This window comes from Aquarana catesbeiana, linkage group LG09 (assembly GCF_042186555.1).
Source record: "Aquarana catesbeiana isolate 2022-GZ linkage group LG09, ASM4218655v1, whole genome shotgun sequence".
NCBI classification, from domain to species: Eukaryota; Metazoa; Chordata; class Amphibia; order Anura; family Ranidae; genus Aquarana; species Aquarana catesbeiana.
Window position 1 is genome coordinate 36314997 of NC_133332.1, and position 121896 is coordinate 36436892.

The 121896-nt window shown below is 42.2% G+C and overlaps 1 protein-coding gene and 1 pseudogene across 2 annotated transcripts; one reads left to right on the forward strand and one right to left on the reverse strand.

Moving 5' to 3' along the window:
- Positions 1–95: 95 nt before the first annotated feature.
- Positions 96–239, reverse strand: LOC141109096 (U2 spliceosomal RNA; annotated as a pseudogene).
- A 6912-nt stretch (positions 240–7151) lies between these two features.
- On the forward strand, positions 7152–121279 carry LOC141107507 (major histocompatibility complex class I-related gene protein-like). Of its 2 annotated transcripts, XM_073598277.1 has the most exons (6): positions 7152–7323; positions 32869–33120; positions 37502–37777; positions 90743–91021; positions 98389–98479; positions 114471–115976. In XM_073598277.1, exons 1-6 carry the CDS (start codon positions 7239–7241, stop codon positions 114490–114492), a joined length of 1005 nt encoding a protein of 334 aa, XP_073454378.1. In that variant the 5' UTR covers positions 7152–7238; the 3' UTR covers positions 114493–115976. The 2 variants fall into 2 exon arrangements, with proteins under 2 accessions (XP_073454378.1, XP_073454379.1); XM_073598278.1 differs by lacking the exon at positions 32869–33120 and having other exon boundaries at positions 114471–121279.
- Positions 121280–121896: the final 617 nt, after the last annotated feature.

Consider the following 121896-nt stretch of genomic DNA (forward strand, 5'->3'; position numbering starts at 1 on the left):
TCAACTGAGGGTGTCCTTTTCTTGCAACTGCATCCTCAGGATTTTGGTTGAACTCATTCTTCCTCCTGACTCTTTGGAGGTCCCTTGGATGGGATAAATGGTACACAGTTTTTTCCTTTAATCTACGGTGGTGTGCAAAACCACTTAAGTGTACAAAAAAGTGCACTTGAGGGTGTGTTTCATGAAACTGATAAGAACAAATCCTACACTTGATCTTAGCCAAATGGCCAAAAAGTAATAAATGGGATAGTTCCATCCCTCACAACTGGGACACTCCTTTGTATTACTTGGACACTTTTAAGTTTATCAAGCATCAGGGGCATGGAGTCAAGCCTTACTTGTGGAAGCCAAAGACTAAGTTGATTAAAACCAAGGACACTGTGGAGACTATTCCAGGCCTACCTTTAGCCACTTGCACTGTGGTCTGGAGGGATGTTTCTTAAAAGAGACTCACTAACAGGTACAAACATACGGCATTGAAGTCGATCCAAGAGGGCTTAAATTAAAATAGGTGGTGCTGCGCTCCAAGTGATAAAAAAACAACAAGTAAAGTGCTAAGTGGCTACTATAAGGTGCTAAGTGTTCAGAATGATAGACTCCAAAATATTCAAATTCATACACTTCAAAAGACACAATATAAATACCAAATAATAATAAACATCTAAAGTGCTGAGTACTCAAAATAATATGAGTGATAAACTTCCAATGTGCAATAATGGTGTAAATAGTACAAAGGGATAGCATCCAAATTGATGCTATCCTAAAAATAAAGTGCTAGTGCAAAAAAAGTCCAAAGTGAACATAAATCTTCAAACAAATGCTGGGGGATTTAGTGCAGAGAATAAAGTGCTGTATTCCATTTGACACTCTGTGTTATTGTGTCATTTAGATGAAGTATTTAACACTTCGAATACCAGCACAAAAAATGGAGACCTAGAAAGTCTAATGAGGAAACTAGACTACAATATAGAAAAGAAAGTGAGTCTATGGTGGGATACGACTACTTTTGAACAATATTTGAAAGATAGCCTGGTCCCAAGATGTCTTAGGTGGGATATCCAGAGATGAGAAAGATTGACCAAACTATAGGAGAAATAAGGGGAGAACTAGAAACTCACAAAAAGACATCTGAGTTTGCTGCACTTACAGCACAATTAAATAAAGACCTGACTAAAAAAGATAAATTTGTTCAACTTAAAAAAAGCAAGAAATACACCAGAGATATTAATGTTTTTTTAAACTGATCAAGTTTTTAAATGGCAAAGCCAGCTGGGACATTTAGATCTCATCTCTACCTATTCTACACCAGAAAAAACAGTTAGAGTCTATTCACAATATGCGAATACAGAATCTGATCGTAATATATCAAATAGACCCTATCAGCACAATAATCAGATGGATAGAAATAGAGTTGAAACCCCAAGACATCCAAGGCCTAATGTGGGATATGGAAACTCTAACCATCATACCCCACAACATGCAGATAGAAGACCTCCACATTATAATAGGACTCCTCAAAATGGCTGGAAAAAACCCCACTATTAGAAAAATAACAAGAAGCCTCATAATAGAAATAATAATTGGAATAGACCACCTTATGAACAAAGAGACACAAGGGGACCACCATATGCGACATATGGACAACATGGAAGAAGCCCATTATCCAATTATGAAAATGGATATAGAGACAGAGGAGGTCCATCTCAAGGACCGTACCATTCCCATGAACACAGCCCCATACCAACATACAACTGCTATGCCCCTTTAGAGACCGCCATGAAGAAGAAAGAGAGGAGAGATATTACAAGACATATTATCAAGATCAAAACTACAATAGGTCTTTTATAGGGAGGGGAACAGAGAACTATCCACTGAGGTGAACGGACGAAACAAGAGGGACGAGAAGTTCAGAAAGAAGAGAGGATGTAGATCGGGGATTGTGGCCACGGCAGAGCAGAAGTGACTGGTTACTCTATAGGAGTTACTTTATTTTATAGTTCATTGTTACATCTGGCCTTTTCTTTCTTTTTTTTTTCACCAATGTCCCTTGCTGTATAAAGATATACAGCAGTGGTCTGTTGCTGCATTGCCTATCTCCTCTAGTGCAGGGGGACCTGAGCAAAAGGAATCTCAGAGTGAGTGTGTGTGAGCTTCATATAGTTTATTCTAGTTCTGAAGAAAAGATGTTCAGTGTTCCAAAAAAGCTTCTGGTATCAGAAGGCGCATTTTTTTTCCAGTTTCTAAAGTTTCTAGATTTCAATTTTTTTTCCAGTTTCCAAAGTTTCTAGATTTCAACATTTAGGGTCTGTTTCTCTTGGTTATTTAATTTTTTTTAACTGTTTCTTTCCCAGAAACTTGCACAACGCAGGTGTTTCTGGCAGGGAAGCAGTTCAAGGATTTAAAAGCAGCCCTGACCCTAAAATGTGCCAAAAAAAAAAAATTGCACAGAATGTGAATTGACCCCTTCCAGCAGCCAGGAGGTGCTGTGGTGCAACAGTACTACACATATTGTGTCCTCTCTGTGGCTTGTACCAAGCCCCTCTCTTGGTAGTCAAATTGTTTAATTGACAATGTTTGAAGTACTTCTCGCCCTACAAACATTGGTAACAGACATTTTGATTATTCAAGAGGCAGCATTCTAGGACTAGGTAAATGGAGACTAAAGCCTTATAGGCTTAAGGCTATGTTTCCACTAGTGCGACTTTTCATGCGACTTGGGACTGAAAAGTCGCATGACAAATTGTATCCCATGATTTCCAATGAGTACCGTTCATATCTGTGCGACTTCAAGTCGCAGCGACTTCAAAGTAGTCCCTGCACTACTTTGGTCCTACTTTGATGCGACTTGAGGTCCATAGATACAGGCATTGCTTCAAATCGCGGTAAAAAGTCGCGGTAAAATCGCGGTAAAAAATCGCGGCAAAATCGCGCGACTTTGGGGACGCAATAGTGGAAACATAGCCTAATTGTTCTCTGTAGACTAATTGGCTGCATTGTATTTTAGTGCAGCAAACAAAATGGCTGTACTGAGGGCTTTTTTTCTCAGAAAATAGGTGCAGGAACTCAACCACAACCTCTCAAAAAAAACCCCCACCCCACACAAACCCTCCAAACCGCATCAAAAAGTGAGTGTGGCCAGATTTCACTAATAGTGGAAGGGGTGTTCTGACAAAATAGGCAACTCTGCAGAATATCGAACCACAACACTTCCGGTTTATTTAAAACATGATTAATTGCAGATTTTTATGAAGTAATTTCACATGATGAGAAATAAGTGTTTTGACACAAGAGTGGCAACCGAATGACGTCCGGTGCACGGTACTATGAACGGAGATTGTTACTCCGCTCCAACACTAACCAACAAAATGGCCATCTCCGAGGAGGCAACAACTTCACCCCCGTTATTTGCTATGCTGTGAAAACATCCAAATGTTCCTTTAGCTGACTGCATTCGGTTGCCGCTGTTGTGTCCAAATGCGAATTCATCAAAATCTGCAATTACTGTGGGTTTTAAGAAACCGTATGTGATGTAGTTCTAGATCATGTGAGTTGCGTATTTTGTCAGGACAGGGGCAATAAATACCTGGAGTGCAGAGTTTTGGGGGGGGGAATGAGGGTGTTACACAGAGTGTAGAGTTCAGGTGGTGTGTTCGGGGGTGGGCTATGCACATATGCCCCGTACACACGGTCGGATTTTCCAACGGAAAATGTGTGATAGGACCTTGTTGTCGGAAATTCCGACCGTGTGTAGGCTCCATCACACATTTTCCATCGGATTTTCCGACACACAAAGTTTGAGAGCAGGCTATAAAATTTTCCGTCAACAAAATCCGTTGTCGGAAATTCCGATCGTGTGTACACAAATCCGACGCACAAAGTGCCACGCATGCTCAGAATAAATAAAGAGATGAAAGCTATTGGCTACTGCCCCGTTTATAGTCCCGACGTACGTGTTTTACGTCACCGCGTTTAGAATGATCGGATTTTCAGACAACTTTGTGTGACCGTGTGTATGCAAGACAAGTTTGAGCCAACATCCGTCGGAAAAAATCCTAGGATTTTGTTGTCGGAATGTCCAATCAATGTCCGACCGTGTGTACGGGGCATTAGTGTAGAATTTAGGGGTGCCCTGCACACAGAGTGCAGAGCTCAGCTTTCTTCCACAGCTGTTTGCCTTTGCATCCCCTATCCTCCTCACTTTCCTCCCTCTTCAACTCTGACCTCTGTATGCAACCCCCTTCCACTGTCTCCATCTTCTCCTTCCTTCCTTAAAAGCTCTGCTATCTTCCACATGTCTTACTTGTTCTGGGGTATTAAGCTGAAGCACCCAGACGGCCCTAGTACCTCCTAGTACACTGTAGATGGCTCTGCCTCTCTCACTTGCAGGGGGATTATTCAGTTGGGGTGTTGGGATCTGCACCTGCATCTCCCTTGTCCCCATCCTGCACTCAGTGGCAGTCACTCAGGAGATCAAATCTATGGGAGCCGTTGGGAGACAAGCTTACACTTGTAAACACAGAAGCTGGACTTTTGTGTTTGCAAGCAATAATGGTGAGTAGGGAGCAGAGGGCCTGAGCCAGAGGTGGTGGAACTGAGTTCCACAAGGTTCCAACTGAAAAAAAGCCCTGCCTGTACCTTGTATGGGTGACCCAGGCTTAGGTGAACCAAAACATTGATGCTGTAGCACGTGCAACTTTTATTTCAGAGACTAATGTGATATTCAATTTCATGCACTTAAACATAAAGGAAAACTAATTAAAATAGTCAAGGTGAAATGGGGAGGAAAAAAGTATATATTATAGATACGGACTGGATGCACGTTGGACCATGGCACTTGTAGAAGGTTATATTTTTTCACTTCAGTTAAACATTAATAAAATGGTGTCAAACATTCCCAACCCTCAAAAAAACACCACTTCTACAGATGTTTGCCTCTTTTCTGCCTCAAAATGCTATATCCATGTGTCCATGCATGCATGAGCGTTTGCAGGCATTTAGAGGCAGAAAAAGAAACATCACTTCCGTTCAAGAGAGGAATGTTTCAGCAGAAACAATACCAAATGTGCATAAACATGCCTTAATGCGCATAAACGCTGGATGCCTTTAGGCGCATTTGCACATTAAAGGAGTTGTAAACCCTCAAGGTTTTTCACATTCTATGCATTAAGGTGAAAAACCTCCTGTGCTGTAGCTGCCCCCCATAGCCCCCCTTTTACTTACCTGAACCCAATCGTTCCAACGACAAGAACGAGCACAGCACAGCAGCTCCAGTCCAAGTCTCGAGTCCTCATTGGATAAATTGATAGCAGCAGGAACCATTGGCTCCCACTGCTGTTAATCAAATTCAGTGACATGGGAGCTAAGGAGGGGCGGGGCCGAGTCCTGCTGTCTGTGTCAATGGACACAGCAGCAGGACTCAGGAGAGCGTCCGCATGAGTGCCCCCATGGAAAGCGGCTCTCCGTGGGGGTACTCGAGAAGAGGAGGACCCAGAAGTGCCGCTGAGGGACCCCAGAAAAGGAGGATCGGGGTCGCTCTGTGCAAAACGCTTGCACAGAGCAGGTAGGTATAACATGTTTATTATTTTAGAAAAGAAAACAAAAACAAACCTTTACAACCTCTTTAATGCCATTCATGTATTCTAAAGCCCATAAAACATTTGTATTCTGGCCAATTGAATGCATTAACACAAAACACGTGAATGTGCATAAATGCGCATGCAAAATGTAGCTTTAGGTGTGTTTTTTAAGCCCCTGGATCAAAGCAATCCAGCAGAGGAAAAAAGTCCTGTGTGCATGAGGCCAAATTATTACATGCAATAGTTAGAAAAAAATGCACATTTTGTAAAACCTTGTCCAAAATGTGCATAGCACACTCTCTGAAGGTGTATAAGTGAAAACACTCACGCCTAAAGTAAACAAATTAACTACAATGTATCCGTGTAGCAGCTGTTTCAATCAGGTGATTGTAGAAAAAAGGAAGGGTATATAAGGTTAATCACACAGCTGAGTCCTTAGCTTCTGATGACGTAATTTGCTATGACAAAACATGTCAAGCTAGGATGCAAGGTGTGTTGCTGTATACCATCAAGCATTAGATGGTATACAGCAAGCTTATATCGATCTCTTGGAGAGTTTGTGAGGACTTTGAATGATTACCTTTTGATTGTAGCAAGCTGTTGATTTCCATTTAATCTGCTTGAGAACTGCATTTGTTTTAAAGTTTTACTAAAGAGCCATACTGGTTTATGCTATTTTTCTTCTATTTTTGAACAATCTATGGTTGTTCATTTGGAGCATGGATGGTGGCAGAGAGCTGCTAATTGGAATGCAGGTGTGGAGCCTGTGATCGTTGAGATCTGATCGCGGTCTGGATCTCATATAGTGTGGGAGAGCGGAGGTTTTCTCGGGGCTGTTTCCTGGAACCACGGACCACAAGACACTGACGGGAGCCGTTTTCAGTACCTCGGGTCACTTAGACCATACAGCGTCTTTGACCTCTCTTGCTGTAAGGTAATGATGGTTAACTTCATACGGTGAGTAGGGACCTTCACTTTAATAACCAGTTGGGAGCACAATCAAGAGTTTTTTCATTCCATGGGACACTGAGCACAGTTTCATTTCAAACAAGAAGTTTATTCTATTATGGACTTTAATGTACATTCATTTCCACATATATTTATTACTCATTATGTATGATTTAATATTGGTTTAATATTGTTCACTAATTTTGCACCAGGCACATTGCTACCGCTGTTTGTCAAAGAATTTATTTCCTATGACACCATCTTTTTTCTCTGAAGGACCAAAAACACTTGAATACATTTGAAAAAACTCATGTACTTTTTTGAGCATAGGACGTAAAGCATGGGGCGACTGTAGGTACAAGTGTGAACAAAGACAATTAAAATGATGGTATTCTATGTAGTCGGGCATAGGGAAATGAGCAGAAAAATGGTCATATGCGAACACGCTTGAAAAACACTTCAAAATCACCAGGAATATGTTCTTTTTCTGCTATGCTCAGATGTAAATGCAGGCACAAAAATAATCCAAACCATAGCTTCTGTTTTCAAAGCAAAACGAAAATGAAAGAACTGCTTGCCACGCAGTTTAACACAAATGGGTTAATAAGGACGTTCTACAACAATAGACTCCTCCTAGTAACTTTCCTGTTCCTGTTTAAGCTGAATAGGTGCATTGTGCTGATAAAACTGAAAACATAAATCATTTACTGAGCAATGAAGACAATACTGACGAGAACCATGTTTTGGAGACTACAGATCTTCCAGGCTTGCTTTTTATTTCTGCCAACAGTCTACGCAGGTTAGTACTTCTTTTCTCTGGTATTTACATGCTGGTGTGCTATAGTTATAGTGTCAGTCCTCACCACAGGGTCATTTCCAAAGGAAGCACAGTCTGTAAGAGAAGCCCTTCTATACTGACCTTTCAGGCAGCCCATGGTTTGAAATACCACTGCCTTACAACTCCTTCGCTGCCGCTGTGGATATTTAGGGCCATTGTTACAAATCATGTGGCCCTGTACAGCCTACTTGATAGGACTGAAGTCAAGCCATCAGACAGTTGCAAATCAGTGGTCTTGCTATCAGACGAGTATTTTTTGGTTGGATTTTAAACACACAAAAGCTAAATAGAACATAATGGATGTGTGACAGCTCTGTATAATCATTATATTATATGTTACATCACCCTCTCTAACATTTACAATACGGTGAGATTTTACTGTGGAAGTTTAAAGATACAGAGCCTCAAATACCAACCCATTGGCTACATAGTGACATTTTTCCAATACTTCTAAATGGGTTTAAAAAAAATTCTCCCATTGGACCAATACGTTTACAATTCAGATGTGTCATACACACCCCTCTCTATGGTATCTTACAATACGGTAAGATTTTACTGTGGAAATTTAAAGATACAGAGCCCCAAATATCAACCCATTGGTTACAAACTGACATTTTTCCAATACTTCTAAATGGGTTAAAAAAAAAATTTCCATTGGACCAATATGTTTACAATGCAGATGTGTCTTACACACCCCTCTCTATGGTATCTTACAATACGGTAAGATTTTACTGTGGAAATTTAAAGATACAGAGCCCCAAATATCAACCCATTGGTTACATAGTGACATTTTTGCAATATTGCAAATTGGGTTAAAAAAAATTTTTCCCATTGGACCAATACGTTTACAATGCAGATGTGTCATACACACCCCCTTCTATGATATCTTACAATACGGTAAGATTTTACTGTGGAAATTTAAAGATACAGAGCCCCAAATATCAACCCATTGGTTACAAACTGACATTTTTCCAATACTTCTAAATGGGTTAAAAAAAAAATTTCCATTGGACCAATATGTTTACAATGCAGATGTGTCTTACACACCCCTCTCTATGGTATCTTACAATACGGTAAGATTTTACTGTGGAAATTTAAAGATACAGAGCCCCAAATATCAACCCATTGGCTACATAGTGACATTTTTGCAATATTGCAAATTGGGTTAAAAAAATTTTTTCCCATTGGACCAATACGTTTACAATGCAGATGTGTCATACACACCCCTCTCTATGATATCTTACAATACGGTAAGATTTTACTGTGGAAATTTAAAGGTACAGAGCCCCAAATATCAACCCATTGGTTACAAACTGACATTTTTCCAATACTTCTAAATGGGTTAAAAAAAAAGAAATTCCATGGGACCAATATGTTTACAATGCAGATGTGTCATACACACCCCCCTCTATGATATCTTACAATACGGTAAGATTTTACTGTGGAAATTTAAAGGTACAGAGGCCCAAATACCAACCCATTGGCTACATAGTGACATTTTTCCAATACTTTCAAATGGGTACAAAAAATTTTTTCCCATTGGACCAATATGTTTACAATGCAGATATGTCATACACACCCCTCTCTATGGTATCTTACAATACGGTATGAATTTACTGTGGAAATTTAAAGATGCAGAGCCCCAAATACCAACCCATTGGCTACATAGTAACATAATTGCAATATTTCAAATTGGGTTCAAAACCAATTCTCCCATTGGACCAATACGTTTACAATGCAGATGTGTCATACACACCCCCCTCTATGGTATCTTACAATACGGTAAGATTTTACTGTGGAAATTTAAAGATACAGAGCCCCAAATACCAACCCATTGGCTACATAGTGACATTTGTCCAATACTTCTAAATGGGTTTAAAAAAAATTCTCCCATTGGACCAATACGTTTACAATGCAGATGTGTCATACACACCCCTCTCTATGGTATCTTACAATACGGTAAGATTTTACTGTGGAAATTTAAAGATACAGAGCCCCAAATACAAACCCATTGGTTACAATCTGACATTTTTCCAATACTTCTAAATGGGTTTAAAAAAAATTCTCCCATTGGACCAATACGTTTACAATGCAGATGTGTCATACACACCCCCCTCTATGGTATCTTACAATACGGTAAGATTTTACTGTGGAAATTTAAAGATACAGAGCCCCAAATACCAACCCATTGGCTACATAGTGACATTTTTTGAACCCATTTAGAAGTATTGGAAAAATGTCAGTTTGTAGCCAATGGGTTGGTATTTGGGGCTCTGTATCTTTAAATTTCCACAGTAAAATCATACCGTATTATAAGATATCATAGAGGGGGTGTGTATGACACATCTGCATTGTAAACGTATTGGTCCAATGGGAGAATTGGTTTTGAACCCAATTTGAAATATTGCAATTATGTCACTATGTAGCCAATGGGTTGGTATTTGGGGCTCTGTATCTTTTAATTTCCACAGTAAATTCATACCGTATTGTAAGATACCATAGAGGGGGGTGTGTATGACACATCTGCATTGTAAACATATTGGTCCAATGGAAATTTTTTTTTTTAACCCATTTACAAGTATTGGAAAAATGTCAGTTTGTAACCAATGGGTTGATATTTGGGGCTCTGTATCTTTAAATTTCCACAGTAAAATCTTACCGTATTGTAAGATATCATAGAAGGGGGTGTGTATGACACATCTGCATTGTAAACGTATTGGTCCAATGGGAAAAAATTTTTTTAACCCAATTTGCAATATTGCAAAAATGTCACTATGTAACCAATGGGTTGGTATTTGGGGCTCTGTATCTTTAAATTTCCACAGTAAAATCTTACCGTATTGTAAGATACCATAGAGGGGGGTGTGTATGGCACATCTGCATTGTAAACGTATTGGTCCAATGGGAGAATTTTTTTTAAACCCATTTAGAAGTATTGGAAAAATTTCACTATGTAGCCAATGGGTTGGTATTTGGGGCTCTGTATCTTTAAATTTCCACAGTAAAATCATACCGTATTATAAGATATCATAGAGAGGGGTGTGTATGACACATCTGCATTGTAAACGTATTGGTCCAATGGGAAAAATTTTTTTGAACCCAATTTGCAATATTGCAAAAATGTCACTATGTAACCAATGGGTTGGTATTTGGGGCTCTGTATCTTTAAATTTCCACAGTAAAATCTTACCGTATTGTAAGATATCATAGAGGGGGGTGTGTATGACACATCTGCATTGTAAACATATTGGTCCAATGGAAATTTTTTTTTTTTAACCCATTTAGAAGTATTGGAAAAATGTCAGTTTGTAACCAATGGGTTGATATTTGGGGCTCTGTATCTTTAAATTTCCACAGTAAAATCTTACCGTATTGTAAGATATCATAGAGAGGGGTGTGTATGACACATCTGCATTGTAAACGTATTGGTCCAATGGGAGAATTTTTTTTAAACCCATTTAGAAATATTGCAAAAATGTCACTATGTAACCAATGGGTTGATATTTGGGGATCTGTATCTTTAAATTTCCACAGTAAAATCTTACCGTATTGTAAGATACCATAGAGGGGGGTATGTATGACACATCTGCATTGTAAACGTATTGGTCCAATGGGAGAATTTTTTTTAAACCCATTTAGAAATATTGGAAAAATGTCACTATGTAGCCAATGGGTTGGTATTTGGGCCTCTGTATCTTTAAATTTCCACAGTAAAATCATACCGTATTCTAAGATATCATAGAGAGGGGTGTGTATGACACATCTGCATTGTAAACGTATTGGTCCAATGGGAAAAATTTTTTTGAACCCAATTTGCAATATTGCAAAAATGTCACTATGTAACCAATGGGTTGATATTTGGGGCTCTGTATCTTTAAATTTCCACAGTAAAATCTTACCGTATTCTAAGATATCATAGAGAGGGGTGTGTATGACACATCTGCATTGTAAACATATTGGTCCAATGGGAGAATTTTTTTTAAACCCATTTAGAAGTATTGGAAAAATGTCAGATTGTAACCAATGGGTTTGTATTTGGGGCTCTGTATCTTTAAATTTCCATAGTAAAATCTTACCGTATTGTAAGATACCATAGAGGGGGGTGTGTATGACACATCTGCATTGTAAACATATTGGTCCAATGGAAATTTTTTTTTTTAACCCATTTAGAATTATTGGAAAAATGTCACTATGTAGCCAATGGGTTGGTATTTGAGGCTCTGTATCTTTAAACTTCCACAGTAAAATCTCACCGTATTGTAAATGTTAGAGAGGGTGATGTAACATATAATATAATGATTATACAGAGCTGTCACACATCCATTATGTTCTATTTAGCTTTTGTGTGTTTAAAATCCAACCAAAAAATACTCGTCTGATAGCAAGACCACTGATTTGCAACTGTCTGATGGCTTGACTTCAGTCTTGATAGGGCCAGGGCCTAAAACCACCACCCAACTCGTAGTCAGCCAGCAGAGAAGAAGGAGATGTGCTGTGAAGTAATTAGGGTGTGACAGCATTGTGCTAACCATGGTGGGGGTTTAAAACTTGTACAGAGAACAGGGGTGAAATATGTGTATATAATGTACAAAATGTAGGCGTCAGGAGTTTGCACTTTACACTGTGCAGGAGACAGAAGTGGGTAAAGTACATAATGCAGTGGTCAGGAGTGGATGGTATACAGAGTGCAGGGGTCAGGAATGGGTAACACCCACAATGCAGGGTCAGGAGTGGGCATACCTCCCAACTTTTCGACGTGGGAACAAGGGACTATTTGCAAAAGTATGAAGCATAGCACACGCCCCATGCCACTTCCTCTCAAAGGAAAAAAAAAGGAAGAAGGATTAGTTAAACCATCAAGTGTTTTTTTAATCACTACTATTCCTTTATACCAGCTTTTGAAATTTCCAAATGCAACAATTTAGAATTTGGATGAAATGTTTAGCAATGTGAAACACTTTTTGAAATATAAAAAGTGCATTTTGTATACAACTATATAGATCAGAACAAAATGAGGGACAAATGAGGAGGAATGAGGGACAGAGGGACTTTGTTCCAAATCAGTGACAGTCCCTCGAAAACAGGGACAGTTGGGAGCTATGGGAGTGGGTAATGTACACAATGCAGGGGTCAGGAGTGGATAATGTACATATTGTCATGGCCACAATGCTTTACATTGTGGTGCAGCAAAAATGATCCTCCCTGTAGTGTTTGGCCAAAATTACCACTCACTGCACTCAACTCATTCAACTGAAGGGACCATGTCACAACTGTGTGTAATGCACATGGCTACAGCACAGTGGTGTGGGCCACCACTGGCCCACACCACTGGTGGGGAAGCAACATAATTTTTTTCAATTCTTTTATTTAAAAATTATTTAAAATGTATACATAAAATAAACTTCACACAAACCCACCCCCCCCCCCCCCCAAAAAAAAACCATCAAAAATATTCTACACAATAATCACAAATCACAAACATATCCTCCCACCCATAATAATATCACAAAGAATGTTTCCTTAAAACCTTTCCCTCCACTTAAATGCACAACTTTGCTTTCCCTCCACTGATGTCTCTCCACCATTGCACTCACCCTATAACAGAAGAAAAACACATTAAAAGCACACAGTAAACATTACTTATTTACAAAATAACCATCAACCAAACCTCCCACCACCCTTAAAAAACCACATAACGCATCATAACAAAACCCACCCTACCATCCCGCATATAAAACTTACAATATTATTTCCCACCCCCCACACTACCCTCTTTAAGGGCCGGTTCCCACTGCTGTGCAAATCACATGCAATGTCTGTTCAATGCAAATTCAGCCATATACATTGTATGGCTGAATTTGCATCGCATTCGGACCAAACTCATGCAGGAACCTTTTTTGGTCTGCACCAGAATCTAATCGCATGGGTGTTCACACCCATGCGATCCGATTCCTGTTCAAATTGACAGTTCGCATATCGCAGTGCTGGGGGTGTCATTAACCACTTAAGGACCGGGCCTATTTTTCAGACTTGGTGTTTACAAGTTAAAATCTTTGCTAGAAAATTACTTAGAACCCCTAAACATTATATATATATTTTCTAACACCCTACAGAATAAAATAAGACAACCGTAAAGTTAGCCCAATTTTTTTTTATATTGTGAAAGATAATGTTACGCCGAGTAAATTGACACCCAACATGTCACGCTTCAAAATTGTGCCCACACGTGAAATGGCGACAAACTTTTACCCTTAAGTCTCCATAGGCAACGTTTAAAAATGTTTACAGTTACAGAGGAGGGCTAGAATTATTGCTCTCGCTCCAACGATCGCAGCAATATCTTACATGTTACATAGTTAGATTGTAGGTGAGGTTGAATAAAGACACAAGTCCATCAAGTCCAACCTATGTGTGTGATTATGTGTCAGTATTACATTGTATATCCCTGTATGTTTTGGTCGTTCAGGTGCTTATCTAATCGTTTTTTTAAACTGTCAATGCCCCCCGCAGAGACCACCGCCTGTGGAAGGGAATTCCACATCCTTGCTGCTCTTACAGTAAAGAACCCTCTACGTAGTTTAAAGTTAAACCTCTTTTCTTCTAATTGTAATGAGTGGCCACGAGTCTTATTAAACTCTCTTCTGTGAAAAAGTTTTATCCCTATTGTGGGGTCACCAGTACAGTATTTGTATATTGAAATCATATCCCCTCTCAAGCATCTCTTCTCCAGAGAGAATATGTTCAGTGCTTGCAACCTTTCCTTATAACTAAGATCCTCCAGACCCTTTATTAGCTTTGTTGCCCTTCTTTGTACTCGCTCCATTTCCAGTACATCCTTCCTAAGGACTGGTGCCCAGAACTGGACAGCATACTCCAGGTGCGGCCGGACCAGAGTCTTTTAAAGCGGGAGAATTATCGTTTTATCTCTGGAGATGATCCCCTTTTTAATGCATGCCAATATTCTGTTTGCTTTCTTAGCAGCAACTTGGCATTGCATGCCATTGCTGAGCCTCTCATCTACTAGGACCCCCAGGTCCTTTTCCATCCTAGATTCCCCCAGAGGTTCTCCCCCAGTGTATAGATTGCATTCGTTTTGCCACCCAAATGTATTATTTCACATTTTTCTACATTAAACCTCATTTGCCATGTAGTTGCCCACCCCATTAATGTGTTCACATCTTCTTGCAAGGTTTCCACATCCTGCAAGGAAGTTATTGCCCTGCTTAGCTTAGTATCGTCCGCAAATACAGAGATTGATATGTGGTTTGAACATCGTTTTCATATGTGGGCGCGACTTGCGTATGCGTTCACTTCTGTGCACGAGCTCGGTGGGTCGAGGCACTTTAAATTTTTTTTTTTTTCATATTTGATTTTACTTTTTATTTTTACACTGTCCTTTTACAAAAAAAATTGGGTCACTTTTATTCCTATTACAAGGAATGTAAACATCCCTTGTAATAAAAAAAAAGCATGACAGGACCTCTTACATATGAGATCTGGGGTCAAAAAGACTTAAGATCTCATATTTACACTGAAATGCAATAAAAGAAAGAAAACATTATTCTGAAAAAAATAAATAAAATAAAAATAAATTCCCATTTAAGAGCATTGGGCGCAAGTGATGTTTGACATCGCTTCCTTCCTCCAATGCTATGGAGCAGAGTGGGGGCCATCTTCCCCTCACTCGACAGCCAGGGAAGCAGACACAATCGTCTCCACTGCTACTGGTGGCTCCGGTAAGCTGCCCTCTCCCGCCACCGATAAAAGTGAACTCGAGGTGAATCCGCCACAGAGACCACTTTTATCTGAAAACTGACTGAGCGCCCGCTGAAGAATAGGATATTGGGGTATTTTTGATTGAAAATGTATACTTTATTTTGCAAGAAAATGTACAAGAAAAACAAATACTTCAACAGGGTACATTCCACTCTGTACTGTGACCATAGGCGTGCGCAGCCTATTACATTAGGGTGTGCACCGAAAGCTCAAGCACACATACGTGTATGTGTGTGTATATATATATATATATATATATATATTAGTGTCAAAAGTATTGGGACGCCTGCCTTTACACACACATGACCTTTAATGACATCCCAGTCTTAGTCCGTAGGATTCAATATTGAGTTGGCCCACCCTTTGCAGCTATAACAGCTTCAACTCTCCTGGGAAGGCCGTCCACAAGGTTTAGGAGTGTGTCTATGGGAATGTTTGACCATTCTTCCAGAAGGGCATTTTTTGAGGTCAGGACTCTGTGCAGGCCAGTCAAGTTCCTCTACCCCAAACTCGCTCATCCATGTCTTTACGGATCTTGCTTTGTGCACTGGTCCAAATCATTTGGTGGAGGGGGAATTATGGTGTGGGGTTGTTATTCAGGGGTTGGGCTTGGCACCTTAGTGCCAGTAAAGGGAACTCTTCTGTCGTCAGCATACCAAGACATTTTGGACAATTTCATGCTCCCAACTTTGTGAGAACAGTTTGGGGATCTCCCCTTCCTGTTCCAACATGACTGCCCACCAGTGCACAAACAAGGTCCATAAAGACATGGACTTAGCAGGGGTGGTGGGAAATTAACTTCAAGTGCAATAATTCACATTATAACCGTAACTAAAACATATACAATTAAGTGTAACACTCTAAAAAATCACTCTAAAAAAATAAAAATTCCAAAGTCCTATAATGGTGTGACCCTCCCAACTAAAAAGTTGTTGCACTTTAAGGTAATTTGTATAGCAATTATCTGTAGAGGGGTTTCCACCATCCCTGCTAAGGCAGCACTGATGGGCACTAATAGGCTGCACTGATTGGCAGCATTGATGGGCAGTAATTGGTAGCACTGTGCACTGATAGGTGGCAATAATAGGCAGCACTGATAGGTGGCACTGATGGGCGGCACTGATGGGCGCTTATTGTCAGCACTGATTGGCACTGATGGGCACTGATTGGTAGCACTTATGGGCACTGATAGGCTCTGATTCGCTGCACTGATTGACAGCATTGGTTGGCACTGATAGCATTGGTTGGCACTGATAGGGTGCACTGACTGGGACTGGTTGCCACTGATAGGCAGCATTGGTTGGCACTAATAGGCAGCATTGGTTGGCACTGGTTGGCACTGATAGGCAGAATTGGTTGGCACTGATAAGCAGCTCTTGCACGGATAGGCAGCACTGGTTGGCACGAATAGGCAGCATTGGTTGGCACTGATAAGCAGCACTGGCACTGATAGGCAGCATTGGTTGGCACTGGCACTGATAAGCAACACTGGCACTAATAGGCAGCATTGGTCGGCACTAATAATCAGCACTGATTTGCACTGATAGGCAGCACTGGTTGGCACTGAAAGGCAGAATTGGTTGGCACTGATAAGTAGCACTGGCATGGATAGGCAGTACTGGTTGGCACTGATTGGCAGTACTGGTTGGCACTGATTGGCAGTACTGGTTGGCACTGATTGGCAGCATTGGTTGGCACTGATTGGCAGCATTGGTTGGCACTGATTGGCAGCATTGGTTGGCACTGATTGGCAGCATTGGTTGGCACTGATAGACAGCACTGGTTTGCACTGATAAGCAGCACTGGCATGGATAGGCAGTACTGGTTGGCACTGATAGGCAGCATTGGTTGGCACTGAGGATCAGCACTGGCACTGATAGGCAGCATTGGTTGGCGCGGATAAGCAGCACTGGCACTGATAGGCAGCATTGGTTGGCACTGATAGGCAGCACTAGTTTGCACTGGTTGGCACTGATAGGCAGAATTGGTTGGCACTGATAAGCAGCACTGGCACGGATAGGCAGTACTGGTTGGCACTGATAAGCAGCACTGGCACGGATAGGCAGTACTGGTTGGCACTGATTGGCAGCATTGGTTGGCACTGGCAGCATTGGTTGGCACTGGCAGCATTGGTTGGCACTGATAGGGGAGAGGGGGAGTTTCACATTCAGGAGATCGTGAGAATTGCCAGAGCTGTTCAGTGTATGAAACTGTCAGATGATGACACTGCATGCAGGGAGAGATACCAGCTGTTAAGTCAGCGGTGATGTTGGTGGTGGGCGGGACTGAACAGTTACAAAACAGCAGCCAATAGGATGGGTCTGGGCGGGCCGCTACATTTCTCTGGCTCCGCCCTCTCTCTGAAGCAGCCCAATCATTGGCTGGTGTTGGCGCTTGGTCCCGCCCACCCCCGACATCACGGCTGAGTTGTGATGACTTACAACTGAGCCGCGATATCGGGGGTGGGCGGGACCAAGTGCTATAAACACCAGCCAATGTTTGAGCTGCTTTAGAGAGGGGGCGGGGCCACATAAATGTAGCGGCCCGCCCAGACCCCATCCCATTGGCTTGTGTTTGATGGCCGTTCAGTCCCGCCCACCCCCGACATCACCCTGACATTAAGACAGCTGGTCTCACTTCCTGCATGCAGTGTCATTATCTGACAGTTTCATACACTGATCAGCTCTGGCAATTCTCACGCTCTGCTGCCTGTGAAACTGTTTCACAGGCAGCGCAGGCCACACACTCTCTTGGATGCAGCATTTTGGGGCAAATCTCTGGAGACAGCAGGGGGTGATTAGGGTGTGCCCAGGCACACCCCGTGCGCACGCCTATGACTGTGACGCAGCGCATAAATACACTACATAACAATACATTTCCAAGCATACAAATAAATTACATTTATCCTGCGGTATGATGCCTGATGTGTTGTGCAGAGTAATTTTACCCCAAAACATCACATCATGCATGACGCCGCATTACCCTGAAAGCATTATTTCAAAAACATGTCACAAAATGTCAAGTCATACTGTCAAAATAGCATTCAATTGACAACGGGTGTGATGGGTGTGGGGAGGAGGTGGGGAAGGGGAGGGAGAAAGAGTTCACAGGCCCGAAGCTTTATTGAACTGCCAAAGGATACAGGGGGGAGAGGGTGGGTGGGGAAGGGGAAATCTTCAGACCTCCTCTTCCTCCTTAACCGGTTCAATACAGGGCAATTTCACCCCCTTCCTTCCCAGGCCAATTTTTAGTTTTCAGCGCTGTCGCACTTTGAACGTCAATTGCGCGGTCATGCAACGTTGTACCCAAAAAAAATTGACGTCCTTTTTTCCCCACAAATAGAGCTTTCTTTTGGTGGTATTTGATCGCCTCTGCGGTTTTTATTTTTTGCGCTATAAACAAAAGAAGAGCAACAATTTTGAAAAAAACACAATTTTTTTTACTTTTTGCTAAAATAAATATCCCAATTTTTTAAAAAAAAAACTAATTTTTTCCTCAGTTTCGGCCGATACGTATTCTTCTACATATTTTTGGTAAAAAAATCGCAATAAGCGTATATTGATTGGTTTGCGCAAAAGTTATAGCGTCTACAAAATACGGGATAGATTTATGGCGTTTTTAAAAAATATATATTTATTTATTTTTTTTAGCGGTGATCGCGATTTTTTTTCGTGACTGCGACATTATGGCGGACACATCGGACACTTTTGACACATTTTTGGGACCATTCACATTTATACAGCGATCAATGCTATAAAATTGCATTGATTACTGTGTAAATGTGACAGGCAGTGAAGGGGTTAACCACTAGGGGGCGGGGAGGGGTTAATATGTTTCCTAGGGAATGATTCTAACTGTAGGGGGAGGGGACGCACAAGGGGAGGAGACCGATCAGTGTTCCTCCGTTCTGGGAACACAGATCGCTCTCCTCAGAGCTGACAGGCTGTGGATCTGTGTGTTTACACACACAGATCCACGGTCCGCCCCGGTTAACCGGCAATCGCGGGTGCCCGGCGGACATCGCGGCCACCGGGCACACGCACCAGGTCCCGAGGAACGCGGCGGGCGCGCGCACGCGCGCCCCCTAGGTGGCCGGGAATCCCAGGACGTCATATGACGCCCACCCAGGATGGGAGATCCCATCTGTGGACGTCATATGACTATACACCGGTATTGAAGTGGTTAAAGTCCATCAAGTGATAGTCCCTGAGCAGCTAGCTGTTGTCATAACAACGATATTCCTCTTCAGACAGCTGACGTACAGCGGTCGGTAAGTGGCTAACTTTGCATTAACATGCTCAGCGGTTTGCATAGGGCAATGTGAACTGCCTGTGAGTCCGGTGCGATGCAGAAACCTGCACTGGATTCACAGGGTATTCGCATCATACCAGTGTGAACCAAGCCTTACGTAGAAAACATGCCCAAAACTCAAAAACACAAACTCCCACCACCCTCCACTCACAACAATTTACATATTCCACCCCCATTCACACCCACCACCAACATTATACATAACATTACCTACTCCACTTTCTCCACCGACTCAATTTCCAAATCTTGTGTGCTTTTTCAAATCCATTGTTTTCAGTCACATATGGACCATAGAGTTGCACCTCTTTACACTTAATCCTTCTTTTCTAAAAATCAAAACATTACACACATCTCACAAACTTTCCTTCACACAATTTGCCAACATTCAAAAAACCCTTTCTTCATTCTTCCCTAGCTTACACAATCCAAAATTCAACATCTTAAAGTCATCCTTTCCACCCCAGTCAAACCTTTTACCATTTTCATCAAATTCTTCCATACTCCTTTTACAAAATCATGTTCCCAAAATAAAAGTTCTACATTCTCCACTCTCCATGGAAGAACACCTCGGGAACACCTCACTATCAACCATCCCCCTCCTCCTCTGGAACTTTCTCGTCGGCAGACTTCTTTTTGTCTATTTACAAGATCTTTATCACATACTTTCTTCTGTACTCCTTTACTCTGTACTTCACTCAATCCACCTATCACTAGTGATGGGCCGAACAACCCCAGTTCGGTTTGCACCAGAACTCCGGAACATGTTCGGACCTGAACCGTGAACCCTATTAAAGTCTCTGGGACCCGAACCTGAAAAATAAAAAGTTCCCATTTTGAAGGCTTTTATGCAAGTTATTGGCCATAAAAAAGGGTATGGAGGCCTGGGTACTACCCTGGGGGACATCTATCTCTAGCACCCTCTAGTGTGCTAGAAGTGTAAATTGGGTTTTTGATAGTGTAGGTAAATGTATGCAGGCATGGCTGCCAGCCAAGCCTGCTTGTGTTTTGTTTCCTGGGTTGGGCAGAAGTCCAGGAAGAGCTGGATGACCCACAATCAGCATCACCGAGAACCCCTTCAATTCCAGAATGTGCTGGAACCTTCTGGAAAAATGGGAGTAGAGCTGAGGTGGAGCTGCCTGGAGTATTCTGAGAGCCCTGACCAATCCCTGACTTGGATTGGCAAGGGGCAGACCCCCTCAAATATTCAGGGTCAGGCCAGCTGGGGAGGAGTTATTTGGGTGGAAGCTGGAGATGGAGTGTTAGGCTGTCGTGGCCTTTGAGGGAGCTCCCTAGTCTGGGGATGTGACCTTTTGCTGGGTTCGGGTGTGGACAGGACCCTCTAATGACACACGGTGTCCTGGACAGGAGACCAGCGGGAGCGGGAGAACACTGCCAGGTAAGTCTTCAGGAGGAACAACAGGAACAGCCAAGGGGACTGGTGAATGACACACAGTCAGGAGGACTGGGAGGCACGCCTAAGAGGACTGGGTGCATGGGTGCAGAGCAAGTAAGGAGGACTGTGGTGGCACGGGCAGTGGAGAGAGGCAGCTGCAGCCAGGAGGGATGGCAGGGCCTGAAGAGGTGGTACTGGGATCAGTAGCCACATGTGCGACAGCTAGCACCAAGGACTACCATATTTGCTACACCATAGGGGCTCGCGGTCCCTTCCTGCAAAGGGTATTTGCTTTGGGCCTGGCTGTCAGACTATCACTCCCAACAACAGTGCTGGGAGTGATAGTCTGCAATCAAGTGTATGTGCTGGAGGTGAAGAGAGGAAGTTATATATACCAGAGATGTATATAGTTTAGTCCCTGCATTTACTTCTGCAATCAAGTGGGCATCCCATATGCACCCTGTCCCTATCCAAGTTATAATCCTCTCAAAAAAAACAACAAAAACAAGTACAAGGACTATTTCTTGACTGCTGTATGTCTGGAAATTCGTGTGCCTGGCTGTGCAGGATGGGACCACAATCACCAGCAGCCCCTATGGGGATACCGCTACATATCAATGCAACATTTAAAAAAATATATTGTTTTTAAAGGAGCAGTGATTTTGATGCTTAAAGTGAAACAATCAAAAAAAAAAAGCTTTAAATATAGTGATTGGGGGGTCCTCTTAGTCTGCCTATAAGGTGATGCATTTGAGCTGTGTATAGAACCTGCTGCAGCAAAACTAATTTCTAATTATAAAAAAATGACATTATTTCCTAATGAATTCCAAATTATCAGAACAATTGGAATTTGAATTAGTGGAAAATTGATCCACCGATTCAAATTCTGTGTGAAGAGTAGCTGGTTGTTAAGGAGCGGGCTGTGTTTCCCCACTGACAGCTGAATGGGTAAAAAAAAGAATGCCGGCAATAAAAAAAAGAAAGGAAAAAATGGCGTGGGGTCCCCCCTCATGCATACCAGGCCCTTCCGGTCTGGTATGGATTTTAAAAGGAACCACATGCCAAAATTTAAAATAAAAATGCATTGGGATCCCCCCTAAGATCCATACCAGACCCTTAGGTCTGGTATGGATTTTAACCACTTCAGCCCCGGAAGGATTTACCCCCTTCCTGACCAAAGCATTTTTTGCGATACGGCACTGTGTCGCTTTAACTGACAATTGCACGGTCGTTCGACGTTGCACGTCCACAATGCCGCGATTTAAAGAGGACGTACCTGTACTCCCATTTGCCCAGCCGTGCCATTGTGCCGACGTATGTTGTCGTGCGCTGGTCAGCATGTGGTTAAAGGGGAACCCCATGCCAAAATTTTTTAAAAAATGGCGTGGGGTCCCCCCAAAATCCCCTTCTTAATGCATGCCAATATTCTTTTTTCTTTGTTAGCAGCAGTTTAGCATTGCATGCCATTACTGAGCCTATCATCTACTAGAACTCCCAGGTTCTTTTCCAGCCTAGATTCCCCCAGAGGTTCTCCCCCTAGTGAGTTGATTGCATTCATATTTTTGCAACCCAAATGCATTATTTTACATTTTTCATTAAACCTCATTTGCCATGTAGTTGCCCACCCCATTAATTTGTTCAGATCTTCTTGCAAGGTTTCCACATCCTGCGGAGAAGTTATTGCCCTGCTTAGCTTAGTGTCGTCCGCAAATACAGAGATTGAACTGTTTACCACATCCTCCAGGTCGTTTATGAACAAATTAATCACTTCAGCCCCGGAGCATTTGGCTGGCCAAAGACCAGAGCACTTTTTGCGATTCGGCACTGCGTTGTTTTAACTGACAATTGCGCGGTCTTGCGACATGGCTCCCAAACAAAATTTACATCCTATTTTCCACACAAATAGAGCTTTCTTTTGGTGGTATTTGAGCACCCCTGCTGTTTTTATTTTTTGCGCTATAAACAAAGAAAGAGCAACAATTTTCAAAAAAACGCATTATTTTTTACTTTTTGCTATAATAAATATCCGCAAAAAAAACATAAACTATTTTTTTCTCCTCAGTTTAGGCAGATATGTATTCTACATATTTTTAGTAAAAAAAATCGTAATAAGCGTTTATTGATTGGTTTGCGCAAAAGTTATAGCGTCTACAAAATAGGGGATAGTTTTATGGAATTTTTATCAATTTATTTTTTCTTTTACTAATAATGGCAGCGATCAGCTATTTTAATCATGACTGCGACATTATGGCGGACACATTGGACACCTTTGGTGCTATTTTGGGACCATTCACATTTATTACTGTGTAAATGTGACTGGCAGTGAAGGGGTTAACCAGGAGGGGGCGCTGCAGGGGTTAAGTTTGTCCTAGGGAGTGATTCTAACTGTGCGGGGGGGCTGTGCGTGACACAACCCATACCACCGCTCCCGACTACAGGCAACTGTGATCAGTGTCACTAGGCAGAACGGGGAAATGCTTGTTTACATCAGCATTTCCCCATTCTTCCTCTCCGTGAGACCATCACGGGTATCCCCGCGGACATTGAGTCCACGGGACCCGCGGTCGGACTCACAGAGCTCGCGGTGGGCACGCGCGCCTGCTATGCAAGCCTCGCAAGATCATGTACAATAATGTGATTTTGCGCAGCGGAGCCAACCTGCTGCAGTAAATCTGCGGCGGCTGGTTCGCAAGCGGTTTAACAGGATTGGTCCCAGCTCAGTACCCAGGGGGACCCCACTTCCCATCCCTGACCATTCCGAGTATTCCCCATTTATCACCATCCTCTAAACTCACCATTGCAGCCAGTTTTCAATCCATGTACTCACCCTATGGTCCATGCCAATGGACCTTACTTTGCACAGTAAACGTTTATGTGGAACTGTGTCAAATGCTTTTGCAAAATCCAGATACACCACGTCTACGGGCCTTCCTTTATCTATATGGCAGCTCACCTGCTCATAGAAGTTAAATAGATTGGTTTGGCAAGAATGATTCTTCATGAATCCATGCTGATTACTGCTAATGATACTGTTTTCATTACTAAAATCCTGTATATAGTCCCTTATCATCCCCTCCAAGAGCTTGCATACTATTGATGTTAGGCTAACCGGTCTGTAATTCCAGTCTGGTCTGGGATGTATTTTAGCCCTTTAATAAATATTGGTGCTACATTGTCTTTTCTCCAATCAGCTAGTACCATTCCAGTTAGTAGACTGTCAGTAAAAATTAGGAACAATGGTCTGGCAATTACTTGACTGAGTTCTCCAAGTACCCTTGGGTGCAAGCCACCTGGTCCTGGTGATTTATTAATGTTACGTTTCCCAAGTCTATTTCTAATTCTGTCCTTTGTTAGCCATGAGGGTGCTTCCTGTGATGTGTCATGAAAACAAACACTGCAGTTTTGGGTACTGAAGCCCCCTCAATTCCCTCGTGAAGACTGAGGAGAAGAATACATTTAATACCTTCGCCATCACCCCATCCTTTGTAACCAGATGTCCTTCCTCATTCTTTATGGGGCCAATATGGTCTGTCCTCCTGTCACGTCAATACTCACCGAGGCCGAGATGCCGAGAGCGGCTCGCCCTTACGACCACGCGCACCCGAACCCCCGAGGGTGATACAGGGGATCGGAAGCACGCGGAGGCACGGGCTTCCGGTAGTTGCGGAAGGTAGACTCAGGTTCACTTTAGATGTAGGAAGATACCTGGCGGGCACCGTGCAGGACCAGTGTAACTGACCGTAGGAAGGTCCGTAGGATAAGCAGGGGTCAGAGGTACTGAGCAGGTAAATAGAATAGTCCTTTAAACAGGCAGAGATCAGGGGTATCAGGCAGGCAGGTAGAATAGTCCTTTAAACAAGCAGAGGTCAGGGGTATCCGGCAGGCATGTAGAATGGTCGGTTAACAGGCAGTGGTCAGGGGTATCTGGAAGGCAGGAACAAGGAACTAAACTCAGGGCAAGGTACAGCTGACGACAAACCAGCAACCCGACTGGGCGCTGGAGTCGTCTGAAGTAGCCTCCGGTGAGCGCGTCAGCGTGACACGCTACCGTGCACCCGCGCGCGCCGCACCATCAGGCCGCAAACGGGTGCACGTCTCAACACCAGCCCGCTGCGCATGCGCCCCGCAGTCTGGCGGACGGAGGCGACCCGTGTCTCCTGACAGTGCCCCCCTCCTAAGGGCGGACACTGGACGCCCAAGCTAGACATCAACTCCGGATGGTCTCGATGAAAGGTTTGAATTAAGCGAGGAGCATGTAGATTCCTTGCGGATTCCCAAGAATTGTCCTCAGGTGGGTATCCTTTCCACTGGATCAGGTACTATAGCTGCCTGCCCTTCTTTCTACAACCAAGGATGGCCTCCACCTCGAACTCGTTCTCCCCGTCCACCCTGATTGGTGGGGCAGGAACCTCTCCTCTTTCTGGGAAAGAACTGGACACAACAGGCTTAAACCGGGATACATGGAAAACAGGGTGGATCCTGTACGTCTTTGGCAGTGCTAGTTCCATGGCCACAGGATTGATAATCCTTTTGATAGGGAAAGGACCAATGAATTTAGGTCCCAATTTTCGGGATGGCACCTGTAGTTTAAGGTTAGAGGTGGATAACCAAACTTCCTCCCCTATATTAAATGTTGGATTTTCCTTCCTACCCCGGTCATACTGCTCCTTGTAGACCCTTTGAGCCTTCTGCAACATGTCTTGGATCCTCTGGAAGTTAGTCTGCAAGGAGGTTATTCTGTCGTGTACTGCAGGGACTGCTATTTCAGGAATGTCATTAGCCAGGAATGTGGGATAAAATCCGCAGTTCGCCCAGAAAGGTGTTTGGTTAGTAGCTGCGTGAATGGAGTTATTATACGCGAACTCTGCATATGGAAGAAGATTTGCCCAATCGTCCTGGGATCCTGAGCAGAAGCAACGGAGGTATTGCTCTAAGGTCTGATTTATTCTCTCCGTTTGACTGTTGCTCTGAGGGTGGTTGGCTGACGAAAGGCACACTTTAATATCCAAGGCTTTGCAGAGTTCTCTCCAGAATTTGGACGTGAATTGCACGCCTCGGTCCGACACTATACTCCTTGGTACACCGTGGAGTCTTATGACCTCTTTCAGGAAGATATTGGCTGTCTCTACTGCAGAAGGGGTACCCTCCATGGGCAAGAAGTGGGCCATCTTGGATAGACGGTCGACCACAACGAAAATAGTAGTAAAGCCTCTTGAGGCCGGCAGGTCCACGATGAAATCCATGGACACGTCGGTCCATGGTCGTTCTGGAATAGGCAGTGGCTTAAGCAAACCCCAGGACCTGGTGTTTTGGCCCTTGTTCCGTTGACACAGGGGACAGGAGGCCACGTATTCCCTGCAATCCCGTCTCCACCCGGCCACCAGAAGGAGCGAGAGATTAGATCAGATGTCTTCCTAACTCCGAAGTGACCGACCAGTATGTGGTCATGGCACATCTTGAGGGTTGTTGACCGAGTTTTCTGAGGTACAAAAATTTTACCCCGGATCCAAAAAAGACCCCCATCTTTCTTCAAAGACTGTACCTCTGGTTCCGTACATGAATTGGATGAGGTCTTGATGGATGATACTAAGTCCGTCTGTGCCAGCCCAAGGAAATTTTGAGGAGAAAGGATTGTGCTTGGTTCCGGAGTTTGGAGATCTGCTGAAAAAAGAAAGGGCGTCTGCCTTCCCATTCTTTACACCAGGTCTATAAGAAATGTGGAAATTGAAGCGAGAGAAGATTAGAGCCCAACGGGCTTGTCTGGGTTTGAGTCGTTTCGCTGTTCGGAGGTATTCAGGGTTCCAGTGATCTGTGAAGATCATCACTGGGTGGAGTGCCCCCTCAAGTAAGTATCTCCATTCCTCCAGGGAGAATTTTATGGCCAGCAGCTCCCTGTCACCTACATCGTAATTTAATTCCGCTGCGCTGAGTCTCCGGGATGCAAATGCAACTGGATGTAGGATAGGTTTGGGTCCTTGTCTTTGGGAGAGAATTGCTCCTTTTGCTATCTCTGATGCGTCCACTTCCAATATGAATGGTTGAGAAGGATCAGGATGCCGGAGAATGGGAGCGGAACTGAATAGATCCTTTAGGTTCAGGAAAGCTTCCTGTGCGGCTTGGGACCACCGGAAGGAGCCATGCTGGCGGGTTAGCTGGGTGATAGGTGTCACTATAGCAGAAAATCCAACGATAAATTTCCGGTAAAAGTTAGCGAATCCTATAAACCGTTGGACTCCCTTTTTGTCAGATGGAGCTGGCCACTCTTGGATAGCCTGTATCTTTTGGGGGTCCATTTCCACCCCATTTGCCGATATGATGAACCCCAAGAATTGCACGACTGATTTCTCAAACTCACACTTCTCCATTTTTAGGTAGAGTTTGTGTTGCTTCAGAATGGCAAGAACTGTCTTGACATGTCCCCTGTGCAGTTCAATCATGGAAGAAAAAACTAGTATATCGTCCAAGTAGACTACAAGGAAATCATCTAGGTATTTGTGGAAAATGTTATTCACTAGGTGTTGAAAGGTGGCTGGAGCATTACAAAGCCCGAATGGCATCACCAAGTATTCAAAATGCCCGAACCTGGACCTGAAGGCCGTCTTCCATTCGTCCCCGGCCCTAATTCTGACAAGGTTGTCTGCCCCCCGGAGATCTAATTTGGAAAAGACTCTGGCTGACCGGAACCGTTGGAACAGTTCTGGGATGAGCGGTAATGGGTACCGATTCTTGATGGTGATGTTATTTAACTGCCGGTAATCCACACAGGGTCTAAGGGATCCGTCCTTTTTCCCGACAAAGAATATACCTGCTCCAGCAGGTGAAGATGAGGGACGGATGAACCCTTTCTTCAGGTTCTCGTCAATATATTGTTTAAGAGCCTCCAGCTCTGTTTCTGAGAGGGGAAATATACGGCCAAATGGAATCTCTGATCCTGGCAGTAAATTGATTGGGCAGTCATAAGGTCGATGAGGCGGGAGGCAATCGGCCATTTGTTTGCTGAAGACCTCCTGGAACTCAAGATACTCCTGAGGAACATGTTGGAGGTTAACTGAAGGAGCCGAAATTGTGGCACAGATCTTGGGCTCCAAAGGATGACAATGTTGAGAACAATATGCAGAAGGAAACAAGACCACCTTAGAAATCCATTGGATCAGACGATCGTGAGCCTGTAGCCAGGGTAAGCCTAGAATGACTGGAAACATAGGGGAGTGAATAATGTCTAGGCGTAGGAGCTCTTGGTGCCCAGAGTCAGTAGTTACTAGGATGGGTCGGGTCTCCTGTGTAATAGGACCTGAGCTGGGAAGAGACCCATCAGCCAAGTGAACCCGTAGGTGTTGAGCTTTAGTTTGCAAGGGTACATGCAGGTTCCTGGCCAAGGCAGCGTCCATAAAGCAACTACATGCACCCGAATCAATGATCACTGGCAGGCGGGACTCCCCTTCCGGTAGCTGTAGAGAAATAAACAACATGACATAAGATTTAGAAGCATTGTTGTCTTGGTAATTCATTGATTTTGGCTGAAAGAACTTACTGGGCCTTATCGGGCAGTTGCGCAGGAAGTGTCCGGCTCCCCCGCAATAGAGACACAAGTTGGACTGCCGTCTATGTTGTCTTTCTTCTGAGGCCAGTTGAGGCCGTACCAGACCAAGCTGCATAGGTTCGGAATCGGGAAGAGACGTAGACCCAGCTGTCATAGGAGACGGTATTTGAATAGGTTGGGGTCTTGATGTCGTCCACACAGGGCGTGGACTTTGGAATCGTTCTGAACGACGTTCCCGCAAATGTCTATCCAGTTTTGTGGCTGCCTGAATTAACTCCTCCAAAGATGCGGGGTCTCCATCCTGGCCAACTTGTCCTTGAGGAGTTCAGACAGGTCTTGGCGGTACTGATAACGTAGAGCTGGCTCGTTCCAGTTTGTATCGGCCACCCATTTACGGAATTCCACCGTGTAATCTTCAATTGGTCTCCTTCCTTGAGCTAGGTGGTGCAGGATAGCTTCGGCCGTAGCTATACGTTGTGGGTCATCATAAAGCTGCGACATACTCTCGAACGTGTCGATAGTATTAAGCACCTGACTCCCTGATTCTACCAAGCCGTGGGCCCAGGCCTGAGGTTCTTCTGACAACAGGGAAATCGCAAATCCCACCTTGACCACTTCTGATGCAAAGTTCGGGGCTGCAGAGCAAAATAAAGAGTGCATGCATTCTTAAAAGCTCTAAATTTCTTACGGTCCCCTGAGAACCGTTCCGGTGTGGGGACCCTAGGTTCTGGGAGTGCCATTACAACTGTAGGACTGGCGGTAGCCTGGGGAAGCGGGCCTTCATTGCTAGGTGCGGGAGCTGCGGCGGCAGAAGGGAGTGGTCCCGTTAGCTGTTGGAGACGGCTGTCAATTTGTGTGTATCCCTCCTGTAGTCTCTGCACCGAGTCTGCCAGGGTGGAGACCTGCTGACACAGGATCTCCAAGGGGGAGCGCGCTCTGTCGGCCTCGGACATCTGGCTGGTTTGTACTGTCACGTCAATACTCACCGAGGCCGAGATGCCGAGAGTGGCTCACCCTTACGACCACGCGCACCCGAACCCCCAAGGGTGATACAGGGGATCGGAAGCACGCGGAGGCACGGGCTTCCGGTAGTTGCGGAAGGTAGACTCAAGTTCACTATAGATGTAGGAAGATACCTGGCGGGCACCGTGCAGGACCGGTGTAACTGACCGTAGGAAGGTCCGTAGGATAAGCAGGGGTCAGAGGTACTGAGCAGGTAAATAGAATAGTCCTTTAAACAGGCAGAGGTCAGGGGTATCCGGCAGGCAAGTAGAGTGGTCTTTAGACAGGCAGAGGTCAGGGGTATCCGGCAGGCACGTAGAATGGTCGGTTAACAGGCAGTGGTCAGGGGTATCTGGAAGGCAGGAACAAGGAACTAAACTCAGGGCAAGGTACAGCTGATGACAAACCAGCAACCCGACTGGAGTCGTCTGAAGTAGCCTCCGGTGAGCGCGTCAGCGTGACGCGCTACCGGGCATCCGCACGGGCGACAGCGCGCACACTGGGACCGCCGTGCACCCGCGCGCGCCGCACCATCAGGCCGCAAACGGGTGCACGTCTCAACACCAGCCCACTGCGCATGCGCCCCGTAGCCCGGCGGACGGAGGCGACCTGTGTCTCCTGACACCTCCCTTTTTTACTGTTTATATACTTAAAGAGTTTCTTGGGATTTTTTTTGCTCTCCTCCACTATGTGACTTTCGTTTTCTGTCTTAGCCACCCTAATTGCACCCTTACATATCTTGTTGCATTCTTTGTAAAGTCTGAATGCTGACGATGATCCCTCAGTCTTGTATTTTTTGAAGGCCTTCTCCTTTGCTTTTATGTGCATTGGAGTTAAGTCATCCAGGACTTTTGTTCGCTCTTTTAAATTTATTTCCCAATGGGATGCACTGGCTAATGCCCTTATTTAATGTACTCTTAAAGCAAACCCATCTCTCCTCCGTGTTCTTTGTTTCTAAGATTTTATCCCAATTTATATCTTCTAGCAAGGTTCGTAGTTTAGGGAAGTTGGCTCTTTTGAAATTCAGTGTCTTTGTTCCCCTTGTGTTTCCTATTTGTGTGATTTTATACTGATGCCAATTGACCTGTGATTGCTGTTTCCTAAATTTCCCCGTATTTCCACATCTGTGATCAGGTCTGTATTGTTGGTAATCAGCAGATCTAGTAACGCCTTGTTTTTAGTTGGTGCATCTACCATCTGACCCAAGAAATTGTCCTGCAAGACTTTTAGGAACTGGTGAGCCTTATGCCCTGTACACACGGGCGGACTTTTCGGCATCAAAGGTCCGATGGTCTTTCTGACGACCTTTCGGCGGAGTTACGAAGGACTTTCGACGGACGTTCTAACGAATGGACTTGCCTACACATGATCACACCAATGTCCGACGGATTCGTACATGATGACGTCCGACCGAACTAAAATAAGGAAGTTGATAGCCAGTAGCCAATAGCTGCCCTAGCATCGGTTTTCATCCATCAGACTAGCATACAGACGAGCGAATTTTTCGACCGGACTCGAGTCCGTTGGAAAGATTTGAAACATGTTCCAAATGCAAAGTCCGTCACATTTTCGACAGAAAAGGTCTGCCGCAGGTACGATGAAGCCCACACACGGTCAAATTGTCTGATGGATTTGTTCGGTCGGACAAGTTTGGTCAAAAAGTCCGGCCATGTGTACAGGGCATTAGACAAATCATTAATTCTAAATAGATCAATTGTAAAAGCATTGCCTGTGGACAATTTTAAGTACTGTTGTTTTTCGTCATTTCATGGGTGTGCACAATTTCAAAACTTGACCTGTTTGGTATCTATTTACTCAATGCAACCCCAGCTTTTAAATTTAAACAACTACATTTGTATTATATTGTGTTTGTGTGCAATAAAATGTATTTTACTGTATTTTTTTCATGAAAATATAGATTGGATAAACAGTTTAACAAGTACTGAGAAACATAAACAAATTGCAAATGCCGCCTTTTCAACAGGGACACTAGTTTTAGAAAATATATAATTATTTTGGGGTTTTAAGGGGTTTTAAGTATTTTTTTTTTAGAAAATTTGCAGATTTTAAAGTGTGTGGGAATAATTTTTAAATTGCTTCATACTGTATGTGAAGCAGATAAAACAGCCCTAAATTTAGATTATACTCCAGTGAAGTAAAGTGTCAGATATGAGAATGGGCTCTATTAGATGCTTTGAAATGTTATGTCTATTTTATAAAAGTATATGTATGTAATGATTTCCTTAACCACTTCAATACCGGGCACTTTCCCCCCTTCCTGCCCAGGCCAATTTTCAGCGCTTTTTAAATGACAATCACGCGGTCATGCTACACTGTACCCAAACACATTTTTATCATTTTGTTCCCACAAATAGAGCTTTCTTTTGGTGGTATTTGATGAACTCTGCGGTTTTTTTATTTTTTGATAAACAAATAAATTACCAAAAATTTTGAAAAAAAAAAAGTTTTTCTTTGTTATTAAATTTTTTTAAATACGTAAGTTTTCTCCTTCACTAATTGGCGCTGATGAGGCTGCACTGACGGGCACTGATTAGATGGCACTGATGAGGTGGCACCAATGAGGTGGCACTGATAATGGGCACTGATAGGTGGCACTGATGGGCATTGATTGGTGGCACTGATAGGCACTCATGGGCACTGATAGGCAACACTGATGGACACTAAAAGGCTGCACTGATGGGTACTTATGGGTGGCACTGATGGACACTGATGGCACTGATGGGCGTCACTAATAAGGAGGCACTGGCAGGCATTATTAATGGACACTGATTGGCATCCCTGGTGGCCATCAGTGGTGGGCATCCCTAGTGGTCCTGGGTGGGCATCCTCGAGGGGGCTGCGCTGATAATCAACCAGCGCAGACCCCCGCTGTCAGGAGAGCAGCCAATTGGCTCTCCTCTACTCGCGTCTGTCAGATGCGAGTGAGGAAAAGCTGATACATGGCTTTTCCTGTGTACACCATGATCAGCTGTGATTGGACACAGTTGATCACGTGGTAAAGAGTCTCTGTCAGAGACTCTTTACCTAGGTTGGAGTTGTGGTGTATCAGACTGACACGCCGCACCACTGATCGCCGCGCTGCGCTCCCCCATGGATGCGAGCAGGCTTGTTATCCTGATCACGACATATGATGTCCGGTTGGATAACTGAACCACTGCCCGGCCGTCATTTTGCCGGGAGGGAAGTGGTTACAATGGACATGGGCATACTATGCATACAATATATGTGATATATTTGAATTATCCATATAATTGTGGACCTGCAACTTCTGATGTTTTAATGCTTCTCTGGGCCTCAAAGAAAAGGGTTTAAATGAAGAACAGTTCTTGATAAACAAACCAGTTTCTCCTTTTTCATTTTCCAGTACTGCAATGGACTATGAAATGGAGAACTGGATTGCTTTTGGCAAAGAAACTGTTCTTCCTTTGGGCACTTTTTTTACATGTGGTCCTCTCTTTTACAGAATCACACAGCCACCGACGTTACCTCTCGATTATTCCAAACCCTATTGGATCTCCAGCATATTCCATTAAAGTGTATATCGATCATGTGGAGTTGGCAAGTTACAGCGATGAAACCCGTATTTTTCAGTCCAGCTTAAAAGGGAATGTTAATGCTGAATACTGGATAGATCTGACGTTAAATCTCCAAAATGCTGAGCTGGCTCACAAACATCATGTTAAGTTCGTAAATAGTGTTTTAAATCAAACACATGGTAGGTATTGTGATTATATTCTGTGTTGTAACCCTTCCCTTTGCTTGTGTGTTTTTGGTTTGGCTTATGGTACTAATAGATGGCCTGATTAAGGCAAGTGATACAAACAGTCTGAGCTTTTGAAGCAACTAGGCCATGTAGAATATAAAACCTCTTCAGGGATTATGACTGACAGTTGAATGTAACCAGAAGAATAGCTTAAAAAAAACAATGTGAGTCCCCCAAATTCCATAACAGATCTCTGGAGTCTGGTATGGTTTTTAAGGAGACATCACAGAACAAAAATGTGTGGGGTCCCCCAAATTTCATACAAGACCCCTAGCGTTCTTTATTGATATCAAGGTGGAATCGCACGCAAAAACAAGAGAAAAATTATGGGTGCACCGAATGGAACTTTTGGTGCCGAAACCAAAATCGAAAATGCAGGATGCACTTAGCCGAAAACCAAACTGACAGTTTTTTAAAAATTTTAAAAAATTTAAATTTACAGAATGAAGTGGACTCGCATGCCAGCGACAGTGAGTAAATCATGCTTGAAATGCCAGAACTTAGAACTCCAATGATGAACCCTGGAACTCACATGGATTTAGGTAAAGCTGGAACTCGAGTGGTGATCAATCCAAGTGTAGACGATAAGAGAGACACTCTCAACCAAAGGTATATGGAAAGAAAAAGATGCCATAAATGTGAATGTAAAATTGTGATCACAGAGTAAATGCAATGTGGGGAGCTGAGGAGCAAAGACCGACGCATTTTGTCCCAATGGACTTCGACTGGGGGGCATAAAACAGCTCCCCCACATTGCCCATATTTATAAAGAATGTGTACAAAAATAATGAACCAATCACGGACAGTGTGGCTCAGCACATGGCACCAAAACAGGAAGTGCTGCCGCCGGCGTGAGTTGCACGCCTTGCTCTGGAAATCCATGAGCGGAGCGACACCAGTCACATGGCCACATACGTGATGTCCAAGTCCCATTGTGGCCAAAGCGCAGTCACGTCATCAATGCAGTGACAGAGTGCCGGTCTACCTGGCTGAGAAGTTTGGCACTCTGTCACTGCATTGATGACCATGTGCCGAGTCACACTGTCTGTGATTGGCTCATTATTTTTGGACCCATTCTTTATAAATATGGGCAATGTAGGGGAGCTGTTTTATGCCCCAGTTGAAGTCTATTGGGACAAAATGCGTCGGTCTTTGCTCCTCAGCTCCCCACATTGCTTTTACTCTGTGATCACAATTTTACATTTACATTTATGGATTGATGCTGGTATTTTAAATAAAACCCATCCGTTTCGATCTATACCATATGGAGACATCTTTTTCTTTCCATATCCCTTTGGATGAAAGTGTCTTGCTCTTATCATGTACACTTGGATTGATCGCCATTCCAGCTTTACCTACATCCGTGTGAGTTCCAGGGTTCATCATTGGAGTTCCACGTTCTGGCATTTTAAGCGTGATTGACTCACTGTTGCTGGCATGAGAGTCCACTTCATTCAGTAAGAGTATTTACTCCTTATCCTTGGTGGAGGTCGCACCATCCCTGGTGTTATGTGTGGCATCGTGGATGTTTCATCCTACTTCTGAACACCAATTCTACTACAAGGGTGGACTATTTTCATGCTTTATCTCATTTGAACTCACTTCATGATATAGTGATCCATCATTGGTTCAGACCTGTGGGACTTTTATTTTTATTTTCATTTTTCCCTTTTTTTAGCACATTTTCATGTTACTATACATGTTTTATACCATTATATGTTACAATATATTAGTATATGTTTTTCTCACTGTATGACATATTGCATTTGGTTTGGGATCACTTTAGCGGTACAATTCATTATACATTTTCCTAAAATGTTGTCACTTTTTTTGGTAGCTGCTTTTATCACTATTTGGGTTAGCGCAGTAATTTCATACACTATAATCTTTTACTTAAACATACTGCTAATAGTATTAGGAAAATTTCCATTTGGTGTACCTCTAGCAGACATGATACAGGAGATGGTCAGAGACTGCAAACATGGTACAGGAAATGGTCAGAGACTGCAGACATAATACAGGAGATGGTCAGAGACTGCAGACATGGTACAGGAAATGGTCAGAGACTGCAGACATGATACAAGATATGGACAGAGACTGCAGACATGATACAGGAGATGGTCAGAGACTGCAGACATGCTACAAGAGATAGTCAGAGACTGCGGATATAGTACAGGAGATGGTCAGAGATTGCAAACATGATACAGGAGATGGTCAGAGACTGCAGGCATGGTACAGGAAATGGTCAGAGACTGCAGACATGATACAAGATATGGACAGAGACTGCAGACATGATACAGGAGATGGTCAGAGACTGCGGACATAGTACAGGAGATGGTCAGAGACTGCAGACATGCTACAAGAGATGGTCAGAGACTGCAGACATAGTACAGGAGATGGTCAGAGACTGCAGACATGATACAAGAGGTCAATGCAGCCTCACCAGAGCCCATCAGATGCAGCCTATCAGTGCCATGAGATGCAGCCTACCAGTGCCCATGCAGTCTCACCAGTGCCTATGAGATGCAGTCTCACCAGTGCCTATGCAGTCTCACCAGTGCCCTCACACACCCCTGGTACTGGTGCCACCCCCTGCCACCGCTCCCCACCATGCTTACCTGGCTCTGTTTGCCCATCTGTGGGTCTGAGAGCCCCATGGCGGGTGCTGGTAGCTGGAGGGGAAGGAGAAGAGGGGACACACATCTGCTCTCCTCCCCTTTATCCGAAAGGGGAGGCCCGGAATGTGACATCCCTGACGTCACTTCTGGGTCAAGCGCTCGGTGTCCCCGGCTAGCTCAGCCGGGGAATTATGTTTTGCAATGCGATCGGCATTGCAAAACATTCAGTGGAGCACAGGGGAGATATGCAGGGTCTTTTAGACCCTGCATATCTCAATAAAGAGAACCTGTCACCTAAAAATCATCACATAGGGAACCCCTATTTGATGAATAAAAAAAGTAAAGTAAAAAAAAAATTTTTTTTGCAAAAATAAAAGTTACAGCCAAGCACAAAAAATCTCCCCCTCCAAAAAAATGAGAGGTCCCACAACTTCACATATACACGTGCACGAACGTAAATGCATGCGTTGGGGCACCAACGCGTGAAAATGTTGATTGCAATACACGTTACATATCGCCACGCACGCCGGAGTGAGAGCAATAATTCTAATACAAGACCTCCTCCGTAACACTAAACTGATACCTATAGGGGGCTTTTGAAGTGTCCCCTACAGAAAATATAGGGTACTGAAGTTTGACGCCATTTCATGGGCTCACAAAAATGTAAGGTTTGGCATGTTGGGTATCTATTTACTCGGTGCAACCTCATGTTTTATATTTTATCAAACATTTGGGTAATTTATTGCATTTGTTTGCCCTAAAATTCACCTTTGCGGTAATATCGTGTGACATAAAAACCGGAACTACCACTATTTTATTCTCTAGGGGAGGAACCTCAGTCTGCTCACACAATTTGTAATAAAAACATCTTTGCCCTTCTTAAGCTTCCCCCCAACCACTTTTGATATTATTTTATATTTACTGTGATTCTGTAATTGCCAAATATGCTGCAGAAATCTCTGGCTGCAGCCATTTTAACTGTGGGCAACTGAAGCTTCTGTCTGTTCACTTCCTGGATTTACAAAGGCACACCTCCAGCTCTGCAGCCCTGAAGCTCTCATTGGCCATCTTATGACTCATCCCCCTCCCTTCCTGGCAATCTTTCAGGAGAGTGAGAGCTGTGCACATGTCATAAGCCTAGGCTAAGAAACAGGAAGTGGGCTGTATAAGGTATTTACTGGCAGAAAAAATGTTTTACTATTCAAAGTTAAAACAACAAGGGCAAAATATTATATATATCTGCTTAGTAAATACTAAATCAAAGATTGTGAGTGGAGATACAACAACAGGAACTGTTTTCTATTTTACCAGACTATCTAATGTAGGCAAATGCCCAGAAGTACAGAGGCAGCTATACTATTTGGGGGATTGGAGGAGTCAGTTTATTACACTTTTTACTGGAGCAAGACTAATTAATAAAGACAAATTAGCCCAAATTAGATGTAACGAGCTAGTAGGGACTGCAAAGCTATGCAAATGATGATGCCCAAAGCTGGGCTTTAACTAAAAATAATAATTCTCAGTTTTTTTGCAAGAGTTTATAACTACATGCAGAGAAATGTTATGTCTGTCTGTTAACTGTACTGTACCCTCTTTTATGTACAGCATCCATTAGATAAGCAGGGGAGAAGTAAAAGGGCCATATAGGCCCGAAAAAATCTTAAGGCAGCTCTTGAGGATAACAGTCCAGTGACACCAATTTCTTTTCTATTCAGGAGAGAATGTTTACCAGCAGATGTCAGGCTGCACAATGGATGGAGATGGAAAATATGATGGATATTTGAAGTTTGCACAAAATGGGAAGGATTTTATCGTGTTTGATAAAGATCAGATACTCTATATACCTATGACCTTTCAGACTCAAGTTATAGCCCAGCACTACAACAAAAATACTGCTTATGGCTCTCGCAACAAATATGGTTTAGAAATTTTATGCACTGAACAGATACATAGTTACCTCAAATATGCAAGCTTTGAGTTGGAGAAAAAAGGTGAGAACCTATTGAAATATGATATCTAATATACACCTTTTACCTTTTTCTCTTTAGCTATGGCAAGTAAAAGGCAACTAAAGCTGCATGAAATATTTGGTAGAGAAAACAAAAGCCTATATAAAGAACATATCACTGAGTAAGATTGTTCCATAGCAAGCTGACATTTATGTATATTCAGATACTGCAAGTGTAATTTGCTTGTTTAGATAGAGGACCTGAAGGGGAAATTTGTATTTTTTTTTTTCAGCAAAATTTTCACACTGGCTTTTTTTTTTGTAAATTCTTTATTTAAGAGGATAAGCATGTGGAAACACAGAACCCATCACAATGATATGTATAAAGCTAACAGTAAACTCCCCCAAAGGCAATCGATATTACAATCAATGTAGTCATACAGAAAAAGTTCACCATATTTGGGTTTTCACCAAGTTGCAGAAGGATAGGGAGGTTCTGCATCTCACATGTCCATTTTTTTTACACTGTATTACATGTAAAAACGGTAACAGCAACCCATAATAAGAAAGAAAAAGTTAGCAACAAAGAATAGAGAGGGAAGGAAGGGGAGATAAAAAAAAGGGGGAAGAAAGGGGGGACTCTCCCCTTCGTGGGGGGGCAGTTGGGAAAATGCATATACCTCTGTCTGGCCTCACCATCCCCATCCGGGGAGCATAGAAGAGCATCGTGTTACTGAGAAGTTAGATCAACAGCTCGCTATATTCCTAAACTAAACTAATTCATGCAAAAAAACATTTTTTTGAAAATTGCTCACTGAGGCCTTTCTCCGTGGCCACCAGATCTTCCACATTTATCCACATTTTGCCTTTATCTCCGATATTTTTTTCAATGATACGGCCACCGTTGGGGGCTGTGTCTTTTTTTTGCAGAGCAAGAGGATGCAGCTCTTATCCCGCTTGTAAGCAGGAGGGGGATAATGGATTTCCTGTAGACCTTAGTAGGGATCTTGTGATGATGTAGAAAGAAGAATTCAGGGGTCTCTCGGTCGGAGCGAGCCAGACACCTCTCCACATCTCCAACACAGGTCCACACTCTGGGGGAACATCTTGTGTAGTCTATTCAGAGTGTAATACCACCGGGATAGTAGTTTAAATCCCGCTTCCTGGTGTCTGACGCAGATAGAGGTTTTATGAGTGAAAAGAAAGAGCCTATCTATTTGTTTCTCCGTGAATTGCACCCCCAGGTCACGTTCCCATTTGGTTATATAGGGAGGTCTAAAGTCTGGGGGTTGGGCTATTAGTAGTTGATAGGTCAGGGAGATAGCATGTCTCAGTGGGGTTTGTTCCAAACTCATCAGTTCGAAGGAGGTTAGTTGCCTCCTAAATGCCACCAGTGAAGGCAGGGAGCCAATAAAATGGGCTAGCTGTATCTTTTGCCAGAACGACAGTCCCGTCAGGATCATCAGTGATTTGTTGCCTGTTCTTCCATTGGCCATTAACAAGGAAGTGTCTTGCCTGTGATCATTCAACCTCCAACAACTCTAGAAATCTAGAGTCCTTAAGCCCCGTAACAAAGGCCAGGATTCCGACAATGGGAGTGAGTGGGGACGGTAGCGGTGCGACTGAGAAGTTGCTGAAAGCTTTAAGGGGAATTTGCCATGTTTCTCCCACCGTAGGGTGGTTCAGTATTAGGTTTGGCAGGAGCTTTTGGCACCAGGGCAGCGACTCCAACTGGGTCTCCGTTAGGGTGTGCTCTATTTGTACTCACTGCTTTAGGGCTCCATGTCGACACCAGTCCAGAACCCGAGTCAGATGGCATGCTGTTAGATAGAGGTTAGCATCCGGCAAAGCGATACCTCCCCTCAACTTGGGGAGTCGCAAGATGGTCTGGGCCAGGCGGGGGGGTTTTTGGGTCCAGAAAAATGTGACGAAGGTTCTATTCAGCTCTTTAAGGAAAGATGCCGGGATCTGTATAGGGAGTGCCTGGAAGTGGTACAATAGCCCAGGCATGATGTTCATTTTTACTATGCCACAATGTCCAAACCAGGAGAACATCCCCTTATGCCAGTTCTGGAGATCTTTTTTTTTATAGCTGTCAGGAGGGGGGGAGTTGAGAGGAAAAATTTCTTCTACTCTACTGGGCAGAAGGATGCCTAGGTACTTAATGTGGGATGAGGCCCACTAAAGGGGAAGTCTTCTCTAATCAGCGCAGCTAGGGATGGTGGCAGGGCAACCTCCAACGCCTCAGATTTCTGGTAATTAATGCGGAAGAGCAACAGCTTTTCATATGTCTTTAGTTCTGCCAGCAGGTTCGGGATAGAAACCAATGGACTGGTCAAGAAAAATAGCAGATCGTCTGCAAATGCCACTATTTTTGGGGGGATAAGATGGTACCCAATCGTAGACCCGAGATATTCGGGTTGTCTCTGATAAACCTCAGAAAGTGTTTGAGGGTCAAAATAAATATCAGAGGCGATAGGGGACACCCCAGTCTTGTCCCATTTGTTATCGGGAATGATGGTGAAAGATGACCATTGACCTTAACCTGTGCCGATGGGCAGGAATAAATTGCTTGGACCAAATTCATCATTCGCTCCCTTAGATCTATGCACCGAAGGGTCTCAAATAAAAAGGGCCAGCTCACCCTGTCAAACGCTTTTTCAGCGTCCGTCGACAGGAGCACAATCGGGATTTCCTGTTTCCGCACTGCATAGATTAGGTTGATCGCTTTGGTTGTGTTGTCGCATGCCTCCCTCGTGGGGACAAATCCCACTTGGTCGGAATGAATCAATTGTGGGATCAGATCTATCAGCCGTGTGGAGAGGATTTTCGTGAACATTTTAAGATCCACATTTAACAGGGTGATCGGCCGATAGTTTGGCAAAGTAGAGGGTCTTTCCCCTCCTTTGGGATCACCGCAGTATGTGCGCGTAGGGTATCTCTTGTGAGGGCCGTTCCATTGTATGCTGAGAGGAAATGTGGGGTCAGAAGCTCCCCAAAGGTCCTGTAATATAAAAGAGAGTATCCATCTGGACCCAGGGCTTTACCCAGTTGCATGCGCAACATCGCCAAGGCCACCTCATCTGCTGAGATGGGTTTCTCTAATTCAGTTAGCTCCTCATCTGAGAGGTGAAGTGGACCCGATCTTCGGAGGTAGTTTTGTATATTGCTCTGTTCCATGAGTATCCCCCGATCGAAAGTTGGGCATTAGAGATTGTAGAGAGAGGTATAGTACCTTTGGAACTGGTCTGCTATGGCTTCTGTAGTATGAACCTTATTGTGAGTGTCAGTGTAGATTTCGGGGATAAACGTTCAAGCTCATTGGTCTCTTAGAGCCCGTGCCAGCAGGTTGCCATATTTGTTACTGTGCATGTAGAACGTTTTCCTGCATTTGGCAATCACCTCCTTTGCCCTGTGTTGAGCCAGGGTGCGCAACTGATTTCGCAAGGCTGTTAAATCTGCCAGAGCTAGGGTAGCTAGATTTTTTATGAGTGGCCTCCAAGGACCAGATCTCGTCCAGAAGTTTGATAATCTGTTGCTCTCTAGCTTTCTTGATTCGGGATCCTATCTTTATTAAGCGACCCCTGATGTGCCTCCCAAACCATTGTTGGGGGCTACCTCCGGGTTTAGGTTTTCGGCAAAGAACTGCCATAGTTCCCTAGACACCTCCTCTGCTACTTCGGGCATTTGGATTAAAGAGTCGCTAATCTTCCACGTCCACTGTTTGGTAGTGGGTTGTAAGAGGTCTATGTCCACCATAACCGGTGCATGGTCTGAAAATGTTATTGAGCCAACAGAGGCCGATGTAACCCTGGATAGGAGGGATTGGGGTGTCATAATAAGGTCAATTCGGGTGTATGTGCCGTAGGGGTGCGAGTAGAACATGTAATCCTTATGGTTCAGATGAAGAATCCGCCATACGTCTACTAGGGGGAAGGCATAAAAGCTTCTCTTTAGGCGTTTCAACGCTGCATAGGAGAGCTGGGAGGTTTTCCTGGACGAGTCCAGGGCCAGGTCCATGATGAAATTCATATCGCTTCCCAGAATCACTGCCCCTTCCACAAACTCTCCAAGCTCAGTCAAGATTGGATCCAGAAAAGTGATCTGGTTTGTATTTGGGAGGTATAGGTTCACCAGCGTGACTGAAGAACCCCCTTTACGAACAGCGCCCTACCCTCTGTATTGCTCCACTTCTCCTTCTCCAACCACTGAATTGTTTTGCGGATCAAGATGCACACCCCCTTGACTTGGAGTCCGACGAGCACCCATGGTATGCCGTCAGAAAATGACAGTTTCGGAGACTGTGTTTTATCGGCACGAAAATGCATCTCCTGCAGAAAACAAATGTGAGCTTTCATATGTTTCAGATTAGCCATCACAATGGTGCATTTCTCTGGGGTGTTTAGCCCCTTCACATTAATAGAGAGCAGACAAACGGGCTCATTTCTACCCGTGGTCATGGTGAGAGCTGGCAGAGGCAGGAGGTAAAAAAAAAAAAGGGTAGGGTGAGAGGAAAATTAAGAAAGAACAAAGGCAAGAAACAACTAATACGCTATGCGCATATGTGAGACCTAGTCTCAATGCACCCCAGTGACCTCAAATATGAAGCCAATTAACGGGTGCAACCCTATGTGGGGAAAGTGGTTGTACACAGCAGGGTTTAGAAACTCCCTATCCCCACCCACCTTATTTGCAAAAACATTTAGCATATACTGTGAGTAACATAAATGCCCAAAGAGGCGAATATCAATAAACAGCACATGAATATCTAATAATCAGCGTGGCCCATTCCATCTACCGCAACCTACCTCTCAGGAGGAGGCAGCCGGGACTGATTTCACACTTTATTTTGTTGCGGAACCGTAAATGCTCAAACTGATGCCAACAACACAAGTCTAAAATTCAGCAAAGAACCCCTTACACAGTAGTGGTAGTTGAAGAAACAGGCACTGAGGCTGTTTAAGGCCTGAACTATTGAAGGCCTAAACTAATAAAGGCCTGACCTGAAATGAACATGCAGCAATGAAGTTGGAAAAGTCTGAGCTTTGCGTGTTTGTTCCAGGTTAATCAATAAGTAAGCTCAGGGGTGTCCAACTCCGGTCTTCAAGGACCACAAAGATCAGGATTGTCAAGCAAACAGTAACTTCCTAGCTCAGCATACTTTACTGCTGCCTGTTATAGGAATATTAATGTGTGTGGATCCTGACCCTCAAGGACCTGACTTGATCCTTTGGACTAGCTTCTGAAGCAACGATGTAGATCCTGCACCTACTGACATTGGCCTGAAAAGAATCCATCCTGACTGATCAACTTTCCTTAGAAGAGCCTCAGCCAATTAACACTAGCCAGGGTCATGGAGGGACAAAAATGTTCCCCAAATCCCTCTATAGACATCAGGTTTGGGGAAAATGCTGTGTCTACATGCACCTTTCGAACAAAAAAAAAAAGGGTTAACCACCAGTGCTGCTTGGGGCTGTGCAACAAACAGTAAACTTACAGGAAGTTGCTGTGCAACAAACAGTAAACTTACAGGAAGAACCCCATGTAAAAATTATATTCCAAAAAGGATGGGAAAAAGAAGACTTAGTGGAACTAAATAGGCATGGGACTGCCAGATAGAGGGGAGCAGAAGGAGAGGGGAGGAGGGGAGGGGCATGGGGGGAGGAGAGGAAGGGGGGAGTGGTGAGAGACAAAAGGAGAGGGAGGGGGGAAGGATGAGGGGGTTCAGGGATGGGGGAAGGAGATGAGCGGCAAGGGGGGGTGGAGAGAGGTACTGATGCCCAGATGGTAGTTATGAGAAAGCCTGTGTCCAAGGGAGCTTGGCAAATCGACAAGCATTTTCCACATTACATTGCATATTCCCTACCCGTCCGTCTCGTCCATCCACTGCAACGAGCCTCTGGAGCTGCACAAATTCCCCTGCACCCGCCCACTCCTCCACACAAACAAACAGCCCCAGTCATAACCCCATGCATGCTCCCCTCTCAGAATGGAGAACTGTCACTGCTGGAGGGGTTCTTGTGTGGTTTCTGGTCTCCTTCCATAGTTCTGTGTTGTGATATGCGGGAGACCAGAAGGAAGGTGTGTATTAGCAGTTTCATGGAAGGGAGGTGGGATTGAACTGCTGTCAGGGGTAATGGGATTCTCTGAGGCTTTTAGAGGTAGGGTCCTCGGGCCTCCCCACTAGAGAAAGTGACAAAGGCAGCATTATATGTCCATGCTCCATGTGTTAGATCAGCCCTGGACAGTCTCAATTAAGTTCCACTTACGTACATTCGTAGCTCTCTGGACTTCACAGTTCAGGGTCCTGCACCGTGCCGGCATCTGGTCTCCTCTCCTATGTCTGGCTGGGCGACAGGGTGGAACCGGCCTGGGCGCCCAAGGTGGATAGTGGGAGTCCCTGTTAGGTAGTGGGCTCAGCCAGTCAGGGAGATGTATGGGCTCCATGTCCAAGAAGGCGAACAGGTTCGGGAGATCCGAGTGGCGTCTTAAAGTGAATGATGCGTTGTTCTTGTGGACCGTTAGATGCAGCAGGAAGCCCCAGCGGTATGGCAAGGCTGCACAGCGCAGTGGTTCCAACAGGGTTTTCAGCATGGCCCCTCTTTGCAGGGTGGCTCTAGAGACATCCAGGAAGATGGCGATTTGAGCACCATCGAAGTCTATCTGGCACTTCGCCCATGCAGCGCGGATGATCTGCTCTTTCTGGGTGTACCTTTGTAGGTGGCAAATTACATTCCGAGGTCAGTCCTGTTCAGTTAGCTTAAAACCCAACGCTCTGTGCACCCGGTCGAATTCCAGGCTAGTGGGGGCATCGGTGTCCAGCACTCTAAGCAGGATCACCTGGATAGTGTCCTGAAGGTTTTCGGGGCCCGTTGCCTTGGGCAACCCCCAGATATGCAAATGAATGCGTCGGCTCTGGTTTTCCAAGTCCTCTGCATGGAGCTGGACACCGGCCTGATGACCTTGGAATGTAGTGTGTTCTCTCTCCAGATGAGTGACACGGAGCTCCAAGGCACTCATCTCAAATTCCTCTTTGCTCAGTCTGTCATCAAGTACGTTGACCTCAGAGCGGAGCTCCTGGAAGTCGCACCTGTGCTGTTCTTCCACCGCATGACCAGAGCCTCCATGCCTGCTTTCGTGGGTAGTGCACGGTGCAGGGCTCTGATGTCAGCGTCTATTTGTGAAGACTGTGCGGGGGATCCCGATAAACCTGGGGCGTTTGGCAATGGGTTCAATAGCGATGGCAGTCCCTCCAGGGAGCTGGGCACAGGGCGCTGTGATGCCGCTATGTCCAGGGAAGCTGTATTCGCGGGCTTTTGTCTGCCATGTGTTCCTACCGGGGATGCCGTAGATCGTGCTTTCTCCTGGAAGTATCTGCTAATCGGGGCCGTTGATGTAGCTTTCGGTGTCCCCCTTGTCTTCATACGTTTGCGGTATGTCATGACACTGTGCAGGGTGTAGTTATAAGGGCATTGCAGTCGCTTTTTGCGGGTCGGGAGTCGGGAGATCTAGCAGTAAGCGTCCTCCCTCCGCCATGATCAAGCCACGCCCCCCACACTGCTTTTTTTGATCATCATTCACGTCATAACGCAGCTCACAATTTATATTGTTTTGGAAAGTTAGTATACCAGGCAAATAATTTATCTTGTCCAGGAAGTTTTGCTGCTGTGTGAATTATTCGTTTTGATTTAAGTTTCCTAGGTGCAGGGAGTAAAAGGTTGAATATCACAAAAGAATAGAATAGAAAAAAAAACAATAGAATAGAATAAAATAAAAAATATAACCGGCTTCAGAGATTCAAATTTCAAATAGAATACATTCTAATTCAAATAGAATAGATTAGAATAGAATAGAAAAGAATAGAATAGAAAAACTAGTGGAATATAATTCAATAGAATAGAATAAAATAAAATGAATATAACCATCTTCCGAATTTAAATTTTGAATAGAATACATTTGAATTCAAATGGAATAGATTACAATAGAATAGAAATGAATAGAATAGAAAATAAGAGATAGAATAAAATAGAAAAGAATAGAATAGAAAAATAGAATAGAATAAATTAGTAAGAATATAAGCTTCTTCCAAAATTCGAATTTTGAATAGAATGAATTCAAATTTGAAGAGAATAGATTGGAATAGAATGGAAAATAATAGAATAGAATAGAAAATAATAGAGTAGAATAAAAAAAATAGAATAGTATTCAACAGAACAGAATAGATTAGAAAAAATATAACCATCTTCCAAAATTCAAATTTCAAATAGAATATATTCTAATTTATATAGAATAGATTAGCATAGAATAGAAAAAACAGTAGACTAAAATTCAATAGAATAGAATACAATAAAAATAATATAACCATCTTCCAAAATAAAAATTCTGAATAGAATACATTTGAATTTGAACGGAATAGATTACAATAGAATAGAAAATAAGAGAATATAATAAAATAGAAAAGAATAGAACAGAAAAAACAATAGCATAGAATAAATTAGTAACAATATAACCTTCTTCCAAAATTCAAATTTAAAATACAATGAATTCAAATTTGAATATAATAGACTGGAATACAATAGAAAAGAATACAATAGAAAATAATACAATAGAATACAGAAGAATAGAATAGAATTAAAAAAAAACAAAAGCATAGTATAAATAGACTAGATAGAATGGAATAGAAGTCGATAGAATGGAATATAACAGAATAGAATAGAACAGTAAAATAGAATTCAATAGTCTAGAATAGAATAAAATAAAAAGAATATAACCATCTTTCGAAATTCAAATTTTGAAAAGAAAACATTTGAATTTGAATAGAATAGATTAGAATAGATAGAACAAAAGAGAATAGAAAATAATAATAGAATAGAAAAAAACAATAGAATAGACTAGAATAAATTAGAATATAACTGTCTTCCAAAATTCAAATTTTGAAATAGAATGAATTCAAATTTGAATAGAATACAGTACATTTGAAAATAATAGAAAATAATAGAATAGAAAAGATTATAATAGAAAAGAAAATAATACAATAAAAAAACTATAGAATAGAATTCAATAGAATAAATTAGAAAAAAATATAACCATATTCCGAAATTTAAATTTCGAATAGAATAAATTTGCATTTCAATAGTATAGGTTAGAATAGAATAGAAAAGAACTGAATAGAAAAGAATAGAATAAATAAAACAATAGAATAAATTAGAAATAATATAACCGTCTTCTGAAATATTTCGAATAGAATACATTTGAATACAAATAAGAGAATAAAATAGAATGGAAAATAATAGAATAGAAAAAACAATATAATAAATTAGAATATAACCTTATTCAGATTTCAAATAGAATAAAGTTGAATTTGAATGCCGATTTTAATTAGAAAATGTATAAACTAAAGAAATTCCAAAAATGAATTTAATGAATTTAATGGATTTAATGGATTTAACCAAACAAAATTATTTAAATAACGAATCACAACAAAACAAATTTTTTCGTTCTGCACATGTCTATTACTAATTAGTTCAGGAGTCAAAAGTAAGTGATGCAGAGTTCAGAGGTCAGTGGTGACACAGGGAACAGTGTGCAGTAGTAAGTGACCCTCTGTCTTACAGTACAAACAGCGTGGATTCTTCATAGTACTCAGGATACTGCAGCTCCACATCGCTCCCCTTCTTCTATTCTCTGCTCCAATAGTCAGGACTCAATAATAGCTTATCATAGCCCTGCCTTCTGGACCAGGGAACAGGAGAAGTTTAGAAGAGCTGGAGAGGCAATAAGCTGAGTTCTGTGAAGATTCCAGGGAGAAGGATAATAGAAGAAAGCCGAATAAGAATAATAGAAGAAATTAATAAGAAAAGTCCATAAATGTAGCAATGTGAAATAAAGCAGTCCTCAAACCACCTACATACAACCCCTATTGCAAAAATGTTGGGATGCTGTGTAAACTCTAGACATGTACGGTTTGTTTCGTTCCGAATTAATATTCGGACAAATTTTTCGTTATTCGGAGATTCGGATATATCCGAATACCTGAATTACAATATAAACAAATTTTACCGAATGCTCCGAATAACGTAACAAAATTCATCCAAATTTCGGAAATTCAGACTGAAATTCAAGTCGAATTTTAACTACACATAATGCTGACATCAAAGACTGTGTGTGTTATTAGAGTACCATTTCGAAATAATGCTGTTTTTGTTAAGCCAAAGGTGATTTAAAGAGTCGTAATCATTTGATGAAGATTTTTCTTTTGTTTGTTAACTTTGCTGCATTCAAATCGCAAACAAATATAACATTTTCGTTTCGACCAATTCGAAAATTTGAACATTTCAAAACTAAAAAAAAAATCGTCAAATTCAAAGAAAATTCGAAAATTCTGAATACGAATTGAATGAATCAACTGAATTGAACTAAACCAAATAGCTAGATTAAAAAATCAAAACAAAACGAAACAAATGTTTTCGTCATGCACACGTCTAGTAAACTAAATAAAACCAGAATGCAGTGATTTTCAAGTCTCATAAACCCATATTTTATTCACAACAGAAAATACAAAATATATCAAATGTTTAAAATGAGAAAATGTACCATTTTAATCAAAAATATGGTAATTTTGAAATTAAAGGAAACATGTCTTAAAACATATGGGACGGGGCAACAAAAAGCTGGCAAAATAAGTGGTACCAACAAGTAAGAGCTGGAAGAACATTTTGCAACTTATTAGGTTATTTGACAATAGGTCAGTAACATGATTGGGTATAAAAATAGCATCTAAGAGAGTCAGAGTGTCTCAGAAGTAAAGAAGCGCAGAGGTTTACCAATCTGTGAAAAGCTGCATCTAAAAATTGTCAAACAATTCCAAAAAAATGCTCCTCAGCATACAGTTGCAAACGCTCCAAATATATCATCATCTACAGTACATAATATCATCAAAAGATTCTCAGAATCTGGAGAAATCTCTGTGCTCAAGGGACAAGGACGAAACGCGGAATTGGATGCCTATGATCTTTAGGCCCTTATACAGTACTTTCAAAAATCACTGTCTGAGAACACAGTTTGCCGTGCAATCCAAAAATGCAAGTTAATGCTCTATCATCCAAAGTGGAAGACATATCTGAACATAATCCAGAAACACCATAATCTTCTCTGGGCCAAAGCTCATTTAAAATGGTCTGCTGCAAAGTGGAAAATCGTTCTGTGGTCAGATGAATCAAAATGTCACATTCTTTTTAGCAACCATGGCCACCGCATCCTCCAAAGGAGGATAGCAACCTTCTGGCTTGTTATTGTCAGTACTAGGATCCCTTTAGGACCCAGCACAACTCACCTGACACAGCCTTTGCCTGGGAAACAACAATGATTGGCCAGCTCACCTTTAAATCACTTGTATCAGCATTCAATCATTGCTCGTGTTAGAGTTTACTTTGTGTTTGATCCAGTTGATATCTGCTCTGTGTATTTCGTGTATGACCTGGCTCGTTTGACCCTGTTTGCTTGCTTCTGATTCGGTACCGTTTGGACTCTGATCTTCCTGTGTATGACCCAGCTTGCCTAGACTATGCTTTGCCTGATTCTACTGTAGTACCTTCATCTGCAGCGGTGAACTACAAGCACCAGACATCTATCCTCACCTGCAGCAGTGAACTACAAGCACCAGACACCATCTATCCTCATCTGCAGCAGTGAACTACAAGGTCGAGCAAACATCTACCTACATCTACAGCAGTGAACTACAAGTCCCAGCTGACCTGCTCTGCTCAGACCTGCTCATGGTATGTGCTCTTGTTCTTTGAACTCTTTGCATAATCAGAACACCTGAACTGTTACCTGTTATATGCTCCTAGCTTGACATTTATCAGGGCTCAGCATATGCTCAGGCAAAAATAGGACAGCATTCCTCTCCCAAAACTCCAGCAACTGGTCTCCTCAGTTCCCAGACATTTATAGAGTAATTTCAAAATTACAATTTTTTTTCTTATTATGGTACATTTTCTTAGTTTAAACATATGATATGTTTTCTATTTTCTATTGTGATTAAAAAATGGGTTTATGAGATTTGTAAATCATTGCATACTGTTTTTATGTAGATTTTACACAGCGTCCCAACTTTTTTGGAATTGGGGTTGTGTTCATTTACCAGCCAAAAAAAATGTGCTTATTAGTGTCTCAGAAAATCCTTGACTTCAGTCCACAGCTTGCAAAAAAACCCCAAAAATGCTCCTCCTCCTGTGCCTGTGTCAAAGAAACTCCATCTGTGACTGTACTTAACAGAAGTAATGACCTCTTAGGTTAATAAGTGGGTCAGAGCTAGTTAATTGTTAACCCTGCTCCATACATACTACTTGTGCTCTCCAGCTCTAATCCTGTCAGAAAGGTTACCTGGTTGGGCGCCGGGGCGCGCCGGGGGGCGCGTTGGCGCTCGTGTCCCTGTTCGTGCTGGGGCGCGTGTCCCTGGGGGCGCCGGTGTGTCTGGGCCGATCGGCCGTGGCATGCGGGGTGGCGTCTGGGCGTTCGTGCGTTCGCGCTAGCGCGCGTCCGTGTTAGCGCGCGTCCGCTTGCGGGCGTTACCTTTTGACATGCCCGGTAGTGTGGGCGTGCACGCCGGTGTCGGAGGCGTGCTCGGGCGCGTGCGGGGGCGCGGCGCGCCTTGGCAAATCGGCGCGCGCACGTGCGCGGCGTTTTGGCGCCAATCAGTCTATTTGAAGCCTGCCTCTGCACTGTCCCGGTGCTGCCTGATCAAACAGCTTTGTACCTTGTCCCGTGATCATCTTTGTGTTCCTGTATCTTCGTAGTGTTTACCCGTTGTGACCCGGCTTGCCTTTGGACCCTCCTTGACTGCTGCCTGAACCCGACCCCGGCTTGTTTGACCTCGTTTCTGCCTTATCCCTTGTACCGTTGCTGCCAGCCCGTTGCCGACCTCTGCCTGTGTGTGACCTGCCTGATTAGCTCCTGCTCAGCATCTGCTCTATCCAGCCTGAAGACCTACCGGTTGCTTGCCAGACCACAGTGTTCCAGGACTCTCACTTCAGGCCCTCATACCACTCCGCATTCGCGGGCCTCCTGTCTACTCTACCAGGGGCCCAGAATCGGATACGTAAGGGAGCCTACCCTCTGCCCAAGCGGACTCACCTGTCTGGTAAGTGTGGGACCTGACAGTATCAGGCAGCCATGACTGAGTCCGGGCAGGGGGCCTCCCCCATGGATGAACTATGCAGGCATTTAGCGGGCCTTACGCAAGCTGTTAAAAGTCTACAGGAAGGCTACACCAGACTGGAAGGACAGGTCCAGGCCCTCTCAGCCTCTCCTCCCGGAGCAGTATCCAACCCTGCCTCAGCGCCCTCTGTAGTGATGCTCCCACCAGAACCCAGGGTTCCTCCACCCGAAAAGTTTTCAGGAGAACGCAGTAAGAACTCTACTTTGCCCTACAACCCCGTACGTTCTCCCTGGAGGCTACTAAAGTGGGGTTCGTCATATCCTTGCTGACAGGCGAGCCTCAAACTTGGGCCCACCATCTACTGGAGCAAAAGGCTCGATCTCTTGACTCCTTGAGTGACTTCTTCCTAGCCATGTCTCAGCTATATGAGGATCCTCAGCTAACAGCCACGGCAGAAGCCGCCTTGCACTCCCTTCAACAAGGTCGCAGAGCGGCCGAAGATTACGCCGTGGAGTTTAGGCGTTGGAGCTCAGACACGGAGTGGAATGACGCAGCCTTGCGTCACCAATATCGGCTGGGGTTGTCGGATTCCCTAAAGGATGAATTAGCGCGAGTAGGGGTACCCCAGACACTAGAGGAGCTAATCAATCTGTCAATTCAAATTGACCGCCGCCTCAGGGAAAGACGCTCTGAGAGATCTGTGAATCACCCACGCCTCACCTGGATGTTGCCCAGGGCCCCTAGTACCCCGAACCAAGCTCCGCCTGTTTCATCTGCCCCTGCCCAGGAGGTTTCGGAACCCATGCAGTTGGGACTGCTCCGTCCCTCTCTGACTCCTGAGGAGAAGACACGAAGACGCACACTCAACCTGTGCTTGTATTGTGGAGAGCCTGGTCACTTTGCAAGAGCATGCCCCAATAAAAGACGTAAGTGTCTGCCGTCTTCCTCATTGTGTGCGCCTGTCCTACCTAGTACCGGTAACCATTTAACATTCTCCATTGTCTTACAGTTACCTGGAAGGAGCATCCCAGTACCGGTCATCATTGATTCGGGAGCATGCAGTGGATTCATTGATCGGACTTTTGTTGAAACTCACCATATCCCCACTCAAACCAAAGCCCAAGGACTGGCAGTCTTCCTAGCGGACGGTTCCACCCTCCGCTCCGGACCCGTTACCCAAGAAACGGTTCCCTTATTGGCCACCATTGGCCCAGAACATCAGGAACTGTTACGTCTAGATGTCATCTCCTCTCCTCTCTTCCCAGTTATCCTAGGAATACCTTGGCTACAGGCTCACAACCCTAGTATCAACTGGTCTACGGGCAAAATCCAGTTTTCTTCTGAATATTGTAGACAAAACTGCTTACGGGGGACCTCCCTAACCTCCTCCCAATGCCTGTGCATGGACTCGGAAACTAAGCCCTACCCAGATCTTCCTGAACCTTACCGGGATTTCCTGGACGTGTTTAGTAAAAAGGGAGCAGAAACCCTTCCGGTACATAGATCCTATGACTGCCCAATAGAACTTTTACCGGGTACCGAAGTTCCTTTTGGGAGGATCTTCCCTCTAACTGTGCAGGAGCTGGGCACCCTGAAAACCTATATAGACGAAAACCTGAAGAAAGGGTTCATTCGTCCTTCCACGTCTCCAGCTGGGGCAGGCATCTTTTTCGTGGAAAAGAAGGATCACTCCTTAGGTCCCTGCATTGATTACCGGGAGCTTAATAAAATCACTATCAAGAACAGATACCCGCTACCCTTGGTTCCTGAATTATTTCAGAGACTAGGATCTGCTACCGTTTTCACCAAGCTAGACCTCCGTGGGGCCTATAATTTGATCCGCATAAGAGAAGGAGACGAGTGGAAGACAGCCTTTCGTACTCGATTCGGACATTACGAGTATCTCGTCATGCCTTTTGGTCTGTGCAACGCACCGGCAACTTTTCAGCACTTTGTCAACGATGTCTTTCATGACTTACTGGACTTATATGTCATCGTCTACCTGGATGATATCCTGGTTTTTTTCTGCCTCCCTGATGGAGCATCGTAAACACGTACGAAATGTACTCTCCCGGCTGAGACAACATGGCCTTTACGCCAAACTTGAAAAGTGTGAATTCGAGCTCCAATCCATCCAGTTCTTAGGCCTGATCATTTCTCCTGATGGCATTAAAATGGATCCACAGAAAGTATCCGCTATTCTGGATTGGCCTGCACCGACTGACAAAAAAGGAGTACAGCGTTTTATTGGCTTCGCCAATTTCTATAGGAAGTTTATTAAAGGATTTTCCTCAATCATAACTCCTATTACAGAACTTATCAAACAAGGATGCCGGTTCCGCTGGACCCCTAGGGCACAAGAGGCCTTTGAAAGGCTCAAAACGCTGTTTACATCAGCCACTATTCTTAAGCATCCCAACCCTGCCTTGCCTTTCGTCCTGGAAGTGGATGCTTCCGAGGTTGCAGTTGGAGCCGTACTGTCACAGAGACAGGGTGCCAAAGCACTCCTGTACCCCGTGGGATTCTTTTCTCGTAAACTCTCTCCGTCCGAGAAAAATTATGACGTAGGTGATCGAGAACTTCTAGCCATTAAGGCAGCTCTGGAGGAATGGCGTTATCTCCTGGAGGGTGCAGCACACCCCATTTTGGTCTACACAGACCATAAGAACTTAGAATACCTAAGAACAGCCAAGAGATTAAAACCCCGGCAGGCCAGATGGGCACTTTTTTTTTCACGATTTGTTTTCCACATCACTTACAGACCTGGATCCAAGAATGTCAAATCTGACGCCCTTTCCCGAATGTTTCTCGAATCGGAAAACCCTGTCCCCAGACACCATTCTCCCCTCTGGAAATTTCCTAATTCTACAGGAGGACTTGATTTCTCAGATCAGACGAGCTTCCTTGGGAATGCCTCCACCTGCTGAAGCCTGTACCAAGGATGGGCTGTTTTGGGTCAAGAATAAGATTGTGGTTCCTGAGGAGCTAAAAGTACGAGTGCTAAGCCTGTGCCATGATCACAAGCTTGCGGGTCACTTCGGCACACGGAAAACAGTTGACCTTGTCCAACGCACCTTTTGGTGGCCTCACCTTGCCAAGGATTGCAAAGAATATGTGGAGTCCTGTAACACGTGTGCCAGAAACAAGACTAGCCGGACAAGAGCATGGGGCCTGTTGAAACCATTACCAGTCCCAGACAGACCTTGGGCCATGATTTCAATGGACTTGATCGTTGAGCTCCCACCATCAGAGGGTTTTTCATCCATTTTTGTCGTAGTAGACAGGCTGTCTAAAATGGCTCATTTTCTCCCCATGAAGGGCACCCCTTCAGCCATGGAGACCGCCTCCATCTTTATTAAAGAAATCGTCAGACTACATGGAGTCCCGACCAGTATAGTCTCAGACAGAGGTGTCCAGTTTACCTCCAGATTTTGGAGGGCCCTCTGTGGCGCCCTTGAGATCGAGTTGTCCTTTTCTTCGGCCTACCACCCTCAGTCTAACGGACAAACCGAGAGGACAAACCAGACCTTGGAGCAATACATCCGCTGTTTCTCTGCATTCTCCCAGGATGACTGGGCTTCCTTGCTTCCCATCGCAGAATTTTCATATAACAACTCACTACATTCAGCAACTAATCAGTCTCCGTTTTATGCCAATTATGGTTTCCACCCATCCTTCTTGCCTGGAGCACTTCCTGAATGCCCTGTTCCTGCAGTATCCGAAACCTTGGATTTTTTCTCCAACAACAACAAATTACTGCAGGAAACCATGACCAAGGCTCAGGAAGACTACAAGAAGATCTTTGACAGAAAGAGACGGGGGGAACTTGTCCTTGAACCTGGCAATTCTGTCTGGCTGTCCACCGCTAATCTCAAGTTAGCATGCCCATCCAGGAAACTGGGTCCCAAATACCTGGGTCCTTTCTTGATCAAAAGGAAGATCAACAATGTGGCATATGAACTGGATCTTCCCAACTCCTTGAGGGTACACCCAGTGTTCCACGTGTCCCTCCTGAAGCCGGTCACCCCCAATTTCTTTCCTGGTCGCAGTATTGGCCCACCCAAACCTATTGTGGTTGATGGCGAAGAGGAGTTCGAGATTGCAGAAGAAGGCACAACCAAGTGCAATATCTGGTAAAATGGAAGGGCTATGGGCCCGAAGAAAATTCGTGGGAGCCGGAAAACAATTTACATGCTAAAGAACTTCTGCAATCCTTTAAAACCTCTCATTCCTCGAAGATGGCCCAGCTGGGCATCCGGAGTCTGCCCTTGAGGAGGGGGCACTGTCAGAAAGGTTACCTGGTTGGGCGCCGGGGCGCGCCGGGGCGCGTTGGCGCTCGTGTCCCTGTTCGTGCTGGGGCGCGTGTCCCTGGGGGCGCCGGTGTGTCTGGGCCGATCGGCCGTGGCGTGCGGGGTGGCGTCCGGGCGTTCGTGCGTACGCGCGTTCGCGCTAGCGCGCGTCCGCGTTAGTGCGCGTCCGCTTGCGGGCGTTACCTTTGACATGCCCGGTAGTGTGGGCGTGCACGCCGGTGTCGGGGGCGCGCTCGGGCGCGTGCGGGGGCGCAGCGCGCCTTGGCGAATCGGCGCACGCACGTGCGCGGCATTTTGGCGCCAATCAGTCTATTTGAAGCCTGCCTCTGCACTGTCCCGGTGCTGCCTGATCAAACAGCTTTGTACCTTGTCCCGTGATCATCTTTGTGTTCCTGTATCTTCGTAGTGTTTACCCGTTGTGACCCGGCTTGCCTTTGGACCCTCCTTGACTGCTGCCTGAACCCGACCCCGGCTTGTTTGACCTCGTTTCTGCCTTATCCCTTGTACCGTTGCTGCCAGCCCGTTGCCGACCTCTGCCTGTGTGTGACCTGCCTGATTAGCTCCTGCTCAGCATCTGCTCTATCCAGCCTGAAGACCTACCGGTTGCTTGCCAGACCACAGTGTTCCAGGACTCTCACTTCAGGCCCTCATACCACTCCGCATTCGCGGGCCTCCTGTCTACTCTACCAGGGGCCCCGAATCGGATACGTAAGGGAGCCTACCCTCTGCCCAAGCGGACTCACCTGTCTGGTAAGTGTGGGACCTGACAAATCCTCCTAAAGCATGTATGTGAATATAAGCAGAATGCTGTACATTATGTAAAACCTTTTATTTATTAAAACCTTACATAAATAATGAATGTGCACTAACTTGTATTTGTGCTCCATGTGGCACATCGAAGCACAGCTTTGTTTCTGTACAAGCTTCATGCTGCTGTATCCTCATTGACAGTGCTTATACTAGCTTTAATATGAAGTAAGGTCAGATACTAGAACCCGCCCAATGCGTTTTGTCAGGAAGATGTTGTCAGGAGTGGTGTTCTGCTCTTATGCACATATATGCTTCTCGAGGATTAGAGCTTGAGTGAAGTGAACACCTGATTCCAATTATCAGCCCTGCTTTTAATATGCTTGTGTGGCCATTAAAATGGTTCAGTGGTTAGCAATCTGCTGTATTAGCACTTTGCATTCTGGGCTCAGTTCCCACCAGAGACAATCAAGGAACATTTATACTCTTCCCAGTATGTGTTTTCTGTGACTGCATTGGATTCTCACATTCCTATAACCAACTGATGGGTATGATTGAAGACAATGTCTGGTTTGATATTAAAATGAAAACTTATGTTAAATGCAAAAATTAACGTTTTGGATTTTAAAAGGATACATTTTCCTGAAATGGGTAAATTTCTAGATAATACGTTAAAGTATAACTCAAGGCAAAACTTTTTTTTTGTTTTGAACAGAGTAGAGAGTGATTAGAACCCCTGTTAGTTTTTTTTTAATTTCTATCTGTGCCCCCATTAGGGAGATTTGCCCTCTGTACGTCCTGTTTACCATTATCAGTGAAAGAAAATTATACATTCTTGGTTGTCCTCAGAATAGTAATAGAGGGGAAATCTTCCAATGGGGACAAGTAGTTCTAGTGACCTGGGGGGCCCGCAAAGGGATTCTTCTAATTTGTGGGGATTTCCTCTCACTTTTTTGTTTTGGCTATGGGAAAGGGAGTTAAGGTAAATCCCCCCAATGGGATACAGATGGCAAAAAAATGGACAAGGGTTATAACCTTCCCTTACTCTATCCAGGAAAATAAGTAAAGGTAAATGTAAGAAAAAAAAATATTGTTCACTAAAGAGGTGTGTAGGATTCTAAAGGAGAAAAAAAATCAACATATAGGAGATTTAATAAAACAGAAAGTGTAGCTAATAAAGAAGTGTATACAAATAGGCAAAAGGAGGCCAAACACATTATCAGTAATGCCAAAGCACAGAAATAGGAGGAAATTGCTACATTTATTACGAAAGGAGACAGCAATGTACATCAGCAATGAAAGGAAAAAATACAATGGGATCACTAACATGAAAACTGGGCAAAACACTTATTTTGGGGGGAGGCAGTGGAGGCAGACATGACCCACTGAAGCTGTGTATCTCCCGAGACTCTGTGGCCAGATAGAACACCTACACAACATTTCTGTGAGCTACACCCGGACTACCTACCTTCACTGAGGTACTGAGGGCATATAATGGTGCTCGGTGGGACAAGTCAGAAGAGCAAATTAAAGAGCTTCAAAGATGTTCTTCCCAAGGCTATGTCTAAAATGCCGCTGCCCCTTTCTCCTCACACAAGCTCCTCTCATGCAGAAGCAGAAACAGCAGCCACAGGATGATACAGCTGAATCAGACAGTGAATGCAATGCCTCTGAACAAACTGTAAAAGCAGATTCTTTACATCCCAGTACAATAAAACAGTTTGAAAAGATGTTACAAACAGCACTAAAGCAGACATCAAATCATATCACAGAAAGCCTGACTAAAGAAATCTGAGAATTAGGTCAGCATACATCAGACCTAGAAAATAGAGTAGAAGATGTGAAACGAATGTATAGTCCTATATTTGCGAATTAGAGAATTTTAACCACTTGCCGACCGGGCCATAGCCGAAAGACAGCTACAGCACGGTCGTGTTTTTCTGGGTGGACGTCCATGGACGTCCTCCCAGAAAGTTGCTCCCGCACACCCCCTGGGGCGCGCACCCGGGAACATCCGTGACCGCCGGGTCCGCATCACAGATCACAGTAAATAGCTGCTGATCGCGGGCATTTACCACGTGATTGTTCCATAAAATGACGGAGCGACCACATGTAAACAAACCAGCATCACGTCATGACGCTGGTTCCTCCCTCCCCTCTCTGTACCGATTGCAGCAGCGCTGTGGGCACTAAACGTCCAGCCCACAGTGCTGCAATCAGTGCCAATAATTACTCTGCAACACTGTGCAATACTCTGCAACACTGGGCAATACTCTGCAACACTGGGCAATACTCTGCAACACTCTACCAATACTCGCCAATACTCTGCCAATACTCGCCAATACTATGCAATAAATTTTTTTTTTTTACTGAATTTTCAGTCTTTTTTGCTTTATAACGCAAAAAATAAAAAAACCCAGCGGTGATTAAATACCACCAAAAGAAAGCTCTATTTGTGGGGAAAAAAGGACAAAAAATTCATATGGGTACAGTGTTGCATGACTGAGTAATTGTCATTCAAAGTGTGAGAGCACCGAAAGCTGAAAATTGGTCTGGTTAGGAAGGGGGTTTAAGGAGGGGGCGTGACCGGATGTGGAGGTGAACGGAGGTGTGTGAGCTCTCTCCTCGCTCCAGCTCCCTGCTGTCTTATGGACTAATCCGGCTCTGAATGCTGCATAGCCCATGTTTGTTGGCCTCCCCTCTCCCCGTCCCCACCTTGCTGGCTATCCGCTCTGCCGCTCCTATAACCTACTCTGGCGGTGCACCGCTCGGGTGATCCTAAAAAAGATGGGTGAAGTGCTTGTCAGTGGCGGCGGTCGGCTGCTCAGTTGTGAAGCGAACGGTTAGCAGGCTGTTTACTCCAGGCTCTGCTGGTTACCTAGCAGCGGTCCGCGTTCTCGCGAGAGCTACGATTCTCACGGGACCTGCAGGAGAAGCGTGGTGAGCGGCGTATAGCCTGATCTGCAATCCCTGTGGGGAAGTCGAAGGAAGGAAGGAGAGAAGCGGTAAGGGGAAGGTATCCATACAGGAGTCTTTGATAACAGGGGGGTTCCACTGGATGGGCTTGACTGGACTGTACGCTGGCTTCGTTCCTGAGAGGACTTTAAAGGTAACAACACTGAACTGTTTCCCTCTGTAATAATAACAGGACATTATGCTGAGGTGTTGTTGATATAAATTAGTGAATACATTGGCGTCTGCTTCTCTTAGTCTCTGAACACTGCCTCAGCTTAACAAGGAACAGAGAGACAGGGGTACTCTTTGTAGGTAACTTTTGCTTCTAGTCCTTTGGGATAATTGGTACATACCCTGGTATAATTAAAGAGAAAGGAGAGGGAAAGAAAATGACCAAGAAAAAGGGTGAGGAACAGCCCCAGCACCCACAGGAGAGCTCCCTAGCACAGGCCACTCGATCATCCAAGGAAAAGGGGAACCCGGCAGCATCTGCATCGGTAGCAGCGGCTAAGTTGGAGAAATTTGCCCATACTCCCTCGCACTCCCCAGCTAAGGGCAATCGGCAGCCCCAAGAGAAGACCCTGACGGGAGGCACAGGGGATAGAAAAAGCACAAGTAAAGTTACTTCAGCAACACTAACAGCTACGAAAGTTTCGAATAAAAAAAGCCCTGAGAGGGACCCCCTAGAAAAAATGTCTGAAGCAAATCCTGTTACTGGGGTACTTAATGAACCTGAGCCTACATTGAAGGAGGTGCTGAGTGCAGTTAATGCCTGCAGGGGATCGCTGAGCGAACTATGCGACCAGTTAAGAGGCCCTAAAGAAGAGTTGTGTTCAATGAGCCAAGAATTACAAAACGCGGTGGAGAGGACTTCCATGTTGGAGGAGAGGTTAAGTCAGCTAGAGGATATTTTACATCCTATGAGGCAGGAGTTTAAACTAATGCAGACTCAGTTAGACACTTATAAATCCAAAACGGATGAAATGGAAAGCCGCCTGCGCAGACAAAATGTGAGGGTCCTAGGCCTCCCAGAGGGAAGTGAAAGGCCCTGTCCTGAAGTATTTTTGGAAAGATGGCTCAGGGAGGTTTTTGGTGCTGAGACATTTTCACATTTTTTTGCTATTGAGAGGGCACACAGAGTCCCCACCAGGTTAACTTCTCCAGGTATTCGTCCCAGACCACTGATCATAAAGCTGTTTAACTATAAGGATAAGACGGTACTAATGCAAAAATCTAGGGACAAGGGGGATATTTTCTACAATGGTACTAGAATCTCAATTTACCCAGATTATTCCCCGGATGTGCAGAAGAAAAGGGCAGGATTTTCTGAAATTAAGCGTAGCCTGAGGACTATGAAAATAACATATGCACTGCTGTACCCGGCGCGACTGCGTATCGATGCCCCAGGAGGGATACAATTTTTTGACTCAGCTGACAGGGCCACAAAATGGCTGGGAGAAAACAAAAAGAACTTTTAGAGCTGGAGTATTATTAATTGATTGATTTTTCTTCTTTTTTTTTTGTTTTGTTCCCTTTTTTGTTCCTTTTTTTTTTTTTTTTTTTGACAGCAGGGATTGGAGGGGGAGAGAGGGTGGTTGTTGTAGTGGGGATAGTTCCCAATGAGTGATTGTAAATGGTTAAAAGGGTCACAAGATATGCCCTCAGGGTAGGCCAAGAATGGCAGGGGGGGAGGGGGAAGAGGGGGCACAGGGGCAAAGGAGTATGCATGTTTCAAACTACATTAAAGGGTTGTATCACATTATCACAAAAGCCGCAGAGGGTAAAGATAAAAACATCACATAGATTTTTGAGCCACTTACTCACATTTAAGATTTGTAAAAGTAAATTCAATAATTATAGAGGGCTGGGAAATTATGTATATGAGTTTCTTTTTTTTCCTTTGTAATAATGATCTGGATGGGGGTACTGGAGGTCAAACAAATAGATAACTATTTTTCACTGGTGGGTTTGAGTAGAGGGTTTCTCAGTGACCATAGGCACAAGAGACAGATCTCTATATCCCTGTTCTTTTTTTGTGAGGGTTGCATATTTGTACCTTGTACATACTTTTTTTCCTTTTTTTTTCCTTTTTTCTTTTTTTTTTTTTATGTGGTTTTCTTTGTTTATATACTAAAGGTTGTTTAGAATGGTAGGAATAACCTCTTGGAATATCCGGGGTATGGGGGATCCCATCAAGAAATCTACAGTATTTTTAGAGTTGGAGTCCCATGGCACGGATCTGCTGTGCCTACAGGAGACACACCTGACCAACGAGTCTAAATTATCAATTCGAAACAAAAAATTTCAAGCCCAATTTCATTCAGTGCACACCTCTTATTCGAGAGGAGTGAGTATCTTGGTCAAAAAGGGGCTGGCGTTCTCCTGTAGGGACGTCAAGATCGATGCGCTGGGTTGTTATGTTTTTTTATACTGTATAATAGAGGGTAAATCTTTTATTATAGCTAATGTTTATATTCCTCCTCCCTTCAAGATGGAGATTTTGTATTGCCTGCTAGAATATGTGGAGGATAAAAACGATACCCCGATTATAGTGGTGGGCGATTTCAATATGGTTCTTAACGGTAAATTGGACAGGTTTCCCCCAAGGGTTAAGGAGGAAAGAGCGACTGAGGGACAGCTCACTCAGCTACTCAAGGAGATTGGATAGTGCGACCTCTGGAGAACCCGTAATCCAGAGGAGCGGCAGTATTCTTGCTTCTCGGGGTCGCACCACACTCTCTCCCGGATAGACATGGCTATGGGTAATGGGGGGGTGCCATCCCTACTAGGGAAAATAGAGTATAGGCCAAGGGGGGTGTCGGACCATTCACCTCTGACGCTGACGATAAATACTCGCATTAGATATACCCAGAGACTGTGGGCACTAAATCCAACATGGTTGGAGATTATAGGAAAAACGGAAGATATATTAGAGAAAATAAAAGAATTTGTGGTAATTAATTCAGGGTCGGCGTCTCGGGGGGTGGTCTGGGACTCCCTAAAAGGATTTCTGAGGGGCATTCTGCTACAGCGAATAGCATGGGTTAAGAGACAATCTAGAGAAAAGGGGGAGCGGATTAGAAAAGAGGTGTGGGAGGCAGAAAGATTATATGTGTAGGACCCAAGCCCAGGGAAACAGGAGCTCTGGGTAAAAAAGCAGAAGGAACATAAAATGGACATACTTAAAAATGCTGAAAACAGGAGATTATTCCAGAAGCAGAGGTACTTTGGGGAGGGGGAAAGAGTGGGCCGTATGCTGGCATTACTAGCTGAGACCAACTCACCCTCCTCAACGATATCTATGATTCGCACCTCTAGTGGGGAAATATCATCGGACCCGTTGATGGTTAATAATGCATTTTTTGAATATTATAGTAATCTATACAAATCACATCAGCAACTAGATTTGAGTGAGATAGAGAGCCTTTTAGAGGGCGTCAGTCTGCCACGTCTCCCTGAAAACGAAAGGATCGGTTTGGATTCTCCTATAACCCTTGAAGACTTACAGCAAGCAGTGGCGGATATGCCTAATCAGAAAACTCCAGGCCCTGATGGTGTGCCTGTGGAAATTTATAAATATTATGGGGAGGCGCTACTCCGAGAACTTTTGAAAACACTGAATTGGGCGGTCACTGAGGGCAGTCTGCCCTCCTCGATGACAGAGACTAGCATAGTTTTAATCCAGAAGGAGGGGAAAGATCACCTTGAAGCAGCTTCATACAGACCAATCTCATTGCTATGCTCCGACATAAAAATTCTGGCAAAAGTAATGGCTACTAGGTTAAATAAATGTATCTCAGAATTGGTGCACTCGGACCAATCAGGGTTTATCCCAAATAGATCCACCAATGTTAACATCAGAAGGACATACCTGAACCTCCAGTCCCCCCCGGGGAATAAGAGTTTCAGGGCGGTCCTCGCTCTGGATATTGCCAAGGTGTTTGATAGCCTGGAGTGGGAGTATCTATGGTGGGTGCTGGGGAGGTTCGGGTTTGGTCCAAAATTTATTAAATGGGTGAAAACCTTATACTTCCACCCAAGAGCTAGGCTAAAGATCAACAATGACTACACGGGGTGGTTTTCTCTTGAGAGAGGGACAAGACAGGGGTGTCCACTCTCACCCCTGTTATTCGCTCTAGCAATGGAGCCACTGGCAGAGGTAATAAGAAGCTCGCCTGGAATACAGGGATTTGGAGGAAGGAATGGGATGGAAAGAGTGGCACTTTACGCTGATGATGTGCTACTCTTTCTAGGGGATACGGGGCCATCCTTTGAAAAAGCAATACACTTAGTGGAGAGATTCGGGAGTTCATCAGGGTTAGTAGTTAACTGGGAAAAGTCAACATTGCTCCCGTTGGACTCGACATGTGGTACTCGCAGGGGGGGTATGCCAAGGTTGAGGGTAGAGGAGAAGATGCGTTACCTGGGCATAGTCATCTCAAAAGATCCGGCCCAGTATATTGGGGATAATTTAGTCTCCTTGCTGGAAAAATTTAAAAGGAAAAGTGCTATTTGGCGCCAACTCCCGCTGTCCCTGGCAGGCAGAATTAATCTGATTAAGATGGTGTGGATGCCATAATTACTGTACGTACTACATAATTCCCCAGTCTGGATCGGGAAGAGCTGGTTTCTAAAAATAAACACCTTATTTAGAGAACTAATATGGAAGAAAGGGCTGGCAAGGATCAGTTTACAAACGTTACAGCGGGATGGGGAGGGGGGACTAGCAGTACCCCATCCTTACAGTTACTTCTTGGCGGATCAATTGAGTACTATTGGGAAACTTATGCTGCAGGATAACCCACATGGGTCTATGGCAGAAGCGCTAGAGGCTGGGTCGTTTCAGGAGGGGCCCCCAACATACAAATTAGTTGCTAAGGTTTGGCAGTCGGTTAAGAGGATCATGGGCTATGGGGGAATTACCGAATTTTCACCTATATGGCATAATAAAGGTCTGAAGGAGCTGCTAACATTGGAAAAAAAATCTGATATGGGTCCGACATGGAATATGTAGGCTGGCACAGTTATACGAAGCCAATACCTTGAAATCTTTTACCGAGCTGAGGCGAGAATATGCTATTCCAAACAAAGCGTTCTACACCTACCTGCAGATCAGGCACGCACTTGATAGTCAATTTAGTAATACCCCACTAGAGTGGTGTAATACACCACTCCTTAATAAAATTATTAGAGCAAATACCACTAAGGGTCTGATAGCAACGACATATGGACAAGTCTCTGAGAGGTTGCTGGCCCTGCATAAAGATCTGGGTGTCAGGGAAAGGTGGGCGGGGGATGTAGGGGAGATTACTGACAGCCAGTGGAAAGGAATTTTGAGGGCTGGGCCGCTGGTGTCCGTCTCTCCGTCGCAGCAGGCATTGCACCTCTTTCTGTTACACAGAGTCTACTATACCCCTAAGAGGCTATTTAGGTTTGGCCGTAGACCGGACAACAAATGCCCTAGATGTCTGGAGACAGGAGATCTAATACACATGGTGTGGAGATGTCCAAAACTGGCAAGATATTGGTCAGGGATAATTAGGACTATAGAAACTAGGTTTAATATTAAACTGCACCAGGAGGCCAGGGTTTGTATCCTTGGCCTGACAGGAGAAAATATGGGGGGTAACAACAAAAAAAGCCATTGCGAGGTGCCTTTACCAAGCGAGGAAACTAATAGCACAATCCTGGCTCTCCACTGCGCCCCCAACCATGGAAGACTGGCTTGGTACAGTGGATAAGCTAGTGTGGATAGAAAAGACAGTTTACACCAGGAGGAGTAATTATGAAAAATTTATAAAGATATGGAGACCCTGGCTGCATTGGATGGGCATAGACCCCTGACTAGGACCCGATTCGAGAAGGGCTTAATGCATTAGGTTACCCGGTAGTATAGGGAGAAGCGGCCCAATAATTAATGTGGCGATAGCATAGTACTCCGGTTACGTACCCTTTTGTTAAAAATTGATACTTGGGGGGGGGGGTGGGGGGCGGGTTGTGCCGGGGGGGTGGGGAGGGGGGAGGGCTCTTAAAAAGCACGGGGTTGGATCCAGTTCCTAATGTTTAGATCATTGTTGTTTGTCAAGTATTTTTATATTAATGGATCAAAGAATGTCTGTAACTTGATATGTAAACACACGTTTTTTTTTATAGAAGGGAAAATTAATAAAGAGTAATGAAATTAAAAAAAGGAAGGGGGTTTAAGTGCTCAGTGGGCAAGTGGTTAAGGAGGAAAACCTTACTCTAAAAATGCATCTTGAGGATTTTGAAAATAGAGTGCGTCGCTCTAATCTGTGTATTCGTGGGATTCCTGAGGCAGTTGTTGATCTTCAATTGACTATAACTGCTTTATTCCAAGACTTACAGCTGTCAATCCCAATTGTTTGATTGGAGCTCGATAGGATTCACAGGGCTTAAACACCATGCAAAACTGAAGGTCCACCTTGCGATATAATTATTCGCACCTCTTTTCGACATCATCACGTGGAAAGGGTTCCCTCACTTTCCATGGTCACTCTTGCCAGCTCTTTGCTGATCTTTCCCCAATTAAAGTTGCTAAGCGACGTGCTTTAAAACCCCTTCTTCAAATCTTGCAGCAGATTTAGACATCTTATCCATGGGGATTCTCGTTCTCTATACGTTTTACCTATCAAGGTACCAAATACACCTTTAGATCTTATGATGTGTTGCAAAATACACTGCAAAATCTATATCTCATGGATAGATCTTCTATTTCTAATGGTCCTCGCCACCGTGCTACACCTGACTCTCCATGAGAATCCTCCAGCACCTGTTTCAGAAATATTTATACCTCACTTAAACGATTAACGATACAAATATAAGCGATTAAACCTTTGTCTATATAAAAATAAAAACTAGCGATAACAGGGAAAAAAGATACACAATTACATTTATTTACACAGAAAAAGAAAGTTAGAATGATTAGAATTTATCATATATCTCTATAGTGTTTGCTCTAGGCTGCAAAGTTAATTTAGGCATAAACTCATAAATGTTTGCAATGGACATATACAAGATATACAAAGTCATAAGATAAATCCTAGGATACAAAAAGGTTAGAAAGAAAGACAGACATAGATTCCAGTATACTTTACGCCGACAGCATATCCCTCAGATGTTCTCGGGCTGGACCGTCTGTAACCATTTAGCCCTCTCCCTTTATATGCATTCTCCACCAATCAACAGATGCAACATATTGATTGGGTCAGAGATGTCTCAAAGTCTGGTTGGCTACATTTTGAAGCCCCTTTCTCGGACATTGCTGTTACATTCCGACCCCCTCGGTGCCTATCAGTCTATGAATTAATGAACAATCTCCTTTGATCTCCCAGCCCAAACAGTCCCGACAGTAGTATGTTAATGGCCCCCTGGTGAGTTGATTACCACCTAGGGGACCTTTCCTTGTTCCCATCAGTGTATTGGAAGCATGTTAATGGCCCCCTGAAGAATGAATGCCTTAAGGTCTGCCAATGCCCTTTTATCTAATCAACACCTGTAGGGCTTCTCGGGTTCACATCAAGGTAACTACATTTCTTAAGGTGAGCTTTGTTCTATCGTGATATTAAGAAACATATTCCCATATCTAAAATATATATATATATATATATATATATATATATATATATATATATATATATCTCCACACATAGATACCCACATATACACGTAGATTATATATATATATATATATATACATATACATATATACACACATACATCCAATGGGGCAAGGCAGTTTAAATTGAAGTCCTTGCAATGGTCCACTTGAATCTCATTGATATAAATATGATATCCAATATCTCCATCACATTTCCCCCTGAAGTTCATTCTTAAACTTATGTCCTCCTTCAATGATCTTGCACCCACCCACAACAGCCCAGAAGCCCCGACCCTTCCCCACCACCACTGCGGCCTCCTCTTCCTTTCTTGAACACGCTGGAACTCCTCAAGGTAGGCTTAAGATAGCAAAGAAATCCTGGTGCTTTTGAGACTTCACATCCAAACCATGAGTGTCTGTATTGCAATGTTTCATCGCCCCTCTGCCTTGGAAGAGCGGAACTCCAACATTGATGGCGGGATCCTGGCATATCTAGTCCTGTATCTTTGTAAGACCATGTAATGGTTGCATCAATTGGATCGGACCGCGAGACAGCACTTTTCAGCATGGTGAAGGAAAGTCCAGGAAAGTCTTATTCGTGACACATTTATCTCAAGAAATAACTTGGTGGTCGCTGCTTCTTCAGGTGGGGTCGGGCGGGCCTCCAGACAGTCGTGCATGAATACAAAAAGAGAGAGGAGAACGTTAGTGTACAGATATTGGAGAAATTCTGGACAGGAGCAGAGTGTTGGCCATTAAGACTAAATACTCATAAAGGGTGTAATGTGAACGAGTAGAGTGGGTTCCCCACAGGGTACAGAGTCTGAGCAACAGCCAGTATCATCCATGGCCCTTGATGGTAGGGATAGACAATACTGTCTGTTATTGCCAGGTCCCTGGGTTCACCACACCTGCTCACAGGGCTCAGGTTAAAGTAGTAGGTAGACTGGGGAGGTGAAATTACATTAAGACATAAAACTGGATGTCCAGGGATACTTTAGTTAAAATATGGTACTTGCGGGCAGGCAAAGTCTTTTTTAAACAAAAATGATATGACTGATGTCTTAGTTACATTATCTTGAGAAGATAGATAATAGAAATCAAAGGAAAAAACTCAGAGAGCATAATATTAAAGAAGAAAAAGGAATGGAAGAGAGGTGAGTAATGAAAATGAACAGGAAAAATAGTGGAAATGAAAAAAAGAACAAAAAAACGAAAAAAAACTACAGATTGAACGCTGCTCCAACCAAGACTGTTGAAGAGCCTTGAATCTGTATATAAAAAAAATGAATACATTGGTTAAAAAAAAACATAATAAAAAAAAACAAAAAAAACAAAACAAATATTTTTCTTAAAAAAAAACCTCCTCTCCCATTAACAGTATTTTTGCAGGTCAGGTACACAGATATTAACAACAAAAGGGAGAGAAAAAAAAATAAAAATAATAAAAAAAAGTGATTAAAACTTTTGGAATTTAGGTAAACCTGACTGCACTTTATTACTAAAAATTTAAGAGGCTTATCCCTGGAACAAGGAAAATATAGTTCTAGGGTCCTCTCTTACATGCGCAACTTCTTTGTACTGGTCTGGATTGGATCTGGCTTCCTCAGAGATTTTCTGAGTTAGTGGCCTTTCTGTTCCTTGAGAGAAGATACCTTGTTGAGGTACAAATTCTCATAGCTTTGGCATTCATTCTCCTGATAGTAACGCACATTATTACCTGCATCAGGAAAAGCAATAAGGCTGCACAGGTTAGGACAACAACAGGGTGGAGCAAAATGTTTAGGAAAGCTGTAGCGTTCAGACTATACCCAAATAAACTTTCCCACCAGGAAATCTTAGCGTCTGCGTCTAAAGCGTGGGATACTTGGATCAGTCTATTTTGATCATGGGTGAGTCGTATGGTGGCTTGTTTTTCAGCATCTCTTAGTACATTTAATATTTCATCCTGTTGTCCGAAATCCATCAGCCAAGCTTTTAACTCAGCCCCAAATCCCAGAGGAAGTTTCTGTAGGTGTAAGGGAATGTCAGGTTTGCTATAAAACCTTTCTTCAGGGGTGATCGGGGTACAACCCGGTGTTCCTGCTATATCCATGCCACGGGCCAGAGGAGGTGTACCATAGACTCCCCCCCCTTGTGCCAGCATTGTTGCTTTTTCCCATAGCACAACCCCTACCTTCCTCTAGCACTTATCAGTACCAGTCATCTGAGGCTGTCCATACTCAAACCATCAGAACAAGATGGACTCCAGGGTGTAATCCAGTAGAGTCTGATAGGATAGTACCCAGATTGACCGTGATATCTGCACAATGTTCCATCCCTGCCATTAGGGATGAGAACAGTGCAAGTAAGATTTTTGACGATCCTGGAACTGAGTCATCCATCAATCTATTACGACTCATAGGCAACCTGGATACTACCCCCACCTGTCTGTCCCTGCAAAGTGATGCTGGACAGAGCAAGTTGGCTTTCCTAACCCCTTCCCTGATATGTAGCACAAGACCCTCCCAATGTGATCCTGAATAGCTCCAGCTCCATAGTGTTTTAAGGTACCCAGTGCCCCACCTCCAGCTCCAAAGACAGTCTCCATTAAGCCTCTCTTTCCTAAGGATGGGAAATAGTCAGAATACCCGGATTGAAAACCACCTGCCACCAGGTACACAAGTTTCTTTATAGAGGCTGCACACCTTATGGGGCACTGGTCTTCCTGTCATGCAGGACACAGACCACTAGTTAAGGTACGCAAGGAGTCTAGGACAGGAAGGACAACTATGGGTATCCACTGAGGAGAATACAGCGTGCCCACACAACTCCATCCCTGTGCCTGGATTTCAGAGACCATGCCCAGGGTATACAATGCACCTCTACCTATGGTTAGGTTCAAGGAACCCTCTAGTTCCCTGGTTAACGTTACATTGGTATTCCTTAGGACACAGAAACAAACTCGTCTATGTCCCAAATAATACCCAGGTGCTTCCTTCCCAGCAATGACCTCTCCATCCAGAACACAGAGTGCAATATACACAATCTTCCTGCATAACTCTTCTCCAGGCACTCCCAAAACTATACACTATCAACTTGTATGCCATCAGGCAGGCCCTCATACTACACATCTGAAGGTAAATCTGAAGGAAATTGGAAAACAAAAATTGCATAATGTGTATCCAACTCGAGGAACTTCTGCTACCAAACACAACTGGCCAAAGGGCAAAGAAAAATCCCTTGCAGCACTGAGGCGCCAGGATCACTGAACAGTAGTGAGTACACGAGCCGACCGATGTGCCCTTTAAAGCCAGGAAACCCAATTATCGAATCTGAGAAATAAAACACCAATAAAATTTAGTAATAAATATTCCATTTTCCTCCTAGAAACAAAATAATCCAATGGTTATATACCTGTAACAAGACATTAGCATATGAAACACAAATACACATTACATTACATAAACAGTGCACTTTTTTTTAAGATACCAAAAAATTGTTGAGCTCAACTTATCATTAATATGTATTACTTAATACACATTAATACCACGTGGATTTTCTGTTTTATGGCATACCAATAATTCCCCAAAAAAATGTATTCACCATGGTTGAAAAAAATTAGCAATCCGTAAAAAAACCTTTTAGCAGTACCATTTGTCAACAGATCATAATACCTCACCACAAAGAACCTCTCCAGTACTGTTTTCCTGAAAAACAAAGTCATCTCAATACACGTATCTTTCAATTCACTAGTACAGATAATTATATTGGCTCAGGTCATTTGCATGTCAATACAGTTCGCTGTACCTTTTCACAGACCTGGTCAGAAAGAAGGGGGGTCATTTGGGTGGGCTGTCAGCAGCTGAGAACAAACGTCACACAACACAAAATATATTGCATATTCCACACGCTCACACAAATGGCTAGGTTATGGATGAACTCTAGACATCACACATATCAGCATGTTTTCTATAATACCCGGTACTTCTTCTTAAACCCATAACATCTGTTTAGTAAGGTTGAAATTCTTTCAGAGATCCATCCCATTTCATTAGCCCTTTCTCAGGAGTTTGGAATGGGACCCCTGACCCAGGTGGTCCATACTTCCTACCTCTAGGCCATGTGGCGAAGCGTGCAGAGTACACTTCAAAATCACGTTGTGTGGTCCTATATGGATTATGCTTACCGACTTTTTGACTGGAACTGGATAGACAGAATCTCGCGATGTGACCCAGTAATCCGCATAAGTGGCATTTTATCTTATTTAAAGTGGTACAACACCTCTTAACAAAGGGCTTTGTTTTAGATGACTGTAAATATGGGATGGCCTCTTCTGGATTAGTAGTTTTTACCTGCGGCTTACAAAATATAGGGGCAATTTTTAAAGAGCTCTTACCTTCCTGGGATTTATTCTTGTTGATACATACCTTAGGTGTGGAGGATGTCCCCCTGAATTCAGACCTACCCAAATCAGTTACCTTGTTATCTTCTCTATCTGAAAACTGATCCAACGGCTCCTGGAAGCTGACAGATAATGGTTTGGCCCCACCTTCTGCATCCTTCAGTCTCTTTCCCAACTGGAGAATGTCTTCCTGTAGTCTTTTGTTTTCTAGTACTAATTGCTGGTGGATAGCCTCTGAATTTGACATAGAAGCTTCTAAAGTACTGATGTTACCTTTGGTGATTTCTAGCTCTTCTTTTAGGGATGTGTTTTGCACTTTCAAATGTTCATACTGTTTCGCTAACCACCTGGCCGCAAAGATTAGCGGCGGTTTTCCCGTGCGCTTATTACAGCTTCTTTCAGTGAGATTTAATTTCACATCCTCTCCCATCAGCGGGACAGAAAGTGTCCCTTCTGCCTGGAGACCTTCCTCCCTTAATGCCAGCATGGCCATTTCGTCTCCTTGTCCTGCTACTCTGCCTTCTTCTTCCTGTACCTCCCCATCCCCCTGTAATCCACATTTTACTGAGGTATCAGACTTGTGTTGTGGCTCTACCTTTTTGTCCACCACTGAAAGGTGACAATTCATGTCAGCCCCTGAGCATTCAGCTGACAAGGACAGGGCAACTGCATAAGGCCCAAGTCCTGACAACTGCTCCTTGTCTCCCTGACAATCACTGTCACCCCTTGTTGTAGCTTGTGATGGTTTCCGCTTGTCCCTACGTTCAAGCATAGTTTGGAATGATTTCTCCTTAAATCCCATAGTAATAACATTCACTTCCTCTGTTTTATTTGCTGACTCCAGCATCCATATAAATAACGGATCTTTTTCATATGGTCGTGTCATCTTTCTGTGATGAGCACGGTACAGATCTTCCCAAGCTTTTGGCTTAAAAGTACCTCTTTTAAAATACTTCTTCCCAGTCCAACGATCCCAATCTTGCAAATATTTCACAACCCAAGGTCCATATTTATCTATCATCTCTTCCCTCGGGGTCAAGGGTAGGGTTCCCCACGGTTAGACGCCCTCTTTGAAGCGATTAGATTACCCATCCTTTACGGACTCCGGACCTTGAACTGATTCCCCCAACCTTTTTACAGGTTGCCTTTACTTCAGAGGTAGCTACTCTCTGACCAAGAATTGGGTTGACAGGTACCGCCCCTGTCACCCTTGCCGATTTTTTTTTTTCACTACTTGTCAGGCCAATTCCCTGTCCTGGCTATAGTCCTTCAAAAAATTAGCCTGGAGATTTCCCAAACGAAATAATAGTTTAATCCCCCCGTGGACTTTTCTGAAGTACTCTAAAAGAAATGCTTAACGAAAGGTTATTACTAATGATTAGCACGGACTTAGATAATCAGGACCCTATGCGTGCTTGTAGTACAGGAGGTAGTTAACTGATGCACACCTAATTGCAATACGATTTGTAGGAGTTACAACATTACAGATCTAATCACAAAGCTTACGATCCCCAGTTAGTAGTTTACACAGAAAGATAGATACATACATCGAAGATCATTCAGTGTGTACTAGGCCCACAGGTGCAATTCGATCTCAAAGACCGGGAAGCGTCTTGACCTAGACTCATGCAAGGGTCAACCAGAAGCGCTTGTTGGCAGAAAGGCCCAGATCCTACTTCTTTCCACTGCCTTCAAACGTCCAATCAGAACCCCTTATCATTCCCGCAGACACCGTCCTGCAGTGTTGTCCCAACCGAGCAGGATGCCTTCTCATACACTCTCAGTACAATTTTATTTCACTTATACTGTTCATATCAGTCTCATCAAAGTATTAGTACAGACAAAAGGTTATATATATATAAACAATGTTCAAAGAAGCTTGCTAGTATGGGTGTTCATACAGGGGAGACAGACATACAAACAAAGACATAAAAATGCTTACCGTTTCTGGAGTTAGACTTGTCCTCCACCTGCAAAATCACTCAAACGTGAAGCTTCCTCACACGGGGCACCATATGTTTCAGAAATATTTATACCTCACTTAAACGATTAACGATACAAATATAAGTGATTAAACCTTTGTCTATATACAAATAAAAATGAGCGATAACGGAAAAAAGATAAACAATTACATTTATTTACACAGAAAAAGAAAGTTAGAATGATTAGAATTTATCATATATCTCTATAGTATTTGCTCTAGGCTGCAAAGTTAATTTAGGCATAAACTCATAAATGTTTGCAATGGACATATACAAGATATACAAAGTCATAAGATAAATCCTAGGATACAAAAAGGTTAGAAAGAAAGACAGACATAGATTCCAGTATACTTTTTGCCGACAGCATATCCCTCAGATGTTCTCGGGCTGGACCGTCTGTAACCATTTAGCCCTCTCCCTTTATATGCATTCTCCACCAATCAACAGATGCAACATATTGATTGCGTCAGAGATGTCTCAAAGTCTGGTTGGCTACATTTGAAGCCCCTTTCTCGGACATTGCTGTTACATTGCGACCCCCTCGGTGCCTATCAGTCTATGAATTAATGAACAATCTCCTTTGATCTCCCAGCCCAAACAGTCCCGACAGTAGTATGTTAATGGCCCCCTGGTGAGTTGATTACCACCTAGGGGACCTTTCCTGGTTCCCATCAGTGTATTGGAAGCATGTTAATGGCCCCCTGAAGAATGAATGCCTTAAGGTCTGCCAATACCCTTTGATCTAATCAACACCTGTAGGGCTTCTCGGGTTCACATCAAGGTAACTACATTTCTTAAGGTGAGCTTTGTTCTATCATGATATTAAGAAACATATTCCCATATATAAAATATATATATATATATATCCACACATAGATACCCACATATACACGTAGATATATATATATGTATGTGTATATATATATATATATATATATATATATACACATATATATACACACACACATACATCCTATGGGGCAAGGCAGTTTAAATTGTAGTCCTTGCAATGGTCCACTTGAATCTCATTGATATAAATATGATATCCAATATCTCCATCACACACCAAAGATGACAGAAGCCGCTAAAACTCATCTAAACGCAGTAGCTTCAATTCCCCTGACAATGATCCTACAGACACTATGGACTGATTAACTCACATTATTTTTTCTGGATTCAGTTTCTCAAACATGTTCTGCTTTTTCTTTTTACTTTTCTCGATATATTGGTAATGGTTAACACCGTTACCCCCAGTTCATCCTTAACTGAACTAAAAACATGAGCTTTTCATATCCCCAACCTCATTTATCCCAGAAAATATACTTTTTGTATTTCAAACATATAGCTTCCTTTACCTCCACCCTGCCACGCCCAACCCCCCTCCCCTTTTTATCCATTTTATTTTTGTATGTATGTATGTGTATATGTATGCATATATGTGTGTGTATACAGTATTTCACAAAAGTGAGTACACCCCTCACATTTTTGTAAATATTTTATTATATCTTTATTATATATTTTCATGTGACAACACTGAAGAAATTACACTTTGCTACAATGTAAAGTAGTGAGTGTACAGCTTGTACAACAGTGTGAACATCTGCTGTCCCCTCAAAATAACTCAACACAGCCATTAATGTCTGAACTGCTGGCAACAAAAGTGAGTACACCCCTAAGTGAAAATATCCAAATTGGGCCCAATTAGCCATTGTCATGTAACTTGTTAGTGTTACAAGGTCTCAGGTGTGAATGGGAAGCAGGTGTGTTAAATTTGGTGTTATCGCTCTCACTATCTCATACTGGTCACTGGAAGTTCAACATGGCACCTCATGGCAAAGAACTCTCTGAGAATCTGAACAAAAAGAGTTGTTGCTCTACATAAAGATGGCCTAGGCTATAAGAAGATTGCCAAGACCCTGACACTGAGTTTCAGCACGGTGGCCAAGACCATACAGTGGTTTAACAGGACAGATTCCACTCAGAACAGGCCTCACTATGGTTAACGAAAGAGGTTGAGTGAACATACTCAGCATCATATCCAGAGGTTGTCTTTGGGAAATAGACGTATGAGTGCTGCCAGCATTGCTGCAGAGGTTGAAGGGGTGGGGGGTCAGCCTGTCAGTGTTTAGAACATATGCTGCACACTGCATTAAATTGGTCTGCATGGCTGTTGTCCCAGAAGAAAGCTTCTTCTAAAGATGATGCACACCAAAGCCCACAAACAGTTTGCTGAAGACAAGCAGACTAAGGATATGAATTACTGGTGGTCTGATGAGACCATTGTAAATCTATTTGGTTCAAGTGGTGTCAAGCGTGTGTGGCGCCAACCAGGTGAGGAGTACAAAGACAAGTGTGTCTTGCCTACAGTCAAGCATGATGGTGGGAGTGTCATGGTCTGGGGCTGCATGAGTGCTGCCAGCATTGGGGAGCTACAGTTCATTGAGGGAACCATGAATGCCAACATGTACTGTGACATACTGAAGCAGAGCATGATCTTCTCCCTTCAGAGACTGAGCTGCAGGGCAGTATTGCAACATGATAACGACCACAAACACACCTTAAAGAGGACCACTGCCTTGCTAAAGAAGCTGAGGGTAAAGGTGATGGACTGGCAAAGCATGTCTCCAGACCTAAACCCTATGTATATATCTGTGGGACATCCTCAAACGGAAGGTAGAGGAGCACAAGGTCTCTAACATCCTCCAGCTCCATGATGTCGTCATGGAGGAGTGGAAGAGTACTCCAGTGGCAACATGTGAAGCTCTGGTGAACTCCATGCCCAAGAGGGTTAAGGCAGTGCTGGAAAATAATTGCTGCCACACAAAATATTTGGACATTTTGGGCCATAATTGGAAATTATTCCTTAGGGGTGTACTCACTTTTGTTGCCAGCAGTTTAGACATTAATGGCTGTGTGTTGAGTTATTTGGCAGGGACAGCAAATTTGAACTGTTATACAAGCTGTACACTCACTACTTTACTTTGTAGCAAAGTGTAATTTCTTCAGTGTTGTCACATGAAAAGAATTAGTAAAATATTTTTAAAAATGTGAGGGGTGTACTAACTTTTGTGAGATACTGTGTATATATATATATATATATATATATATATATATATATGTGTGTGTATGTGTATATGTATGTATAACTCAACAAATCTTGACTATATATCTTTTCTACCCTTCCTATGGCCCCCTTGAATGTACTTACTTTAAATGTAAAGGGTTTAAATACACCGCAAAAACGAACTAAAGTCTTTCGCTCTTTGGCATCAACTAAGGTGCATGTTGTGTGTCTCCAGGAGACCCATTTTACTACTACAGCAACTCCCTAAGTATTTTAGACCTTTATACCCTCAAGTTTTTACAGCCTCAGATAAAACCAAGGAGGAGTATTGGTGGCATTCCATCGCACAACACCTTTTTCCCTTCATACAGAGATCAAGGACCCTGAAAGGAGATATCTTATACTAACAAGGTTTTTATACAATTCCCCAACCACAGTGGTATCCTACTATGCCCCAAACAAAACTCCAACATCATTTCTTTCCCACTTGCTACAGGTGGTCGATACCCACAAAATGGGCACATTAATAATCTGTGGTGATTCAAACCAAGTCCTTTTTCCATTTTTAGACAAATCCCCAATACCCATCGCCTCTACTTCATGAAAACATACCTTTCAAAAATTATTCCAACAGTATTCTCTATTAGATTCCTGGCGTGAAACAAACCCAGCGAAATGGCAATTCACCTTTTATTCCCATCCTCATAAATCATTCTACCGAATTTTTCACACATTGATCACAATATGCATGATCCCTGAACTCCTTTCCTCTTCTCTTAGACCATTTACATGGACTGACCATAGTGCTGTACTAACCACTTTTACTTCTCTAATTTCTAAAGCACATGACCCCACATGGCTTATTAATAATTCCATGTTATCACATCCATCTCATTCCTCAGATTTGGAAAAAGCTTTAAAGCGGTTGTATACCCTCACAGAATTTTTTATTTTGTAAACAAAAAACCTGTAAGGCAAAGGCATAATGCAGCGCATACTAGCTCATTATGAAATACTTACCTTAGAACGAGGCATTGGCATCTGATCCCGGTCCACACCGAGGGAGCTGACGTTCCCTCTGTGATTCTTCCAGGTTCGCGGCTCCAGCCACTCACATCGCCGGAGCATGCGCACGGAAGTCTTCTTACCGGCAAAGTCTGGCAGCGTCTGCCAGACCTTCAGCTGGGCCTTCACAGCGCATACAACGCTGATGTCAGCGGCTGCATGCCAAGTGAATATCTCCTACACCGTACAGGTTTAGGAGATATTCATTTTACCTACAGGCAAGCCTTATTATAGGCTTATCTGTAGCTAAAAATAAAAAAAGGGGTATACAACCACTTTAAAGGAATATCTGGTTAATAATGTGACTACCGACATCTCTCCAATGACACTCTGGGAAGCGCATATACCTCTGCTTCGAGGTGTTTGTATTCGCCAAGCCTCTTTCCTCAAGAAAGAAAAACGCCTATTACAGCAAAAGCTAGAAGCAGAATTTAATTCTTCACATGCACTCTTTCAATCAAATCCCTCTCCCACGACCAAATTACAATTAGATGAAGCACATCTTGATCTTGACCTTTTCCTTTCAGACTCTGCAGATAAATTGGTATGTAAATCCAGACATTCGTTTTACTTAAAAGCCAATAAACCTAATACACTTCTTGCCCGTGCCCTCAATAAGTTAAATCGCCCTTCCAAACTAATACGCCTGAAGTTATCTTAAGATACATATACCAGTAACCCTATAAAAATCCTTAATACCTTCCAAAAACATCTTGCCTCCCTATATAAAACGGAAGATCCTTTAGATCAGGCCTCAGCAGATTCATTTTTTTACAAATCACTTTTACAACTATTCCCTTGGCTCATCATGAATGCCTTGAAAACCCTATTTCCACTAGTGAAATCTTGATGGCCATTAAATTCCTTAAATGAAATAAGCGTCCAGGCCCAGATTTCAGCCTTGTATTACAAGAAATTTGCTTATATCCTAGCTCCATTACTAACTGAAGCCCTTAACTTCCTCTTAGACGGACATTCCCTTAGATCTGAAACTTTAACTGCAATTATCTCAATGATTCCCAAAACCCACTCTGATGAAACATCTTGCTCTAATTACAGACCTGTCTTAATGCTTAATTAGACATTAAACTTCTAGCGAAAGTCTTAGCAACCTGTCTAAACAATATAGTTGGCTCTTTAATACACAGAGACCAAGGCTTAATCCCAATGCGCAAAGCAGGAGATAATATACGTAGGGCAACATTATTGATGCATACTGCCAAATCCCACTTTGTTTTTTATCTCTACATATCAAAAAAGCATTTAAAACAGTTTTGTGACCCCATTTCCTCAGTTGGATCTCATCTTTATATGATAACCCTAGGCATATGTAAAGTATGCAGGCTATAAATAAATTCTATTTAATATCTGCAGAGGTACACAATACGGTTGCCCACTATCCCCACTTTTTTTTGCCTTACTTATTGAACCCCTTGCCCAATCTATTCGCTCTGATCCTTCAATTAGAGGTCTTGAGTTAGCAGGACATCATCACAAAACTTGTCTCTTTGCAGACGACATTTAAATCTTTATGTCCTCCCCACATATCTCAGCCCCTAATCTTATTCGAAAACTTGATCATTTCGCTCATATTTCTGGTCTAGTCATTAATCCCCAAAAATCTATGACACTAAATATTTCTCTATCTCCTTCAACTGTACAACAGACACAAGCATCTCTCCCTTTCTCATCGTCTACTACCTGTCTTCCATACTTAGGAATCAATCTTACGCCTAATCTCTCTGAACTCTTTACGGCTAATTTTCCACCTATCTTACGTCAGATTGCCAATTTATTAACTCAGTGGTCTTCTCTTCCCATATCTTGGATAGGTAAAATCAATGTTATTAAGATGGCAATACAACCTAAAATTCTTTATCTCTTCAGGGTTTTACCCATCTCTGTCCCAACGTACTTTTTAAGAATATTGCAGCGTAAATTAACAACTTTTGTTTGGGGTTCTTCAAAACCCTGTTTGCCTAAACATACATTATACCTTCCAAAACTTAAAAGTGGTCTCAGATTTCCTAATTTATCTACTTATTATCATGATGCGGCTCATTTGGCACAAATACCTAAATACCATGCAACCAATGAAACACCACTCTGGGTAGCTCTGGAATCTATAGATTGTGACCCATTATTAATATCTAATCTCTTATGGTTACAACCCTTTGATCGGAAAAAAAACGTACAAATCTGATTAACTAAACATTCCCATGTAATATGGGACAGATCTAAATCTGTATGTGCCCTACAATCTCTCCATATTTCACTCTTATCGATTCTTAAGAATCCTCTTTTTTACACTGCTTGAAAATTTTTTCAATCGTTTAAAGCATGGACCACCTCTAAATTAACCCAACTACATGATTTTATATTCTCTAATTCCTTTAAAACATTACCTGACTTATATAAAAGTCATGGACTTTCAAACAAAATTTTCCGATATCTCCAGATTAAAAATTTCTTCATGCCCAATATCCATGGAGGACTTGCACTTGATAAATTATCATATTTTAAGAATATTCCAACGCGTTTCAACTTTATTGTCAAAGCAAAGTCTTCCTCAGGGAAGGAATTGCATCACATTCTAAAATTTCAAAAAACAGCATAATTACTAATAATATATATACACATATCGCCTATATCTAGAAAGACCACATTTTGCCTGAAGGTTATAAATGCGATTTACATTAAAGCATGTAGCTGCAGAAAAATGCCTTCCAAAGCTGGCAGAGGCTCCGATCACCAATTTGTCTAAAACGCTCACTATCCTCTACGGGGCGGCCCGGTATATTTATAAAGAGACCAATAATTGGCAGCCAAAAAAGGGGTAAAAAGGCTGAAAGACATGAATAATGTTTGAATAAAGATTCAATTAAATTAAAAAAGATAATTTTGGAGGTCATATTGGTTCATGGGAACCTCAGTTCTTCAGGATAGCCACCAAGTGGGAAAAACCCTAGTCAAATTACCTTAAGAAAGTCGTGTAGCATATATGGATGAAGTTCCCAGTTGTAGGTGAGAGGGAGCTCTGGTCCTAGAGTTCCTCTCTGTTGAAAGCCAGTTGCAAAGTGCTGCCCTTGGCCGTCCCTGGCGTCCTAATGTAGGGGATGTGGGTGTGGTTTGTGTAGTGGGCGTGGCATGGGTTAAAGAATAATCCCCTATTCATTGGTGGTGCAGTGTAAGAGGCGTGGCCTACATCGGCCGCCGCCTGTATCCTAAAGTCTCCTTATAAGGTGGTGGAAGGAGAGCATTACCTGGCTTTCTGTTGTCCTAGTGATAGACGCCTCCAGCTCGATGCTGGAGAGCGTCTCACGTTCATCTGTGTTGCCTAGGTCTCCCCACATATACACATCCCCTGCCGCGACGTAGGGCCCTCCTCCATCCGTGTGTTCTATGGAGTATGGGCGCGGCATCCAGGGGAGAGGGAGAGGTGCGTCTGGTCACCCAGGCAACCTTGTGATGCAGGAAGTATTCTGACGTACGTGGCGTCGGAGTCACGTGACTCAGACGTCACTCCCTCGCAGAAGTGAAGGGGAAGTTTGCGCTGTGTGGTGTGTACAGCGCTGATGGTTGTTTTGTTTGTAACTCACAGGACATCAGGGCATAAAGACCCCGATGCCTGTCAGATATCTTGAGGGGACCTATTCAGACCTGGACAGCGCCAGTAGGTACAAAGGCATCATTGTTATAAAGAACATTTTAGTGTTCTATGATATAAGGAGAAATGCTTTTATATTTAAATCGGATCTCTATTGATTCCCTTTGATCTACAATGTTCAATAAGTGCCATTGGAAGAAAAGGGCTTCAGTTGCACTCTATTTGAACTAAAAAGTACCCAAACCCCCTTGCTCTGATTTATCTGGCATTATGTCTAAATGCCAGCGAGCCTGCATTAGGGCTTATAACCACCGGCACGGTGAGAAACTCCCTTGGCACCATGAGAATTGGTGTCTTCGGGGGGTAAGGGCCATGATGGAAGATCATGGCCCCCCCGTGCCGGGTAGGGATAGAAAGAGTGGAAGAACAATGGCCCTCACTGCCCCCAGCCACAGCATAGAAAGGCAAAATCTGTAAAGATGGGCTACATACAAATGCGTCTATGATGACAGCGATAAGGACAAACAATCATATTATATGAGTACATACATAATTTTAGTTGAAAATTGTAAATAAAATTAAATTTATAAATAAAATTGATTGAGAAGAAACTTTCCTATACAGTTTAACTGGGTGGGGTGCAGAAGAACCCGGGAGTTCGAAATATATATAGCCATCAGCTAAGAAATTCCATTTGAAGACAATAAGCCTGTTGTGTTGTTAATGGAACCCTTTGTATCTCTGTGCATGGGTAACCCAACAGCTTATTCTCCCTTCTTTTCCTCCCCTTTCTCTCCCTCCTTTCCTCCTTTTCCCTTCCCTTCCCTTTCTTCTTTGGGGGTGTAACATCCTTTGTAAGGCAGCAAAAAAAGAAGAAGAAAGAAAGGGAACGGGCAAGAGTGAATAAGAGAGACAATATGATGGATTATTTATTAGTCGGTTTTCCCCGAGCTAAAACCCTCCAAGAATGGTCTAAAGCTTTCAGTCTCATTTAAACCAGGGGGAGTGGTGGCCCTAAGGTACCTTATCCAGCGCATTTCTCGCTGGAGAAGGACCTTGTTCCAGTCCCCTCCCCTAATTGGCAAATTAATCCTATCCAAAACTGTAAAATTCACAGCGGGTTGCCGATAGTTGTGATATCTAGCAACATGCCTTCCCAATGGTAGGTATAGGTTGCCAATGCGCATACTTTGCATGTGCTTGTCGACTCATTTTCCTAATTCCTGTCTGGTTTTCCCTACGTAGAAGGCACCACACTGGCACTGCATGAGATATACCACTCCCTACGTTCTGCAATTGGCAAAGTGGTGCAGGGAGAAGCTCTCCCCATTGGGCAGCGCCAGTGTGGTCCTCCTACCAATGACCCTACATTGTGCACAGGTTCCACATGGATAGGTGCCCCATGTTTTGCAGGGGTCCTTTCTTGCCGTGCCCTTATATTCACTTTGAATAAGTGCATTCCCTATTGAACCGGTTTTCCTATAGGTAATTTGGGGTTTAGGGCCAATTAGTCCTTTCAGGCTTGGGTCGTCAGTGAGGATGGACCAATATTTGGAGAGTATTTTGTTGATTTTGGAATGCTCATTGGAAAATCTCATGATGATCCTTGTAGAGGCATCCTCTTTGGTGGTTTTTTTTTGAGAAAATCAAATCCCTTCTGTTGGTCAATTGGACTCGATTGAATGCCTTCTTCAAGGATGATTTTGTGTAGTCTCTAATAAAACTTAACATTTTTTAAAAAATTTCTGATCATTGCATTGCCTTAAAAATCCCATATTGAGGTACACACTTGGTCTTTTGAATGTAAAGTACCCCTTTCTTCCTTGTAAAATGTTGTTAGCAGAATAGGAATTGAGGGGAAATCTCAAATGACAGTATAAACCTCATAGGGGTTCTAAGCATTACACTAGTAGATTTTTTAACAAATATTTGTACAAAAATTATTTGTACTTTCGTCCTTCAAAACTTTGTTTGCTCTTAACTTTTGGAATTAATGTAATTTCCCAAATTATAACCACATTCACTGTTAGAAATTCATTCATTCGAGATACATTTTTCATCCCATTCCTGCAAATTTTCCCACTAACGATTGGAAAATTGAACAAATGCTCTTAAAACAAAACAATTTAAAACAAAATGTTACTATTGTATAGCCAGCTTTACCCTTCCCAACTCTATCAAAAACCAACAAAAACATATGGGCTGCCACACACTTTAAACCCCCCACCCAGCCAAGTACCCATAGACATAAGATGGCAACACAAAAATAAAACTTCTACACAATCATTCTTTTATATGATCATGGCATAAAATATGATAAGATTTTACTGACACTGGCTTGAATTAAGGAGAACAAAGTTGGCTCCGGAAACTGCACACAGGTTAGTGATAGCCCACAAATGTATCATTATTCCTTGAACTAACCATCATTGGCCAGATTATTCAAAAATTGTAGGTGTGTGGGATGACACATTCTGTCTGGAAACAATGATGAGCTGAGAAAAAATAGCGAATCTAGAGTAGAACAGCTGTGTGAAGCTGAGTATACACCAGTAGAATTTCAAAGGAAAATTAGTACAAAATTCTCAGAACATTTGACTGTCATTTAAAAGTAGTTCAAGATTTTGTTTGCTTTTTGACATTCAATTTTGGAATGGATGGACTTTATCAAATGAAAACCAAATACACTACACATTCATACTTTCAAGAAAAAATGTCCATCTTTCTCCTTTGATTTTTGTTTGAAAAACAAACATTCTTACAATGAAAAATGTTGAATGAAATTCTACTAATGTATACCCAGCTTTAGTGTGGACAGTAGACAGGAGTGTGGTTACTCAGGCATTTCTAAACACTGCTCTGAGATTCTGCAACCTGCTCCAGACATGAATGGCAGCAAGCTTTTTAGCTGTCACCTCCATTTTCCTATAGGAAGAGGTGTATACATGGCTTCTGCATACAAAAAATGATTGTGCAAATAATAGTACCAATAAACAGTAATAGGCAGCACACATAATAACAATGTGTAAAATATAAAACATGGAAATCAAGAAGAGTAAAACGTGCAAATTTCAATAATACATAAATCCATTGATATGCATCAGTCAGTACTCCAATTGCAATCCCTCTACCTACTGGACTGGAACCCATTGCATCCGAATGACCACAAGGTGAACCAGGCTTAGAAGTAATGGGCTTTTAGATAAGTCAGCCCCCTCACTACAAAAAAGGGTGTGGGGGGGGTTGATAACCAACCATAGTAATGCCCCGTACTCATGGTCAGACTTTGTTCGGACATTCCGACAACAAAATCGTAGGATGTTGGCTCAAACTTGTCTTGCATACACACGGTCACACAAAGTTGTCGGAAAATCCGATCGTTCTAACCGCGGTGACGTAAAACACGTACATCGGGACTATAAACGGGGCAGTGGCCAATAGCTTTCATCTCTTTATTTATTCTGAGCATGCGTGGCACTTTGTCCGTCGGATTTGTGTACACACGATCGGAATTTCCGACAACGGATTTTGTTGTCGGAAAATTTTATATCCTGCTCTCAAACTTTGTGTGTCGGAAAATCTGATGGAAAATGTCCAATGGAGCCCACACACGGTCGGAATTTCCGACAACACGCTCCGATCGGACATTTTCCATCGGAAAATCCGACTGTGTGTACGGGGCATTACAGTGTATTAAAGCTGCTGTATAGAAAAGATAAAGAAAAGTGACAATATGCATAGGAAGAAATCTTGGGTCAGGAAACTGTACTTAATTTCTAATTGCAAGTTCTTTGGGCAATCAACCTAAACGCTGCCCTTTTTTGGGGGGGAGGGGGGGGCTTCTTATTATACAACAATAGGTGTGGATCAGGGAAGTATGTGTTCTAAAGCTGGTCATAGTTGAATCGAAATTTAGCTGGTTCATCGGGGATCAGCTGAATTTAGAACCATTTATGGCTGTTACCAATATCATTATCATTGGATCAACACCTCTCAAACGGGAATGTTGGTATTTTTGTTCGATCAGCACCTGCAGCCAATTGGCTACAGTGCTAATCAGTGTATTCAGACAGTGGAGGCATCCCCAATGTCAGAATACAACAGCACAGTGATGAAGATTCGTCCATTTGCCTCAAATGTGTTGATGGGAGTTTCCATTCAGTTTTTTTGATCACCCAGTCTGATCAACAAAAGATCCATCTATGGCAAGCTTTACTGGACATTCTGGATCATGTGGACACACCCCAATTAGCACACATGTGTCATTTAATCTTTAAAATCCTGGAAAAAATATAATCATTAATAACTCCCATCTCATTCAGTGCATAGCCATAAAACCTTCTGTAAAAGCATGGTAGAACAGAGAGGAGTTGCTGAACATGCTAGTTTTATGTAGAGATGGGAAGGCCTGGGAAAAAAAGAGAAAATTATGAAAAAAGTATTTTTCCTGTTTTTTTTAAAACCATTTATATTTTGTTTTGGATAAACAATATATCTATGACATGGTATTCAAACAACTGTATATAACATGAAGACCCTAAAGTGGTTCTAAAGGCATGAAAGTAAAAACAACTTCTGTGTGGAGCAGCCTCTCCATCTCCCCCAATACTTACATGAGCCCTATCACGATCCAGCGATGTGCACGAGAGCCGTCGGCTCTCCGGGAACTCTCCCACCTCATTGGCTCCCAGTGCTGTCATTCACAGCCAATGAGGAGAGAGAGGATGCAGGACCAAGCCGTGTCTGTGTGTGAATGGGGGTTGCCCATAGCAGGCTGCTTGCTGTGGGGACACTTGGCAGGAGGGAGGGGCCAGGAGCACAGGCAGGGGATGCAAGAAGAGGAGCATCATGGCTGTTCTGAGCAAAACCATTACACAGAGCAGGTAAGTATAACCTAAAACAAGCCTTTAATACCTCTTTAATGAAATTTCTGAGACTTTATGTAAAGTCCTAAATTATTGCAAATTCTTTCAGCTGAATACAAGTTAATCCTGTAATATAGCTCAAGTAACACTGTACTTCTCAATGCAGTTCTCAATGTCAGTGTGAACAAGCTGTAAATTTGTGGTCATTCTGATGTGGCGAATTCCAATCCAGTAGGTAGTGTGATGTTACCTACAGTACAGAGTAATACACATCAGTGAATTTATTTACTATTAAAGATTGCTCCAGTGGGGAAATCTCGTATGACCCTCTGGTGATTAAGGAGACATTTTTTGAATTCTATAGAGAGCTATACAAGTCACGACGACATTTAGAACTAAGAGAGATAGAAAGTTTCCTAGAGGGTGTCGATTTGCTGACTCTCTCTGAAACAGATAGGATCAGACTGGATCTCCCATAACCCTTGAGGAATTGAAACAAGCAGTAGCAGACATGCCCAATCAGAAATCCCCGGACCCAGATGGACTGCCTTTGGAAATGTATAAATATTACGGGGAGGTGCTACTTCCAACACTTTTGAAGACACTGAACTGGGCAGCTACAGAAGGTAGACTGCCCTCTTCGATGTCAGAAACCAACATAGTATTAATACAGAAAGAAGGGAAAGACCATCTTGACGCATCCTCATACAGACCAATCTCATTGCTATGCTCTGATATTAAAATCCTGGCAAAAGTAATGGCAACCAGGTTAAACAAATGTATTTCAAGACTAGTACACCCGGACCAGGCAGAGTTTATCCCTAACAGGTCTACCAGTGTAAACATTAGAAGGGCATATCTGAATCTCCAGGCCCCAGTAGAGAACAAGGGCTCCAGAGCTGTCCTGTCCTTGGACATTGCCAAGGCATTCGACAGCCTGAAATGGGGGTATCTCTGGTGGGTACTGGAGAAATTTGGTTTTGGCCCTCTGTTTATCAGATGGCTGAAAACCCTATATTTTCACCCAAGTGCCAGATTAAAGATCAATAATGAATACTCAGAAAGGCTAGCTCTTGAGAGGGGGACGAGGCAGGGGTGTCAGTTATCACCCCTGCTGTTCGCCCTGGCAATGGAGCCACTGGCAGAAGTAATGTGAAGTTCGATCGGACTGCAGGGCCTCAAGAGGAAAAGCGGGGAAGAAAGGATAGCGTTATACGCTGATGAAGTGCTACTCTTTTTGGCGATATGGGGCCATCCCTAGAAAAAGCTGATAGAGGGGTTTGGGAGATTGTCCGGCCTGATAATTAACTGGGGGAAGTCAACGCTTTTGCCGATAGATTCAAACCTTAGCGCTCTTACTGGCGGCATATCCCGGCTAAAGGTAACAGAGAAGATGAGATGCCTGGGAATAGTCATGTCAAACGGCCCTTACCAATATATTGGAGACAACTTAGCCCCCCTCTTAGCAAAATTCAAAAGGAAAAGTGACATCTGGTGTCAACTTCCTTTGTCCATGGCAGGTCGAGTTAACTTGGTCAAGATGATATGGATGCCACAACTACTGTACATACTCCATAACTCCCCAGTTTGGATTGTGAAGAATTGGTTCCTAAAAATAAACACTCTATTCAGGGAACTAATATGGAAGAAAGGGCAGGCCAGGATCAGTTTACAAACCCTGCAGCGACCACATAGCTATTTCTTGGCTGCTCAACTACAGCATATAGGGGGATGCGAGACCCAGGGAATAACGAATGCCAGCGGTAAAATTATGCTACAGGGCAATCCACATAAATCCCTGGCGGAAGCATTAGAGGCTGGTTCACTTCAGCACGCACTACCAACATATAAGCTAGTCACCAAAGCTTGGCAGACCATTAAGAGGGTCATGGGGTATAAGGGTGTTACTGAGTTCTCACCTATATGGCATAATAATCACCTGCAGGAATTGTTAACCATAGAAAAAAATACGACATGGGAACATCACAGAATACATAGGCTGGCCCAGTTGTTCGATGATAACATTTTAATACCCTTCACTGAGTTGAGACGAGAATATGGAATCCCAAACAAAACATTCTACAGCTACTTACAGATCAGGCACGCTCTGGACAGCCAATTTAGGAACTGCCCACTGGAATGGTGCAAGGCACCACTTCTTAATAAAATAATCAGAATAAACAATACCAAAGGTCTGATAGCAATGATATATGGGCAAATAGCTGACAGGTTGATAACCCTACAAACGACCTCGGGTACTAGGGAGAGATGGGAGGCTGACGTAGGGGAGATGGCGGAGTACCAGTGGAAAAGGATACTGGAATCTGGTCCGCTGGTGTCCATTTCTCCGTCGCAGCAGGCCTCACATCTCTTCCTGCTGCACAGAGTTTATTACACCCCCAAGAGGTTGTATAGGTTTGGCCGCAGACTGGATGATAAATGCCCTAGATGCCTGGAGACAGGGGACCTCATACATATGATGTGGAGATGCCCAAAATTAGTAAGATACTGGTCAGAGATTGTAAAAACTATAGAAATCAGGTTTAAAACCAAACTGGACCTGGAGGCTAAGGTATCTGTCCTGGGTCTGACAGGAGAAAACACAGGGAATAATAGTACAAATACTGCCATGGTGAGATGCCTCTATCAAGCGAGGAAATTGATAGCACAATCCTGTCTCTCAGCCATACCCCCAACTCCGGAAGAATGGGTTAGAACAATAGATAAGCTGGTGTGGACAGAAAAGATAGTCTATATTAGAAGGGGTAGCTATAGTAAATTCATTAAGATATGGAAACCCTGGCTTCAATGGTCGGGTACCCCCCTTTGAACCACACATAAGTCTTAGTAGGAGGCCTAGCGGCACAGAGAGCAACAAAGAGTGCAGGGGCGAAAGGAAAGAGGAGTAGAGCAACCTTGAATAACAGACAGAACTAGGGTACTATAAGAGACAGCGTAAATACTCTTTACCTGGTTCAATGATTGGGGTGGGGGGGAGGGGGACATACTGGCAGGGTTGGAGGAGGGAAGGGAATGGGAAAGTAAAAGGAGGGGGGAAAATTGATAATGTATCTATAAATGATTGAAGCAATGATTTGCTGGTTAAATGTTTTTATTTGCATAAGAGTTCGAGAGTAACTGTATGTTTATATGGAAATTAATAAAAAGTATTAACTCAAAAAACAAAACAAAAAAAAATGTCAATGCATTTAGTGAAACTAATATAAAGTCTCTAGGAGGAATGGTGGTGCTCCAATCTTAACCATGCAAACTCTGAAGTAAGTGACCGGTGTCTCTTCATTTCATGCAGTGACACCTCTATGTGAAGTGGCCTCTCACCTTACTGCTGTAAGATAACAGCATGGGAAAACAATAATTAAGATATCCTCTGTAGGTCCTTGCATAAATCACTGGTGGCTTCTATAACCTTTGGGGGTCCTCCTCCCATTAATCTAAGAATCAGTATTAGGTTGTGGATGGTGGCTCCTCTGTACTGAACTTCCACACTCACCCCGAAAGGGATGCAAAGGGAAGAAGAGGAATGCCCAATAGTGTAGTATGTCGTATAAAAATGTATTATTAAAACCAACACGGGGCCGCACTCGCGTTGAGCGGGATGGGACACGGTGTGACATTCACGAGCGCCGAGCTCATCCCAGTGACGCGGGGGGGAGCTCGGCGTTTGTGGATGTTGTGCTTTGTCTCGTCTTGCTTGGTGTGAGTGTTGCCTTGTGGGTGGACAATGGTGCGTAAACTGTTATTTGTTTGGTATAAGATATTGCTGCTCGAGTCATATCGACTAAGCATTTTGGTCTGTTAATGGTTAACAGCTGTTCTACTTGATATTAAAGGTTAATGTTTACTTCATAATTAAAATTAATGTAAACCCAATAAAGCATCTGCAGACTAAATTCTCCCACAAAAAAAAAAAAAAAAAAAAAAAAGATTGCTCATAGGGATACCAACTATTGTTTCATGATTTATGTTACTTGTTTTGCACTTTGTTATTTTGTGAGCTGTTTATTATCATTTGTTTGAGCATGTTTGTTAATGTTTGCAGCATATATTTAAGGTGTCTGTGTACACTGATTAGTTACATAATAGCACATTTTATATAATTGTAAGTCAAATAATAGTACAAAATAATACCAAACACACCAGAGAAAAGAATGTGTAGAGTATCATCTGTACAGTGAAGTTTTGTACCCAGTGGGAGAAGTGGACTCTATGTTTGTTACTAATGCACTGGGTAGAGGAATACCAGTTTTGAGTGGGCTTACCATTTAATAAAGTTTTGTCTACAAGTTTCAGTTTGTCAAGTATATTGAAGGGAAGCTTTTAGGATGCGTATTCCAAATGCCTATACAGGTATTTTATCAATTGAGAGTTTTTTCTTTTATTTTAGCACTTCCAGTGGTTAAAGTGCAGAGTTGCCAAACAAATAAGATCTAAAGAATAAGTTCACCTTTGATAAGAAAAAACAATAATAATAAATGCACATCCTTTTTACAGGTATAAAATGTGCATTTATATATATTTTTAACCTGTAGCCTTTAAAGCATTGCACCCATGATCAGGAGATCACAGGTGCAATGTCAGGCTCCTGCAGATTCTCAGTACAGTTGTCTGTTGGTACTTCCTGTACGACAGTTACTGAACTGCAAGAAGATCAATGAACTACAAACGCAATGACCAGCACCCTCACAGCTCATTCAGAACTACAAACTGTCTGCCACAATGGATTATGCATTTGTAGTTCATTCATTCACAGGAAACTGAAAATGAATGATGGGGCTGTGTGGGCGGAGCCCAACAGAGCTATGCTGTTTTTGAATTGTGTCAGTGAGTGTGACGAGAGGATCTCTGCTGTCACAATGGGGGATTGGGGGCAAAGTGAACACATCCTTTAAAGATTCCTGGTGTACAGGTTTCACCCCCGACCTGTGGATGTGGAAGTGGATGAGGAATGGGGTGGACCATATTCCTTCACATGAAATGAATCCGAATCTCCCCCATCCTGAGTGGGGGAATATTATTAATAAAACATGGAGAAAACATCTACTTTAGCTTAAATTCACTTGTTTTTTTTTTTTTGCAATTGCTTGTTCATCATTACCTCCTCATGCAGTAGGTCATTCCACCGTGTGAACATTTATATTCTAAAGCTGCATGAATGATTTGCTCATCTACCAGTGACTCATATTTTTCTGCCATCAAAATCTTACAAAATAATTTTTTTTTCTCCTTCTCAGTGCCCCCAGAGGTGAAGGTGTGGGGTCATCTTCAGTCAGATGGGGTGACAAGACTATACTGCCTGGTGTACGGGTTTTACCCCCGACCTGTGGATGTGAAGTGGATGAGGAATGGGACAGATCATGTTCCTTCAGATGAAATGACTCCAATTCTCCCCCATCCTGATGGCACCTATCAGATCAGAGTCAGTGTGGAAGTGCCAACAAGGAAGGGAGACACTTACTCCTGTCATGTGGACCACAGCAGTCTGGGGAATGAGACTCTTAATGTGAAATGGGGTGAGTGTCAACATCCTTTGTATAACAATAATTTAAATGGTATTAAACTCTTAGTATGACATTTTACCTACATGAAAGCTTTTAATAAGTCTTACCTGTAGGCACCATCAGGGCCGCTGTTAGAAATCATGAGCCCCGTACAGCCTACCCGACGGGGCCCCCTTAAATCCCGCCCTCGACTCCCCCTAGGCTCCTCCTCTGACTTAACCTCTGCAGATTTGTCACCATTTACAAATGCACAAGCGTTCATGATTGTGCATGAGTACAGGGGGACAGAGGCAGTTTAAAAATGTTTTCAATGTTATTTTATTACAAAAAAAAATTAAACTGTATCTTTCATTTCCTTTTGTATCTCTTTTATTGCTATCAGAAGGGATGAAAAACATCCCTTCTGATAGAATGGGGCAGTGACAGGTCCTGTCTTGGAGAGATCTGGGGTCTATCAGACACCAAATCTCTCCTTTGGCCTCCAAAGCAGCTGATCAAACAAAAATCGATTTGATCAGATGTTTGTTTAAGCCAGTAATGGCTTGCTTACATGAGACCATGTAAGTAGGAAGAACATCATCAGTTCCTCTCACTGTGTCCCAGGAACTGGATGTTGCTGCCTACTTCCTTAATGGGACCCCTGATTTCACAGGAGAGCAACAGTGGTGAAACCCCCTTCCACTGCCTGCAAAAGTAATCCAGGGGCTTCTTAGCCACTAGGATTACTTTTACTTTGTGCAGACTTGTTGGGCCTAAAAAATAATATCATGATCATTGCTGCAGCAATGACCAAGATATCACCCTTCCAAACCAGCAATGTACGAGTACGTTGCTGGACAGGAAGTGGTTAAAGGGGGGTGGTTGGGAGGCACATGTTTACTGCCCCCCCCAAAGGAAAGTGTAAAGTAGCATCTCACTGCGTCTTATGATTATCAGCATTATGGAAATTACACAGGTAGCACAGTCAGCATGTGCTCTGTCATGGATCTGTCAGTGTCACATGGCTTTTGGGTGCCGACTTTGTTAACTGATGGCTGTAATGTGTGTTACAAACTTTAACCCTGTACAGCAATAACAAAGTAAGCACCAAACAGTAATATGACACCCTGACAGATCCATGACAGAGCACATGCTGACTGTGCTGGCTGCATGAGTATCATAATGCTGATAATCATGACCTGCTATGCTGTGTGTAAGCCTAAGTGAAACAGTGAGGATTCTATCTGCTGTTCTCCACTCACTCTGCAGTGCAGGTGCATCCACGCTGTCCTCCAGGTTCTTGCTCCCTCTCATCCACTGAGCCGCCTGTCGCCTCACCACAGTCTCAGCAGTCGGCACGGGAGGCGGAGCCTTATCACTCCGCCAGGGAAGGCAGTGGGCAGTGGCAGGCTGGCAGAGCAATATGCAGAGCAGCTTAATGTACATGCACTCGAAAGAGGAGAAATAGTCCAAGCACTGTGAATATAGAAAAAAGTGATCTCGCGCATTTAAATCTACTCACACATGGTGTAAATTAGCATATAAGATGACATAATTATTAAAATAGTGATATAAACAATAAGTGAAAAATCGCAAGAGCAAGAATATTAAACACAAGTGACAAGATAAAAAACCAGATGATAAATGAAATAAAGTGCCGAATACTAGGGTAATTGTGCAATAAAGTGCAAGTTCATGGAGTATACAGGTGACTGGTTCTGTCCTGGATGTGCAAGATAATAAGGTGACTCAGTGCAGGGATGGATAAACTGATTGGCCACAGTTTAAACCGGTCCTCATAGGGGATGATTCCAAAAACATTTAGGCTCTCAGAACTCTCACCTCAATGATAGTTAAAATGGGCATCATGTTAAAGTATCTGTTTATCGCGTCACTGTATTCTTCAGACCATTCTTATCCATTTGTCCCGACTTTATTACGTTCCTCTCCACCACTATTGACACTGTCAAACCTGGTAAACAATGTACCTCCAAGGCACAACGGCCCGGTGGGGGGGAGATAGGGAGAAAGAAGGGAACCTCCAATAGTGTAGTATGTTAAATCATATAATGGTAGTTTATTAGGGGGCTTCAGGGTGGTCTCTTACATAACAAAACTTTAAAAACAAGCGAGTACAGCTGGAACGGCGTTTAGAGTGCCTCCTTACTTGGACTTCCGGTTACGTCTGCTCTCCGCCACACCCTACGCGTTACGTCACCGCTCGTGACTTCAACTGGGGAACCGGATTGGTCAGAGAGCTATGCTTTTTATATGGTTATGCCGGAAGTATTGTAGCGGCCATTTTCTTGTGGCCCGCTGATATATATCAGCACGGCAATTTTAAAGAAGGTAAATGAATATACATAGCGGCCATTATTGTGTAGATCGTGTTGGTACTGTCATCAATGATGGTATATGGCAATCATATAACATAAACTTTGGAATTAAAATAAACGTTATTGGTTTAAACTCTGTCACCAGAAAATAATTTAGAGAGGAGAGAACTGGACATAAATCTGTTTAGTACGGGCGCATCAGTCGTATACCGTAGTACTTAAGGAGATGCTAGTACATATATACAATATATATTTAAAATTTCTAATGAATAAACAAAATTCTTGGATAGCATAAATATCATAATGGCATAAATCTAGTATATAAAATCTATAATTATAAAAAATGTAAAAATAGATTAAAAATTGCTAAGAAAACAGTTTAAGTCAAATTCAACAATTATACCTCTAGGCGTTAAGGTACCCATGGTATATATCCAATAGGATTCTCTTTGGCTAATAGTCCTTATTTTATGGCTGCCTCTCCATGACCCTTTGTATTTTTCTATACCCCAAAATTGAAGGGATGTGGGATCCTGATTATGTGCTAATGCAAAATGTTTCGATACATTATGTTTGGGGTTTCCTTTTTTAATATTTTGAATATGTTCTTTTATTCTGGTTTTGAGGGCTCTTTTGGTTCTACCTACATACTGGAGTTTGCAGCTGCATTGTAACACGTACACTACTCCCTCTGTATGGCATCCTATAAAATCATTAATCTTAAATGTTTCTTGTGTAGTTGTTGCTGTAAAATCTATTCTGTAAAATCTGTCCTTCTCACCTACAGTACGAAGGACACTTGTACTTAATCTTAGTCCAAGCACTGTGCTCACCCCCTGGGCCCCTCTGTAGACCAGCTGGGGCCCAGAAAAATGTAATTACACCCCCCTTCTCTAGTAGCGGGGGTGAGGTTTAGAAAGCTCTAGTTTTTAATATGCAGAAATTAACTGTAAAACTTCCCAGGCCCCTCTGTGGAGCCGATGGGGGCCGGGCCCGGTACAACAGGGCTGGCTGTACTGCCCTATGAGTGGCCCTGGGTACTATGGATATCTCCTAAACTTGCACCATTTGGGAGATCATTACATGGCTCCAGCCAATGATGTCAAAATCTTATGTGCAGTATGCTCTGCATTCATGTATTGTAATTGCATAGAGCGCCATGCCCTGATAATGACTCCAGTGCGCATGCATGAGAGTGACATCATCACGACCGGCCATTTACACAGCCAGAGAGTGCAAACCCAGAAAGAAGACCGGGTAAGGATAGAAGCATCAGACAACCTGACAGCTCAGCGCTGGAGGGCTCCACTTGAAAGGTAATTATGTCATAATAAGCTAGTATAAATCTCCAGAGTCCAATTTAAAAAAAAAATGGTTATAGAGTTTAAGGGTGGCTTCCCACTACCCAGCTGCGCTTTTGCTAAAGCACAGCCTAGCCATGGTTTTCGTGTGGGTTAGCTCTGCTTCTCAAAAGACTTTTATGAGGTCCTGCAGTTTTGGTATGGTTTCAGAAAGTGCATCAAAACTCCTGCACACTGCATCTTTGGTGTGTGGTTCTGAAACCACACAAAACCTCAGGACATCATAGAAGTCTATGGGAAAGCATAGCTAACCTTCTTAAACCCATGGGCTTGTTGCACTTCACCAAAAGAACAACAGGACCGCACTGGGGCAGTGTCACACTGTCCTAATACCGCTTTAAAGATAAGAATGGGAAGAAAATTCACTCTTTGGTCACTTAGCTACATCTGACTCTCAATTTTTACATAAGCATCCCTCGGCACAATGCCCAAATGCTGAGGATACATCAATAAATGTCCTCCCTTTTACAGCTACTGCTTCACAACAAGACAGTTTGCACTGCTGCTTACTGCCATACCTGTTTGTAACTGCCAACTTTGGTCTCCACTAAAGATCGGGAACGAGGCAGAGCAGTTCATATGTGATCAATATGTCAGCTAGAATAATGATTTCAGCTTGTAAAGGTCACTGTAGCCTGTGGAAGGCAGCATACCTTTGTTTATTACTGTAATTGTCTGATACACTTTGAGTATTAAAAAATAAAATAAAAATATATGGTATATTATATTAGACAATTTTGTATTCGTTCCTGTGATATCTAGTCCTGGTGATGACAATTTTCACTAATTCTTGTCTTGGTGTTGCCAGGGTAGATAATGAGGGAAAACTTCCCAATTGGGGTAATAGAAAGAAGTGAAAATCTGAGTGCAGTTTTAAAATAGAACTAAAGAAAAAATTATTATTTTTTTGGATAAAGGGAGTGTTATAACCCCTGTCCGTTTTTTTGCCAGCTGTGTCCCATTGGGTATATTTCCCTTCACTTACTGGCCCATTGCCAAAACAGGAAGTGTGAGGCAATCCCTGGTTGTCAACAGGGTCATCAGAACTAGTGTCCCCATTGGAATCCCCTCTATTATTGTTCTGGTAAAAACCCAAAATTTGTGAGCACTATGTAAAATAACAGCCTCTCCAGACAATCCAGTTCTCTGCCCTGTGCACTCCCTCTCTCCCATTTACTTCCCCATCCCCACTACATGTTATTCGATTTTTTTGTCCAGGACCATATGAGTTTGGAAATTCTAGAGAAATGCTTAAATAATGCATTACAATTTAACTAAACCCATTAGATTTTAGTTCACTAGTCAAAACTGAAATTAAATATGTTTATGCTGTCACCATAGCATGGCACTGTGGACAGCACAATTAATGATACACTATGCCACGTCCTAAATCTGTTGTATAAATACAGGGATTGGAAAAAAATTACTTTTCAGGCATGTTTTTCTTTTGGTTAAAAAATAAAAATGTTTATTCATTACAAATCATTGACGAAAAAAGACTAGGACAAAGATAAAAGACATTTACATAAGTGAATGTGATTTAAAAACATGTCTCAGTGACCAACCATGCAGTCCAATCACAGCCGTCATGTGATGTAAATAGAGAGCCGGTTGCTAGGCGATCGACTCGCCTCTCCTCACACAGAAGTTGTCAGTAAGGAGAGGAGAGCAGATCGCTGCAGCCGGCCGGTGATCAGTGAGTATGAGATGTTTTTTACAGCTTTTTACACACTGATCACCGGCCCAGTGTCCCCACACATGTCCCCACACAATGTAAACACAAAATAGTGTCCTCAAAACACATGTCCCCACACAGTAAAAACACCTGTCCCCCACATATGTAACAGTAAAATCATATGTCCCAATGATCATCTGCACACATATGTCCGTGATCACTTGCACACATCTGTACATGATCATCTGCGTACATCTGTCTGTGATCACATAAACCAATTATTATACACTTAACGGGATTTTTTTTTTTACCAAAGACATGTAGCAGAATACATTTTGGCTTAAATTTATGACAAAATTCGATTTTATTGGATTTCTTTTAAAATAGAAGGAAGAAAATATTGTTTTTTTTTCCAAATTTCCACTCTTTTTTCGCTTATATCGCAAAAAATAAAAAGTTGTAAATAAATACCACCAAAAGAAAGCTCTATTTGTGTTAACAAAATATTGAAGCTTTCATTTGGGTACAGCGTAGCATGACCGCGCAATTGTCATTGAAAGTGCAAGAGCGCTGAAAGCTGAAAATTGATCTGAGAAGGAAGGGGGCGAAAGTGCCCAGTATTGAAGTGGTTAAAAGTACAACATTTATTAAAAGTAAATGACAGATACAGGTAAAGATAAAGAAAATATGACAAGGATACTTAACTAAAGATGCTTGTTTCCTGCCACAGGTCCCCCCATTAAATGGCATGGTGCAGGTGACCACAGACGCATGCATGATTGCAAGCTCTGAAGACGAGACACGTATTACAAGCTGTGTGTGTGTTATACAGGAAAATGGCCAACCCATCCCCCACTGCAGCACATTCCTAAAGGAGTGGGCTGGCTTGTCAATATACAGTAGTCAGTTTACACTCACAATCAACTAAACTTTATCCTTGTATAATCCCTTAGCCAAGGCTTGGAGGCATTCTTAAAGCAGAGTTCTGCCAAAAAAATTAAATGTCAGCAGATACAAAAAGTGTAGTTGCTGACTTTTAATAATCAGACACTTACCTGTCCTACGGTCCAGCAATGTGGGCGTACGAAGCCCCGCTCCTCTCCCCCTCTCCTCCACGGCGCCGGCATCACTACTGTGGGCGCCTGCCTGTGGCATCACAGCCGGGCATGCACTGTGCATGCGCAAGCCACGCTGTGTTTGGCCGGGCAATCTTCTGGACCTGTGATGTGTTCCAGAAGATTGCAGGGAGGGAGGGGGTAGAGATGAACTTCCTTCTGGTGCTGCGGAGGAAGTGGGAGCTTGATGCCTTTAAAAAGAGTGTATCTGCCCCCCCCAAAAAAAATGTCAGGGAATCACTATCTCTTAAAGCGGAAGTTCCATTTTTGGGTGGAACTCCGCTTTAAATATTTGTGAAACCACTAAACAACTTTAACTAATATGTAATATGCTATTTGTATATCACTTTGGAAGCTGCAGCTTGGCATTGCAGGCTATTATTAAGCTTATGATCTATCAAAACTCCTATATCCTTCTCCACCATTGATTCCCCCAGTTGTACTCCCCCTAGTATGTATGATGAATGCATATTCTTAGCCCCCAAGTGTATTTTACATTTATCAGCATTAAACCTCATTTGCCACATAATTGCCCAATTAGGTCAGCTTGTAAGTTGGAGACATCCTACAAGGATGTTATTCCACTGCATAGCTTGGTGTCATCTGCAAAGACTGAAATGGTACTTTTAATCTTAGACCCTATATCATTTATTAAAAAAACAGTGGTGATCAAATACCACCAAAAGAAAACTCTATCTGAGTAAAAAAAAAAATTATATAAATTTCATTTGGGTTCAGAGTTTCATGACCAAGCAATTTCCAGTTTTATTAAAGCAAAGCAAAAAAATGAAGGTGGTAAAACCTTCTGGAGGTCAAACGGTTAATACTGCTTCCTTGTGTTTTATGAAATTGTGTTCAAAGGTATTAGGTATAAATAACACTTTATTTTTATTTTTTAACACTTTTTGCATAGAACCCAAGAAGGAAAGAATGCAATTTGTTGCTGTGGCAGTTGCTGTTGTGTTCATTCTCATTGGACTGGGGATATTGATTTACAAGTTCAGGTAAGTGTGATGATACGAAAAAATCCAAAAACTAGAGTCTTAAAATGTAAAGGTAACATTTAAAAAAAGACTACTTTTTAAATGTTATGGTTACATAAATACTTAACAATCAAAAATGAAAAATGTTATTCAACACACATAATGATCAATAACCACACAAAAAGCATAAAACTACAAAAAGAAAAAAAATCAAGACATTGGTGATCTCTAGAAGGAAAAGTCCCATGTGCAGAAAGTGACGATCCACATCTTATTCTAAAATACAGCAACTTAGTTATCACCGCCAAACTAGTGAAATGACCAAACAATGTTTCAAGGTTCAGACAAATACATAGAAATCGTAACAATCTAGGTCATAGTAAGTTATAAAGCAGGTTACACCACAACTCCCATATAATCTACTAAGCCACGATGCTCTTAGAAAGAATATTAAATGTATTGGATTCAAAAAGGAAGGAAACACACATCATAAATAAGCTTAGTAGATGGATAGACATATAGGCACAAGCATACCACAATAAAACATTTAAAATAACCCAGTAGGATATCTCCAAATATTAATAGCAATACACAGTATATGAATATACAGTATACATATAATATACCTATGATAAACCTATGGATACAACCAATGATCAACAAGCAATGTGATGGGATAAAACTTCTCAGGCCTTCTAAATACAGTTTCCTATTGGGGGGATCCAGGTGCAAAAAAAAAACTGACACTAATAAATTATTACATGTGCATTCAAAATATAGTGGACGAATAAATCCATGCAAGCACAAGAAGAATATGCAAACCTCAGATAGAGTTCTGGACAGGATTTGAGACAGGTGCTGCACATTAATATTCTGCTATTGTACAGATATTGATCTCAGTGCTGTATTAGTCCACTACGCTCACTTGTGTGTGAAATCTTCACATAAATTGCGCTCACTGGATAGTTGACTCTTCCTTCTTGCCTATAGCCAAGGGTTTGTACCTGAGGACAATATACTATAAACTGGAAGAGATAGAGAAGCAGAAACAGAACACACTGGATAGTAGAGATAAAACACTTTTTGACAACTAAAAAAAATGCTATTGCTATATCTGAAAGGGTTGGAGATAGTAGAGGTACCCCAAGTGTTCAGGTTGTCCATTATATCAAACTAATTACAGAACATCGTTTTTATGCATATTGGTTGAACAAGTGGCTTATTCCTTGTAGCATCCAATACAGATAGATGACACCTGTAGTTTGTCTCTTCTTCTGGTGGTATTATTGAAGGCGAATCTTGCTTCTTTTTGATTGCAAGGGTGTTGTCTGTGAGATGTAGCCTGTTGATATACTCATTATTAAGTCATTTTATGGTATATTTTATTTAAGCCTGTGGTACAGTGTGCAACATTAAAACCAAAGTGAACCAAAAAGTACATTAGGGAGGGTCATATTGTTTCCTCCCAAAGAGGATGGACCCTTGCCTGAATCCCCTCTGTGGCACAAAACTCCTGACAGGAGCAAGGCACTCTGGTCCACCTAGGTAAAAGGCTTGTGGAACACTCTCTTCATGATCAATCTAAGCCGACCACTAAGTACTAGGTTAGGGGAGAAAGGAACCTAAGGGCCTGTTCTGTTCATCTTTTAAGGTCATTTGCGGTAAAGCAAGGAAGCATAAAAAAATTCTGTAGTGTATTATTGTTTTTACTAAACAGCAAGAACTGCACATACAACTGTAGGTAAAACAATTCACTGCATACAAAGTATCACAAAATATGCCTACAACATGCACAAGCTATCTATCCTTCTAGCAAACAAGCATGTACAATATATGTGATAGGCATACACTAAACAGTTACTTAACTTGGTTCTTCCTGGTGATGGAGTCTTCTTATTGCTCCTTCCTTCTCAGAGTTCTCCAGCACAACTGTTCCTTTGCTCCTCATCACATGCCTTGTTCAAGTCATCTTTCCCCTCCCCCTACTTCCTGTAGCATCAATTCCTGTCCTGAGCTCATGAAGCAGTCCAACAGGTTAATTAGCAAATGAATAGGGGAATCTTAGCTTCTAAACACAAGGTTTTAAAATGTTGATACATATTTATGCTACAAAAAATTACCAAAATTGCCACAGCAACACATCCCACCTCTTGATTTTGATAGCCTATTATAGGAATAATATTTCTCAGTGACTCTTAAAACCTTTGTCCAGGAAAGGGCAAAATAAACCCCCTGTATTGTAAATGGGATGAAAGATTCTCCTTCGACACCAACATATACTGAACAGTGAAACTTTTGTCCCTGGACAAGCTGCAAAATTTCTTTCAGCAGGGTTAGCAATGCCTGCGGCAGTTTGTGTAACATATGTGGAAGGAAAATTCTAGATGAACATCCATGGTCCTCCATACCACAAGGAAATGCTCAGATGAATGTCCATTCTAATTCAGTCGTCAACAGAAAATCATCTGCATCTTCCTTCTGTTCTCTTCTCTTCTTCTGGTCTTATATAAAAGTTTTGGTGTACAATACACTCTGTGCAAAATAAAAAGTTGTGTTACTCTGTGGGATGGAGAGAGTAAAATAATCTGACTAGTCTGTAACACCTTCTCCCAAAGCTCTTTGAACAGGGGACCCAAATCCTCCTCCCATCTGCACTTACACATAAGAGAATACTTTAAGTGGTTATAAAGTCATAAGGTTTTTATCTTAATGCATTCTATGCATTAAGATAAAAAGCCTTCCGTGTGCAGCAGCCCCCCTCACCCCCCTAATACATACCTGAGCCTGATCTTGATCCAGTGATGTCCATGAGTGCTTCAGCCATACAGAACTCTCCTTCCTGATTGGCTGAGACACAGCAGTGGTGCCATTGGCTCCTGCTGCTGTCAATCAAAGTCAGTTAGCCAATCAGGAGAGAAAGCTGCTTGCTGTGGGAACACTCAGCAGGAGGGAGGGGCTAGGAGTGCCAAAAAGGGACCCAAGAAGAGGAGGTTCTGGGCTGCTCTGTGCAAAACCATTACACAGAGCAGGTAAGTATAACATGTTTGTTATTTTTATAGGAGAAAAAAATGAGACTTTACCATCCCTTTAATGAGAACTTTTGACAATAACTGTGTGCATGCCATTGAAATAAGTCGCTTACTTAGTAGTCTCAGCCTGGGCAAGTATATCAAACAAAGGTGTTGGCGCAATGGAGGTGGATGGAATCAAGCCTTGTGCACAAAGTGCATGACTTAATTGAAAATACTAATAAAATAAATGCTGTTCCAAGTTAAACTCTGAATGCAGTTGTTGAAAAGATTTTAAGGTTTCATCAGAATAAAGCTGAGACAGAGATGTGATTCCTGCCCTCTACCACTTTGCAAAGCCTTCCAGCCGAGAACGTTTGACCAATGTATCACTGGACCAAAGTGGGGTGTGGTATATCCAACAATTTCCAAAAGAGTTTTAATGGTTTGCCACACATTGTCAATCAAATTTAGTGTGGGATGTGCAGATTGCACTGTAACCTCCCTGGTGGTATGATTATGTCAGATTTTTGCATCTCAAAGCGGTACAATTGTTTTGCATAGAAATTTGGCGTTTTATTTTATAGGCCTGTAATTCTTAGCAATAACACACATAAATCTGTCCAAACAAGAGTCTAGTAGACATCCCGGGTATGATAAAGTTTGAAAAACAAAATCATAAATTATAATAAAACAAATAACTATAAATAATTATAAAAAAAATAATATAATAATAATAAAATTACTTTCCCCACGATTAACTATCGCTCAATTCTGCAAGTGTTCTAATTTACTATCGCTGTTTTTTAGCTGGTCTAAAACCACTTTTGACGAAAGGGACACTTTTTAGTTGCTATGGACAATCTCAAGTTTCTAGGCAGTTTCTAGGCAGAAACAACAGTATATATACTAGGGACACAAAGCATATAGCACTAGAGACAAAGGGATGTGAAATTATTTTATACAGTAATGTAATCTGTAAGATTACAGTGTACAGTATGTGTTATGAATTTTCAATTTTTATGAATTTGCCGCCGGGGTCTGCCCCCATGCATCACGGTGCTTGCAGGGAATGGAGCCCAGCACACAGGACATCAGGGTGGAGGACAGAGCCCACAGACACAGCAGGGGGACATTGCAGAATCCTGGGGACAAGGTAAGTACACTGCACCAGGATCCTGCAATGCAGTCCCGAGTGTGGCTCAGGGTTACCGCTAAGGGTACCGAAATTTAACCCCGAGCCACACTCAAGAAAACCACCAGGGAGGTTAAGAACAGCAGGAGTGTTTAACATCTGTAATGTGTTTTTATGGAAGTAATGAAGAAAGCATGTTATAAGAGGATCCCTGAGGGCCATGTCTCCCATCCCACAATGTGCTAAAGCTGGGCATCAAGGAAATAAACCCATTGGTTAGGAGCAGACACTCCCCTCTGCTGTTTGCAATATTGCAAAAATTCAAATTTTAATCCTGGGAGTTTTCTTTCATCAGATCAAATCTCTAAACACTGCGTTAATCTTTCCAAAATGCCTAACTGAGATCCAGCACAGTGAATTATGTAAAAGGTACAGTTGGGCATCCAAACCATCTTGAAAAGATTACTGTGGCCGGCTAGAGATAAAGGTAGTTTACACCATACATTGAGAGTGAAATCTAGTAAGTAATAGATTTAAATTCAGGGGGTTGTAACCTTGTATCCATCTAGTAATCTGTATTCTTATGCCGCGTACACATGAGCGGATTTTCTGTCAGAAAAATCTTGGATGTTTTTTTTCGACGGAATCCCGCTCAAGCTTGGCTTGCATACACACGGTCACAAAAAAGTTCTCTGAACTTTCAACCGTCAAGAACGTGGTGACGTACAACACTGTAACGAGCCAAGAAAATTAAGTACAATGCTTCTGAGCATGCATAGGAATTTTGCGCATCGGAATTGGTACAGACGATCGGAATTTCCAATCTAAACTTTTTCCGATCGAAAAATTGAGAACCTGCTCTCAATCTTTTGCTGGCTGGAATTCCGCCAGCAAACGTCTGATGGAGCATACACACAGTCACATTTTCCGACCAAAAGCTCTCATCGGACTTTTGCTGGCAGAATTTCCGATCGTGTGTACGCGGCATTAGGCATTTAAACCGGAAAACTATTTTTAACTGGGACAATAAAGAAAAAGATAAATCACAGAGTTGATCAAGCAGAAACAATAAAGATTTTTCATAGTTGAAGCTAAAGGTCACCTTTTTATAAAGCAATTATAAATGCACGTTTTTTTTTCAGGTAAAAAATGTGCGTTTAATATTTTTTTCAGGAGCCTGCAGTGTAAAGCATTGCACCCGAGATCAGTAGATCATGGGCACAATCTCAGGCTCCTGCAGACTGTCAGTGTATCAGTCTGCTTGCACCTCGTACGAGCAGGCAGATACTTAATGACAGGAAGACTCAATGAACTACTAGAGCACCCGCTAGTGCCCTGGTAGTTCATTGAAAACTACAAGCTTTCAGCTGCATCTGTAAATGAATGACGTAGATGGTTAGGCAGAGCTCCACACAGCAGTGTTCTTTTAAAATTGTGACAGCGGTTGCAAAAATCCCCTGCCTGCTGTCACAATGAGTAGAGAGATTGGGGAGAGTCTGCAGGAAAGGAACATGTTTCAAGTTCCATCCTAAAAATGGGTGGAACATGTAACATGTTCCCAAAGGTGAACTTATCCTTTAGTTCTAAACCACCGAAAATGTACCAAACTCCATAATGAGAGACATTCCAGAGGAGTGGGATGTATATGTATCAGAGATAAAAATAAGTATATCATCAGCATAAAGAGTTAACTTCTCCTCATACGTTTCCCTACCAAAAAAATGTATGTCCAGGGTCAGTCTTAAAGTCGCCAGTGGCTCTATTACGGCTGCAATTTGGAGCAGCAATAGAGGGCAGCCCTTTCTCATTTCACTATTACGGTAAGCGGAAACAAAGAGGAAATTGGTGGAGATTTACTAAAACTGGCGCACTCAAAATCTCATGCAGCTGTGCATGGTAGTCATTCAGCTTCTAATTTCAGCTTGTTAAGTTAAGCTTTGATAATAAAACCTGGAAGCTGATTGGTTTATATGCAGAGCTGCACCAGCTTTTGCACTCTCCAGGTTTAGTAAATAACCCCCATTGACCCGGACCAAGGCCTTTAGACAGAGCAAGTATGCAGCAATTTTACCAAGGTACAGAAAACATCTCTAAACCTGAATTTTTTTAACACCACTCAATAATGTCAAATGCTTTGACAGCATCAAGTAAGCGAAGGGCTCTAATGCATGTATCAACTGGAGTCTAAATATTTAAGAAAGTATGCAGTGGAGAGACTGCATAAAACCCATTTGGCCTGGGTGATTATTTTAGAAATAACCTTATTTCATCCATTGGCAAAGGCTTTTCAAAAATGTTTACATCACTTGTAAACAGCAATATTGTTCTACATAAATCTGGATATAAAGGATCTTTGCCTTTTTTTGGGTATCACCACAATAATTGCTTCTGAATATAGGAGGTTTCAGCCTCAAGTACCCACCTATTGACATGATCCACTTCACGTCTACTGGCAGTTTTATTTGTGTTAAGCACTTGCGTCTCACACCAAAAGTGGCAGCGCTGTATAATTATTAATATCCAATAATAAAGTATGGGCATCCTAGATGGATGTCCTATGGACAGGAAACAGAGAAAGCAAAGAAGGCTTGAGTCTCCACCTAGCATGGATAACTACTTGGTTTATGGTAGCAAAAATCAATAATGGAGAATATGATGAGAGTTAGAAACAAGAAAGACCAACATTTAAGACACCACATCCCATACAAACATCAGTAAGAAGGAAGGGGCTTTAGGCATAAAGCCTTGGGACTTTAAAGGTGTCAGTGTTCAGAATATATATTGAAACCACGTTAGAATAAAAGAGAAATTTTATTACAAAATGATTAAAAAGAGCCTGATAAAGGCCACATATAGTACAGTATTTTTCAAAAAGGTGAATTTAAAAAAAATAATGTAACAACGATTTATATTACAGATACCACTTGTTTTCTCAACATATTTCGCTCTGTGGAGCTTCTTCAGGAGTTCATGTGGTACCACTAGTAAAAACTGAAATTTACATAGAAAAGAAAAATAATCAGTACAATGTGAGATCATAATGAAACCGTTAATAATAGGAAAGGATATCAAATTTGAAGTTTATAAGACATTATATAAAGCATATATGAATCTGTATTGGTATGTAGCGATTGTTCAAATTGAATTCAATATTAGAACTACAGAAAAAATAATAATGACACAAAAGAAAAATTCTCAACCTTACCTAGACATATATTTTGTAACAAGAATTATAAAGTGAGACTGAAGATCACCAAGCAATGAAAAATTCCTCCATAAAGTAGCCCTCTCTCACTGGGTTCCTGCGTCACCGAAAAACTTGCAGAGGTAATACTTATATGATCAAAATTTATGGTGTCCTAATTGAAACAACAGGACAAAAAATATATTATATTTATATAGAAAATCTGATTGATTGTTTTCAATCCAGAGATCATATATATACACAAAGATGTTTGATTGGTTTTACCTTTGGTGTATTTTAAATAGAATCAATATTTGTTATTAATGACATTCTGGGTGTTGATTTGGACATAAGCACCATCGTGGGATGTAAGGAGAAAAAGCTTCAGTGTGGAGATGTTAGGCAGGTCTGGAAAGGGAGGAGGCAGGATCAGCCTACACCAAAATCCAGAACCTAAATAGTAAAAATAGCCCCATCAGTAAATCAAATAGTTAAATGAAAAAAATTTAAAATTGGCCAAGATAAGACAGTTTAGGGACATATAAAGGCTGCCACAGAAAGGGCCTCCTACCTTATAGAAAGATATCCAGGGATTAAGTGTACTGAGGAGGAGAGATTCTACCCTCAGTACACTTAATCCCTGCATATCTTTCTATAAGGTAAGAGGCCCTTTCTGTGGCAGCCTTTATATGTCCCTAAACTGTCTTATCTTGGCCAATTTTAAATTTTACATTTAACTATTTGAGTTACTGATGGGGCTATTTTTACTATTTAGGTTCTGGATTTTGGTGTCGGCTGATCCTGCCTCCTCCCTTTCCAGACCTGCCTAACATCTCCACACTGAAGCTTTTTCTCCTTACATCCCACGATGGTGCTTATGTCCAAATCAACACCCAGGATGTCATTAATAACAAATATTGATTCTATTTAAAATACACCAAAGGTAAAACCAATCAGATTTTCTATATAAATATAATATATTTTTTGTCCTGTTTCAATTAGGACACCGTAAATTTTGATCATATAAGTATTACCTCTGCAAGTTTTTCGGTGACGCAGGAACCCAGTGAGAGAGGGCTACTTTATGGAGGAATTTTTCATTGCTTGGTGATCTTCAGTTTCACTTTATAATTCTTGTTACAAAATATATGTCTAGGTAAGGTTGAAAATTTTTCTTTTGTGTCATTATTATTTTTTCTGTAGTTCTAATATTGAATTCAATTTGAACAATCGCTACATACCAATACAGATTCATATATGCTTTATATAATGTCTTATAAACTTCAAATTTGATATATGAGCCTTTCCTATTATTAACTGTTTCATTATGATCTCACATTGTACTGATTATTTTTCTTTTCTATGTAAATTTCAGTTTTTACTAGTGGTACCACATGATCTCCTGAAGAAGCTCCACAGAGCGAAGCATGTTGAGAAAACAAGTGGTATCTGTAATATAAATCGTTGTTACATTTTTTTTAAATTCACCTTTTTGAAAAATACTGTACTATATGTGGCCTTTATCAGGCTCTTTTTAATCATTTTGTAATAAAATTTCTCTTTTATTCTAACGTGGTTTCAATATATATTCTGAACACTGACATCTTTAAAGTCCCAAGGCTTTATGCCTAAAGCAGCTTCCGTCTTATCAATAATGGAGAATGTTCAGAGACCCCTATCTCCTCTCAATAAATGGAAGTAATATAAGGGAGGATTTCAGAACAACCAAAAGCTAGATATATATGGGACGAGAACTATGGGTTTAATGTCCTGTACACACGGTCAGATTTTCAGACGGAAAATGTGTGATAGGACCTTGTTGTCGGAAATTCCGACCGTGTGTGGGCACCATCACACATTTTCCATTTGAATTTCCAACACACAAAGTTTGAGAGCTTGCTATAAAATTTTCCGACAACAAAATCGACGCACAAAGTGCCACGCGTGCTCAGAATAAATTAAGAGACGAAAGCTATTGGCTACTGCCCCATTTATAATCCCGACGTACGTGTTTTACGTCACCGCGTTTAGAACAATCGGATTTTCCGACAACTTTGTGTGACCGTGTGTATGCAAGACAAGTTTGAGCCAACATCCGTTGGAAAAAATCAATGGATTTTGTTGTCCTAATGTCCGATCAATGTCCGACCGTGTGTATGGGGCATTAGACTGACAAGTATATTGAAGCTCAGTGGGATGTGCAATACACCAAAGAAATATATTTCCATTATATTTAGTAAAAAAAATTATACATGTGACATATATTTACAAAATATTGTAAAAATATGTCACATATATAATTTGTTTCTAAATATAGTGAATATAAATGTAGTATATAAATATATACCCCAAATTGAGGATTTAACCACTTGCTTACTGGGCACTTAAACCCCCTTCCTGCCCAGACCAATTTTCAGCTTTCAGCGCTGCCACATTTTAAATGACGATTGCGCGGTCATTCAACACTGTACCCAAATGACATTTTTATCATTTTTTTCACACAAATAGACCTTTCTTTTGGCCGCATTTAATCACTACTGGGGTTTTTATTTTTTGCCAAACAAAAAAAAGACGGCAAATTTAAAAAAAAAACAAAAAAACCTGTTATATTTTGTTAAAAAAAATTTGCAAACAGGTAATTTTTCTCCTTCATTGATATGCGCTGATGAGGCTGCACTTATGGGCACTGATGGGATGCACTTATGGGCACTGATAGGTTGCGTTAATAGGCACAGATAAGGCAGCACTGATGAGGCGGAACTGATGGGCCCTGATGGATGGCACTGATGGGCGGCACTGAAGGGCACTGATAGGTGTCACTGATGGGTAGCACTGATAGGTGGCACTGATGGGCACTGGTAGGTAACACTGATAGGCAGCACTGTTGATGAGGTACTCATTGGTGGCATTAATAGGTGGCACTGTGGGCACTGGTAGGTGGCGCTGGTGGGCACTGGTAGGCGGCACTGTTGTGCACTGGTAGGTGGCACAGGTGGGCACAGATGACTTGGCGGCAGATCTCCACGATCAGGACCGATGTCCCTCTGACAGCTGCCGGTGATCGGCTTTTTTTTTTCTCCTCACGCTATCACCGTGAGCAAAGTAGGTCCACGCTGTAGCCATCATTTGGCTATAGCGCAGACAGGAAGGGGTAGAGAGAGGGAAGCTTACCTAGGGTTACATCAAAATCATTATTAAAGTCTCCCATCGCCAATACTGGTAGCAGCATTCCTTAGTTACAAATTTTGCAAGCACACTTCAGCCAAATACGAAGGTGGTATATAAACATCTGCAACAATACAGTGCATATCAAATTATTTTAAACATGGGAAGATGTATTGCCCCTGTTTATACACTTCCACTTGTTCACAAGAGAAATCAATGCCACTGCAGACCGAAATCGATACACCTCGTGTTTGAGAAGAAAAAAAAAAACGAATGCGGTTGTGGTGCTAAATACTTGCGTTGAGGACCCCATTAGCTAGCATGCATGGTGGTGCAACCTACTGTATCTATTAGTATTTATAGGCAAGAAAGGAGACTTCCATCATGACAAATATGGAGTGCGGTGGTCCCATCCCTTACGTAATGAATCATTGACCAAAGAATCCCTCTAGGATTGGGACTTTGACAGACCGCCAGACTCATTCAGGTAAAAAAAAGTTATTGATCTGCTTTAAAAAAGACGTGAAAGCGTCTATAGTATACAGTATATTAAAAAATCAAAAAAGTCATTGCATACAGCATAGAGACAGAATCAAAAAACAGAGAAACTCTACAAAGGTGACAATAATTAATATACTCTCATGGGGGTGGTGTGCCCCGTTACCCGACTCGTTTCCGGTAACTCTGATACCTTCATCGGGGGTTTTGAGAGTTGTAAATGTTGTGTACATGTATGGATTCCCTAGGAGTGACTTTGTGTTCAAGTAGCACCCATGGCCCCTCAGAACAAATATTGTATATTCATTTGTGCCAGACCAAAATTATATAGGAGTAGTATATGTAGCAATAACTCTTGGTGGAGCTGCTGGTTTAAGCGGGCTGTTAACTTCACTCTCCTTCCCTCTGTTTCGCCGGCACCGGGTCTAGGGTTCCGTTGAGTTTACCTCCGGATGATACAAGCACCAACACTTGAGTACGTTTTCATTGCTTTATTGAACCAAGTAACAAAGGAAGTAGCAGGAAAGAGGCAGGAGGAAAACTGCAGGGAAGCTCAAATACCTTTCTTTAAGATTCTTGACAACGTCCCTTGAAGTTGAATATTTTAATAGAATGCAATCCCCTTGTGGGACACGATCTTTGCTCGCCTGGATAGGCCTCTCTCACTTGCCTAACTAACTTCAAAGTTCTTTTGTCCATAATTACCAATAAAACCGGGGATCTGGCAAGGTCAGTGTCTTTCCCAGTTTATCCACTGTGGTAATGAAATATACAACGTCATCTTTTCCGGGCCTGCAGATGACCACTTTTTCAGCATAGATGTGCCGACCGAAGTTCCATTGCATAAAACATCCACTAAAACGTTCATCCATTTTAACAGAACATCCAGTCTTTCGGAAAGGCTTAGGCACAAATAGTCCCAAACAGCTTCACTGTACCAAAGTTCCCAGTTAACTTCAATCACTTGCATTACGTCCTGATGGACATAGGGGAACTCCAAGCCATACTCCGTAGCTACACCCTTGTTTAACATTCTCTGCAAATGTGCAAGTTTGGGCAAGGATCTGTTTTTTCCCATGCCAGGAGGCACACAGGAATCCAATGACTTGCTCACCATAGACCCAGCCGATGTCTGTAGTGAACTAACAACTTTCGATAAAGTCTCATTTACAGTGTTGTGGGGCTCCACACATGGTGACGTCTTCCCAGAACTCAGGGCTGTCCGTTCAGGGAAAGTCATAGCAGAGGCGATGTCTTCGCCTTGTGACCATAACAGCTCTTGTGACATAGTCTCAAACAGGTCATCATCACCGGAAAGATCCGACATGGATTCTATTTCCGAATCTCCCAACTCTTCCGCTGGCAGATATTTAGTTACAGTCCCAGATACATTCCCCATCAGCTGCTTACCCATTCCTGACGTGGACTTTGTTGGATCCGGTTCGGGTAGCCTTGGGGGTAGGCCTTTGCCATGGCCGTGGGAAGCCTTCACATATCCCACCTTCCTCTGTACAGGCACAACAGAGACAGGCGTGGTGGACACAGAATTCAAAGCAATGTCTGCTGATGAGACGGCAACAGCAGTGTCTCTCTCCGGAACATTCTCAGCAACAACAGGCAAAGTGACGGCCTGCTGTTCTCTCTCTGTAGTAGTAGCAGCTTCTACTGTGGCGATACCTGTTGCCCAATCCATCCGATAAGCACGGGGTGACATGGTAGGTTGCTCCACCACAAACAAATACTCTCCACATTGCGGACATCGACCAAATGGATGGAGATGTACGGCCAGTCCTTCACATCTGTGGCAGATCATGCCCAGTCCCTCAATATCTCCTTAGGTATACAGAACAAACCTCCCCTGCGGCTTCAGATGAACTCCGGTGTCTGTGAGCAGGGTTCCGGTCAGCATAGTATTCAACACGGTGCTCGCAGGGAACATTCTTGGTCCCATAATTGGCTGCATCGCCGAAAAAGACATGGCCACTCTCTGATCTTCTCAGCACGATCACGAGGCCTCTCTTCTCCTCTCCTCTGTCCTGGCGCCAAACACATACACGCGTCCCACGCGGTATCAAGTAGAGTAGGCTCCTCCCACTTGTTCTTCTGATCACGTAGCTCCCGGGCTTTCACTGGCGCCCACCGCCTATGCAGTCAGAAATAAAGTCCTGCAACCTTAACCTCCTCGCTTCCTGAAAAATTTGACAAAGTCCAGCTCTTATTGTAAACTCCCTGTGAAACACTTCTCTTGGTTGCGAGAATTGATTGTCAACAAATCCCTGGCGACGCCCCCACATGTAGCAATAACTCTCGGTGGAGCTGCTGGTTTAAGCGGGCTTGTTACCTTCACTCTCCTTCCCTCTGTTTCACCGGCACCGGGTCTAGGGTTCCGTTGAGTTTACCTCCGGACGATACAAGCACCAACACTTGAGTACGTTTTCAATGATTTATTGAATCAAGTAACAAGGGAAGTAGCAGGAAAGAGGCAGGAGGAAAACTGCAGGGAAGCTCAAATACCTTTCTTTAAGATTCTTGACAACGTCCCTTGAAGTTGAATATTTTAATAGAATGCAATCCCCTTGTGGAACACGATCTTTGCTCGCCTGGATAGGCCTCTCTCACTTGCCTAGCAGCCAGTACGTAGCACGAACAAAAGTCTCTGCCACAGACTTGCTTGAAATAAACCCGTACAATCCTCTGCCACAGGATGTATTGGTTCTGTGGTGAATGTAAGACACAGTACTTGGACCTCTAAGCCAACCCGGCAGTACTATGCTGTAAAGTTACTTTAGGATACGTCCTCCAACCGAGTCACCAGGCCCCTCTTCAGACCAGCACTCTGCATGATCCTTCCATGATGGGTCCTCCCCTGGGATCTCCTCGGTTGTCCAGCTTCTTCACTCTGGATAGACAGCTCAGGACCATTCCTCGGCTGCTGTGGTAGGCCCCAGACAAGCCTCTGGGCCCACCCACGCACCGCAGCGTCGCAGGCCTCCGGAACGGAGGACCACGAGGTAGCACTCTAACGCATACCTGTGGGCAAGGAGGGCCAGCAGGTGGCTGTAAAACGAACTCTGTCAAAGTCCCAATCCTAGGGGGATTCTTTGGTCAATAATTTATTAGTATTTATAAAGCACAAAAGCCTCATGCACACTGGACATTATAATAATGTTATAAAAATGGCAGTAGCTTTGCAGTGAGTTTTTCAATGTTTTTACAATAGCGTTTATTAGCATTTTTAAAAAGTTTTCCACATTATCGGTTTATTATTTTTATTTTTTACATTTTTTTTCAACGGATCAAAAAGTTAGAAAACACTGGTGAGCCGCATTTTTGAACGTTTATCAGCGTTTTCTGACGTTAGAGTGTTTTTACAGCTGAAAAACTACTCCTCAGAACCCACTAGTTTTGGGGGTTTTTTTAAAGCCAAAAAACGCCCCAGCCAAAAACTGCTGAAAACAGCCTATGTGTGCATGGACACATAGGATAACATGATGAAGAGTTTATTGACTGTAGAAAAAAACGTCTGAAGCCAAAAACAGCAGCTGTAAAAATTTCCAAAAACATCCAGTGTGCATGATGCCTAACAAATATGCAATTTATAAAAAAAATGTTCAAAAAGAAAAAACACAAAGAATATTTAGTAAGTAATTGATATAAATACTCTTTGTTTATTATACATAGTATCAATATGTACAAGGGCAACTAAAGAAGTGAAAAAAGTGAAAAAAAAACATGAAAGAAAATTTTAAAGTATATGTGGTCCCTCGCCTTGTAAAACAATCCATTCAGTTCAAAAAAGAAATGAAAGGCAAAACACTAGTGTATAGATAGAACAAACATTATACTGTATATAAAAACATTATATACACCTTTTCCCCTCTGTTCACAGCTGCATAAAGAACTCAGTGAGCTGGGGGAGGAGAAACAGCAGTACACTGATCTTCCAAATGAATAGCTGTGCAGAGGGAGGCATGTCAGGACAAGTCTAATCACTGAAGGACAGCAGGCAGCATTCTCAGCACAGCTAAGAAAACTGTCCATGCTGTGCTTTCATGCCTAGTGTGGTCAGTTTTAATAGGAAAGCAGAGGGACTGGCAGGAACACCAGGAGCGCTGGCAGGGGAACCGAGAAGAGGAGGATTAGGGCTGCTCTCTGCAAAACCATTGCACAGAGCAGAAAAGTAGAACATATTTTATTCTTTTTTGTTTTAAAAAAAAAATACCTTTACTATCACAGTAGATATCCAACAGTCAGACAGACCGAATCAAGTACTAATAACCTCATGCATTTGGATCATTCAATTCAGGAAGGTTTGTCCACTCACAGGCACACAGCATCCTGACAATAGTTTCAAACAAAGGAAGCAATACAAAGAGAACAGGATACATTCTAATACAAGTACATGGTACAGCAGGCACCTATCAGGAATTTGAAATGTTGGGTTTACATATTCTTTAAAGTGGAAGTAAACCCTCCAAAAATTTTCAGCCAAGGAAGCTGCCATCTTGGCCTCTGTTTAATCTGCAAATGCCATGATGCTGCATATGTGATCAGTTATGACACCAGCCATTGGATGGTTTGACAGTTTGGTTGAGAGCACAAGCAAATGTGACAGCTAGCATTTGCGGCATGCCGGGAATGTTAACAGTTTTTTGAAACCATCAAATCGTTGGGTTTACTTCCGCTTTAAGTTTTCAACAATCATGGAGTAAAGAAAGGCTGTAGTGGTTACAGTCAGAAAACGTAGCATGCAGCCCTTTAAGCGCCTTCCAAATTTTTTGGTTTCAATAAAAAAAATGTCATATACCATGCTAATATTTTAATTTACTAAATGTTAAAAAGGTAAAAGTAATGGATAGTGTTTTTGTTTGTAAATTGTATTGGTTATCAACATTACCCCCCAAAATATTATAGTACTATATTATTTTTTTATATTTTGTTTCTTTTAGTGTTAAGCTTCAAATTAAGGCCAACTAAATGACATAAATTTTCAGAATATAAATGTATAATTTTTTTTTGTAGGTTGCAGACAACAGAAGACTGAAGAACGAAATTAAAAGATGATCATATGACATGTACAAATGTTCTCTGTTTGTGATCTTCCTCATGTCAGACTGTGAAATTAGCATCTTTGTTGAACAAATAATGCACGCAAGTCCAGTATAGAATTAGCAAAAAAAATTATTATTATGTTTTTAATTCAACTCTATTGATACATATTGTATGTAACAATAATTGGAAGAAAATGGCAGCAAGAAAGAATGAACATGGAGAGGTGCATGGGCGGAGCCTAGCGGAGCAGACATGCATTGTTAGAGCTCCGCACCGCTGAGGAGAGAAGAGAAGGACAAAGCGGAGCCTGCAGGCTCAAAAGGTATCCATTTGAACCTTTTTGCCCCAGGGAACAAACTGTGAAAGTTTGGGCAGGAAATATGGTACTGGGAGGAAGCCGTGGCAGAAATAAAAATCACCTCACAAAGAGCTCACAGGCACTCACTGCAACTAAAGCAGCTCCAGTCACCTCACAATATACAGCATCAGGGCGCTCTCACAGACAGAAAATGTCACAGCAAGACTCTCCATTTGAGTCAGATACAGAACAAATCCTCTCACAAACTTCTCCACAAGCCTCCTCAGCATCCCCAGTAATATTATTACAATTTGAAAAGATGCTTCATAAGGCTTTAAAACAAACCTCAGACCAAATAACAAACAGCCAAAGAAATAAGAGAGCTGGGAAACCGCACTGCAGCCTTAGAAATAAAAATGGATGAAATTGAAATTACAACCCAAGAAAATATAACAGAATTGGAACAATTAAAAGAAGAGAATTTAATACTTCAAACTAAGCTTGAAGATTACGAAAATAGAGCCAGACGTTCAAACTTGCGCATAAGGGGAATACCTGAAACTGTGACAGACCTGCAATCTACTATTACTGCTCTATTACAAGAACTAAAGCCAGATATCCCTATTGAACGTTTATAACTGGACAGAGTACACAGAGCCCTCACAGCCAAAAAGAAAGATGGACCCCCACGTGATATATTCACAAAATTTCATTATTACAGAACGAAAGAACAAATACTAATTGCTGCAAGAGAAAAAAAGGAACTTATTTTTCAAGGACACAATTATCAAATTTTTGCTGACCTATCCCAACTTACTATTACTAAAAGACGATCCATGAAACCCCAACTAATGAAACTGCAACGCCACAACATTATGTATCAATGGGGCTTCCCCTTTTCAGTCAGATTTAACTACCAAGGTACAATTTACAGAAGCAGATCAGCAGATGAACTACAACAAACCCTTTTAAAATTAAATCTGACAGAACCCACAAGCAGCAACTCTCCCACACGCAGAAGAATGGCATCATCTTCACCTTCAGGCAACACCCAGAAAATTTCAGAACAAAATGGGAATCCTCATTCTCACAAAAGAGGCCGTTATGCCACATCATCCATGGACCAAGAAGATTCAATGGACTGACATCCTAATTCCTGATATCTCTTCATTTATTATACTAAGAGATGGTTCTCTATAAAAAAACCTGTATTTATAACTGAATGTAACTGCATTCTGATAGTCACACACTGTGTGGGATCATGTTACATTCCAGTTATATTTCTTATTACTTCTGATTCATATAGCCTTAGAATATATAAGTGAAATAAGGAAATTCTTGTTCAGTTATATATTTTCAGGTAATAACAATAGATTTATTACTTTTTAGGACAAATATGTTCAATAATCCAGAAGTAATGGAAGCTTTTTCTTTCTTTTCTTAAAACAAATATATTATTACCTAACTAGTTCCTAGAACTATGTTTTTGTTTATTCTAATCTGAAGCAATACAACCTCAATTTTATGAGTTAACATATCTAAAAAGTTACATATGCATAAAATATGTAATTGTTTACTCTAAAAGGGTTAAAATCCCAAAATAATTCAAACTATCTTCATCAATACCAAAGTTATTAACAGTACCTTTCTTACTGAATTATTTAGCCTAGGGCAAGACTAACCATATATAACCACCCTGGAATAAATAATTTCAACAAAAACTATATTCTGCACTCCAATTAATGAATCATCATTTTGATGTCTTTTGACATAGCACTTCTCTCCTGTAAGCCGAAGATCCGTGTACCCCCATTAGCCCTCCTCATTCTCCCAACCATATTATGTGGGAGTGTGACGAAGGCACTTATTCCCCTGAGAGAGATATTTATTCTCTTTCACGGGTAAATTGTGATTACTTGCAAAAAATAATTTATACAATGTATCATCTAATCTCATATGTTTTTTGTTTACTCTTTACTCTAGAATTCACTGGTTTCTTTTCTATCTTTTCATCTCTTCAGTCCACACAGGTTGATCTGCGCAGTCAGCTCTGCATAACAAAAAGTAAGTCAAAACTATTTGATCTGTTGCCATGGCACCACTGAATATACTTTCCCTGAATGTTCAGGGAATAAATGTCCCTCAAAAAAGGACCAAAGCCTTCCGTACTTTCCATAACAAGAAGGCTCACATAGTATGCCTCCAAGAAACACACTTCACCAAAGATTCTACTCCAAAATATATTTCTCCTTTTTATCAACAAATTTACACGGCTTCTGCCTGTACCAAACAAAGGGGTACTCTAATTGCATTTCACCAATCCACACCATTCACCTTATCATCAGAAATTAAAGACCCAGAAGATAGATACCTGATACTCATGGGTTATATAATGGATACAGCAATCACGGTGATTTCCTACTACTCTCCTAACAAACAACCTACACCATTCCTCTCACATATATTACAAGTGATTAATACACACAAAATAGGAACAGTGATAATGTGCGGGGATTCGAACCAGGTCCTCCTCCCATTTCTAGATAAATCACCTTTTACACCATCCAAAATAACCTCTAGATTACCTTTTTCTCAACTTCTTTCCAAATACAATCTGGTAGATTCGTGGAGAGAAAGTAACCCAATGAAAAAGAAATTCACTTATTTCTCGCACCCTCATCAAACCTTCACCAGAATAGATCATATTTTTCCAACAATAGGAATGATACCAGAAATTATTGCATCAGATATAATTCCGATTCCGTGGTCTGACCATAATGCAGTATACACTACTATAGCCTCAGCCATACCAAAAGCGCATGACCCAACGTGGTACTTACCGGACATAATGCTCAAACACCCACTACATCAGATGGCCATTGAACAAGCTTTAAAGGAATACATATCAATTAATAATACAACAGACATTTCCCCAATAACACTGTGGGAAGCTCATAAGCCTGTCTTGCGTGGTACAATACAAAGACAAATGGCACTATTTAAACAGGAACGCAAAAATCTAGCAAAAAAACTAGAACTCAATTTTAATGCAGCCTACATATCATTCCAAGATAATCCATCTCAGAGTACAAAATCTCATCTGGAAAAATCTAGATTGGAATACGATCTATTTCTCACTGAGTCAGTTGATAAATCCCTCAAACGCTCCAAACACAATTTCTACATGAATACAAACAAACCAGGTACATATTTGGCTCGGGCATTAAATTCAACTAACAAATCTTTCAAACCAATACGTTTGAAATTATCAAAAAATGTTTATACTTGTAATCCAGTTAAAATAGTCCATAAATTTCACTCACATCTCGCAACTTTATACAAGACAAACAATGAATTTAATCCTACAGAGGCTGAATCCTTCTTCTCAAAAATAACCTTACCTGAGTTGTCTCAGAATCAAAAAAGCAGTTTGGATGAGCCTATAACTATAGATGAAGTTGCTAACGCCATAAAAGACCTAAAACTTAACAAAAGACCAGGCCCAGACGGCTACTCGGCTTTATACTATAAAACATTCTCAGAAATACTCTCTCCCATTCTCACTGAAACTTTTAACAAACTTCTAGAAGGACATTCTTTTCGGCAAGAAACACTAATGGCAATTGTTTGTATGATCCCAAAACCCCTTTCTGATGATACTTCCTGTGTGAGTTATCGGCCTATCTCTCTGTTAAACCTTGATATTAAATTATTAGCAAAAATAATAGCAAAACGCCTCAATAGCATTATAGGAAAATTAATACATAGAGATCAAGTAGGCTTCATGCCAAATAGACAGGCAGGCGATAATATACGCAGGGCAGTGTTATTGGCACATATTGCTAAAAAATGGAAAATCCCTTTATGTTTTCTATCTCTCGATATTAAGAGGGCATTTGACACAGTATCCTGGCAATATATGCAATATTCATTACAAAAATGGGGTTTTGGACCCCACTTTTTAACATGGATCAAAGCATTATATAATAAACCCAAAGCCTATATAAAATATGCTGGATACAAATCTGATGCCTTTAATATCGAAAGAGGTACCCGACAGGGTTGCCCATTATCTCCCTTATTATTTGCCCTTATACTCAAACCCATGGCCCAATACATCAGAACAAACCAAACTATAACTGGCATTGAAGTAGGAGGTATTACACACAAATTATGTATATTTGCAGACGATATATTACTTTTTCTATCATCACCACAGGTCTCTGGTCCTAACTTAATACCAGCTCTTGATGGATTTGCAGCCCTATCCGGCCTTATGATTAATCCTAAGAAATGCCTAGTGCTTAATATTTCGCTCACAAACATGGAATTGATCCCGGCTAGGGCTGCACTCCCATTCACATGGGCAGAAAAATCAATCCCATATCTTGGAATTCATTTAACAGCATCTCATTCTGACTTATTCTCAACCAATTATCCTCCTGTATTAAGACAGATCACAAATCTAATAAAACAATGGTCGCAACTTCCTTTATCCTGGATAGGGAAGATTAATGCAATCAAAATGACTATTCTACCCAAATTGCTTTATCTATTCAGAGTCCTCCCTATTCCAATTCCTTCCTATTTTTTGAGAATAGTACAAAAAACAGCAACTTCGTTTATATGGGGCTCTTCTAAACCACGTATACCTATACACACACTACATCTTCCCAAAAATAAAGGAGGCCTGGGATACCCTAATTTTACTAACTACTACAGAGCAGCACATTTGGCCAGTCTGTCCAAATACCATGCAAAACAGGAAATCCCATTATGGGTATTTATAGAGGCTTCAGAAAATGATCCTCTATCAATATCAAACTTGTTATGGCTTGATCCTAAAGACCGCTTTAAAATTCATAATTCCATAACTAAACACTTCTTATGTCTCTGGGATAAACTAAAAACCAAATATCAGTTACAATCTCCACACAATCCTCTCCTTTCTTTTATCAGAAATCCGGCCTTTTATCCGGCATGGATCTACCCAAATTCTTTTAAAGCTTGGACAACATCAGGCATTCAGACACTAAATGACTTCATAGCATCTAAATCATTCCTTTCATTCCCATCGCTTAGAGAAAAATATGATCTACCAAACTCCTGAGATATTTAGATATCTCCAAATCAAAAATTTCTATACGCCATTCATAAAGGGGATACACCATTATCCCAATTATCCATTTTTGAATCAATCTGTACAAAAGATCCATTTGCTAAAGGTACAATTTCATCACTTTATAATCAATTATATGGAGTAGCAAATCTTAATAGACCCTCTTACGTTCAGAGGTGGGAGGAGGACCTGGGACGAACTTTAGAAGACACGGACTGGTCTAACATATGGCTCACAGCTAAGTCATCTTCACCCAACATCTTAGCACTGGAGACAAATTATAAAGTCCTAACTCGCTGGTACCTTGTACCTGCTAGAGTGGCAAAATATTCACCTAACACCTCAGCTCTTTGTTTTCGAGGATGCCCAGAAATAGGCACACATTTACACATATGGTGGACGTGCCCAGTAATCCAAACCTTCTGGAAGGAAGTCTTCGTGATTGCATCTAAAATATTTAAAAAAATAATACAACCAGATCCATATATAACTTTACTTAATCTAAAACCGGAATGGTTAACACTCTCTCAATTCAAACTTATGATCCAACTAATAACGGCTGCAAAACAAACAGTGGCCAAGGCATGGAAATCTCCTACATTGGTACTAGCAGAAACAATTCACAGAATGAATAATACAATGTCCCATGCTAAGATGGTAGCCATCGATCAAAATCAAATTCCAAAATTTGAAAAACTTTGGCATCCTTGGCTAAAACAACAGTTCCTGTCAAATTTCAATGACTCTGTCCTGTTGCCATGGTAACAGATTAAATGACTCACAGAGACACCCATTCTAAGGCTTCAAAGAGAACTAAAAAGAATAATAAACCGACGAGCGGGACAACCTTGTGGACCATACCTCTGCCTTTCTACCCTTTTTCTTCTTTCTCTTTCCTTTTCTCCACCTTACGATTAAAGCTCATTATCAGAATTTACTTGACCTATATACACTCTACCTGTAAACAATATGTATAGTAGGTATAAATCATTTAAATACCTACAAAAGTAACTAAGGAAATGATATATATCTTTAATTTAGGTTTACGTGAACCCAAGGTTTAATATTTGAAATTTCATGATATTTACCTATATAAACCCTACTGTAAAACAATGAGCTTACTTTATAGATCCTTGTAAACTTCTTTTATGTATCTTTATAATATTGTATACTCAACAAACTTCTTTTGACAAGGAAAGAATGAACATGGTGCTTAAAGCGGAGTTCCACCCTAAAAAAATTTTTTACATTAAAAGACCCCTTTTAACCTAGAAAAAATCATTTGGAGGAATTTTTTTTAAACTTACCAGAAAGGGCCTGTTGCTATGTAGTCCTGGTAATCTGCCACTTCCTGGTCCACGGAGCTCCTCGAGACTTCCTCCCCAACCACAGTACTGCCCACAGACTCCTGGGAAATGATGACATCATTTCCCAGGAGTCTGTGGGCAGTAATGTGATTGGCACTACAGCCGCCATTGAATTGCATGAGATTGAGAGGTGCATGCTGGTTACCCAGCATGCACCTCTCCCAAGGTAATCCAGGAAGCAATCTGGATTTGGCTTCACATGCCCACAGTAGCCTCCCTGGCGGTTTTCCCGAGTGTGGCTCGGGGTTAAAATTCAGGACCATTAGCGGTAACCCCGAGCCACACTCAGGATTACATCGCAGGATCCTGGTGTGGCTTTACTTACTTTGTCCCCGGGATCCTGCGATGTCCCCCGCTGTGTCTGCGGGCTCCGTCCTCCTCCAAAGCCTCTCCGTGCCAGGCTCCGTTCCCTGCGAGCGGCGCGATGCACGGGGCGGAGCCTGGCGGCAAATTCAAAAAAGTGTAAAATCATAACATGTACAGTACTGTAATCTTACAGATTACAGTACTGTATGAAATTATTTCACATCCCTTTTGTCCCCAGTGCTTTGTCCTATGCCCTGCATGCAGTTTTATGTTATATATACTGTTCTTTCTGCCTGGAAACTGGAG

Excerpts from the sequence above, each read along its gene's own strand:
- LOC141107507 (XM_073598277.1), top strand. The coding sequence starts at position 7,239 with ATGAAGACAATACTGACGAGAACCATGTTTTGGAGACTACAGATCTTC. Across the intron at positions 33,121-37,501 it reads TGTTTTAAATCAAACACATG|GAGAGAATGTTTACCAGCAG; the intron begins GTAGGTATTGTG and ends TTTTCTATTCAG. Across the intron at positions 98,480-114,470 it reads ATATTGATTTACAAGTTCAG|GTTGCAGACAACAGAAGACT; the intron begins GTAAGTGTGATG and ends TTTTTTTTGTAG.